At 42.3% G+C, this 139,837-nt stretch overlaps 8 protein-coding genes across 15 annotated transcripts; 6 read left to right on the top strand and 2 right to left on the bottom strand.

The window, feature by feature from the left end:
* Window positions 1-1,963: 1,963 nt before the first annotated feature.
* TMED2 (transmembrane p24 trafficking protein 2) lies at window positions 1,964-9,945 on the top strand. Of its 2 annotated transcripts, XM_080629041.1 has the most exons (5): window positions 1,964-2,299; window positions 3,477-3,669; window positions 4,087-4,107; window positions 5,966-6,073; window positions 7,730-9,945. In XM_080629041.1, exons 1-5 carry the CDS (start codon window positions 2,120-2,122, stop codon window positions 7,852-7,854), a joined length of 627 nt encoding a protein of 208 aa, XP_080485167.1. In that variant the 5' UTR covers window positions 1,964-2,119; the 3' UTR covers window positions 7,855-9,945. The 2 variants fall into 2 exon arrangements, with proteins under 2 accessions (XP_080485167.1, XP_080485168.1); XM_080629042.1 differs by lacking the exon at window positions 4,087-4,107.
* Window positions 9,946-10,024: 79 nt separating this feature from the next.
* On the top strand, window positions 10,025-20,929 carry DDX55 (DEAD-box helicase 55). Of its 2 annotated transcripts, none has more exons than XM_080629036.1 (15): window positions 10,025-10,263; window positions 10,480-10,530; window positions 10,616-10,702; window positions 11,302-11,393; window positions 11,502-11,564; window positions 12,273-12,422; window positions 12,870-13,059; window positions 13,608-13,690; window positions 14,053-14,184; window positions 14,552-14,644; window positions 15,006-15,120; window positions 15,905-16,073; window positions 16,437-16,729; window positions 17,234-17,655; window positions 20,798-20,929. In XM_080629036.1, the coding sequence occupies exons 1-14, from the start codon at window positions 10,156-10,158 to the stop codon at window positions 17,399-17,401; spliced, it is 1,794 nt and encodes a 597-aa protein (XP_080485162.1). In that variant the 5' UTR covers window positions 10,025-10,155; the 3' UTR covers window positions 17,402-17,655; window positions 20,798-20,929. The 2 variants fall into 2 exon arrangements, with proteins under 2 accessions (XP_080485162.1, XP_080485163.1); XM_080629037.1 differs by having other exon boundaries at window positions 20,804-20,837.
* On the bottom strand, window positions 17,753-21,484 carry EIF2B1 (eukaryotic translation initiation factor 2B subunit alpha). Its single transcript, XM_080629040.1, has 9 exons — window positions 21,469-21,484; window positions 21,291-21,392; window positions 21,042-21,178; window positions 20,843-20,959; window positions 20,147-20,259; window positions 19,231-19,299; window positions 18,703-18,778; window positions 18,379-18,504; window positions 17,753-18,138 (listed from the first exon to the last, which is right to left on the bottom strand). Exons 1-9 carry the CDS (start codon window positions 21,479-21,481, stop codon window positions 17,983-17,985), a joined length of 909 nt encoding a protein of 302 aa, XP_080485166.1. The 5' UTR covers window positions 21,482-21,484; the 3' UTR covers window positions 17,753-17,982.
* GTF2H3 (general transcription factor IIH subunit 3) lies at window positions 20,960-26,115 on the top strand. 2 transcript variants are annotated; one of them, XM_080629039.1, is made up of 13 exons: window positions 20,960-21,201; window positions 21,803-21,882; window positions 22,213-22,322; window positions 22,699-22,862; window positions 23,112-23,174; window positions 23,412-23,441; window positions 23,859-23,887; window positions 23,973-24,047; window positions 24,144-24,197; window positions 24,431-24,499; window positions 24,606-24,741; window positions 24,824-24,860; window positions 24,950-26,115. In XM_080629039.1, exons 1-13 carry the CDS (start codon window positions 21,195-21,197, stop codon window positions 25,017-25,019), a joined length of 924 nt encoding a protein of 307 aa, XP_080485165.1. In that variant the 5' UTR covers window positions 20,960-21,194; the 3' UTR covers window positions 25,020-26,115. The 2 variants fall into 2 exon arrangements, with proteins under 2 accessions (XP_080485165.1, XP_080485164.1); XM_080629038.1 differs by lacking the exon at window positions 20,960-21,201 and adding an exon at window positions 21,609-21,636.
* A 312-nt stretch (window positions 26,116-26,427) lies between these two features.
* TCTN2 (tectonic family member 2) lies at window positions 26,428-37,376 on the top strand. Of its 2 annotated transcripts, XR_013957905.1 has the most exons (19): window positions 26,428-26,526; window positions 27,162-27,275; window positions 27,557-27,630; window positions 28,348-28,543; window positions 28,770-28,870; window positions 29,121-29,317; window positions 29,541-29,664; window positions 30,018-30,153; window positions 30,822-30,887; window positions 31,723-31,851; window positions 32,155-32,232; window positions 32,553-32,633; window positions 32,999-33,110; window positions 33,777-33,880; window positions 34,278-34,434; window positions 35,085-35,207; window positions 35,761-35,852; window positions 36,369-37,010; window positions 37,283-37,376. XR_013957905.1 is itself a non-coding variant. In XM_080628287.1 (18 exons), exons 1-18 carry the CDS (start codon window positions 26,454-26,456, stop codon window positions 36,482-36,484), a joined length of 2,073 nt encoding a protein of 690 aa, XP_080484413.1. In that variant the 5' UTR covers window positions 26,428-26,453; the 3' UTR covers window positions 36,485-37,344. The 2 variants fall into 2 exon arrangements, 1 of the variants encoding a protein (XP_080484413.1); XM_080628287.1 differs by having other exon boundaries at window positions 36,369-37,344.
* A 24-nt stretch (window positions 37,377-37,400) lies between these two features.
* On the top strand, window positions 37,401-54,522 carry ATP6V0A2 (ATPase H+ transporting V0 subunit a2). Of its 4 annotated transcripts, none has more exons than XM_080628282.1 (20): window positions 37,401-37,624; window positions 38,911-38,989; window positions 40,350-40,447; window positions 41,232-41,369; window positions 41,864-41,964; window positions 42,799-42,925; window positions 43,700-43,782; window positions 44,127-44,220; window positions 44,540-44,752; window positions 45,300-45,450; window positions 46,190-46,329; window positions 47,297-47,454; window positions 48,986-49,076; window positions 49,375-49,493; window positions 49,925-50,135; window positions 50,664-50,783; window positions 51,019-51,138; window positions 52,377-52,494; window positions 53,094-53,265; window positions 54,128-54,522. In XM_080628282.1, the coding sequence occupies exons 1-20, from the start codon at window positions 37,508-37,510 to the stop codon at window positions 54,228-54,230; spliced, it is 2,553 nt and encodes an 850-aa protein (XP_080484408.1). In that variant the 5' UTR covers window positions 37,401-37,507; the 3' UTR covers window positions 54,231-54,522. The 4 variants fall into 4 exon arrangements, with proteins under 4 accessions (XP_080484408.1, XP_080484409.1, XP_080484411.1 ...); XM_080628283.1 differs by having other exon boundaries at window positions 50,754-50,783; XM_080628284.1 differs by lacking the exon at window positions 38,911-38,989 and having other exon boundaries at window positions 37,620-37,624.
* A 1,007-nt stretch (window positions 54,523-55,529) lies between these two features.
* On the top strand, window positions 55,530-109,599 carry DNAH10 (dynein axonemal heavy chain 10; the record flags this gene model as incomplete). The annotated part of the gene is made up of 78 exons (XM_080628813.1): window positions 55,530-55,770; window positions 57,587-57,708; window positions 58,496-58,595; window positions 58,962-59,077; window positions 59,360-59,564; window positions 60,266-60,426; window positions 61,143-61,373; window positions 62,016-62,206; window positions 62,678-62,876; window positions 63,440-63,634; window positions 64,258-64,428; window positions 65,134-65,310; window positions 65,647-65,820; window positions 66,487-66,653; window positions 67,371-67,522; window positions 67,936-68,100; window positions 68,792-68,999; window positions 69,574-69,730; window positions 70,895-71,371; window positions 71,520-71,678; window positions 72,003-72,119; window positions 72,193-72,295; window positions 72,534-72,712; window positions 73,359-73,570; window positions 73,883-74,039; window positions 74,471-74,704; window positions 74,804-74,926; window positions 75,334-75,567; window positions 76,056-76,279; window positions 76,753-77,022; window positions 77,114-77,297; window positions 77,580-77,714; window positions 78,113-78,265; window positions 78,806-78,994; window positions 79,098-79,244; window positions 80,129-80,320; window positions 80,480-80,598; window positions 80,770-80,928; window positions 81,217-81,352; window positions 81,482-81,604; window positions 82,108-82,242; window positions 82,562-82,778; window positions 83,264-83,383; window positions 84,281-84,426; window positions 84,825-84,977; window positions 85,471-85,731; window positions 86,393-86,565; window positions 86,939-87,032; window positions 88,086-88,253; window positions 88,562-88,750; window positions 89,387-89,558; window positions 90,462-90,665; window positions 91,429-91,509; window positions 91,915-92,112; window positions 92,747-92,908; window positions 93,451-93,625; window positions 94,468-94,649; window positions 95,370-95,506; window positions 96,389-96,606; window positions 96,963-97,184; window positions 97,787-97,934; window positions 98,569-98,848; window positions 99,191-99,420; window positions 100,109-100,382; window positions 100,770-100,874; window positions 101,415-101,569; window positions 102,345-102,499; window positions 102,711-102,894; window positions 103,745-103,945; window positions 105,139-105,348; window positions 105,581-105,676; window positions 106,376-106,547; window positions 106,983-107,114; window positions 107,406-107,617; window positions 107,693-107,860; window positions 108,070-108,250; window positions 108,856-109,001; window positions 109,453-109,599. 78 exons carry the CDS (start codon window positions 55,530-55,532, stop codon window positions 109,597-109,599), a joined length of 13,761 nt encoding a protein of 4,586 aa, XP_080484939.1.
* Window positions 109,600-111,799: 2,200 nt separating this feature from the next.
* On the bottom strand, window positions 111,800-113,967 carry CCDC92 (coiled-coil domain containing 92; the record flags this gene model as incomplete). The annotated part of the gene is made up of 3 exons (XM_080628824.1): window positions 111,800-112,575; window positions 113,430-113,471; window positions 113,838-113,967. The coding sequence occupies 3 exons, from the start codon at window positions 113,965-113,967 to the stop codon at window positions 111,800-111,802; spliced, it is 948 nt and encodes a 315-aa protein (XP_080484950.1).
* Window positions 113,968-139,837: the final 25,870 nt, after the last annotated feature.

Consider the following 139,837-nt stretch of genomic DNA (forward strand, 5'->3'; position numbering starts at 1 on the left):
TATACATACAAGTGGTTTGCTCGCACAGATCCACTTACAGGGGAATTTAAACTAAATCCAAATGTATCTTTTCTGGGTTTTTTCAATATTTTTCCTTCAGGTGTGACTGCATTCTTAAATGTTCTCATGGTGCTTAGTATGAGGTGCTCCAGACGAGCCATTATGGATACATTAAATGTGCCCCGAAATAACTGTAGGTTCCAATCTGCCGCTTGCTGCATGCAGTGTGGAAATAATGCATTATAGTTTGGACAAGATACTATGAATAAGAACTAGTCAGAAGAGATAAAACTGGAGTTGCAAACACCAAGCTTTGACTGATACGTGCTGCATGTTGTGAATGCAGCATTCATCCTCTATTTTTCACAGAAGGAAGAGAAAAACACCAATGTAAGTGAATGGGAGGAATGAATGAGAGGAAATGCAACACTGTGATGCTCAGAGGAACTTTTTCAGGCAATACTGTTCACATCTCCTTAGGTCACAGGTTACAAAACTACAGCCTTCCTCCCATACTGCCAAGTGCTCACATTCCTGGAGCTGGGCAGCCAGGAAGACAAACCAGCCTCCAAGCATCAGAGTTTGGTGTTCAATTGCCTAACTTATAATAATAATCAATGACAGCCTGTGCAAATGTATCTAACATCCTTCATGAAGTTTATTGCCAAAATTGATCGCTGCACGATGCTGCATAAGGTTCCAGAGAGAGCAGTAGGATGACTAACAGCCCATCCTTCCCTAGCAAACAGCACTTAGGAGAGCTCGGGAAGGGACAGCAGCACAAGCAGAACATCTGGAGAACGCTGTAGTACCTCAGGGGACAGATATGCTGTGAAATCATCCTTTTGTCCAAGTTAGAGAGGAGAGAAAGAGTTCACGCCACCAGAATTCAGTATAAATGGGTTCTCGTTGTTATGTGTAAATGTACATAGAGGGAAAAAGTAATGATTCGGAGAATGTGCTGGTGGGAAGAGTAAAATCCCTACTGAGATAGATGGAAAACCAGCACAGCTGGTTCATGCTGTGGGAAGCAGCAGGTTCAAGCTTGGCTCAATCCAAACTCACTGGAAACCATGGAAGCTATCAGCGCCTTGGCAGGAGAGGGCTCTTGCCACTCACATACGTGATCTGTAGCTCCTCAAGTTCACCTTCCTTTTGCCAGCATCTTTCCTTTCCACGCCCGGAGCCTGCACTGGCACATCCAGCTCTGCCGCTTGGACCTGGCAGCTTGAGATGAGCAAATTCACTTATGTTAATCAAGCACTTGGGTTCCATTTGTGACACAAACACAACGTCTGAGCATTATAACCAGGACTACAACAACTGGTGCTCAATTGGCAAGCCCAAGCGCATAAATATTGCACCGGAAAGCCAAATTGTGCTTTAGTCTTTAAATCTTTAAAGATAATTAAACCAGCTAGTCATGAAAACAGACTTTCTTCAGCTCCAGCATGGCCTTCTGTATTGCTGACTGCAAGTGTTAATTGACAGGTAGCATTTAAGCATGACAATGCAGAGATGGCTTTTTATACCGTGATGCAGGAGCCTGCTCTACGTCCGGACTGTGTTTGCTGCGCGCCCACAAGCTAGGCTTCCCCGTTAAGTCCTTAATCGCCAGCTCTTTGCCCAATCCCTACTCTGCTGGAGCAGGTTTGGGTTTCCCGGCCTGCAGCAGCAGTGTCGGCCGCACAGGACAGCGGTGACAGCGGTGACAGCCGCCTCCCGCCACCTGAACAGCGTCAAGAGGCTCCCGCCACCACTCCCTCGCTTGACAGACACCGTCCAGCCAATGGCGCGCTTTCTGACAGGCCAGCTCTCCCCACCCCGTTCTGATTGGCTTCAGGCTCCCACGGCCCCGCCCCTGCTTCATGCTCATTGGTTACTCTCCCACATGGGCTCCGCCCCCCGCGCCGCGCGGTGCGTGCCTCAGGGGTTAGGCCGTCCCTCTCCGGTTGGTCCTTCAGCGGCTGCCGTAGCACAGTCCGTACGTGGCAGCGGGGCTGTGCCGGCCTATGAGCGGCGGCCCCGTGCCCCGGAAGGGGCGTGTCGGGAGCCGGAAGCTCCCCCTCCCTGTCGCTGCCGTCGCGCCGCTCGGTGCCCGCTGCCGCTGGGCTCCGCCATGTCGCCGGTGCGGGCGGTGCTGGCGCTGCTGGCCGCCATCGCGGCCCCGGCTGCCGCCTACTTCGTCAGCATCGACGCGCACGCCGAGGAGTGCTTCCTGGAGCGGGTGCCGTCCGGCACGAAGATGGGGCTCATCTTCGAGGTGGCCGAGGGAGGCTTCCTGGACATCGACGTGGAGGTGAGGGCCCAGCGCCGCGGCTGGGCCGCGCCTGTACCCCGCCGTCTGTGAGGTGGGGAGGCCGGGGCGGCGCCCGGTGTAGGGTGGACAGCGGTGGTCACCGGCCGGGGAGCTCCGTGTGGTCCTGGCTCGTTGGGGGGGCTCCGTATGTGCTGACCGGGCCCCCCGCAGTGGTTCGGGCGGTCTCGGAGCGGAAGAGAAGCCGCCTCGACGGGCTGCGTTTGCTAAGGCCGCTTGTGCCGTTCCTGCCCCCAGGGCTGTTCTCGGGAGATTTCCTGCGTTACCCGGCTCGGTATAGACTTGTCATATTAAACGCTTTGGCGGGAAGAACGAACAGGATTGCTCTGTATAAAAATGCGTTGCTTGTTCTGGGAGCAGCGTGTCTCCCCTTGAATCAAAAGGCGTTGTCTTTAATCGGGGAGATTGCCATCTTGAGAGGTGTAGGTAAGTCCTTTTCCTCAGTGAGGCATCAGATCAGGAGAATAGTAAATAGGGATTCCTGTCATCTTGGTGAGGAGCAGGTAGTTGTTTGTTTGGGATAAGTTAAACATGAGAGAGTTGTTGCTGGGAGTGAGTATAATGGCTTAAAATGACACATGGCTCTAATATGGGGCAGTCAGGAAGAGGAAACTGAAATCCCATTCAAATGGCTCCGGTGGAAGCTCAGCAGCAGAGTTTGGCCTGATGAAATGGAAGCTTCAAAGTCACAGTGATGCTGAGCACTGATACTCAATGCAGTAGCCCGTTTGGAATGGTCACTGCAACAGTGCACAACTGCGTGCCTAAAGTAGCACTGATGTGTGGGAGAACGTCTTTTCCTTCAGACATCAGCAATGGGGATTCTTCTGCAGTTGTTCATTTAGCAAACAGCCAGGGCTGTACGTAACTTGTGGTTTACTTGTTCTTGAATGCTTCTTATCTTGCCTGTGTAATCTTGGACAAGGAGAGAGGCTTTCATGTGGCTTTCTTTACCAAGAAGTTTATTGCAAAGATTACGTGCAGGAAAACGCATCACTGCCTTTGAGTTGTGGGAGGGAAAGTATGAAGAGTGCCAAACCAGCTTACACATGGTGTTGATCATTCTGACTGGGTGACTTCAGCACATGCATGCAGTGTTGTAAGGGTGCATTTAAACCCACTGTATGTCAAATAAAACATGACACTTTGTTTTCCCCAGATTACAGGGCCTGATAATAAAGGAATTTATAAAGGTGATCGAGAGTCCAGTGGAAAATACACATTTGCTGCCCACATGGATGGAACTTACAAGTTTTGCTTTAGCAACAGAATGTCCACCATGACTCCCAAGATAGTGATGTTCACTATTGATATTGGAGAAGCTCCAAAGGGGCAGGACATGGAGACAGAAGGTGAGGAAGACTTCTGGAAAGGAATTAGCTCTGGCTTGGGAGCTATTCCCTACATGCATGGCTTCTGAACTTGGGTAGGATTCTCAGAATTGCTGTTTCTTCAGGCTCTCTCGTTAACTGTTCTCTTGCACAGCTAAAATTTGGATGTTTTTAGACCTCTTTACGTGGTTTAATGCAAAAAACCACCAGAGAATCACTTAGCCATCTGCAGAAACTAATGCCTTTCTCCTTTAGTCTTTTCATTAGTTTCATTCTCCTGTTTCTAGTTTGCTCAGCAGTACATAGGCTCCTACATGCCTTAGTTGAGCTCTTTGATAAATGTGGTAATATGAAGTTTTTCTCTTAGCTGTATAAATGAGTGTTTTATCTGCAGCTTTTTGTCCCATACTTGTGTTCATCTCTTACACTTTCCTCTAGGTGGTGGAGATACCTGGGATGGTATGTGTACTGCTTTTTGAAAGCTAATTAGTATCTTGTCTTTGGCATATCTTTATTCACTAACAGCTAACGTTTGCTTTTCTCTGTAACATTGGTTTGTAGCATGAGAATGTCTTTAATAAACTACATAGAAGGTCTGATTCTGAGCAATGCTGAGCACCTGCAAGCTTCCATCGAGAGGTTTATATACTTAGCGACACTTGGGATCAGGTCCTTGAACTGCTTCTGACAGTTTGTCTCAAGGAGATGGGAGTTTTGGGTGAAATTAAACGAACATCCAAGAACATTGGATATTTTAGACTGTTTGTTTTATATTGCAAAAGTGGATGTTGAGTAATCAAGGACTTCTGGAAGCAATAAGCTTCTTTTAGGTTATGAATTATCAGTAATGTTACAAGGAGAAACACTTGAAACTTGCCATTTGCTGTAAAAGAAAGAAATGAATGTGGGTAACAAGTTACAAGCGTTTATTTACTAGCTAGGAAGGCAGTAAAGTCTTATTTTCTATTTTGGCAAGTAAATAACTGTGCATTGAGTGCTTGATATCACTTAAAAAGTAACACATCCCGAACTTTTGATTTATTCTTTTAAAGACTTGGTTGTAGCTGTTACTGGGTTTGGATTGAGCTGTTGCAAAGAACATGAAGGCAGCTTTCATTTTTAAGGCACTTCTGGAGTGTATTTTTTGGAGTGGGTTTAAACAGTCCTTGTGAGCATAATTTCTTCTCTTACTAATAAACTGCACTTACTGCAATGACCATGAAAACAAGGGATTGATGATACTAGCAAAGTTAGTGTGGTTTATACAACTATTTAGGGTTTAACCATAACTTGTATGAGTGTTATTTTCTGCTTCTCTTTTTGACTGTTCCCCATGAGGTGTGTATTTTGAAGAGCTTTATTTTCAGATTGCGATCTGAAACAATTTATAAATAAAGATGTAATAAGGCACCTTCAAAGTCAGGTATGTCCCTGCAGTGGGAAATGTGTTGGGTTTTGTGACTTCATTTTAAGAGCTGATGGCCAGGGCATGTTGGTGGGATGATGTCTTGAACTTGGTGCTAGAAAACTTTGGAAGTGACTTGAATAACGTAAAAGTGGACAGTTCTGTGAGCATGAACGTACTTAAAAGATCCTGTGATTGATAGGCAAATCACTAAATCTTACCTCTCTGATCCTTCCATTTGCTGAGCTGTCTCAAGCTAGTTTTCTGTTACCGGTTTGATGTTTTCCTCCTTTTCTGCTTTCACAACACACCAGAACCTAAGGCCAGTCCTGCTCTCTGCCAGGCCCCTTTGGCATTGTTTCTGCTGAATGCTGTGCTTCAGCTAGACTGGAAGATCACAAGATGTGATATGTTGCTTCAAAAAGTGATCTCGTTTTGCCAGCATCATGATCTTAAGCTAAACTCTGTCATTCCATTTTTTTTTTTTGCAAGCTTAACAACTAGGAAATGCTGTGATGTTCAGATAATTTGCTTGGAATATGTTGGACAATATTGGCAAAATAGATACTAGTGTGTGGTATTGACTTTGTGTGTTCTTACGTTCTATTTTTTTGGAAGAGTATGCCCATACTGGAAATCAGTGGTCTGTACTGATTCTAAATCGTGTCTTGTGTTTTCTGGTCAGATGTGGAGGAAGATGCTTCCCCACTTACTAAGTACCATAGGGACACATTAGGAGAAGTGATGCTATGAAAACTAAACTGTTCCTTTGCTGTAATGATAAAAAGTTTCGGCTGTACAGACTGCATTTTTATGCCACAGGAAATGAAGTATTACCTGTTCATAAATCCTAACAAACTGGTTTCCTATGTCAGTAACACCTTTTCTGCTGTTTCTGAAATTATTCTGCAGCTCATCAGAACAAGCTAGAAGAGATGATTAATGAGTTAGCAGTGGCCATGACAGCTGTAAAGCATGAACAGGAGTACATGGAAGTTCGTGAAAGAATACATAGAGCAAGTACGTGTCTTTGGTTTAAATGCTTTCTCCACTCTCAAGTGAATTTATAGAATGTGTCTTAAAGCAAGTCCATGAAAGCTGTTCCAGGAAAAACACTTAGACCAAGTTCTGAAGGCCCTGCCCCTACAATACTGAATGTAGCTGCTGTTGTAATTGTCCCTAAGTTGGCTCACCCCTCATGTAATGAAGATTGTTGTGCACAATAATCTTTGCTTAATTGGTGCAAATTCTCCAGTTCTTTAAATGGCATGTTCACGCAGATGTGGGCAATACTGGTTCCCAGGGGTAGACTTTGGTTGAACTATTACTTCATCCTTGAAGTAGGTGTGCCTTAATAATTGAGCCAAAATCTGTGTTAAATATTTGATTGAGATAGAGCAGAGCTGTTGTTCTTTCCAAATCAGGTGGGGTGAACTCCAGTCACAACTCTCACATTCTGACATACAGCTGTAATATGGGACTGAGAGCGCCAAGTGGCGTGTTAGGGGAAGCCCAGTGAGAATAAAGGGCAAATATTTGTAATGTGAACACACAACATTATCCTAAAGCATTTGCCCTCAACTCTTTGAACCTACAGATACGTATATATATAACAAGGGAAAGTGTAGAGTCCTGCGTCTGGGCAGGAACAACCCCAGGTTCCAATATAGGTTGGGGAACGACCTGTTAGAGAGCAGTGTAGGGGAGAGGGACCTGGGGGTCCTAGTGGACGGCAGGATGACCATGAGCCAGCACTGTGCCCTTGTGGCCAAGAAAGCCAATGGCATCCTGGGGTGTATTAGAAGGGGGTGGTCAGTAGGTCGAGAGAGGTCCTCCTTCCCCTCTACTCTGCCCTGGTGAGACCGCATCTGGAATATTGTGTCCAGTTCTGGGCCCCGCAGTTCAAGAAGGACAGGGACCTGCTGGAGAGAGTCCAGCGCAGGGCAACTAAGATGATTAAGGGAGTGGGGCATCTCCCTTATGAGGAAAGGCTGAGGGAGCTGGGTCTCTATAGTTTGGAGAAGAGGAGACTGAGGGGTGACCTTATTAGTGTATATAAATATATAAAGGGGGAGTGTTACGAGGATGGAGCCAGGCTCTTCTCAGTGGCAAACAATGATAGGACAAGGGGTAATGGGTATAAACTGGAACACAAGAGGTTCCACTTAAACTTGAGAAGAAACTTCTTCTCAGTGAGGGTGACGGAACACTGGAACAGGCTGCCCAGGGGGGTTGTGGAGTCTCCTTCTCTGGAGACATTCAAAACCCGCCTGGACACATTCCTGTGTAACCTCATCTAGGTGTTCCTGCTCTGGCAGGGGGATTGGACTAGATGATCTTTTGAGGTCCCTTCCAATCTCTAGCATACTGTGATACAGATATCTGTTTGAAAGTTACAAGCTTCTGTCTGACCTCTTTGAAGGTGGGCAGAATAGAGGTGCTACAGTCTGTGTCCAAAGCTGAGGTTGGTTAAAACGTCTGCTTGCATAGTAAGCTCTTTGGAAAAACACCCTCAGTTTCAAATCTCATCTCTTAAGTCTGCAGAGTCTTCCTAGGCCACTTGCAGTGATGTGATACAAATACCTGTGGTTTATGTGCAATGATGACAAAATGTGTTTTAAATTTGTTTTAAATGCTTTGTTATTTACTACCTTTTTGTTTCTTTTCTCCCCACAGTTAATGACAACACAAACAGCAGAGTGGTTCTTTGGTCATTCTTTGAAGCTCTTGTACTAGTTGCCATGACACTGGGACAAATCTACTATCTGAAGAGGTTTTTTGAAGTCCGAAGGGTTGTTTAAGAGTACTTTTCTGGTCCTGGATTTCAGTTCACTGTCTACCAAACATCCTGGTCACAAAAAGAGTCATTTACTTTCTGAACCCTCTTTACTGAACTGTAAACCTTACTTGCTTTTGTTCTTTCCTAGTTAAAAAAGAATTGGTTTTATATATCTTCTGTAGCATAAGCTGTGCTGAAATCTTGTCACTTCATTGGCATAACTTTTTTCACTTCAAATCTGCCTACTCTGTGTGCTAAGCAAGGTCCAAGCAAGCTGCAAATGCTGTAATCCATTGTAGTAACAAGCACCATTGATGTCTTTTCTAACTGTTTGCCCTGTTTTCATGAGTACTTGCAGTTCTACCTAAGGAAACGGTACAAGGCCCTAACATGACTGTTTTGCAATTTTGACATCTCTAACCCTGCAATAGGAGTTAAAAATGGGAATAATCCCTTTTCGCTTATGTAAACTGCCAAGAAGAGTGGTTGGAACTTTATTCTGATAACGAATAGAGGACAGATGACCACTTCAATCTAGTATTCATGCCTGGTTGCTATTTAAAAGAGTCTTCAGTAACCACTCTTGATGTAATCATTACATCAGGTTATTCCCAAAGTTCTAAATTAACTAGTCAATATGAAAAGATATTTTATCCTCTCATTATCACATGTTCATCAGACGGTTTTGTTTTACTCTTTCACAGGTTTTTTGTCAAAGCCAATTGCGTGCAGTGTCTTGGCAGACCATGGTTAACCCTTTGGTTTTTGCAGGCCCAAAGCTTAGATGGTTGGCGCCGATGGGGAACGCATTCTTGTTCAGGAAACCTGGATTCCTGGTGCGAAAGGGTTAATGATTCTGGGAGTCTATTGCGATGCTATGCAGCCCTTGTCTTTAAGTTAAGGCAGCCTCTGCCCTTCTCTCACCCTGATGCTATAACTACTGGCGTGTTTTCTTTTCCAGGCACGTGTAGATTTGGTTTTGTACGAAGTTTTCTTTCCTCGTTATCTGATGATTGGTTTAAAACTTAAAGCAGCGTCTGACGTGGATGCTGAGCCAGGATTACGTTGTGACTGATGTATATTAGTTGTAATCATTTTTGGGGGGCGGGCTGGGGTCTTTTCCAGGGGGGAGCCTCTACAAGTAACACCCAACAGTTTTGTACGATTAATTTAAGATTTGTTACAGGTTTTCATGTTCCAGGTAAAGCTTTTCCAACCTCGGGCAAACACTTGCAGCAGTTCCTCAGAGAAGGTGGCTCTGACACCTTAGCGCGACTGTTGTGTGCCAATATTTTTTGTGTAGAACACGTCAAATTGAATTCAGAGGTGTACATTTAAAAATGGCTCGTGAAGCGAAATCTGACCCAGGTTCGAGAATAAACAAATTCTTTAAAAAAATAACTTTTTTTTTTTTGTTTGGTTGGTTGGGTTTTTTTATTTATTTCAAGAAGTACCTTTTAACACAAAGCTTTTATTAAGTATTTCTGAGGTTATCAGGAATTCATCCAAACTCCAGCCCGCGTTGTGGGCAGGTAGAAGAAATGGCAGCTGATTCTACATCGACTGCTTTGCTGCTGGACTTCAATCCGTTGTCACAGCCCTTCTGATCTCCAGCAGCAGTAATTCAGAGCATCCCAGATTGGTTTGGGATGAAGGGACCTTAAAGCTCATCCAGTTCCAAACACTGCTATGGGCACCTTCCACTAGAGCAGGCTGCTCCAAGCCCCTGTGTCCAACCTGACCTTGAACACTGCCAGGGATGGGGCAGCCACAGTTCCTCTGGGCACCCTGTGCCAGCGCCTCAGCACCCTCACAGGGAAGAGCTTCTGCCTAAGAGCTCATCTCAGTCTCCCCTGTTCTGGCAGGTTAAAGCCATTCCCCTTGGCCTGTCCCTACAGGCCCTTGTCCCAAGCCCCTCTCCAGGTTTCCTGTAGCCCCTTCAGGCACTGGAGCTGCTCTAAGGTCTCCCCTTCAGGAGCCTTCTCCAGGCTGACCCAGCCCAGCTCTCTCAGCCTGGCTCCAGAGCAGAGCTGCTCCAGCCGCGGCAGCATCTCCGTGGCCTCCTCTGGACTCGCTCCAACAGCTCCAAGTCCAACGGGGATCTCCCCAGAGCGCAGTAGAGGAGGAGAATCCCCTCCCTCCACCTCCTGACTCGGACGGGGCTCTCGCTGAGGTAAAACTCCCCAGGTCCCGGCCGGAGGAGGCGGCTGGCGGCGGAACCAAGGTGCTGCGGAGCGGGTTTCCGGGCAGCCCCGCCAGAGCCGGACCCCGGGGCCGACAAGGAGCGGCCGTGGGGCGGACACGGCGCCGGCGCCCGTCAAAGATGGAGGCGGTGACTGAGGGGAGCTGGGAGACGCTGCCGGTGGCGCTGAGCCCGGGCGTGCTGCGGGCGCTACAGGAGCTCGGCTTCGCCCGCATGACCCCGGTGCAGGTGAGCGGCCGCTCCCCGCCGGGGAAGGGGGATCCGGGAGGCAGGGCCTGAGGGAGGGGGGGTCGGCCGCAGGTCGGAGCAGTCAGGCTTTCCCGCCAGTGGCTCCGCTGAGGTAATCCATAGCGCTCTGGTGTGTCCTGTGGGGATTCAGCCTTGTGAGACCTACTGCCGCCGTTCAGCTGCTCATGGGATGTTTCTGTGTTCTCTTTATTTCAGTCTGCGACCCTTCCGCTCTTCATGAGCAATAAGGATGTTGCTGCAGAAGCGGTGGGTGATTTTTCCTGATCAGTTCGCTGTTTGTTGTAGCTTCCATTGGGCTGAGGGAAGACTGACTCTGCTTTCCACCTCACAGGTCACGGGCAGTGGCAAGACATTAGCGTTTGTAATCCCCATACTGGAAATTCTCCTCAGACGGGAAGAAAAACTAAAGAAAATGCAGGTAAGATGAAGTTGCTTTGTTTTGGGTGTGTTTTAATGGTGTGCCAGTAAGATTGGAGGACTTCAGGGAAGGTATCACTATGGAAGATTACACACACATGAAGTGACAGTTTCTTCAGCTCCTGGGTATAAACGGTAACCATGAACTGGTTAAAGCTTGAATATGAATATTGGGCTGCTTTCTTGCACTTAGCTGCTTATTTGACATTATCAGAACATCAAAATGATTATCAAAACACATTTATGAACTGCTAGAAAAATGGCTTAAAATACCAAGTACAACAAGGTACTGCAAGTAAGTCTTCGAATGCTTTTGAGTGTCCATTAACTTTTAGTGTATAGAGAACTTGCACTGTTGTTTGCTGTTAAATATCATTGTTGGATTCTGCTCTTGGTGCAAAGGCATTTTGGACATTGCTGTAATGCCTTTTTCATGTGTATTTTGTGTTATTCTGAATAGTTTATGGTATTTCTATGAAAATGTCTTGTCTAAAACTAGGATCATAATCGTGGCTCATGTTTGCTTGAAAGGGAGAATTTTGCCCAAAACTTTCTTCTAGGCTGTTATTTTCTGTACATTCCTGTTGTTTTTATGTGCAGGTTGGGGCTATAATTATCACACCAACACGAGAATTGGCTATTCAGATTGATGAGGTGCTGTCGCATTTCACAAAGCACTTCCCCAGATTCAGGTGAGTGAACTTTAGGCTTGTCACGACCACTGTTCCTTTTTCCTTTGGGCTTCTGTCATTCACAAACCAGTAAAAAATGACCAAAGTCTTTCTGTTTTCTTGTTTTAGTCAGATCCTTTTAATTGGTGGTAGGAATCCCATGGAAGATGTTGAAAAGTTTAAAGAACATGGGTGAGTTGCTTGTCAGTCATTTTCATCATTGCCTTGCAGATGTGGCTTTCTCCTAGTCTGTAGGGTTTTCAGTTAGGGTTTTGGTCCTGCTGGTGCTAAAATTTGAAGGTACTGCATAAGTATGCTGAGGAAATGATGGATTCTTTCCCTCGAGGGAGATGTGCCATCATGAGACAATAGGAAAGGATCATATATGAACTCAGGGCCATTTATGTGCTGTTTGGGTGAAGGACAGCATGCAGTGTGGTGAGCTGAAAACTGTCCGCACTGAATATTTCAATTCCTTCCTTCATGTCAGTGTTGGACTAGCACTAGGCTCCAGTGAGGGGGGAGTCTCTGCTGATGAATGTTTCTGAAGCTGGTGCTGATACTGGTGATGTTTTGAAGCAATTGTATTTTCTATGATGAAGCTTTTTGCACAGAGGAATCAAAGATTTCTCCTAGCTGACGGTTCCTTTCCATAGTTACTGATTATATTCTAAACTTTTGTTACCACAAATGGTTTGCTTTCACCTGAGCATTTTTCTCCCATGAGCTAACTCCCTGAAAGGCACTGACATATCAATACAGTTAGAAGTGACAAATGAAATTGTTTTATTGAAGAATGCAGTCAACCTTTGCACAGACGTGCTGTGATGATGTTGGCAGCTCCCCAAAGTCCTCGCCTTGCACAGTTACAAAACTGCTGTGTGTCTTGTTCACCAACAGTGGGAACATCATTGTAGCTACCCCGGGCCGCCTGGAGGATCTGTTCAGAAGAAAAGCTGATGGGTTGGATCTAGCAAGTTGTGTGAAGTCTCTTGATGTGTTGGTATTAGATGAAGCAGACAGACTTCTGGATATGGGCTTTGAAGCAAGGTATTGAAATCATACATTCCAGTAACACTTTTGAAGTTTTAGATGAGTTCATATATGATTGATGTGAGTGTGGCCTGTGATGACCTCTAAAGTTAGATTTGTTCAGTTTTGTTCTTTTATCTCTCTTTGCTCCATAGACTACATAAAGCAATTGCTGGGAGGGGAAGAGAACCAGAAAGAACAGATCTTTGATGAATACAGAGTTTAAAAGTTCTTCTTTTCTGATGTATGTTAGCTTGATTATCATTATTTACACATCAGAATGCCTTAAAACACTTTAACAAATAAGCTTTGATGTCCCTTTTATCCTTCTGTCAAAGTTAGTTCAATAGAAGATTGGCACTTGATAATGAAATCTTACTTTGTAAACTCTTACTTCCAGTGATTAAACTTCTTTTTTTGAGGGAAATCTTGGGACAGTAATGTTCTACATGTGCTTACTTGCAGTTTAAATGCCATTCTGGACTTTTTGCCCAAGCAGAGACGGACAGGTCTGTTCTCAGCAACTCAGACTCAAGAGGTGGAGAACCTGGTGAGGGCAGGTCTCCGGAATCCTGTCCGCATCTCGGTGAAGGAGAAAGGAGTGGCAGCAAGCAACACACAGAAAACTCCAACACGCCTGGAGAACTACTACATGGTGCCAACCTCTGCTTTGTGATGGTTTCTTGGTCCCTCTCCTTTTCTCCTGGCTCTATCCATAAGTCTTGCCCAGATAGGATCACATTAGTAGAGGAATTGGAAGTCTCCAAGATACAAAGCTTTTATAGGTTCTCCAAAGATCAGTCACCAAGCTAAGGAGAAAGATCTAAATTAGCAACTGTGGTGTTTTCTGCTCTGTGAGTTTTGTTTGGCTGTTGTAACTCCAAACTAGCTGCAGCTCTGTAGCTCCTTGACCTGCTCCTAAGGAGTGGAAGAGATTTTGGCAATTGCTGAGGGATATTTGAGATACTGCTGCAGAAGGGGTGTTGTGGCTGGGGATGGGAAGACTGGGAGCTAAGTATTTGTTTTTATTTAAAACAAGATATGTAAGAGTAATGTTCTGCAGGAGGAACTATGGGGGAGATGATCAGTGTTAAGAAATGACACCTGTAGTCATCTATCAGTGCACAGTGAATGGAGGAAACGGGCAGATTGCTTTGTATCAAGTCCATTTATTTACCTCTTTTTTTCTTTTGAACTGTGCAGATCTGCAAAGCAGACGAAAAATTTAATCAGTTGGTGCATTTTCTGCAGCAGCACAAACAGGAAAAACATCTGGTCTTTTTCAGGTAATTCTGTGTTTCACTGTGAGAACCCTTTGGTGTTTTAGTACTTAAATTCCAGAGCTGTGCCTTGTGTTTGCAAGGACACAACTGTTTTAGAAGTGGTAAATTTTCATGGCTGTCTTGTACAATATGGTGCCTAAAAAGAGTTTGCTTCATGTCAGGATTTGGTTGAATTTTATTAAGCAAAACATGAATTTAATATGCATTTTTAATGGAAAGCATTAGAGATGATTATATGTTAATTATAAAAGCAACACACATATATTGTAAATAAAAATAAGCCATAGTATATACTCTAGGAAGGTCTCTGAGCCTTGAAAATGCAGCATAATCTCTCACCTTTGTGTCTGTCTGCATCACTACAGCACGTGTGCCTGTGTGGAATACTATGGGAAGGCTTTGGAATCCTTAATTAAGCAAGTGAAAATAATGAGCATTCATGGGAAAATGAAACACAAACGGAACAAGATTTTTACTGAGTTCCGGAAGCTCCCGGGGTAAGAAAATGAGTAAGAAATGTAATTCCCAGCAGTAGCAGAACTGCTTCAAGTAACATGTGGAAACGTCAGTCTCTGAAGTCTTTTATAGAAATGACTTTCAGCTGTGGTGGACACAATGGTGATTTAATAATAGGACTTGTAACAGGGCATTGATTTTTCCTGGTGATGTAAATCCCATTCCTTTTCACAGCATCATGTAGAATTTTAGTTGGTGAAAGCTGCAGATACCTTAGATATTTTGTCTCTTTTTGAAACCCACGTTTTGTTGCTCATTCTCCAGTGTAGATACAGAACTCACAGCTGGGGGTGGGCTGGCTCTTTTCAAATGACAGTTTAATGAAACCATGCTCTTTCTTCTTCCTAGTGGCATTTTAGTTTGCACTGACGTGATGGCCCGTGGCATAGACATTCCAGAAGTACACTGGGTTTTACAGTACGACCCACCTAGCAGTGCAAGGTACAACTTTGGGTCTTAAGAACCTTCACTCAGCTTGTGGTCATGTTACTGTCTTGTTTGGATATAAATTGTGAACACAACAAAAGGCTCTTTTCCATGTATTTTAACTTCCATTGTCATAATTCTCCCTACAACTTGCTTAAACTTCACCTCAAGGCAGATCCCCCTTGCTTTAGCCCTAACAATCCAGTGGGACTGCTGCACGTCTCTCTTACCATTTTTTACTTATTCTTGTTGGTTTAAGGCAAAAGTATACAGCACTCTATATTTTAATTCCACAAGATTTGCCCTTTTGCTGCCTGTCTAACACTTCAAAACCAGGCTGAGGCTCTCCTGTTAAGTCCTCTCTGTGTTATTTCAGTGCCTTCGTGCATCGGTGTGGTCGAACAGCACGGATTGGCAACGTCGGCAGCGCGCTTGTGTTTTTGCTTCCCATGGAAGAGTCTTATGTTAACTTTCTCTCAATCAACCAAAAGGTTAGTAGACTTATTCTAATCCAAGGTAAAAAGAGAGCAAGGGGACAGGCTCACTGATAGGAGTTCAGGTTCAGAACTGTAGAACTTAGGGGGATATGCATAGGTAATGCATGATTAAGAAAAGACAAGAGCTGCTTTTCTGATGTATTTTAGCATATGCTCTATGATTGACTATCATTATTTACACATGAGAATGGCTTAAAACACTTTAACAAATAAGCTTTGATGTCTCCTTTCTCTCAAAGTTAATTAGTTCAATAGAAGGATTGGCAAATACCTTTTAGAACAGGACTGTTCTCAGTGTTACCTATTGAGTTCGTATGGTAGGGTAAGTGTAGAAGTAGGATAGGGAAGGCTTTTCATTTTGAAGGATGTGTAGATTGAGTACTTCCAGAAGGATGGCACTGGTTAAACACTCCTGCCCCCAGCCTGGCACCACCAGTTTATACTGCACCCTCCACACTGTTTAACTCTGGTAATTTCCTGTGTTTGTGAGATTAATTGTAAACATTCTCTGGAGCCTGCTAATGAGACCACAGCTTGAAAGGGGTGAGATGAGCTTGCGGCCTCTCTCCAGCTGTGGTGTGTGAACTGCCCTGCTGGGATAAGGCAAGTGTGTGTGGGGCTGAATGCTGAACTCGTGTTGAAGTGACCACATAGAAGGGGGCTCAGAGCTGACTGAAAATCAGCTGGGAAAGAAGCATGTGTTCAAAGCCTCCCAGTGCATTTTAAATCATTCCACTGAACTCTTCCTTTGGTATTGTGCTTCTTGTCTGGTTTTCAGTGTCCTATGCAGGAAATGAAACCACAGACAAACGTGTTAGATCTTCTCCCAAAACTGAAGGCAATGGCTCTTGCTGACAGGGCAGTGTTTGAGAAGGGGATGAAAGCGTTTGTGTCGTATGTTCAGGCTTATGCCAAACATGAATGTAATCTCATCTTCCGAATAAAAGGTAATTCACAGCAGGGGCTGCCATCTGCTCCTGCTCTTTTCAGAACAGTATTTGGTTTGGGAAAGAACACAGTGTTACTGTCCACAAGCCTCAGCTCCTGATTCCTGGTGACAGATTTACTTCCTGCAGCATCAGATTCTGACAAAACTCCTATTTTCCCAAGCAACTTGTTTCTCTTGTTTTAAAGAGACATGGTTTATGACATAAGCATAAATAAAAGTGATTTAGTATTGTTACTACTATCAAGAATAGAATGCAAACAATACAATAAGGTAATGTTTGGGGTTTTCTAATTGTGACTTGCTAAATTAAACTGTCTTTTTATCCAGTGGGAAACTGACTTTATAATCCTTACTTTCACAGATCTGGATTTCGCAAGTCTTGCCAAAGGTTTTGCATTGTTAAAAATGCCAAAGATGCCTGAACTAAGAGGAAAATGTTTTCCAGACTTTACTCCAGTCACTGTTAATACAGACTCCATTTCATTTAAGGATAAAAATAGAGAAAAACAGAGACAAAAGCAATTAGAACAACAAAGAAAAGACAGAGAGGAAAATAGAGGGAAAAAGAAATTCATAAAGAACAAAGCCTGGTCAAAGCAGAAAGCCAAGAGGGAGAAGAAAAAGAAAGTAACGGCTAAAAGGAAGCATGAAGAGGTAAATTGTGTCCATTCTATTGAACTGCCTGTGATCGCTGCAGCATAGGGACATATTTCCAATGGCAGAGCACCCGGGGATCTTAGTGTGATGTAGCTGAAGAATGTAAAGTAACTTTTTAGGACCTTGACAGGCAAAGCTTGAAAAATATAGAGAAGTTTTTTAAAGCTAAACACTGAAACATCTTCTGAGCACTCTGATGCTGATCAGTAATGCTGCCTGCAGAGGTAGCATACCTTTTTCTTTCTGTAAGGTCCAGCAGTATGGCACAATAGCGGACAGTACTTGGTTCGGGTTTTTAGTTTGCTTTTTTTCAATTCTCAACAAGAACAACTGAGAGTTAGGTGGTTTCCTAGGTATAAATCAAGTATTGTTTCCTACTTGGATAGTTCTGGCATATCAGAGTTGTAAACTTCTCTTGTGTTCAGCTGTATGGAATGAAAACCTTTTGGTGTGTGTTTAATTAGTGTTGCGCTTAATTTGTTGTTTTTCAACTGCCAACAGGGCTCTGATATTGAAGATGAGGATATGGAAGAGTTGCTGAATGACACAAGACTCTTGAAAAGATTAAAAAAGGGAAAAATCAGTGAAGAAGAATTTGAGAAGAGACTAACAAGCAGCCAGAGTAGGCTCAAAGCAGGAACTGTTGCTGACTTAGAGTCTGAAGGTTGACAGTAATTCTAATTCTAACCACACTTTTACATTAAAATACTGCCTATTTCAATAAAACTGGATTTTTATAACAAAACAATGATGCAGAGAACAGAATTGATCTAATTTCTTCGTAAGAGACCTGGAGCCCACAAAGACAAACAGAGAAGCCTGTAGTTAAGAACACAGCTGAGAGAACTGCTTTCGCTTGATGTGGCCAAAGCTGCAGGTTGCCATTAGCAGCCTCATGCCTGTTTTCACTTTGCTTTTTTCAGGTATGTACCCCAGAGCAGTAAGCAGCAGCACACCTCAGAATGAGGCTGAATATACACCTTCAGGTGTTTTATTTTACAATATCAAAATACTCCACCCATCTTTAAAATAATTTATTACAGATCTTTAGAAGCTGTAGTAACTTTCTTTTTTAACAGTGGTCCATCCATATCTAACATGTTGCTTTAAAAACTCAAGAATGCCAATAATTACATTAATCCTTATGATGTCCTCTCCTTACCATGTCCATATAACTGTATCATCCTCCCAGTTCTTACAACTGTGACAGTCACTGAAGATGATGCATCCTGTACATAGAGTCCTCTTTGTTACAGATAGAGTTTAATAAGTTCATCACTGACAGCTGAGGGAGTTAACACACCGAGGTCTGTAAACAGTAATGTAATGAGTGATGGTGATGTGTAGTCAATCCAGGGATGCTCCTCTGTTAGATTCTGATTTGTTTTCAGAGTATCTGCTTTGTACTAGAAGGAAATGGAGACAACTGGAAATTAAAACCTCTTCTGGGGCAAGAGCAGTGCTGTAGTCTCAAGCAGATGCTTGTGGTAAAACTGAAGGAAGTCAGTTGCTTTAAAATGAGGCACAGGCTGGTGCCACCTTGGTCTCAGCTGTTGTATCTTATGTATAAAGAACAATTGGTAGTTCTGAAGTGTGTTAACTGGTTTTTAGCCCCTTGGCTAAGAAGTAATTTGGATTTCTCTTACCTTAAACTTATCTGGGACGTCCTGCTGATTCAGAGGGAAAAGCCTCACAAACTTGAAACTTTCAGCTACCACATAAAACGGCTTATTCTGTGCTTTGGCACACACAGCAATTTGATTAGTGCCAATCTGTGGAGAAAGAAGGAAAATGACATTGCAGGCTCAGTGCTAGTGTGACATAATACTGCCCAGTCTCCAACCATAAATAGTTACTGGATAATGTCCAAACAGAAGTTGTTTTTTTAGAAAGCCTTGAATTCTTCAAAGAAATCACACTTTAAAAGTCTGGAGTTTACAGAACAATGTAATAAACCCACAACCTCCTACCTTGTTGATAATGCCACCACTTTCAACTACTCCTTCAGCACCAACTAACACCAGGTCCACTTTCTCCATAATGTAGCTGTTCAAAGGGAGGAAAGAAATCCAGTACTTACTGGGTAATATGACAAGTCCCTCATTGAATTGAGCTTCAGATTTATTATAGTTCTTCCTTATGTTTTGGACTTATACTGAGCAGTGGTCATTTAGCAAATAGCTTAAGAAACCCTCAAATGATAACGTGTGTAAATTAGGGGAAAAGTAGCACCTCAGTTGTTTTTTTACAAGTGTCCACAAGTTCTGCACTCGGGTCTGACTCCTTTTGTCACTCTAACATGCAAACATCAAATACTTGTTTTGTAGCAGACACGTTCTCCTAATGGTGCACCTAAAGGTGTAACTTGTTCAACTTGTTTGATGACTGTGACAAACCAAGTCATCACTTCTGTGATTTGGACAAGCTTCCAGGAAACCTACATCTAACACTCTCAAAATTATGATGAAAAATATGAAGATTTCATGATCAGACTTTACCCAACTGCAGCATCCAGAATCACAGTCACGGGGATGTTCAGCTTCCTCAGGGCTTTTGCCATTTTTTGCCTATGAAAAAGACGTGTGAAGCTTAGAAGCCTTTTCTTTAAAGACAATGCTAGAAAAATATTGTCTGAAAGACTGAAACCCCTGACGGCCCATGTTCTCTTGTTGGTAGCTTTGGTTTATGATGTACCCTCTATAGAAAATCAGTTATTGTGTAGAAATTGAAACAAACAGAACAAACCCACTAAAAGTAAAGAAGGTTTGTTTTACCAGTCAGGAATTACAGCTCCAGAAAGATGAGTCAGTGAGCTGTTATTAAGATGACAGAGTACCTGAGCTGCCTCAGCTTGTCCATCAACAGGGTATTTAAGAAACAAGAAATAAAGCATAGGCTGCAGAGCTAGGAGCTGTTTCAGTGAAGCTGGACAGGCATATGCACTTTGAATATCCTTGTTAGCAACATGCATTACCCAGCATGCAGGATTTACTACTTCACTCACACACAGGGAAGGCCTGCTCTCTTGCTATCGGTAATATACTTTATTTAGGATCTTCAAATGACATTGTTAGCTGAATGTTTTACTTTGCTATGATAATACTGATTATTTTAGCCTACTTTTGAAGCAGACCACTAGAAATCAGTTGTCTCCCATCTCCCAAGGAGGTTGCCTGGTATTGACTGGAAGTTTGTAAGCCTCTGAGGAAAACTCAGATAATGTTGTAATTGGAACATTTAGTATGTGAAGCCACTTGCCAATATGGGGGTTGTTTTCACTTGTCCAGAATAATGTGATACTGGTGATGGTTACCATTCAAAATGCTGCAGACAGGCCTAGCACTTTTTCTTAAGGTCTAGCAGACTTGATGGTAGCTGTTAACCAAGATAAACCCCAAGTGAATGAGTACTTACCCTGCTTGATCTGGCTGTGATTCAGTGACATAAACGCTGAATCGCTTCTTTGCCTCCACAGCTGCTTCTAACACTCTGAGGACCACTCTGGAGTAGGCATGTGTCAATATTCGCTGTCAGAAAACAAAAAGACATCACTTTCTGTTGAGCTCTGAGAAGCCCTTTACTTTTGCTAATGGTGGCATGGGTTTTACTTCACACAGGTGTCCATCAATGTTAAATAATAATGCCTGTCATATGTACTCTACAAATCATAGGATACAAAACTACTCTATGAGCTGGATTGTATGTGGCCAGCCCTGATGAGGTGATGATTTAGTATTTTAAATGGAAACGTGAAGCTGTGACTCCTCAGCACCTCTTAGAGGTAGAACACGAGATAGACCTGGATTGCAGGGGAAAGAGCATAGAATCACAGCAGGGTTTAGGCTGGAAGGGACCTGAAAGCTCATCCATTTCCAACCCCCTGTCACAAGCAGGGACACCTTTCACTAAACCAGGTTGCTCCAAGCCCCGTCCAACCTGGCCTTGAACACTGCCAGGGATGGATGATATCACACCTACCTACATGATGAAGCCACCACTAGACAATGCTGCTGTGAACATTAATAACCTTCACTCCTCTCCCCTTTTGTTTCCTCTTGCTGCAAGAAGCAGAACACCAAAACAAGAGTGACCCTGGCTCTGCCTACTCACAGCACCATCTCTGATGAAAGGATGACACAGCTTGGCGATTTTATTCCGAGAGAGAGACACTTTCCTCAGGAAGATCTCCCCGCGCTCGATCATGATTTCCTTGCACTTGGAGTAGTCCTGGAAAACACAGCGCTGGCTGCTGCGGGGCTGCGGTCCCCCCTGCAGGCAGCACGGTGGGGCAGGCGGCGGCCGCCCTTACCGAATACTCCAGGGAGGTGAGGCTGATGAAGCGCAGGAAGAGCTCCCCGCCGGAGGACACGGCAACCGAGGAGTCCACCCGGGACAGGGTGTCGATGGCAGCCAGGAGGCTGCTCCTCAGGCCCTGGATGGTCTCCCCTGCGGACAAGCAGAGATGCACGGTAAGAACCCCACCGACGCGGGCCTCGCTGCGGGGAGACCAGGGGCAGAGCGGGATCCCCGGAGCTGGGGTGGGGGAAGCCGGACCCACCTCGGTCCTGCTTAAGGAAGCCCAAGAGCGCGCGGATGGCGGCCACGGCCGAGGCGACATCGGGGTCGTCCCTCAGCTGCGCCCTGAAGGTCTCGATCAAGTCTGTAAGGAGCGGGGCACGTCAGGGACCTCCTTTGCCCTGTCCTGGCCCGCACTACCCGCGCCCCGCTCCCGTTACCGTCCGTGCTCATGGTCGCTCCGCTCCGTTCCCCTCCCGCCCCGCCGCCGCGCCTGGGCGTGGCGCCGCCCGACTGACGGCACACGCTGGGGTGACGGAACGCCGTGCCGCGGCGTCATCTCCAGGCGCCGCGAGCAGCTGGTGCCGCGGCCGGAGCTATGAGCGCGGGTGAGGCTCCGGTGTCCGGGCTGCTCCGGGGGAGGCGGAGCGCGGGGGTTCGCGGTGTTGTCACCCGTGCGCTGGGGCAACCCCCTCTGCTCGGGGGCCTTCGGTCGCTGCTGTGCTCGGCGTTCGCGCGGAGCTTGGGATGACTGCGGTGTTGTCTCTGTTTCAGACGATGACCTGAGTCTGCTGGTCGTAATCATTGACACCAACCCCATCTGGTGGGGGAAGAAGGCGCTAGGAGAAGCTGATGTACGTTCTGCTGGGTGTGGGTGCTGCTGGGGGCGATTCCTGGGGGATATTATTTGTTTAATGTTAGTAAGTAGACAACAGATAAGTCTTTGATTTCTAAACTCTGTTGATATTGTCTGCTAGAACAGATTTTATGGATACTAGAATATTCTTTAAAGTAGCTACTCAGCGTTATGTAGTCAAAGCTTTTGTCTAAATTCTTCCCATTAGGAAACTTTTGGCATCTTCAAGTCGAGTTCTTTTGACTGCAGTGATTTGAGAGATTTCTTCTAAGTTACTTCACTGTAAATGTTACTGCCCTGTATCTACTTTCTTATTCCTTTTTTCCAGCAGTTCACCCTCTCAAAATGCATCGATGCAGTGATGGTGCTGGGAAACTCACACTTACTTGTGAACCGCAACAACAGACTTGCTGTGATAGCAAGTCACACACAAGAAAGGTAGAGTTGCTTCTTAACAGTGTGAAGATTTAGAGTATGCTTGCCTGTATCTATCTCCTGATTTTCTTTTGAAGTACATAATTGCAATCAGGTTTAAAATGCATAATATATCATTGTCTTAAAGATCTACCCCAAAGTGCAGACATGGCATCTATCTGCCATCTCTCTTAAGAGGGCCCTTGAAAGGAGGGAGGTGAATGTGGGTTTTACTCCATTGAGTTTGAGGATTGCCTGCTTTATGTAGTCTCTTTAGTGTCTAAAGCATTAAGATTATTTGATATTATACTGTGGAGTATTGCTGTCTACAGCTGAGTGGTTTATGGGTATTTTTCTTACAAGGTTAAACCATATATACTTTGACTTTCCTCTATTTCAGCCGTTTCTTGTACCCTGGAAAGGGTTGGGCTGCTGCAGATCTCTATGGAGATGGTGGTAGTTCCATGGAATCTAATTGCTCTGGCAGCAAGGATGGAAAATATGAGTTGTTAACAGCAATCAATGATGCAATTGCAGAAGAGATTAAAGACCTCATGACAAAAAGTAAGGAAAAGAAAATTCTGGGCTTAATATGGAGAATTGCAAAACACTTGGACTCTGAAGGAGTTGTAGGAATTTCCTTTATCATGAGAATTTTAATGTTTCAAGCAGATGAGTTTATAATGTGTGACACTTCAGGCCTCTGCATCGATGCCATTTGCCAAAGATAGAACTTGTAGTATTTGCTGTGGCTGGGTTCGGCAACTGGTTTTATACCTAAAAGTAACTTCTGCAGCTTTCCTTGTATTGCAGGTGACATGAGGGGCCAGCAAACAGAAACTCTGTTAGTAGGATCACTCTCTAAAGCCCTTTGTTGTATCCTTGCAGTCACAGGATCTTCAAAGCTTTTGTGTGTTTTCAAGACTGTTTCTTATAATATTAGTTAAGTTTTACTATTCCTGTCTTGTAATAATACTCAAAACTGAAATGGTTGCCTAATAGCTGTGAGTCAGGCTTATTAAAATGTGTGTCGGTTAAGGTGGGAACATGTGGCATAGATACTGGGGTTATTTTCAAGAATTGAATGTAGATTCCTTAATGTCAGCTAATCAGATATCAACAAGATGAGCAAAGACATAAAAGGTAAAGCCTCTTCTCCTGTTTTGAATACTTGCATAAATACTTGAATCAGACATAAGTACACATGTACATACAAACAAATATATGTATGGTTTGACATGTCCCCATTTCCAAAGTTGGCAAGATTAGGTGCATGTTTATCCTGATCATTCCACAGGGGCCACCTCCTTCCCTGATCAACATCTCGGTGCTTTTGGACAATAAGTGAAATGGGTCTACTTTCATGACAAGCTTGAATTAGTCCACAGATGCTTGTCACTGGGACTGTAAAACAGTTTCTTATAGATATTTTAATTGAGATGTTAGATCTAACATCTTGGATGTTAGCTATGTAACTGGGATGTTAGATGCTACAGAATTAAAAGGGCAAACTGTGAGCAATAGAAACAATGTGCTCATGCATTTCTTTTTAATATTTAGGCAATCAAGAAATGAAATCAAGGATTTTGGTAAGGACTTTTGCTGACAGTTTTATTTCAGTCTTGAAATCCAGTGATACTATGTAGGCCAACAAGTTTGAATTGTTTTATTTAGGTCATAAAAGCAGCGGAAGACAGTGCATTGCAATATATGAACTTCATGAATGTGATCTTTGCAGCACAGAAACAGGTGAAGCTGGCTTCTTTCTTGTATGTATTTTATTAATATCCACAGATAAAAAAAAATTGCTCATTTCTCTTATGCATTGCATCTCTTTTGTTGCAGAGCGTTTTGATTGATGCTTGTGTGTTGGACTCTGATTCAGGCCTCCTACAACAGGTACAGACTCCACTCCCTGTTCTCATTTGCTGGTTATATTAATTCACAGATACTTGATGCTAGATAGTTTGAGATGTTCCTAAGCTCTCTTCTTTCATTTGTTTCAAGAGTGGGTGTGGAAATATGTTCAGTGGATCTGACAGTTCCAACACTCAGGCCTTTTGCACTATGTGGGTATTCTAAATACTCTGTAATTATAAACCAAAATAAGCTGATCATTCTCTGCTTTCCAGGCTTGTGATATTACAGGTGGCATATATCTGAAAGTGCTCCACATGCCATCCCTTTTGCAGTATTTGCTGGTAAGTCATATAGAAAACACTTAAGTGTTTTTTCCTATGGCAGATGTAGAATCTTACTGACTTCACTGACAAGGAAATACAGCAGCACCATTCTCTTTTCATGCAGTGGGTGTTTCTCCCTGATCAAGAGCAGAGATCACAGCTTGTCCTCCCACCTCCCGTTCATGTTGACTACAGAGCTGCATGCTTCTGTCACCGAAATCTCATTGAAATTGGTTACGTGTGCTCCGTGTGCTTGTCAAGTAAGCTTATGAATATTGAAGGGTCTGATTCCTTACATTCAAGTGAACTGTTCTAATGAAAGCCCATTCTTTTCTTCTCCAGTATTCTGCAACTTCAGTCCTATTTGTAGTACCTGCGAGTAAGTGTTTCTTCTTCTTGTCCCAAGGGGGGGGGAGTGGAAATATGTTCAGTGGATCTGACAGCTCCTTTTTCTAATGCTTTCTTCAGGACTGCTTTCAAAATATCATTGCCGCCTGTCATGAAAGCTAAGAAGAAGAAATTAAAGGTAGCTGCGTAACTATGTTATGTAAATACGTCGTTACCTCCTCCAGGAATTACGTAAGGTGGAACATACTTGAGGAATTGATGGTATTGGATCTGAGAGAACTGTATGCAGTGTTATTGCTTGTTTCTTAAGGGATAAATACTCAAATCGTGTGTGTTCTACACAGCCCTCTTAAGGAACAAATCACTGTATTGCCAAGTAACCTGTGCTGGTTTAAATGTGAGAGGAACCAGGAGTCACAGCCTGTTAAGACACACACCCTGGGAAGGAGAGGGGAGGGTATTCTGGCCGCTGCCAGCGTTTCACTCCTCCAAGTTATATTCAAAGATGAGAAAACTGATTCTTTTTGTGCATTGGTGTAAAGGTAAGAATGACCATTTCTAGTGCATAGGATCAGACCCTGAGCAGCACTGTGTTACTGAGGGACTTCAGCTTCTTGCTAGGTTTTGCTAGCAGTGTTTGGCCTGCCCTACCTGTGCACTCACATGTGTTCACATTCCTTTGCCTGTGCTGTCTTTGTGGTATTAACTTTCCTGATTGGACATCTCATCTTTTGTGAATAAAAAGGCTTCCATTTGTTTAATGTAACTTCAATAACTTCAGGCTGGCTGGTTGGTCTTCAAGGTCATATTTTGGAACTGGAAAAGGTAATTCTATGCAATATGGCAGGTTTTGGTGTGTGGTGTTGCAGCTGGGATTTGACAAGTAAGAATGAAGGCTTTTGCTTTGGTGGTTTTGGGGCAGAACACGGGGCTGTGCTGTGTGCTTCTGAACGTGACTTTGATTTAAACGTTCTCCCCGTTGTGAAACGGAACTGTACGGTTTGGTGTTTGAACCTGTTGCTTGTAACTGATGTTCTCCTGAAAGGAATACTGGTCCTATTCTATTCCTGTATAAAGGAATACTGTAACTGTTTCCTACATTGAGAGCCACAAATACCTTTTTTCTCCAAGGTGTATAGAGGAATTTATGTCTTCTCTTGATACTTGTATCAGAGTTTATCAGTGTAACAACTGCAATGCCAGACTTTTCCTGGCTTGTTTTGGTTGAAGGCTGTATTATAATTTACTTTGTATAAGAAGTTTGTAATAAAATCTTTTCAAATGTGGGTAGATACTGCTGTAATACCAGATGGTTTTAGTTGTATGGTGTAACAGTAAGATCTGGCACTGGTTGGAGCGCCTGAGGGAGGCTGTGTGCGTGTGGAGTCAGGTGAGAAGACGAGGGGCGGTCATGTCTGGGATCTCTCCGCTGGTAGGAGGGGACCATGATCCAGCCCGCCCGGTGATTACCGCCCGCCCAATGGGGTCCGCCGGTGGCCCCGTCCCGCCTTCCCGTGAGGCGGCCGCGCTTCCCGCCTCTTCCCGTTGCCATGGAGCAGTGCGGGCGCCGCAAGATGGCGGCCGGGCGGCAGCCGGCGGCGCGCCGCGGGCCTCCTTAGGCGCCATGGAGGCTGCTTTCTTCGCGGCGCTGCTGCTGCTGGCGGCTCCCTGCGCCGGGCAGCGCTCTGGGGACCCCGGTGGGTGCAGCGTGTCAAGGCCGCGAGGAGCGGCGGCCTCTATGGGCCGGGGGAGCTGCTGAGGGAAGGGGGATAAAAGGGCGGGCAGGGTGTGGGGAAGGGGTCTGAGGGGGGACGAGGGAGCCGCTTGTGTTGGGCCTTTCAACCTTGGTATGGCCTGTAAAGGAAATTATAATGGAACTCAACTTGGAGCCCTAAACTCGAAACTGCCCACATGCGGAGGCCGTTAGTCTGCAGTAAGTGTATCACCCGTAGTAGAGGTACAGCCCCGATACCATTCATAGCTGCAAGGATTGAAAGTGTAAACTGAAGTCAGTGATAAAAGCTCAATACAGTGTTGTCTGTCCCGTGTGCATCTGTACGGGCCAGAAAGTGCAGCAGTCTCCTGCCGTAAAGGTACTCTGCTGAGTATTTATCTTAGCAGATGCAGACTTGTGGTATAGAAAGCTACAGAGAGCCCAGTGCTCTGGCACTTTGCGTGAATGCAGATACAGTCCTGCATTGGGCATCACAAGATAGTTTTGTTCTATTTGTGACAATTTGCAATATAGAGGGTAAGATCTAAATACGTTTTGCAGATGTTACCTTTTTCACTTAACGTGTGTAGAGATTTATTTGTTTCTCTCTTTTTTTAGTCTTTCGGCCTTCATTTATCCATATGTCAGGGCCTGGAGTCAATTTGTTATTTCTTGGAAATTCTTCAGCTGTTAATTTTTCTCTATATTTAAGCCCTAGAGATGAAGAAACAGGTAAGAACACCCCCCCACCCCAGCAGTGTGTAAATAAATGTTTGACTTATTTATATCTCGATACTAAAATTACTGGAGAAATGCACTTCTTTGAGTGCTTTGATAGTTACTGAAATAGGAACTCCAAAGGACTTTGCTGATTAAGCCCTCAGTCTTCTGTTGACTCCTTGTCAGCTGTGCCTGAGAATCTGCCTACTTGAAGGCACAAGAGGAGTTTAAATGTGCTACTGATTGCCCAGTCTGGTCAAAGTGACAGTGGAATACTTTTGATTTTGATATAGGAATATTGCAACTTGCAAGTTGCAATGGAAGTGAAAGCACTGGCGATTGGAATTTGAACGTAACACGTGGTATGGTATGTAAAATACTGATTCTTGCCTAAAATGGGAAGGACTGGACTATCATATAGTGAGGGCTAATGAAACACTAGCAAAATGTTAACGTGCGAACAACTCAGTTTGAATGTCTTGCTTCTGTGTGTGTGCCCTTCCTATGGTTTGCTGAGGTGCAGCTTTGGTGCTGGTTTCTTCTTGTCTTCCTTCTCTCTGGAATTGCCTGCACTTCCTGGTTGTCTGTAGCATTTGAGACCGTTTCAGATGCGCTGGAAAGAGATAATAGAAATAAAAAGTAGTCCTTTTAAACAGCATGAGCTCTGGAACATGTAGTCATTAGGCTTGTCTTCAGTGTTATGTTGTACATAATTCCTTAGGGATTTTATCAAGCTCTGCAGTTATCTAGTTTTCAGCTGAAGGAGGCTGTAAAAGCTGAAACTCTCTTTTGAGTATTTGTTCTGTTCTTTAGAAAATGTGATTTCTGCAGTAACAATCTCTGTGTGTGCCTTAAAGGTCTGTGCACAGTTCATATCCTCTCTCTGTTTGCATATCTCAGTAGCAGACCCTTTGTCATTCCACTGTCAATATCCAATCTTATATAGGAAGCGTATCATTGCATTGTAGTGCTGACGAAACAGTGATAATGAAACTTCTCTTTCAGAAGCTGAAGAGTGGTCGAAATAAGAGTAATTGAATACAAGCCACCAAAGCTGTCAAACCTGATTTTGCATTTTTTGCAGAACATTTCCAAACTGACTATCAGCTTGACTAGAAATCTGCAGCTGTGTTTGCCAAATGCCACTGACTGCTGCACTGCACCTCTTTGTGTGGTCGAAACACTCCAGGTTTTAGCTTGCCGTGACTCGGTGATGTTGGTGCGTCTCCTGGTTCAAGCTGAAATATATGCCAACTCTTCCTTTACAGGAAACGTGTCAGGTGAGTGTTTAGATGTGCTAAAGAAGAAATGGCATTTTGGTTGTTCTTTTCCTCTAAATATGAAAAAAAGAATACTTTTGGATTTGGGCAGCAGTAAGAGATGGTGAATAATCATCAATGGAATTCAACAGAAAGTTTGTACACAGAATAAATTGCAATGCACGTGGTCTGTTTGGATTTCTGTCCGTCTAATCTGATTTTATCTTCTTTATTAATTGTTTTACAGAAAATGCCACTATCATCCCAAACCAGGTGTTTCAGCCCTTGGGCTCCTGTCCTTGTGACTTGACAGCTGGAGCTTGTGATGTTCGTTGTTGCTGTGACCTGGTACTTATTTCATATTAAACTTTGAAGTGTTTAAAACATTTCTGGGTTCTTTCTATAGCCTGGGGGGAGAAAGAGGTTCAAAATGGGATTCAGACTAGATAGGGCTAGAGAGCTTGTTTGGCTATTCCAGTGTTTCTAACAGTAAATATGACCTTTTCCTACAAAATTGGTTTGATTCACCTGCAAGTATGGCTATAGTGCCTATGGTAATGCAGTTACCGTGCTACAGTGACCTTTCTCTTCCCTTCAGGAGTGTTCACCAGACTTGAAGCAGTTATTCAATGAATCATGTTTCACTGGAGTGTTTGGTGGGGATGTAAACCCACCTTTTGATCAGCTGTGCTCTTCTCAGTCAATGGAGTATGTCCCTGATTGGTTTCCCTTCCTTTGTGTACAGTCCTCTCTTAACAACACACCGTTTCTTGGCTACTTCTATCATGGCTCTATGTAAGTCTGAAGGAATTTATTTTCTGAACACATGCATTAAGCATGTTCCTGAAAACAGAAGCTGGTTTTATAATGGAAGTTACTTTGAAATTAGAATTTTAGAGTGTGAACTTTAAACGCAAATGGAGAAATATCATTGGTACTGTATGAAAACATGGGACATGAAAGCAAATGTATGTTTATTGGTGTGAGATAGAGGTTTAATTTATTAACTTGCTTGCAGTTCTACACCCAAAGTTCCTTCATTTAAGATCCCTTTGCAAACTTCTCCTGGGAAACTTTTCACTGGTTACAGTCAAGGAGATCCAATTGTGACAGAAGAAAATGAGTATTTTACCATTCCCCAGGTAATCACTTTGTGTTTATGATATCTTGATTTCTCTTAGTTTGCTTAATAGTCTCTGTATATCACACTCCTTATGGCTTTGTAATCAGATTCGTAACTTGCTGTTTCAAGTGGAGGAATATATTTCTTTAAACCAAAAAAGGCACAAAACCATTATTTAAAGTAAACATTAGCCTTCCTGATCTCCCTGTTCATCTCCCAAAATCATAATGTCTTAATTATTTCAAGAGATAAAAGCAAGCTTGGCATCCCAATTAATAGTTTATGACTTATCATTTCACTAACAGTCTTCAAATGAAAAGCAAGAGGCTAAAGCAACGCCCAATGTCCTTATTTCTGTTGAACCACCTGCAGCAATCCATGGCTGGACAGTGTGTTGTAAATGCCCCTGTGGCATACCTCCAGGACTTTGATGTCAGATGCCTTACCAGTCTAGCATCTTATGAGGAAGGACTGCCCCATGACGTGAGGATAAACAGTGGTACTGGAGGTATGCTGCATAAACCTGAACAAAAATGGGGTTTATGTTTCTCAGAGCTGCTAGAACAGAACAAACCCAAGGGCTTGACATAGTAGCTACGTATAATATCTCTGTTACCTGGTGGCTGTAGTTCAGCATTTGGGGATGGTCTGTTTCTGATGATCATCTATCAACTGTCCCTTTATTTCTCAAGATTTAGGATATAAGAAATAGTGGGGTTGGCTTTTGTTTTCCATTTATGTGTTTCTGGTGACTCATACTGGTTACGGCCTGAGGTTACAGAACAGCATCCCCCCTGCTTTCTATTTTCAGACTGTTGCAGAGCCCTTTTCCTGTCAAGAGGGTGCAGTATCATCATTTTAGAATTAGTGAGAAATGATTACTGTCTACATTACAAAAGCATATACTTATGAAGTGTCATTCTGCAGTTTGAGATGATTACCAGCATGAAAATAATGTATTTTACATCATTGACTAATTTTGTTCATGTCTATTACCTTTGTAGTCCCAGAGATAACTGTGCTCTCAAAATACAGAGCTGCCTTGGTCTTTTACCAGTATTAATTTTCTAGATAGTTTTCTACTCATTGTCATAACAAGGATTCCACTTGGGATGTGAAAACAGTGTGTCTGTCTCATTAGTCAGGAGTACTGCAGTGTTTGTTTTTCATTCTCAGACTTCATCCAACAAAACGTTGTCTATAGGAACATCACTGACACTGGCAAATTCATCACTGAAAGCGGTATGTCTCTTCCATTTAATGTTTCTTACCTAACCTGGACTGTATAAGAAATAGATTATTTTGATGCCTAGAATGTCTGCTGCAATTCTTAGGAGGTATCTTGTGTGTTATTGTATACTCAAGAAGTAAACTGTTTTGCTTACTGCGAAGCAGCAAGAACTTAATTTACCCTAATTTCATTTAAAGTTGGTTAAGAAATCAAGTCCTTTGGCTTATATTAAAAGTAATTTTTGAGAAGAAAAAAGACTAAACAAAAAAACACAAAAAACCCCAAAGATACAAAGAATGCTTTAAAAAAGAAAATCCCAAAGAAGAACACAGAAGTGGAATGGACAGTGTAAGCAGGTGGACATGTGTCTGGTTTGTAACCTCTCGTTACAAAAAAGGCCTTTTGAAGGGCCTTTGTCAGCCAGTGAAGCAGTTACTTGATGTAGAACAGTGGTTCCCACTCAGTGAGAGGATAATGCAGCACAAAATAAACTGATGGAATCCAAGCTAATTCATTTTTCTGGGCAATGATGGCTGCCTGGGAGGGACGAGATGAAAGCAGGGGGAGAGCAGAGAGCTGCATCAGCTGGTGAAGTCCAGTGCTGGGCTCTTCTGGAGAGGTTTAGCTACACAAGGACCTGGAATGCCTGATGTTAAAGCATTGAGAAGCTAAGGGATTGTACTGTTGCACTGTCCTAATGAGATGGGGCTTTAACAGTGAAAAAAGTTCTCAAGAAGAGGAATGTTTTAATTCCCAGGGTTTCCCACAGCTTTTTAACGTGTTCTTCAGTTCCAGTATCACAGCTTTCTATGCTTTTCATTATGGCCTTTTCTTCTCTTCTGACAGAAAGTCTTCCTCCTGCTGAGGTTTTATGTCAAAATGTAACATTTGCAGAGCATTATATATTCATTTGGAAAGAGAAGAACATAGAGCAAGTAAATGTCACAGTCTTCCTTGGAAGCTTATGTGATGGAGGTATCATGAAATTTCTCTTACAGTTTTTGATGGGGTTTTTGCTTCAGCGTGGAAGTTCTATGATAGAATCTCTTATTTACTAATAATACTTCAAAAGAATTTCCCCTGGACTCTGGAAAGAAAATTTAAAGGGCTGGTTTTCATTAACTTATATCATTTGTGTTACTAATGAAGGATGGACAGTTACATCCTATGTAGAGCATACTTTATGCCAATTTACTGCATACTTTATGCCAATTTACTGCATGCTTTTTTGCTTATTTACGTATTTAAAAGTAAAAGTCATATTTTTTTTTTTACCAGAAATATTGACCCAGAGATTCACAGTCCAATTTCTGAGTTTAGAGAGCACTAATACAACAGAACTCTCTGGGAATCCAGGTATTAATACTTTATTTTGCCTCTTACAAGTAAAAAGAATTCATACTGTACAGATTATTATCAGTGACTGTGTTCTATATCTGGTTTATACGTTATGTTGCTAGCCCTGACCTTCCTGTCTCAATGCACTGCTGTTGTAATAACTGGGATTGGTTCTGAGGCTTTTGTCGTATAGATATTGATTACTTAAAGTGAAGGTATTCCTACTGTGATGGAAATGGCTGTTCATTCACTTCAGGAGTCATGACATTTATTATTAAAACAATGCTAATGCTTATAGATTCTTGTACAGTGCTCAGGATTTACCCTTCTATGTTTAGGTTATCAAGTTGGAAAACCAGTGAGAGCTGCAAATCTGAATGCTTCTGATACTTCTGGAAGCCTAAGCATTTGGCAGCCAGGTACTGGCTTGTGAGGTTGCAACTTCAGCTGTAGTTAATGCTAAAATGTGGGTGTTTTCTTTTGGCTTTGGTTGGTTGTGGTTTTTTGTTTGTTTGGGTTTTTTCACTTATTTCAGTTAAGAATCTCTGCCAAATATTACTTTTCTGGACTATTCCTTCTAGACTATTCCCTAGGCTTTGTTCAAAAGTTAGTGATAAGCCTCTGATGCTTTCTTGGGATGTTTAAGTTGAATGAACCTGTATCTGTCTTTGAATTATACCACTTGTGTTTTGCATTCTCCTGTTTGATATATTTGCACAAAAGTGAAAGCTAGAAATTGAACGGTTGACAAAGGAAAGCTCAGTAAGATGTCTTCATTTCATAGCTGGCAGAGGTTTATGTACATCAGCATCTCATACACCAGTTATATTTGGGCTTGATTCACTTTCTGGGTGCATTCTAGAAGTTGGAATTGATGAAGATTGCAGCCTTTTAAGGTGAGCTGTGTAGGTTGAATTGTTTTTTCCCCACATTTTAAAAGGGCAATTATAATAATCATAGAATCATAGAATAGTTAGGGTTGGAAAGGACCTTAAGATCCTCTAGTTCCAACCCGCCTGCCATGAGTAGGAATACCTCACACTAAACCATGTCACCAAAGGCTTTGTCCAACCTGGCCTTGAACATCGCTAGGGATTGAGTATTCACAGCCTCCCTGGGCAACCCATTCCAGTGCCTCACCACCCTCTCAGTAAAGAATTTCTTCCTTATATCCAATCTAAACTTCCCCTGTTTAAGTTTTAACCCATTACCCATTGTCCTATCACTACAGCCCCTAGTGAAGAGTCTCTCCCTAGCATCCTTGTAGGCCCCCTTCAGATACTGGAAGGCTGCTATGAGGCCTCCACACAGCCTTCTCTTCTCCAGGCCGAACATAATAATGGCTTCACTTGGATCTCTCTGTATTCAAATGAGGATTATGTTGGGGTAGAATGCTTTGCTCTTTCTTCCCCCTAACAGATGACTCAATATTTCAAGTTTGTTTTTGTTGAATGATAACATCTTTCAGAGGAAACTGACCTTATGATACAATAATATTGGAACCCAGAGTGGTCAACAGTATAGATATATGTTTTGTCTAATCTCACATTCTCATTTTGCAGAGGAAATGTAACTGAGAAATTGAATTCATTAATACAAGCTACTCACATTGGAAAAAGAGACAATTCAAATCACAGTGATCCAAATGACTGGGTGGAAATTATACGTAAGTGAGGTTTGTGGGGTTGTTGATAGTCTAAATATGTACATATGATGAATAGAACATCTCAAAACCAAAATGTAACTTCAAATGTGTAAAGATACTGGGGTTTTGTGTCTGGATCCATTCATCCATCCATATATGTGCACACACGCATACATGTAACTCAATATATACGTGAATACTGCATTAATGTGTATTCTGCTAGGAACCTGTACACATATGACTTAGTTCTCTGATAATAAAGTATTCCTTTATGTGCATTTTATAGAGAGAAAACATTTGCTGTATGTGTTCCTGTTTGACAGTTACCAGTATTTCACTGGACTATAACAATAATATAATTATGGAAGATGTGTTTTCCATAATACGTCCATTTAAATAACTCCATTCTCCTCCATAGGTCTTGACCCATTTAATTCTGATACCAGTGTGAGCACTGGAAGCTTCAAAGGCATTTGTGCAGATGTTCCTGCAAACCTGAATATTCGCATAATCTTTGCTGAAGTGGGTGCAGTGCAAGGGATTCCCCAGCAAGAGATTCTTGCTGTGCAGATCAGGTAGAGTCATGTCTCTGGCTATCTGACAGATGAATGTTTCATTCCGAGCCTTGCTTACCTCACGCATCCAGGTTAAGTTTTAGAAACAAAAGTGTTATTTTGTGATTTCTGATTTTTTACACACCTTTTATTTGTGCAGCCCAGATTCCTTTGATCACACCAGGTTTGCCTTTCTCCCTCTGAAATGAAAATTGAAGAAAATATTAATGCTTAAAAGTAGATAATCTTTCTACTTCAGAGGATTAAATAAAATCCAGAAGCTGCCAGTAGTGGATACATGCAAGGCATTCCATCGGAACGTTTTAATTTCTTGTCACATGGTGGAAGTGAGAGCATTGTCCTGTGTTCTGGCTTACCCCAATGCAGAGCTCTTGAAGGCTGTGGTAAATGCTTTATTCTTTCCTGAAACAGGGAATTTTCACTTTACAAACACTTCACTTTCTCCTCAGTCAATCCCAATCCAATAAACAAGATTCTGTTCCATTTTACTTCATTTTCAGACTTGGCAAGTTCTCCCCCTGTATGGTGATGTAGACCTAGAGATCATCAACCTCCTCTTAAATACTGTGTATTTTGCCCTTTCATGGTTATTTTTAGGCTCTACATTTCCATTTACAGCCCTCAAGTAATAGTCATGCATATTCTTACAGTTACTCAACAGTGATATGGCAATTCCAGTGCGGGCTTACCTGTGAAAACACCAGCTTTCTTCCCATCACTGCTGCTGTTCAGTTTATTAAGGTGCCAGCTCAACCACCCATTCCAATGACAAGGTAATTTCTGTAACAACACTGATACTTGCCATTGTGTTAAGAAGATTTGATGTTAATAGCATTGATCAAAAGGTTATTTACTTTGGCTGGGTGGAATAAAGAGAGCAAGAAGAGCTGGTTCAATGATTTATTAGGTAACAGTTCTGATAGTGACAATCTTCCCCAGGAGCATGAAGAACATGAAGACCTGTAAATTACTCTGGGAAGCTGCAATTTGGTTTTAGCAGAAAAGCTTCTGCTTCTTCTATTTACTTGAGTGGAAAAAGGGTGGCGCTGAGTGCAGCTCCCAAACTATCCATTGTCTGCAAATGTTCATCACAAAATGCCTAAAAATGACTGAAATGGAGTAGAGGGAGGCTCCTGGTTTTGTTAGAGAAAAGTCAAAAGAATAAGGAGAGGTTTGTGGTTTAGTTTTGTTTTTTCTGTAACCTGGATACTTTCTCTCTTGTTTTCCCCTCTTGTCCTGTTCTTTAGTGCTGTAGTTAATACACCTGTGTTTTTTGTTGGTGTCGTTAATACAGGTGCTTTTACATGTGGTGTTTTTTTTTTCTAGATCTCAGTCTAATTATTGGACAGAATTTGACTGCAATCGAGATGATGTGTGCTGGCCCCAACTTTTTTATCCAGTGACACGGTTTTACACAGGTAAAAATAATAACCCATATGGAATGCCGTGAACTGGCCGCCACATTGTGGAGTTCAGTCTGAAAGGATGCTTTGTAGCAGGGAGTTAAAATTTCCCTTTTAGAAAGCATGGTCCGAGAAGTCAGTTTAATTTTTTCCTTGATAATGCATTCATTTCTTAGTTAGACTCCTGGAAAAGGTAATTACTGGAAGTGTAAAACTGTGCTGGGATTGTGTCTCGTGGGAGACTGTAGGTTTAATGTCTAGCCTTTCAAAGGGCATCAAAGCACCTGGACTCTGTACTGGGAGCTACATGGATTGAGACAACTGCCATGCTTATTATCTGCATGACTTCAGGGACTAAAGTTACACAACGTATGAAGTTTGAGGAGCGTGAAGCATCTTACTTCCTTGCTTTGTGCTGCACTATTGTGTTCAGGTTCTACACATACTTTAATCTGTTTCCTTTGGGTTGTTCTTTAAAATGTAGCACTCTTACGTTTATACTTTTTTTTTCCTTTCTTTTTGTTTTTGCAGGAGAACCATATTCCCAGTGTCTTGCTAAAGGCCTGTCATTGGCATTTCTTGTTTTACTTGCAGCAATTATGAGTAACCCTTGGTTTTCACGATTGTGGAACAGTTGCTTGGTTTAAAAATGTTGATGTAAAGAGAACCTCTTTTGCTAGTATTCTAAGTACTTCTGGGTAAAAATTATGGATAAATATTCTTGAATTTTGTAGACATTTTATATAAACATGTAAAGATACATAAAATTAATTCTTGTATGGGATACAGAAGATGGATGTGTTATTTAAAACAAAAAGTAACAGAATGATGTTTAAGCTCTAAACTCCAAGTCTGGAGGACAGCGGTGGTGACTGCAGCAGAGTGAGCTGTGCGGGCCCAGGCCAGCACAGAGCCCACTGCGGGGCCGGGGTCCTCTTCATGTGTGGATCTCTGTCTGCTCAAGCTTGTTCTCTTCTCTGGCTGTAGTGGGTCAAGGTGGCAGTCCCTTCCGCAGTAAATCCCTCATGCCACCTGGTTTGGGAAGCAGTGGACGGATTGTTTGCACTCCTGAAGAGTAATAATGCCTTAGACGTTTTCATGTATTGATCTGCAACTCTCTATTCCAGTTAATGCTTTGCATTGGCAATCCTTGTGTGATCTGGGCTATACAGGGTAAGAAAACATTTCACAGAATCCCAGACTGGTTTGGGTTGGAGGGGACCTCAAAGCTCACCCAGTTCCATTCCCTTTCCACGGGCAGGGACACCTTCCACTGGAGCAGCTTGCTCCAAGCCCCTGTGTCCAACCTGGCCTTGAACACTGCCAGGGATGGGGCAGCCACAGCTCCTCTGGGCACCCTGTGCCAGCGCCTCAGCACCCTCACAGGGGAGAACTTCTCCCTCAAGCCTAGTTTCACTGTTACCCTCCTATCCCCTCTACCGCAGGAGGTCACCCCCCGGGCTCCGGCCGCCTCAGCCCCGCCGCCGGTTGGCCGCAGCGGCGGCCCCGCCCCCGGAAGCAGCTGTCCGCGCTGCCGGCGGCGGGCTGGGCCGTTGCGCTCCGCCATGGCCGCCGGGCTGCGGGCTCCAGCCTCGCACCGCTCCGCGCCGTCCCGGCGCCCGCCGCGCTGAGCCAAGCCCCGTCGCCGCTGCCCCCCGCCGCAGCCCGCCATGGGCTCGCTGTTCCGCGGCGAGCCGATGTGCCTGGCGCAGCTCTTCCTGCAGAGCGGCTCGGCCTACGAGTGCCTCAGCGAGGTGGGCGAGCGTGGCCTGGCCGAGTTCCGAGACGTGAGTACCGGCGGCGCGGGCCGGGCGCCCGGCGGGGCTCTCTGGGTGGATGAGGGGGTAGAGGGACCCTGAAGGGCCCAGCGGCGGTGGGGAAGCAGAGCAGGGAGAAGCGCGGTTGAGTAGGCGAGGGTCTCATTCCCATGGCCCGATGCTCCGTTGCCCGTCTGACTTGCAGGCATTGGGGCTAATCCTCATACTGCATTCGGGTGATGGAAAGTCAATGTGGAACCCCAGCTACCCAGAGGCTGTAGACAAGGCTGTTCGGGCATGCTGTATCCCACCTTTCTGCCAGAAGTAGCTTAAACTTGGGAGGTTTTTTGCAGTAGGATCCCATGGGAGAGCCCATTACCCACTTGAAGTTGCAGATGACTTTAGTCTGCATGTGTGTGTGCACAGCTAATAGATATGTCCACCCCACTGACAGCTCGATAGAAATATCTTGGCTCTCTGTAGGTTTTAGTTCAACATCACAGGTTGCTGGTTTGTAAACCATGTCTTTTCCTGGAGGAGCAATTCACCTGGGAGGAAACTACGTGCCTGACTAACATAAAATTGGTTGGGTAGTTATTAAGATTGTTACTGCGTTGTCTCATCATAATTATATGATCTTTGCCTGCTGACTGAGACTTTGGAATTTCATCCAAGTTATCTTCAGAATAGGTTGCAAAATCATTGTAGGGAAAGTAGGGAGAACTTAAATTAACAACTAATTAGTAAATATGGCAGGTAGGAAGAGGTGGATGTGTAGGAATCATTACATGGGGGTTATGTGTAACATTGTGATGCCATTCCAGGTACCTGACACACTGTTTATTTCAGAAGTAACGTATTAGTGGTTCTGATTTACAAGCTGAATAAGTAGTTCGAGACATTCCGTGCTTGTGATGTGGCGATGTGCGTAGAAAAAGTCTTATAAAACTTAACATTTCAAATAGATTCTGTGGAAATATGTCATAAAATTTCCTTGTAGAAAGGTTTTTTGTCACTTTGAAGTTGTTAAATGGTACTTTAAAACTGTAGGAAGACGATTAGGAATGGTGTCTCCAGTAGATCTTGTTACTTTCTTATTTGAGTAAAGCTAGCAAAGGCATTGATAATTCTGCTTTGATAAAACCAACCTGGCTACTTGGAGGCTTCTTAATCTTTTTAGGTTTTCTTACCTTCTTAGCTGAAAAGCACCCTGTAGACAGAGAGCACATAGAATATCTACAGAATTGGCTCCACAAAGCCACAGAAATAGCTGTGGGGTTTTAAGACCTAATAAGCGTTTTTTCCTTCTCCTTCAGCTTAACCCAAATGTAAGTGTATTTCAGAGAAAATTTGTGAATGAAGTAAAGAAATGTGAAGAAATGGAACGAATACTTGGTGAGCTTGATTTTCATGTCTGCCCTTTCTCATCTCTGGCATTATTAAAGTTTACATTACTAGAGTGGAACTACAGTAAAGGTTTCAGCTACAGGTTTTTAACCTTCCCAGTATTTATGGTCTGCATACTCTAGAATCTTGTAAGGTTTTCATACGTATGAAAAAATACACAAGCTACACTCAAATGTAGTCTTTAGGTAGCTTTTTGGAGCTGAAGATGACTTGTCTATAGTACTGAATTGGATCAGAACATTAAAATATACTCCTTAACTTGTCTTGATCTGCTGCAGCAGTTTTGAGTGTATCTTGAGTTGTTTAGGTTGGAAGTGATCTCTTGGGATCACCTCAGAACCTCCAGCTGGAGCAGGTTGTCCAGGTCTATGTCTGGTGGGATTTTGAGCATGGAGACCCCACAGCTCTGGGCAGCCTGTTCCAGTGTTTTCCCACTGATCCCTGTTTTGTGGGTTTGTGAGCTGTAAAATTGACTTACAACACAACATATATGTGCTGAATGCTGATTGGGGTGATTTTTTAAGCTCAGAGGTGAAGAAGAGCTGCTAATGGTGCTGCTAATAAATGAGACCATTTCAGTATTGACTGCTCAAAACTCTCCTGGGAAAAGGGAAGCTTTACTTTGGCTATTTGATAATATCTTGACTATAAGATAAAGTCCATTTTTCATGTTCTGTAACGCAATACTGTTGAATTCCAATATAAATGATGGCATTCACATGGTAGTTAATGAGTAGAGAAGAGGATGTGGAACATTACAGCCAAGATGCAGATTTCTTCAATATATCCTGAGGAAAAGTTACCATTGAAGGATTCTTTTTGTTGGAATCTCTTATCAGAGGCATGTGCTGGTCATGCCAAACCATCCCAGTAGCTAGTTGCTGCATGCCCAGTGGGAGTTGCATTTGTTGTCAAGGTTGCTTAAGCCGCCTTATTTGAGCACTTTTTATTCCAAACATGGTTCAATGAGCAAAATGTCAGTCTCTGGCAGATGGTTAACAGAAAGTGCTATCTTGCAGCAACAAAGAGACACTATGAAACGGTAAAAGCTTCTTAAAAAGTACTTGTGGTTGGAAAATTTCAGTCAGAAGACTCTGAAGATTGCTTACTTCTGCAAGCTTCCAAGACAGAGATGTGCTGTGTGTTTTATTCTTGGCACTCCATAAGCCCCTCTCTTTTGAAGACCACAGTGTGTGTTGTTGCTAAAATAAATTAATTAAATAGCTTAGGCCTGATGCTGCAGTGCCATGAGCACCATTGAGAACAGCTGAAGGTCAGCTCTGCAGCGTTCTAGGAAGCACAGGGCAATACAGTTTCCTTTCTGATTCTGTTTTTCTTCTCACTCCAGGCTATTTAGTGCAAGAAATTAAAAAAGCGGATATTCCACTTCCTGAAGGAGACGTTGCTCCTCCTGCCCCTTTGCTGAAGCACATTCTAGAAATCCAGGTAACTTTTCCATGCAACAGATGCCAAAAGTGTAGCTCTGGATCTTGGAACTTTATTTCAAACTTGCTTTCTATCTTGTGACTTAAGTTAAAGGAGGGGTACAGGAGCATTTGCTTTCCTTTTTGTCCAATTTCTTTTCTTTCTGCCAGTGTTACTGCAGAGACTGCTAGTGAGGGTTTGATACTGACACAAAATTCCTGTGAAAGGGTCAAAGCTGACTCAGGGGGTTTGCAGTTGTCTCTCTCTTTTGATGGATTGGTGTATTACACTGTTGCTGTCTGTAGATGCAGTCCTTCCGCCTCATTTATTGCTTTGGGACTTACCTAAGACTCTTCTCATGCATCCAAAATTTCCAGAGTGTGTGGGAGTTTTGTGTACCCAAGGCTCTGCATGTTTTGCTGCCTTGCAAAACCTGGGGCTGTTTTCTATGTTAGAAGTAGAAGCTTGTAAAATGCAGATATAATTTCAACTGATATTCTTGTTTTGCTGTATTTCCATTAAAATAATAGATAGGTGTAGTCCACCCTGTACTAGCTGAAGTTCTGATTCCAAGTCTGCATTACTGAGCTTAGACACAAATTAGGAGCAGAACAGAAGACTTGACAGGTGCCAGTGGAAGATTAACTGTACTCAATACAAAGCGATCTTTGGCAGACTGGGGAGTAAAACCTATGGAGCTTAAACACCCGTCATTGAGGCAAATTAACATGTGCTTAAAATTAATTCTCCCCCAGTTTCCAAAACAGTGGCACTGATTCTGTGTTGTTTTTTGTCCGTGTCTTAGGAACAGTTGCAAAAACTGGAGACAGAATTGAGGGAAGTGACTAAAAACAAAGAAAAGTTGAGGAAAAACCTGCTTGAACTGACAGAATACATGTGCATGTTGGAGGTCACACAGCGATTTGTCAGGAGAACGTCTGAGGTACTGCTCCTGTTTGGCAAGGATTATGTGTCGTGGCATTTCTATTGCCTACTGTTAGTTAAGTGTGTGACTTGATGTTGGGCTTTACAATGCTCTACCTCATTTGTTATTTGTGCTCAGTACCTAGAGATGGCAAGCTCCTGGGTTACAACGTGCTGATGTACATAGCAAAGCAGAGGGGCTTTGTCATTTCTCTGATGAATCATCTGAATGTTACTGCTGATGCCAATTGCAAATGAAGGTGGATTTGTGTTATTTTGATGTATAAGTTGTGCTAAGAAATTAACCATGTAACTTTTGCAGCACTATCATTGCTAAGAGCAGTGCACTTGAAATCCCAAAATCTCTCTGTTGTCTGAACTGAACACAGGAAAGGGGTTTATGTTTTTTTTAATTGAAATAATTTACTTATTTTCTTCTTTAAAATAATAAATGAATGGAAGTTGTCTGTTTTCTTTCTGAAAGCTATGAATGATCTTCCTTTCTTTTGCTAGTATGAATCCCAGTTACATATAAATTATGAAGAATTTCCCTCTGTGGAGAATGAGCCATTGGCGGATTACAACTGCATGCACAGACTGGGTGCAAAGCTGGGGTAGGTATGGGTCAGGCTGCATACAGCAGGTTGTCAGTGTGGGCTGTTCCAAACCTCCTTGATGAGCTGCTGGAAATAACGGGGTGTTTTCTAAAAGATGGACTGTAGTATGAGTGTTGTGATTTCACATGAGCCAAACCATTTTAGACAAGGTAAAAATCTGACCCAAATGTACCTTTGTAACAAAATTGGATTATTTGAAGAGATTAATAGGAGAGCACCAAAAACACTGTCACAAGGAGTATGTCTCGTAAGGAAAGTACCTAAGTCAGTTCTGCTGCTGTTCAAACTCTGTTCTAGGAAAAACACAGGGTTTTAATCACTTTGCAGTGGCAGCTGTAAATGTAATGTTATCCATCCTTGGCGGTGTTCAAGACCAGGTTGGACAGAGCCTTGGGTGACGTGGTTTAGCGTGAGGTGTCCCTGCCCATGGCAGGGGGGTTGGAACTAGATGTTCTTAAGGTCCTTTCCAACACTAACTATTCTATGATTCTATGATTAATGGTATTGCCTACTTGCCTTTAAAATGATGTATGGATACTGCTATCTACAGCACTGTTGGGAGAATATCTTACCCAGAAAAATTTAAGAGCCTGACTATCACAGAAAGAAATAAATATGATTCTAGTTCTGTGCTAAGGCTTACAGTCTGTTTACAAATAGAAATTGAGTCTACTTTATATACGAGTTACTTCCCATTCAGGGTGATGCTTCCTTCACTAGGGATGGCTGATGTTAAACTAGTGACTATATGATCCTGAGTGATGATGTACTCTTGGGGTTTTAGTTCTTCTTGTGGATTTTAGGTTATTTTTCAATTTTCTATGTCCATAGGTTCATATCCGGCTTAGTTCACATGGCAAAAGTGGAAGCATTCGAAAAAATGCTGTGGAGAGTCTGTAAAGGCTACACTATTCTTACGTATGCAGAGTTGGATGAGTGTCTGGAAGATCCAGATACAGTGAGTAAACGTTACAACTACCAGTTTATTTTGTTTGTGCTTTTCATAAGGTTTGGGAGAACTGTGCTCAGCTTTGCCTGTACTGAATGTGAATTATTTCCCAGTGCCCTTGGAGGGAAAACTATTTTAAAGTATTAGAACGTGTCAGACCTCAAAATTAGAGGTCTTGATGCCACCATAAGTATTGGAATTGCAATTAAATTTATCAAGGTTCAGCTTGATGAGTGCAGAACTTTACTGTGGAATAGCAGTGACTTTATGGTTGGCTACCTTGGTCAAAATACATGGCAAAAATGGCTGCTTGTATATTTATTAAATAGGTCTGTATGGACCTTTTAATAGTCATTTTACTTGTTCATTCAATAGTTAAGGAAAAAAAGGTTGAGTAGATTTGGTCTTCCATGAAGTTTTCTCTCCGAACTTCAAGAATTTGCTTTCTGTGAGTCAGCAGTTAGGGCTGCCTAATCTGACACTTCTAAATGCTTCAAGCCTAATTTGTAACATTTTAAGTTTTAAACTGTTGCTAATAATTCTGAGATGATAAAATATAATCTCTTATTTTCCCTGAAAACTGTTTCTGTTTTTCTTTGATATAGCAAAACCCGAGATGTTTGCACACTTCAATTTTATATCTTGATCTTCACTAAATTGGTGGAAAGTTAATGCTACTTACACAACTTTTTCTCATTAATCAGATTGGTTATTTTGCTCTGTATGATGTTAGAGTTGGTTAAATACAAACCTCATCAAAACAACTTCTTTGGGTTTTTTTAGGGTGAAACCACAAAATGGTTTGTTTTTTTAGTATCCTATTGGGGTGAACAGATTGGCCAGAAAGTTAAGAAGATTTGTGACTGGTAAGAAGTAAAACTTCGTATGTGTAATTTCTTTATACCCGAGTTATTTTTCTTTCTAGTTTCTCCCCTTCCTTGATTTTTAGTGTTGATTTTTAGGAAAGCTTTCTGAAGTTAAATTTGTTGCCCCTTTCCTTGCCTCTAGCTTTATCATTATGCAATGTAGAAATAAATGTATGAGTCATTTTAGCTGCAGTCATTATTAAGCACAGGCAAAATACTGACTCTCTCAGTGGAATCTGTTCCATGGTTGTTAAATGGCATGTTGCAGATTTGACTCGGGCAAGAGACTGGGTGATTTGTTCTGGTTTAGTCTGGTTATTTAACACAACCTTGTTTTCCTGTAGCTATCACTGTCATGTGTACCCCTACCCAAACAGCATGGAGGAGCGCGAGGCAGTTGTTGAGGGACTAAATGTTCGTATTCAGGATCTTCATATTGTGAGTAAATAACAGTGTTCCTTTTGCTGTACTTATTGCACCACAGAAAATAATATATTCATTAAATATATGAATATGGTTCTAAAATACATTGGCTTTGAATCTGCATATGACTCTGTCACGTCCCTGGTCTGGTGTTGCATGTGTCTGTTGAAGTTCAAGGTACTTGGCCTTGCCTTCTGTTTTAAGCAGTGGTTAGTGTGCTCTCTTGCAAACGTAATCTGTCACTGGACAAATAGTAGGTGCTCTTTCTGTGCACCTTTCACAAAACCACTGTTATATTTTCAGTTAAATCCTTTTGTTTTTTTCTTGGGAAAAGGTGCTGCATAAAACTGAGGATTACTTACGCCAAGTCTTGTGTAAAGCCTCTGAATCTGTCTATACATGGGTTATCCAAGTGAAGAAGATGAAAGCCATATATCATGTACTCAACCTGTGCAGTTTTGATGTCACAAATAAATGTTTAATTGCTGAGGTCTGGTGTCCGGTGGCTGATCTGCAAAGTCTGCGCCATGCGTTGGAGGAAGGCTCAGTAAGTCGGCTGAGTGCTCGCTGGTGTTAAAACTGTTGGCTTGACCTAATTATTTTCTTTCCTTATCTGTAGAGTTATTTAAAATGGGCTAAAAGTAAGTCATAGAGGTTGGTAGTGGTGTGTGGTTTTAGTATGTTTTCCCTTGAATAACTTCTGGGTTGGACCCAAGTGTGACTGGGCTCACAATGCTATTTGGAGTCAAGTCAGAGGTGCTAATTCCCTTGTGTTGTTTTGTGTGCAGGCTCTGTTGTCTTGTTTTATAGGAGAGAATTTTTAGTAGCAAATCTTTGTTTTATAGTATTGAGTGATGAGTCCCATCTGATGTTTAATATAAAGTAAGGATTAGAACACTGTGCATAAACAGTGTTATCAGAGGAAAAGATTAATACAAGTTTTTAGGCACAAAGAGATAAATGTTAAACTTGGGGCTTAAATTAAGGATGTTACAGGATCAGTGCAACTGCTAATAGAGGAAGTGTGTTCATTTTGGTTAGATTAAGCATCCACTGAGTTTTTATATAAATGTCTTCTTTCTGTGTATAACTAGAGGAAGAGTGGAGCTACAGTTTCTTCGTTCATGAATACCATCCCAACAACACAACCTCCTCCAACTTTGATACGCACCAATAAATTCACCTCAGGGTTCCAAAACATTGTTGATGCTTATGGAGTTGGAAACTATGGGGAAGTTAATCCAGGTTGGTCCTTCTGAAATGGGAACTGTGAGCTATCATTACCGCTCCCCTTGTTAAGTGTTTAAATACCTTGCTGTGTTAGACACTAGTAAAGGCAAAATGGTGACAACCATACTACTTATGAGTAGCTGTTTTAAAATGAAAGTAGCTTATCAGAAGTACAAATGGTCCTCCAAAAAGTAAGATGGGATTCTATTTTGATTAGTTATTTTAGCACTAAAGATACTGATAATAGCTGTATAGTGTTCCTTTATATATTTTACTTTGGGTAACATGAGCTATTTAGGAGGAAAAAAGCTTTGATAATGGCTGTTGATCTTACTGAAGCATGGAGCTTATCACTTGAAAAAATGCAACTTGTACAGCCCAGTTAGTTTAATGTCCTTATGTAATTTTGTAGCTATGTTGACTCTGTCATACTGTACATTATAAGAATGTACATTATAATACAGAACTGTTTGTTTGGGGCTTATTTCCTGGGCTCATATTGCCATCCTCAGAATTGCCAGCTAATGCTCCACTGCAGAGTTCTTGTTACTAAGGGATACACAATAAGTAAGCTTTAAACCGAGATACATTTATAGCGTGAGAAAAGGTCTATTAGTACGGAATGAAATGTCTTTCAAACTTAAAGCTGAGAAGTGTTTGAGAGGTTAAAGTAGTTGAATTGCTTAGGCATAATTCAGAGAGCGATGTCATCTGCTGTGCTATACACCTGAAATCTGTTCTTTTGTCATTCCAGCTCTCTACACCATCATCACTTTTCCCTTCCTGTTTGCTGTTATGTTTGGAGACTTTGGGCATGGCCTGCTAATGTTCATATTTGCACTCCTGACAATACTGTATGAAAACCACCCTCGATTACAAAGATCACAAGATGAGGTAAGAGGAATTACAAATAATTTACTTCCCATCCAGCAAGATACCTTCAATTGAATAGTTACTGTGTTTCTGAAAAATACTATTTATAGCACATGTATTAGACTGGGGTTTTCCTTTGTTGCAGGATTTCCTGCGTTTGATTGCTCAAGATTAGTGTGATACTTTAACAAACTATTCACTTTTATTTGAAAGGGCAGAAATAATCAAGTTGCAATGAAAGACTGACAAAGATTACTAGATACTGTTGGGCTTATCTTTCCTTCTGTTAGGGCTGCTCAGTGATGTGTGTGTTTTACAGCGTGTGATTACAGTGACTAATGTTGAGGATAAAATGATTATTCAAATTTCATTTTCCTGTTTCTGAAAACAAATTGTAGTTTGAAATATATTAAATTCAAGTAATTTTTGAATCATATGGGGTTGGAATGCAGGAACACCTGCATCTCTCATTAGAACTATATTTAATTAAGAATGGCTACAAAAGTCTTAACTTCTTGAAAATTAGTTTCCAGTGAAAACATTTTCCAGGAAGGAAACGTGGATTAAAAAGTGTAATGGTGCCAATGAGAAAAGTCTCAGTTTGTCATGGGAGCTTGCATGGAGACTTCAGTTCTCTGCATTCAATTTAACCACAATTGTCTTTCAGAATATACTTGCTGCTTGTTCTGTTTTCTAGCACATGTCGTGATTTATGTGTAAATTGCTGTCATATAAAGCTGTGAATGTGGGGAGCTGAATTACGCTCATTTGGTGGCTGACATTGTAAATTGCATATTCACGTGCATAAAGCAAAATCCTGTGTTACATTTGTATTGGCCTCTTCTTCATATTCCTTAATGACTGTTCACAAGAGTTTTTAGAATTTTTTCTATGGCAAAAATGCGTTTCTCTTAGAAATGTTCAGATCACAGTTGTTCACATGGCAGATGATGATCTCTCCTTTTACCTTCTTTCCAATACATTACAGATAATGAGAATGTTATTTGAAGGCCGATACGTTCTTTTATTGATGGGTCTGTTTTCTGTATACACTGGATTGATCTATAATGACTGTTTTTCAAAGTCAGTAAACCTATTTGGTTCTGGATGGAATGTTTCCGCAATGTTTGAACAGAGGGTTTGGCGGTGAGTAGCAGCCTCTGTGTGCTATACCATTAAACCAAAAATGTACTTCCTGCAACAGTTTAATCCTTTTGCTCACCCATTTTAACCATCCTTATATTGCAAGTAGTAAGGTAGCAAGTTTTAGTGCACTAAGGGCCAAGTGATCAATCTAAGCTTAGAATAAAAAAAGGCAGGAATAGTTATTTAAAAAAACCCCCAAATTTCCCATTATCTTAAATTGGGAAGTCCCCAGACAGCACCATTTCTTGCAAAACCACTATTAGAATTTGAATATTTAATTCAGTCAGTGTACTGGGTCAGTCTTGTATTTATCAGTGCTGCTTTACTGCATTTACATGTCACCTGGAACATTTTCTAGGGTGTTATCATTTAGTATAGATGACCATCAGTCTTCTCTGGAACAAATAATGCTATATGCTAGCTAATAACTTGTAGTGATTAAAAACTGCAGCTGGTATAGGATCTTTTAATTGGTAGTAAGAACTTGCAGCTGACTTTATGAAGTGGTATTTTGAGGGTTTATTCAGTCTCTAAATCATCTTGGGTGTGTTTTGCATCTTGTTTTTTGTGATTTCACAAAGGTGTTCTTATGAATGGCTGCACACTTCAGTAGTATTGAAAAATCCTAACAGAAGGCAATAGGACTTTGTTTCGTGTATTCTTTTTATTCATAAGAAGTGCACTGCCTCCTGTGCTATGGTTTGTCTTTATGCTGATGGTTTTGTTTCCAAAACAAAACCTGTATTTTCCAGGAGAGGTTTGTATGTATCAGAGTGTGAAAGGAATAGAAAATACAGGGCTACTTTTGGAGAAATTTGTCCTAGGTCATGCTTCTGTAATGAGCAACCAAACAGCATTAGCATTTACTGTAAAGAAATCCACAATTTACAATGGAATTACCCATCAATCATTAATCTCTGCAGTTTTTCTTGATAGTTAAGAAGAAAGTAGGCTCTGTGAATTTTCAAACCTCCTTTTTCATGAAGTGGGATAACCTCAGCATTGTGAGGTGTCATGACCCTTTGGTATTTAAGTGTTCACATCTTGCATCTCATTTTACCTCAAAACCAGGAAGCGGTTTAAAATAGAGTCAAAACCAGTGACTTTGGTTAAAATGTGAAGAGGTTGTGTTTGCGTTATTAGAGTGGAAACTCACCCAAATGGAAAGGGAAAGAAGATGCCAATTATTTTTGGGTACTAGTGAATTTTATATGAAACCAAATTGTGAGCTTTTTAAATAAAACTTTCTATTCTAGGGGAATGAGGAATAAAATCCAGAAACTTCCCTTTCAAAGACAGTGTGAATTAAGCCCAGACTGTGAGTTTCTAGAGATTTCTAGAATCTATTCTTAGAATCTATTCTAGAATCTAGGCCCTTTGTGCCTAGAAATCCTTTTATTCTCTTAAAAGTCTTACAGTGGGTGAGTAGGTCATATCAAGGAAAGCAGGAGCAACGTCGTGCTGACTGAAAGTACATGTCGTCACTATGTTGAAACATGTCAGGTCTGATGGTGTTTTTCTTTCTCTGCAGTCTTGAGGATCTGAAGTCTAATCATTATTTAGCACTGGATCCAAATGTTTCTGGTGTATACAATGGAGCTTATCCCTTTGGAATTGATCCGGTTAGTTCTGTTTGTTTAAATTATCCATTTGTGGTGATCAGACATTTGTAAATTAGGCTTTGTTATGTGTATGAGGAGGATAAATCAAACTACGGAAAAGATACATTTCTGCTTGCATTCGCCAGTGAAAAAGAGCTTTTCCCTTCACAAGTCCAAGATTTAACTACTTTCACAAAACTTAAATCTCAGTTGTGATCTCCATTTGAGATAGAATTCTGGTGTCCTATAGAGAAAGGACACAGTTTTATTCCTCCTATTACACTGTTCTTTAATGCTGGTTTTGTTTTCTCTTCTTCAGATCTGGAATTTGGCAAGCAACCGTCTCAGTTTTTTAAACTCTTTCAAGATGAAAATGTCTGTGATTTTTGGAGTTACTCACATGACGTTTGGGGTTGTATTGGGGGTATTTAACCACTTGTAAGTACACGAAGTTAAGATAATATTAACATTGTAGGTTTTGTCAAGTCTTGGATTGTAACAGTTGATCTGGTAAGAGAAACTGGAGCAACTTTAAAACCAGCATAGTAGTATTTGAGGTCGTCCTTCACATAAATAAGATGATGGGTCAGTGTTATGCCAAAAAATCTAAAGACATTAATTAAGATTCTGTTTCACTTATTGCTAAATTGAGATCCATACCTCTGATGGTCCTGATTTCCACTGAAATACTTGATTAAAATTTCACTGAATATGAAGAAATCAGTTCTGGATTGTAATTTCAATCCTGCTGTTTAACAGTGCTGGGTACTCTTCTGTTTTATTGTAATCATGTTTGGACCTTGTATTTGTCTCAATTTTTCTTTGTAAAACTTATTTTTCATTCCCTCCATCCCCATTTTTCCTTACAGACATTTTGAGAAGAAGTATAATATTTATTTGGTTTTTCTTCCTGAACTTTTATTCATGATGTGCATCTTTGGCTACCTTGTGTTTATGATCTTCTTCAAATGGTTGGCGTACTCTGCAGAGAACTCTACATCTGCTCCTAGTATTCTGATTCAATTTATTAACATGTTCCTGTTTACCGGTGATGAAACAGAGCCCTTCTACACCGGACAGGTTAGCAGTCTCATTACAAGCTTCTGAAGACCCCATGTCCCCTGTGCAGATAATACTTTGCCAGTTATGAAAGGCTGAGTGTCTCCTGGGAAGGGGAGTGTTATCAGCCTAAGGGGAAACTCAATACACATTACGATTCAGCAACATATTTATACTCTTTAACTGATTGTACAATTTTATGTAGTGACTTGTGAAAACACCTGTTTCTAGAACAAGATCTCCCAGGTTAAAATTAAGGCTAGAGAACAGTCTCACACTTGTAATTCTGATGCTTTTCTATTTGCTGTAAATAATCTTACTAAACTGAATATGAGTAATGCCTTAATATAGAACCCAGTCCTGAAGAGTATCCTAATTAAAGAGTCTGATTAAGTAAAACACTTGCATGTGTGTTCAGTTTGGAGCACATGCTCACTGAAATCAGTAGCATTTTCTTATGTTCAAACAGGCCTTTAAAGGAAAATGGGAAGGCTTTTGCAACTTCTTAATCTGTGATCTAATCTCATTTTTTCTTTCCCCCTCCAACAGGTACCTCTGCAGAGGTTTTTACTTACTATTGCTTTTCTTTCTGTTCCCGTAATGCTTTTTGGCAAACCACTTTATTTATATTGGTTGCAGAGTGGAGGTCGAGGCATTAGAATGTACAGGGTAAGTATTGAGAGACACTTGAGTGTTTCTTCCGTGTAGAGGAATTCAGCTGGTGTTGTATTGCAAGGGGTGTCCTTACGAGATATAGTTCTACTCAACTTGGAAAGTTTTTGACTGTAACACCTAATACAACTTTAGTCCTTTAGCTCTCTTTTTGCTTTGCCTGTAGCTACTTTAAGTTTTAAACACAACACTGGCAGTCCATGTGAAGACATGACACGTTTCCGTTTTGTAGAGTGGCTACAAGCTCGTTCGAAAAGAAAGCGAAGAAGAACTTTCTCTGTTGAGATGTCACGATGTAGAAGAAGGAAGCAGTCATTCAGACAGTGGGCACAGAGAGGTGGAAGGAGAGGAGGTAATGTTTTTACTGAATCTCTATTTTGTATGTCCTTAAAAGCAAATTAGAAGTGGGAAATCAAGAAGATAACTTCCAGGGACTCAGTATACAGGTTTTCAAGAAAATCAGCTGAGCTTTTACAAAGACCTTAATGCCTGAATGCAATTTACTTTGTTTTGTGTGTGCTGTTGTCTCATTATTTCTTGGTACATTCAGATTGCTACAGTAAACCACAGTGTGTCTGCAGTGGAGAACAGAGGAGTGGTTTATTTGTATCTATAGGCTTTGCATCTAAGGCCAGTTTTCTTCACTTAAAGAGTGGGATAAAAATCATGGGTTTTGTATGGTTTTATGGGTTCTTAAAATTAAGGCAAGAGGACGGCTGCCCAGCTCCCTGTTAATTAATCTTGGCTTTTCATCCAGACAAAAGTCTTTCTATGTCTGCAAATAACATCTTGTGATGAGGATTACTGCTCCAAGGGGTTGGGAGTCATGGGCAACATTCCACAGCTGTTGCTGTTGTTTAGTTTGAGCAAGTTTTAAAGGTCTTAACTGATTCCACTGAGTCCATGTGAATTGAAAGACAAAAAATTGCTTCTGTTTCCCAATGTGCAGACTTGTATGTATATATGGGACTTGCTTCACTGGGGTAGTAAACTCGTGCTTCTTATTATAGAAAATACAAGAATTGTTTGCTTAAATAAAACGTGTCATTGTTCCATACAAAGTAAGCATTGAAATTTGCAGTAATATTAATCTTGGAACTCTTTGTTAGCAACAAGTATGAATATACTTGTTCATACTTGAACAAGTATGAGTTTACAGTATTATTTTTAGTTATTTTTCTGTCAGTAGCATTGTTAATGATTAATCCTGGCTTTAAAGATGTAAAAATTGACATGGTAAACTCACAACCTCAATAGAATGGGAATTAGAACCATGGCTGCTTTTACTATTTAGAGTTTTCAAGTATTAGATCATATTCCTAGTGGAAAACATAAATTGCATTCATTTTATCTATTCATAACGTTACTGGGGAAACTAATGGGGAAACCATAGCATCTAATTTTTTAATGTTGCCTGTGTAGTTGGGATCTCAAACATAGCTGATCTTTTTTTACTTGGTATGAAATCAGTGTTTTAGCCCTTAATGGAAATTTTCTTCCATGTGTATTAAGATTTGCAGATCAGTGTTTTTGTTCTCTCATGTTGTACTATGTTGTTTAAATGGATACAAATGTATTTTTATGTTTTAGTTTAATTTTGCAGATATTTTTATGAATCAAGCAATTCATACCATTGAATACTGTCTGGGATGTATTTCTAATACAGCCTCATATCTGAGACTCTGGGCATTAAGTCTTGCTCATGCACGTAAGTGGGGGGGGGCTTTATTATTTTGGTTGGTTGGTAGTTGGTTTTTTTCATGTGTTGATTTTTAATGCTGGTTGCAGGGAGGCTGGCCTGTTGAAGTGAAATTATCTATGAAATGATCTTTTTCTTAATTTATAAATACTCCCTCTTTAATCATGATCTGTGGAAAGGCCCCAAGCTAAAATTGTGACACTGTTTGGAATGTAGTGATTTTCTTCATTGATTGTGCTCTGTGCTGTAAAGAGGCCCATTATCTGAGCACAGTGTTTCCTCACATAATGGTGAACCAGTAGTCACAGTACCATTTCCTGGTTTGCATTGATTGACTAGTTTGGAAGTATTTATGTTGTCTTCGTGTCATGGTTTAAAATGTTGCCAGCAGTGAATCTTATTTTGAATCTGAGATGTACCTTTAAGTATTTCAGGGGAGGGAAGGAGAAGGGCAACTAACTTGGGTGTGGAGGAAAGGGGGTGACTGCTTATAGTTCCCATGTTCAGCAGATCCTGTAGTACTGTTTAAACTAGAGTGCAGGTCAGAGTAGCTCACTGTGTGCATGTATCCAGTGTCAACACTAGTTAGGAAATCTGGTTTTTTATAGAGTTATCAGAAGTTCTATGGCAAATGGTGATGAGAGTGGGTCTCCGTGTGGATACGACCTATGGTGTCTTACTGCTAGTCCCTGTTCTAGCCTTTTTTGCTGTGCTAACAGTTTTTATTCTTCTGGTCATGGAGGGGCTTTCTGCTTTTCTCCATGCTATACGACTTCACTGGTAAGTTAATTTTCTGTTTATACCACTTTAGCATGTACTGGCTTGTTTAAGAGGGATTTTTGTGTCAATATTAGGTGCCTTGTTAAAAATAAAAACATAAATTTGAACAGCCTCATGCTACTGTAATGTATTTATTTAATTATATTAAATAAACAGCTTTTTAGTTGAATATGATTGTCCCTTTGGAATATTTTTAGTAAATTCAAATATTATATTGACTTACAATGTGTATTAACCTCAGCCACATTTAGAGTTCATTTTGGTGCAAACTGTGAGTGCATTCGATGTATACTATTGCAGTTTTTTGCACTACAGAATATTAGTAATGTGGGTATTTTTAATTTCAGTTTGATTATATCACAGAATGGCTTCAGTCCGTTTCATTTGGTTCAACAGAACACGTATATACATTAGTCAGCAAGACTTTTGTGAAAGTGGGCCTGCCAACCCTTAAGTGTTTTAATCCTTTCTAATCTTAAATTAATGACCTGCACATCGGAGTGGATGCAGAGAATATTTAGTTTGAACCCTAATGAAATCTACAGTATAGGAAAAAGCAGAGCTATATGCATTATAGAGTATTGTCCTTATGATACTGTGTATTTGCAAAGCACTTAACTGCAGTTAACTAGAATACAAATGAGTAAGAAATAAGAAACAAACCATTACAGCACAATGTTCGTGTGCTTGGGTCTCTGAGCAAGCTGAAATTTGCCTGGGACTGTGCTAGGAAGCTGAAGTAGCTGCACAGAAAGCGTGACAGGATTAGGATTGGTTTTGTTCAGCTTCTTGCGTTGCACAGCTCTGTCCCTTGAAAACCGGTCTTTTTGGATTAAACAGAGGCTTTTTTTTCTCGTTTCAGGGTGGAATTTCAGAACAAGTTCTACTCTGGTGGAGGATACAAGTTTACACCTTTCTCTTTTAAGCACATTTCTTCACATTTTAATAAAGATGATACAGCATAGTTTGGCTGCTGTCAGCAGAAGCGGTTGGAATTGTCTGCAAATAATCATGTGATTGGATCTCACCTCTGAATGGTTGCTTGTAGAACAAAGTGTTTTTCCACTGATTGCCTTATAATGCAGCCAAATACTTCGGTAATACATACCTCCCATAGGAATACATAGCAGAGCTGGAGCATCTTGTAAAGTATATAGATATAAAATGTACATTTTTCTTGATAAACTAATGTTGTAAATTAATTTTATTCTTGGAAAAAAAAGAAAAGTTGTTACTGCTTGTCCTAAACCCAGTGTAGACGTGTCTTTTTTTTGTTGAGGCTGTTTATTTTCTTGAATGGTTACTTTTACATTGTCTGAACTACTCTTCATCGCATTAAACATTCATTACTACTCACTTACTTAAGCAAGATGCCATCTCATCTACTTAAGGAACAATGCAGTGTGTTTTCAGTGTCAGGATTATGGAATGTAAAACTTACACACACACTGCCCTCTGCCCCTATTTAAAATTACACTGGAAATGTTAACTTCTGAGTTCTGCCCGGTTATTACTTTAATAACATCGCAGCAATGTTTTATGGAAGTGGAGGCAGGATTGGAAGTGGGGGCTGGAAGCTAAACCCTTACTTCCCTGTGTGAAGAAGCTCTTTCGTGCTGTTCCACAAAGCCAGTTGTGTGCAGTGCATCACTTGCAGTGACCTTGATGGTTAAAAGCCATGGACCAAGGCTTTTACACTGTCCGTTGTGGACTCAAATAAAAGAATCCAACTGCCTACTAGGAATTTTTGTCCCAGGTTATATTTTTCGTGGGTCCCATGCAGCATTCCTACTCCTAGGAATAACTTTGTACAGGGAATAAAGGATGAGCTTCTCCCCATGTAAGGACGTACTTACAGCATTACCTGATGTTCTTGAACCAAAGTTTATACCGAATAGGTGGAAAGGACTCATTTTGTGTTATTTGCATCAGTGTGAACATGGGGATACTTCCACCATTTAACACCTGTGCCCCACGAACAGCCGTTTGTTTCACACCAATTCTGAATAAAACCTCATCTGCGCTCTTTGTACCTTGCCCTTTTCCCTGCGCCCGGCAACGCTGCCATGAGGAAACGTGTCCCGGGGCCGCGTTCCGTTCCGTCCCGTCCCGCCGGGCGCGCACGGAGCCCGCGCGGCCGCCCCGCCTGAGGTAAACGACCGCCCGCGCGCGGCGGCCTCCTGAGGCGGGCGCTGCCATCGCTCCTCCCTGCCCTGTTGCTGTGGCCACCGGGAGGCGTCGGCCGGGCCTCGGGGGTCGCCGCCATGAGCGCGGACGATGTGCGGCTGCAGTGGGTGCGGGACCGAGCGCTCGCCGCCCTGGGGCTGACCCATCCGGCGCCATTCGAGGAGCTGCTGAGCCGTGGCCATGGCGAGGAGGCGCGCACGGTGCTGCGGTTTTTCGACCGGGGCACCACCGAAGGCAGGGACGAGGAGAGGGAGGCAGGCGCGGTGCTGCTGCTGCTGCGGGCCGAGCGGCGCGGCGGGGACGGTGCGGAGGGAGCGGGTGAGGTGCCTGTCCTTCCCTGCCCAGCTCCATGTGCCCCCCTTGGGCCCCTGTTTGTCCTATGTACTGAGTCCCAGCCCGTAATGAACACATTATCCCTGTCCTCACCCCTTTGCCTTCTCTCCATCCCTTGGGCCGTGTCCAGTCCTGATCTCCTGTGCCACCCGTTTCCAGATCTTTCTGTTTGTGCCCTGGTGGGATTTGCACCATCCCCACTGCAGAGCGGTTGTATCATGCCTTCCCCCCATTTTGTGTGCGTGCAGTATGGGGGACACAGACCAGTTTGCAGGAGGAAGGCTGAGGTCACCTCTTTCCTGAGCAGGTCACTGAAATGGCGTCCTCTGTGGTGTGGAAGGAAACAGGTGTTTTGAGCCGCCAAAGCGTAGTTGTTGGCGGCCATGTTGCCACAGGGGCTGAATGTGAGTTGCTAACATGGCTCTAAAGCAGATTCAGCCGTATCTGTAACACAAACAGCTTCTTGTTCTAGGCAGCGGACCTGATTCTGTGTTTTCTTAAGTTTCTGCCTCAGGATGTGCCTTTGAAAGAAAGCTATCCTAGTTTGGCTCTTGCCAAACAGAGGGGAAGAAGGAGACTGGTTGGGAAGAACCAAGTCAATTCACAAACACACATCTTCCATCCAGTCTTTGTGACATCTTCTACTGGCTTTAGAATTTCAGATCTTTAGAGATTAGTTTTATTAACATAAATAGAATGAATACGTTGCCTTTTGTAGGAATGAATTAATTCCCCTTGCTTGAGAGCTGCAAGCTCTTCTCTTTCCTCTGATGTAGTTGAAATTGATGATCCTGTAAAGTGTTAAGGTTGGTCCAGTGCTGTAACCACAGTATTGCAGATAAGCCTCTCACAAAAAACTGGACAAGAATAAAGGAAAAGGGGATGTTCTATGGCTGAGAGGTTCAGTTTTCTGCTGTATCTGGTGTAACTCCCACAAGCTTCTGAAACTTGGTACTTGCAGAAGCAGAGGCATGGCCTTGTATTTGACAGCCATAAAATCATTTTGTGCATACTGTGCAAAAAGGGTAGGACTGCAGAAATTAAGTGCTGAAGCCCGGGGTGGGTGTAAGTAGACTGAAAGAATGGTACAGTTCAACTTCCTCCTCTGCACCTCTGAATGGAGGCGGCTGCAATGCTGCAGGTTAACACTCAAAAGCGGTAAGACAGAGAGAATTATTTATTGCTTGATAATATCAGCACACAAAGATCCAGTTGGGGATGCAGTTATGCCTTTTCCACTTCTCTTCAGTGTCCAGAAGCCTGTGCTGACAGGGGAGGAAGACACGATGCACCTTCTGAAAGAGCATAAAATGAAGTTTGAAATTCTTGACTGGCTCTGGCATTCATGCTGTTCTTTCTGTGTTGCAGCATCTTCACCATCACTCCTTAGGCATGACATAACTATAAACATTTTCTACATCATAGATCTGGCATGACAAAACCCATAATTATTTGCATTTCCTTTTACAAAGTGGTTTTGAATTGTGTTAATCTACTTGGTTTGTCATAAGCGATCAAATTTGTGTTGGAAAATGCTGGTAGGGATATTCTAAATAAAGACCAATTACCTGTGGAATGCAGTAGAGTCACTTGCTTATTTGGATTCAGTTCTTCAGCAAAAGTGCTGTCCTGTGGTTAAATGTACAAGTTAACACCAAGTTTGGATGGCTGGTTGTTGAAACCTGTTGCTGAAGATGGAAGAAAATGCTGTCATTTAGTTTGAGAAGGAAATTGGAAGGATTCATCTTATATGCATGGAATATCTGTTCTTTAACAATTCTCTCGTGCTATTCTTTGTTAGAGATGACTCGGAAAGGCAAGGCATCTCTGCAATCTACAGACAAAGAAGCTATATCAGCTGTCTCTGGTGGGTCTGGACTGGAGCAAAGATCTACAACTGACAGTGTGGAGCATGCACCTCAAGTAAGTGTTGCATTTCACTCTGTTCCTTTGTGGGGATGAAGATGCTGGCTTTCTGACACAAATGAAGTGGTAGGTACATTGCACTGGAGGTACAGTGCAGAGCAACTCAGAGCAGAACAGAACATTTTGCAGGAACGGGAATTTCCGTTCAAAACCACTAGCCTGTACTGTAACCTCTGACAGTGGCTGACAAGACGTTGTAAAGGTAATTTACTTAGCAAAAGTCAGACTTTGGGTGAGAAAATGCAGCAATGAATTACTCGGGTGTCACATTTGCTATTCCCAGAGCTGCTTGTAAAAGAAAAGTTCCAGTTAAAATAATTGCTAAAGACATCATGACAGGAGCATGTAAGGAACAGTGAACAAAAGGTTTTTTACCTGTTTTACATAATTAGCTGGTCAGGATGGAGTCTGGGGTTTGTAACTAGGTTTGGTTTATGACTGAGATGCAGGTGGAAGGGGAATAGGCACTTGTACATTCTCAGAAAGGTATGGAGGAGCAAGCATGTAAGTGCTTTTTGGTTTCCCATGTTTCAAGCACTAAAGCTTTTAGTTCTCTTGGTCTGGAAGTCAACATTGTTTCTAAAGCTGATGATTTTTACTGTTAGCTGAGTGATTTTGTAGAATTTCATTTATGTTAGTAGTTTTCTTTGACAGCAATGTGAAGATATGGGAGTTAAAGTAATGATTCTGTCCTTTTGCTTACAGCAGGCAAACAATTTCTTGCTGTTAAGAAATGTGGCAGCAAACAGGAATAGTCAGAATTCCTTTTTATTTTCTATTTCAGCTACAAAAGGATGACAAAGTGCATTTTTTTGTGGCTCTTGACGAAATTCCTGAAGATTTTGTGTCGGATTCTACTGTGTATTTTCTGAGGGACACAAATGGTATGTGCCCGACTCAAATTCCGATACACAGCAGCAGTGTGTTTTGTTCTGGTAGTTCATAAACGCAATGACAATAATTATTCCAGCATCTGGAATAACTGGTTCTGGTCTCAGTCAGACCTTAGTATCTAGCTCCAGCCCCGTAGGAAGCAGCTTCTACACTAAGGCAAACAGGCATTTCCACACCTATCTCCAGGAACTCTCAACAGTATGTTAACTTCAATGTAGTGCCAGTGACTGGTTCCAACATAAACATTTAAGGGGGCTCACCAAGCAGCAGTATGAGTGGTTCGAGGCTATGGAAAGGACATTATGCTTTCTGTATCAAATAATCAGATCTATGCTAATTGTTTATATACTGTTTAGAAAGTATTACTCAACCTAATGACCTGGCTGAAGCTAATGAAGTTCTTCCTGAAGTGATACAGTTTGGTGTACTGACTGATGATTCTCTTTTGATGCTAAAGCATGCTGTCCCACAGGTAAGTGTGTTACAGCTTTTATATATGGAATGTTTCTGAGTGATTTGCCTATTTAGTAGTCTGCAGACCAGATGAACTATGCATAAGAAATGCTAACATTTAATGAGTGACTCTCATATGCCAAATAGAGGTTTTGTTAATCCTTATTTGATATTTTGTTCCCAAATTTTTTGTAAAAATGTGGGGATGGGCATTATTTCATTGCCTGGCCCTATATGAGAAACATTTAAGAGTGTTTTTTAATATGAACCATCTAATCTGTGGTACTTGTTTGAATTATAGATGTTTTCAGCAGCTCTCTCCGATGGTCAGCAGCAGACTGGGGAAACTTCATTTCATCCAGATAGTGAAAACACAGATTCTGAAAAAAGGAATTTACATGAGACTGAGTTTGCAGAAAAGAAAGACCAGGCTATGGAATACTATAAAACTCAGATGAGGAACAAGATTCAAATGGATGAGCAGCAGACTACACAACAAATTGCAGGTGAGTGTTCTGTCTGTGCCAGCACTCTGGTCTTTAGAGTGCAAGACAGTAGAAAGAGGTTCACTTAGGCATGGCTTTACAGAGAATAACAAATACCTACAGTTTATGGGGAAGCTCCAGACCTGATTAAAGTTTCTTTTTGCTGATAACAGCAGTATTTTTACTGCCCTCAAGAATAGCAGGCAGTATGGAGAAGTGGATGAAGTCAGTGATAGTTTTCCTAACAGTCTGGAGGAGAATAGGAGAGAGGGTAAATATGCTTCATTGCTTACCAATGTTGCAGAAACTCAGGCCATATCAGGGTATAAAAAGTAGGAGAGAATGAGACTTTCACACATTGTTTGTCATCCGCTCTCTGACAGGGGCTACTGTCATGCCATTAAGGAGAATGTAGTGGCCAACAGTAGGCAGACTGATAATCTTCAGCAAAACCCTAATCCTAGTTTTTAAGAGTTAGAAAATGGCTTAAGGTTTGAAAGCTGAGAGCTTTTCATTTATTTCTAGGAATGTATTTTAGTTTGCTCTGTGTTAACTGTCAAGCAATTGGCTGTATTTTACTATATTCTGAAGTAGGCAGAGCAGGGGGTATGTTACCTATCCTCAAGCAGCCAACAAAAGGGAAGGCATAAACGTTTTCAGTACTGTTACTTTATCAATGCTGACAGAACAATACAGTTAAATCTATGTGCCTTTTCTTCCAGTAAGAGCTATTAAACTGGAGATGCCAACTGTAAATCTGACTAGGGAAGTGACTGTCCTTGTCACAATTCCAGAAGTGGTTAGATCTCTAGAAAGCTGTGCAGTGACCTGGCAGAAATTAATATCTGCAGCTCTGGAGGAACAACTGGAAAAGGTTCCACAGGTAATGTTGCCTATAGCACTGTAATGTTGCCTATAATGTCAAGCTTCCTTTATTCCCAGAGACGTTACTTCATTTCCCCACCATGATCTCTTTGAATGATTGGTGCTCATTTCTCATCCATCTTTATGTTTGTTAGGAAGCCATTTACTAATTGATATCAAATGGAACAAAAGTAGTGAGGAACTGTGTGACTCTGGGAAATAGATTATAAATAGAATATGAAGTAACTCAGGGCAGATCCTACCCATACAGGATAACTGTGGGTAAAAAGCACTTTTATCTGCACTCTTCTAAAGAACTGTGAAATATTAAAAGCTGCAGTGATTAAATAGACAACTATATTTTTGCTTGGAAAAAAGTCATATCCCTCAAAAGAAATTCCAATTGTAAGGTTGTGATTCTACAAACACTTATGACTAATACCATTACAAATACTCAGGGATTTTATGTCTACAAAGTTACTTGTGCATAAGCTTTTTGCAAGCATGGACTCTCCAGCTCCGACTCACAGATACACCTCCCATGAGCAATTCCCTTCTGTATGTGTAAAACTTTTGATTTCAAGGATCTTCGGTCTGTGTTTTTTGCAGGGTTGAATCATATCAGTTTTTTTCTCATACAGCATCGTGAAAGGAAGGAACAAAAGTCCTGGTTAGAGGATTTCACTCTGGCATAATGTAATTTAGAATTTGTATTTCATTTCACATTACTTTTAGGGCAATGGTCCACTTGCAGAAGTTGACTTTTGGCGTGAAAGAAATGATACTCTAAGAGCTCTTGCTGAACAGACAAAGCTTCCAGAAATGCAAAAAGCCGTGAAAGTCTTACAGGAAGCTGAGTCTGAGCGTATTGGAGATTTACAGATAGTCTTAAGTGACCTCAGAAAATATCATGCAGAAGCTCTAGATAACGTTAAGTTTCTTGCAACTCTTGAACGCCATTTGAAGGTATGTACCCTGAAGAAAACTGAAATTTAACTGTAGTTACCTGAGTTTGGTTTCTCTGATGATATGATCACCTCTTGTTTATTTTTTACTGTCTATCAGCAACAGATACACTCTAGCTTTTTATATTTAATATAAAAAAAGGCTTGCTTATCATGTTTGAGTTACAATTGATCTAATATTTGAAGCCCAGAGCTGTGAGAAGCTTGGTTTGTAAATCACAGCCTTGGGAGAATTTGATAGCATAGCTGAACTGGGTAGGACAAAGATTTCTCTGCTCCATTTTTGAGGTAGCATCTGTCATGGATTACAGCTGATGTCTCAATTTTTAAGTTTAATTGAAGATCTTGCAAACATATAAATGAAGAGTTGAGCCAAAACCAGTTTTGGGACATCTTTTACAGAGAAGAGAGTATTAATGAGACACGATCTAAAAAGCATTTGGAACAATAAATGCAAATTTGCACATCCTTAACCATGTGTGTTACTTAGGCACCAGGGTGTTTCCTTCACTGGGTTGTTCATTTAATAATGTCACAGACTTTCCTGACTTCAGGTATCTGTAGAATAAATGTTGGTTTATCGAATATGGATTTGTATATTTTCATGACATCTTATTCATAGTATCAATAATGCATTTAACAGAACTTGACATATGGCGCTGGGTTTAATATTGTCTTGGACACAATTCCTTGCCTGATGAGTGGCCTGAGAGTGGTGTGGATTATCTCAAGGCATTACAGCAAGGATGAGCAGATGGTTCCCTTCATGGAACGAATTGCATGGGAAATTGCAGAAAGAGTGCACAGAGCTGTGGATTTACACACACTGTTTAAGTAAGTACTGAATTCCTGTTTAACTAGTGGGTATTTATTAAAAGCTTTGCCTGTTCTACACAAAATGCAGTAGATAACACTTTCATTGAATATGTCTCAGTGTTTTTCACTATCTGAAGTTGTATTAGAAGGTCAAAAGTGGATTTATTTTGTAATTTTCCTAACTTACTGAATCAGCCCTGAAGAAATAGGTGCTTGTTCTCCTTTGTTTCAAAAGGAAATAAGTCAATAAACCCAATAGAATTATAGTGGTAAAAAAGTGGCATAAATTTCATCAAAATCAGTCCTAAAATAATACCTCCTTTCAAAATCAGTCACATTGAAAATTAAGACCTCACAGTTATAAGTTTTTCCTGGATCTTATATAATTAGAAGCTGCTAAACCAGGGTATATTCATCCAGTTGAGATACCATTTTCTATCTATAGTCTTTCTATCTATAGTATCTTAACTGTTCTGATTTGATTAATAGAGAAGATGTAACTGCTGCAAAAAAGAAAATAGCAGACGCCAAAAGCACTCTTCAACAATGGAGAAAATGTTATTTTGCTGTTCGTGCCCAAATTGAAGCGTCAGGAAGAGAACCACGCTGGGAATTTGACCAAAAACGTTTATTTGGAAAAACAGATTATATGGCTTCAGTCTGTCAAGATCTGATTGATATTTTGCAGGTAGTAATATAGACAATAAATGAAGAGATTGTGTGATCACTGTTTTATTCTGTAGAGGAAAGTCTTTTGTACTGTAGTTGTTGAAATGTTAACAGCCTTTAGTTTTGTGATTAAGACCTGAGCAGTGCCTTAGATTCCAGCAAAGCTGTGCTTAATACATGAGACAAAATAACTTCTGAAGCCACTGGTTGAGGAAAGATACTGCTGTGTACCTTGCTGTTACAAACATAGAGACTTGTAACAAGTGTTTCACAGATTTGCAGTGTTGATGGTTTGCTAGTTTAATGGCATAATTTTAGATAAAATAAGCATTTAAATATACTACAATATAAAATTTGACCTATATGAATCAGTACATCAATTGCAGGATAACATATGAATGGAGAGCTGTCATGTTTAGGGTCATTTAAGTCTTTACGAAATGTAAATCACAGCAGGAATTGATCATTCTCTGTGCTGGTTTGGTTTATTTTAAGGAAATAGTATCAGAAAGATGTGTTAAATGGCAGAAAACCCAGCACCATTAAAGAGAACCTTTCTGGTATGCTCTTCTGAAATAACAGGTCACTGAAGAGTTTTACAATATATTTCGTCCTGAACTGAAAGCTGCCACAGGGAATCCAAACCGTGTTGATGATCTGCTGATGAGGGTAAATGAGCTAACTAGGCCTATTGAAGAACTGTCTTTTGACCCTTTTAGCATCAAAAGTGCACGTGGCTGGAAATCAGTTATGGAAGATTTTAGAGAAGAAGTCACAGTAAGTACCATGTACTGTGGTTCCCCCCGTTACTTCCTATCTACACATTCCTTCTAGAATAGCAACATTTTCATTTAAAGAGAATGTAAGTTTGCAAAAGAAAAGACTCTATGAATAAATACATAGATGAAAATGTGAGGAATTTGACCAATTTTTAAAGTCAGTGTCCTGTTTCCAAAGCAGTTTTGTTTATAGTTTCACTTCATCTTGAAAATGGTGAAGCACGCATCTGTTCATTGGCAGAGTCACTACAGCATGAACAGAGGCTCCATATGACCTCCCTGTATTCATGTGCTGATGTGTTCTCAGTCATGTCCTCCAAAGAAGTAAAACTTTCTTTTCTGGATTCATTCAGTCCTTCACCCCTCAGCTAAGAATACCCACAGTGTATAAATTATTACATTGGTTTTTGTGATTTATATACCTGCCCAGCAAACACATTGATTAACATTCATTTCCTGCAGCTTACTGGAAAGCCATCAGTTTATTAGTAATTTATAAGACAAAACATAGTAATGATATACTTGTTCACTATTATAGACAAGTATTTTTATTTTGCCTTCCTTTCTTGGTTTTGCAAGAAGAATCGCTATGTAATAGGATTTCTTGGCCTTCTTGTTTAGGTTATTGAAGAAGAGACTAAATACTTTATTGATGAATCTTTTAAGACCCTTCGATCAGCAGAAGCTGCATTTGATGTACTGTTAAACTTGAAACACATCCGCTGTCGTGAAGCCATCAGTAAGCAGATGATGATGAAGTTCAATGATATTTTGGACCAATACTGTAAAGAGGTATTGAATTTGAAGATTTCTTACGTAGTACATGCAACCCTTTACCTAGTGAAAACAAGAAATCTGTGTATATGTCTAAGTACCTGTATAGTGTCATTTACTATCAGAAAGACTGAAAGGTTTTACAAAAGAAACATAATTGCTTTCACTTTTGGGAGCCTGTTGGAGAAACAGTGTGGTTAATTTGCTGAAATGGATGTGCATGTCTGTGTATGGGAGCCAAAAGGTATTTGCATTACTTTGAATGCAGCAAGGCTTGGGGCTATTCCCTTACTTGTGCACAGCAGTTCCACGGTAGTCCTTCCTGAGGAAACAGATCTTTCATACCTTACAGTTTTCTTGTGATGGACAAGTCCATAGTATGACCAAAAGGTGTCAGAGATAACCGTGAAGACAGAAATAATTTCTGTGATGTTGAAGCCTGTATGTTGGAAAGCTTTTCATGTCATACTGTTTTTCTTGATATTTCAGAGAACATGGAGTTAATAAAATATAATCTTACAGAAAACACTGCCACAATAGCAGTTCCACAAGGTACAGAAAGGAAGACATTCTTTGTAATACAGTTAATACAAACAAGAGATGCATGAAAAGAAAGGATAAGTTTTTATCTTGCTGCTGGAGTTAGCAGCTTGTGCAGGTTACATACTGACCATGGACACCCAGCGGAGAAAGGATTCTTTGCAATATTTTATTCTCTTCCAGGTTGAAAGCATTAACCAAATCTTTGTTGAGAACCTCAAGGACCCACCTTTGTACAAGAATCATCCTCCAGTGGCTGGAGCAATATACTGGTCCCGGTCCCTTTTCTATCGGATCAAACACACTATTATTCGATTTCAAGAAGTAGAGGAGTTGCTTGCTAGTGAACGTGGGAAGGAGGTATGTTGGTTCTTTTGAGATTTAATGAAGGAAGAAATCCTTTCTTCATACATTTCTTCTAAAGATGTGAAAGTGCTCTAAGTGGGGTGGAGTTTCAAGAATATCTTTGCACACAGCAAGACATGTCAGACATGAAAAGCTGATTGGGACCTTCCCACTGTTTCCCAGAGAGACAGTGACAGAATTCAAGAGCCTAAATTCTCCATTGCCAGCATTAATTACCAACATTACTTGCCCTCTTATTTAGTAAAAATTATAAACCATCCTGAGACACCATATAAAGATAGGTTACTTGAACATTTCTCATGGTCTTTAAAATGAGTCTTTCCTTTCTAGGTAAAACAGATATATCTTCAAGTGGCCAAGAAGATGAAAGAGTATGAAGATCAAAAATACAGTCAATGGAGAGATGGGACACAACATGTACTCCCACCCTTACTGAAAAATTCTCTGCTGACTGTCAGCATTAACGGGGCTGCAACCAATATTAATCCAGAGACTTTTGAGCAGGTGAGATATAGGAAGATGGTAAACCAGACTTCTCTGCAGGGGAGGACTGAAACCTGTCTGATGGTCAGTGAGATTGTTCTAAGAACAATGTTTTAAATACAGTTTTTGAAAGGAAAACCTCAGAAGTTCTGAGCTCAGAATTATTTGTTGTCCTTTGTAAGACATAGTCGCTGAATGACCTGGCAAATGGATGATATTGTTTCTCTATGTGCTCTTTTGTGCTGTAATTACTGTTAATTTTGGGGTTTGGTGCAACATCTTTGGGACATTACAACAAAACGTGGGACTGAAGTTAGTTAGAGGTAGGTAGGTAGGTAGTGGTAGTTTCCCAGCAGAGATCATGCAAAATCCTGTTCTAACTAAACTTCTGTCTGGCTATGAACTTCCACTGGGATTTCTTTTGTAGCTGGTTGCAGCAGTACGTAAACAGGTGATTTGGTTTATTTCTTGTAGTGAGCTTTCACTTAAGAGGTAATTGTGTACTATTTCTGAAACTAGAATGCTAAGGCTGCTGTTGAAATGTAAAAGTATTTCCACAAGCTCTGAATGTCAGCCATGCTGACTTTTACATACCACCTTATCAAATGTCTCCAAGAGCTAATCTTCTCCTTGCATTGTAACAGTTTGGTGTTCCTCCCCTTTCTGCTGCTTTTTCTTGTATTGCAGAGCTCTGTAAAAGAGGAGCCTGTCACAAAGAAAAGCATCCACTTCATAGTGAATTTTTCTCCCTTAATCCAAGAGATTATCATTGAAACAAAGTACATGGAACAACTAGGACTTCCAGTCCCAAAACCAGCAAGATACGTGGCATTACAGGAAGACAAATATCTTAGGTAAGGCTGTTACAGAGAATTTGCTCACATACAGACTTATGGCAGTGATTTGAAGTGATTTTACTCCAAATCAGAATGGGCTCTGAGACTTCAAGTTTGGAATTATGAGAGCTCTTAGTGACTTTTTAAAGGGTAAAATTACTAATGACCATGTTACACTAATAAGCTTTTCTCTGGCACTGTCTGCATCCTTTACCCTGTAGGACTATGTTTTACAAATTAACCTGTCATCAAAATCAGAGGAAAACCAAGGAAAATAATTTGTTTTGCGATGAATTGTTAATGTAATTTCGATTTCAGCTCACACTTAAATTTACTGCTGCTTTCTTCTTGTACAGCCTTGGATAAGTCACTTTTGTCCACATTCTTACAGGCAGTTAGCACACAGGTGTGCTGATAAGAGCCCTAACTCGATTTTAAAGTCCACCTATTGAGTTCACTTCTATGCTTCAAAGTGAAACTGTCTTAAAAGCTTCTTCTGAGTTGGAGCAGGAGAGGTTTGTCTGGCTGCTATAGGAGCCATATGAAATTTTCCCTTTGTTTTTAATAGAAAATTAATTGCATTTATAGTCAATACATGTTCAGTGTTTATTTCTGCAGATTTTGCTTTATGTGGAAGTCTCAAATGATGGAAGGGATCTGCTCTTTGATCTGAATTCAGAGCTGTATTTCCAGAAAATCATGATTTTTGTTTGTTGTTGTTGCTACACTCCTTAGGTACACAGACAGATTGCAAAACGTGCTGGATCAGTATCACAAATTAATGGAAACACTGAATGAAGCAGAAATCAAACTTCTTGATGACCATATTAAAAAACTCTGGGAAGTATTCAAATCAGGGCACAGCAGACTCAATTGGAGCTCCTTAGGTAATGGAGATACTATTTTTAAATGGCTGTAGATACTGATTTTCAGTTTAAAAATCTCTTCAGTTCTGCAGTCTATTCTTTATGCTGTGTGACAGCAGTGTATCCCTAAATGGTGCATTCTGTTGCCATGGTCAGAGTCAGAATAGTAGGTTAGAAAAATTCTGATCCAGGAGGGTATTTCTTATGTTTTTAAACACTAAAACACTTCATGTTTAAAACACTAAGAGGAAATGGATAGAGACCCTTAGGTAATAGCTGTAAGGGAGCTAGATGAAGGGTTAGATGAGAGACCATGTAATCTATCTTTCTGTAGAGGATCAGTTCATTCTTAGAGATACAACCACATCAGGTTGTGGCAATTTTGATGCATTGGTGAAATATTTGTTAAAAGAAAGGTTGTGATTTATTTCAAGGAATTGGTGACTTTATTTTCCGATGTACACAAGCCGTCAGGACGTTTGAATCACTTGTCCATCAGATTCATAATATTTCTGAAGACATAAGCAACAGACTTCTATTCATAGAATCAACCAATCTCTTTAAGTTCCCACTTTCAAAAAATGGTGATAAACTTCCTGGTAAGTCTTTCTATTTTCATTTCCAAGCTCTGAGATGTTTTATTTTGCTCTGTCTGCTAATTTGTGTTTTTAGTTGCTACAATGAACCCTGTTAAGTGTTACCAAAACTAATTACAGCAGCATTTCATAGTGTGACAGGGGAAGCACAAGCAGAGCTTCAGTACCCTAAAGCTGATGGTGTCAATGAGAGAAACGTGAAGATAAGTATAAAATAAGATAATTTGACTTATGTCTACCTTGCTTTTGGCCACTTCCCCCCTAGTTTTCCTTTGATTTCATTATCCTTCTTGTACGCAGTAGTGTAGTCTCAGAGCTGCAATGTGCGTGGAGTGCCAGCTCCCTCTGGGCTGTCTGAACCAAACTGGGCTCTTCAAGTGGAAATTGCAGTGAGATGATTGCCCCCCAGGTCTCTCTGTCACTTGAGTTAGCAGGTGATGGTTCAGATTTCTTTCAATGGTTTTTAAGTCTTACAAAGGTTACTTTCACATCTAATGGTTGTTATTAAATAATTGAATGCATTTTAAATCAGAGGTCCAAAATATTAATAAATTAAGCATTGATAAGTGAAGATATTTTTATCAGTATATAAGATCACTTTCCTGTTCACAAATCAAGCCCAGCTCATTATTCCAGCATGCAAGTCTCTTTGGTCTTTTGCAGTTAATAATGCTATTTTTTGTATCTTTTGCAGAAGCAAGAGAATTTTTTGAGTATGTTATGTGTGAAAGAGCAAAAAATGTGGCACACATGGTTAAAAAGTATTCTGCAATTCCACAATTGCTAATAAAAGCGGAAGGACGAGTTACCAACACAAACAGTGGCAAATCTCCAAAATTAACTTCCTATTATGCGTACTGGGAAAACAGGATTTATCAGGCGCTGACACAGTTAATTGTGAAGTAAGTCAGTTGTTTGCTTTAATGGATTTTCAGTCTTTCATCTACAGTTTTTTCTGGATGTGTTGATTAGTATGTATACTGATACTCTGTTTGAACACCTCTGTGGTTTGCAGTTGGAGATAGATTTGTATTTGTATTGTTTTCCCCTGTGAAGAATGTAGAACTGATAACAAGGTACAGGAGAAACCCAAAGCTTTCAGCCATTTCTTCTTATGATCCATGTCTTTATAATCTGGTCCATGCTCAGCTGACTTCACTGTGCTTTGTTAGGTGGGCTCTTGCAATACAGTTGACCGTAGTTTCAAGGTCGTTTTGCACCAGGATATCCTCATTCATTCCTTCCAATAGCTTCATTTAGCTAGTTAAGCTTTTGCATTATATCAGTATTAGTGGGACAATTTCGCTATGATACACATCAGTGTTTCCAGCTGAAATTAGTGGTAACTGACTTCAGACAGTTCTGCTTACATATCTAAGCGCATACCTGGCAATTGCAGTCTCTGTTGAGCATTTCCACTGAGGGCAGCACCTGGTTATTACAGACTTTGACGTGATCTTTCTTTTCTTTTCCCAGGAATTTGCAATCTTTCAATGCAGCTGTTCTTGCAAATGTGCCACTGTTCCAAACAGAAGCTGTTTTATCTGTTCCTGAGATAACGTTGCAACCTAATGCCAGTGAGATTGACAAAATAACCATAAAGTGTATCCGAGACTGTGTTGAGGTCACTAAGGTGATTTTTGATAAAGATTTACTTGTTGCCAGAGTTTGCTTATGATTATAACAAATGAATGAATCTTGCTTTATGTTTGGCAAGCATAAATGTCAAGGGAAGATTCATATCGCTTTATCTTGAGATCAAAACATCCAATACATTGTTCTAATTTACAGACTGTCCTAATTTTGCAAATTGATGACAAAGGAAAAAAAAAATGCCATAAGTGCAATTTTTACTCAGGCAAGATTATTTGTTACTGTGCAGCAGTTTTGCCACTGTAAGGACATGATTTGGTTCTATAAATCAGCATACATCAGAAGGAAATACTTTTCAGATTGCACTGTAATCTGAATCTAGTGTTTCTTTCTGATGTATATATAAGATGGTGGAATAAGGAATGTGAGTAGCCTTCACTATATCACACCTCTTCTCAAAAGCAGCAGAAAACCAAATCAGAAGTGTTGGGAGAAAGGCATCCAGGACACATCTGGGACAGCAGGTTTACAACAGATGAAATATCTGGCTTGCTGGCAAAGATGTAGCAGTGTTTCCCCACATAAGTATGTTCACATTGAACTGCTTTCCAGAAAAGAAGCCAAATATTGTGGCAGCGTTCCTGCCTTGTGCTGATGGAGAAATGATTCCACATGTCATCTGAAACCAGTAAATTTAGATTAAGTGTCTCTCCTATACTCAAATTTGCAGTCCTGCTCCACTGCTGCATCCAGTCTGTTTCATCTAATACCTATTTCTCTGTGTCATGCTATCCTGTTGCTCTGCAGAGATTTTAAAAGCAGACTGAGTAGTGCATGGAAAGGTTTTGTTAGGATTAAATTAACTCTTAAGTTTATGGGAAATGTAATCTCTTTTTTTGATGCCAGAAAAACAATTGATTTGGGAAATCATTTACACCACTTCCTACATAGTCTCTTAAATAATGGTGAATTTCTTCACTGAAAAGGTTGTCAAGCACTGGGACAGCCTGCCCAGGGAAGTGGTTGAGTGATGGGGCACGCAGGGACATGATTTAACAGTGGACTTGGCAGTGTTGGGTTTACTGTTGGATTCAATGATCTTAAAGGTCTTTTCCAACCTAAAGGATTCTGTGACTCTATGGGTGATTGACTAAAATGACTCTTTACAAAGTAACATTTTTCAACCCTGTCTTGAAAACTCCAGCACTTTGTACGATGGATGCATGGTACATGTATTGAATGTCCTCCTCAGCACGTTGAGGAAGATGAAGTTATCACTTTCAGCTTTTACACTGACATCTCCCAGAACCCTCTGATAATTGAACAGGCTGTTCTCATCATTCAGAATGTCCGCAAACTCCTGTCTTCTCTCAACAAGTATTTGAACCAATGGAAGAGGTACCACCTGCTGTGGGAGGTGGACAAAGACGTAGCCATGGAGAAGTTAGCTGCAGAAAAGGCTGCTTGTGTCACCTTTGATGACCAGTTTCAGTACTATCTGAAGATAGCTCAAGAAGTGACTCAACAGCCCATGATTAAAGATGAACAATGCATCAGGCTTCAGCTGGCTCCTTTGGCCTGCACAGTGGAGGAGAATGCTAGAGGCTGGATGATGTCACTTGGAAAGTTGCTTAATGAGTCTGCAAGACAGGAACTCTTCAGTATTCAGGAGGAGATTCAGGTAGGCGTTTTCAGCTTGGTTTTATTATCTTTATCACATGGACTGAAAATGAATCTGCAAGTTACTTACTTGTATTTGACTCATCATTATGATTCTGCCTAATTGCTTTGTCAGTGTTGCTTCTGGAAACTATTTTTACTTTTTACAGAGATTAACAGAGAATCTTCAAAGACCTCCTGATTCCCTGGAAGATTTCAAAATTGTCCTTGGTGCAATTGCCAACATCAGAAGCATGTCCTTCAAAGTGGAAGTGAGATATTTGGACATCTGGGAGAGATACCGAACTCTTGCAATGTACAATATTCCAGTAAGTTCATGTCTCTTAAACCATTTCAGATTTGAGCTAGGGGCACAAATGCCTCTCATGTGAATGAATAATTGTTTTCCTCATAAGACATTTCACAGAATCACAGTATTGTTGAGGTTAGAAGGAATGTCTGGAGAATGTCTGGTCCATTTCCTCTCCAAACAGTATCTCCACTTTAAAATGGACACATTGCATGTATTTAAATCTGATTCAGATCACTTCAATGCTGATTTTGTGTTTTGCGCATTTATGATGTGAGCATCTATTCCTCTGTTTTTGGTGGCAAATTATTTCTTGTGAGGTATGTTACCTGTTTTGTTTTAGGTAGCTAAAGAAGAGCAAGACATGGCCAATGAGATTAAGGAAAAGTGGGATACCCTCTTCTATGAATCATCAGTAGTTGATCACAACCTTGGAGGCATAAAAAAAACGTTCACAAAGGTAACTTTTTGTAATTAATCTTGAGGAAATTTAGAAATGGAAAAGAAAACCATTTAAACACTTTTCTCTTCAGATTACACAGCAACAAGTTGAGGACTTCAGCAAAGAGACAGAAGATTTCTTCCATAAATTTGTGACCAAGGGGCCTGGTTCTGTTGGGGAAGATCTTGATAAAGGTAAATCGATTAAGGAGTGAAAAGTGGTGTCTTAAAGATACTACTAGTCTTCAGACAATTCTTCAAATGTTATCTAAACCAAGGAAATTGTGCTTTCCTGATTAACGTACAAACTGATCAACCAGAAATGTGACATCTTTAGTGCTATAACTTGTACAGGCTATATGCAAATCCTGTCTTACTTATTCCCCATGATCCCTGGGATTGTTTGTCTGAAAGAATTCCTCTCCTTTCCCAGGGTTGGAACTTATGGCCAGTTTTGAAAAAGAACTGGAAAAACTGGAAGATAGATGTCAGGAACTGTGCAGTATCGAGAAACTTTTTGACTTGCCAGTTACAATGTACCCTGAGTTAATGAAAGCACAGAATGATGTGAAAGGTCTAAAGCAGGTCTATGAAATTTATGCATTACAGAAAGTAAGTATTGCACTCTGAATACACAGGTGCGGAGATGGGCAAACATACAGAAAAGGTGGGGAAGAGAAGAAGAGGCTGCATTGTCCTCTATTTTTGATCAACCTTGTCCTAAGCCTTTGCATGAAATTACCTGTGGCCTGTAATTGACTGTCACCATGAAATGATTGTAATGATGTTAGTACAGGACTACTAATAATGTCATAGCGGATCAAACACACACTCTTATCAGATAGGAACAGATCTTCCCCTGCCCCTAATAATTGTTGGGTGCATGAGTCTCCTGATCATTTTAGTGGAACTACATTTGGATACAGGATGTGTACAGGTGACAATAAGTATCTCAGGCTTTAACTCATCTTAGCTATTTCTAATGAGTTTTATTTTTCCAAAATTAAAGTGCCCTGTAAATTGTGCTCTTACGTATGCTTTTCCTCTTCTCTGTATTTCCTTTTGATTGTTTCTTATACAACTGGTTGTGTTTGGCTGTGAATCTGTCTTGGGCAGATTCTTCGTCTATAAATGTTAATACAATTACATGTACATCCTGACCGTGGTCTCTAGATCTTACTGTAGTGGAAAGATTATTTTTTTTGGTCAGAACTAAAAGGAAATACGATTTTTTAACTCCTAACGACCTTGTTCCCAGGCAGCTAAAGACAAATGGTCTCAGACACTCTGGGTAGACCTCAATGTCCAGATTCTTCAGGAAGGAATTGAAGGATTTCTTAAAGCCTTTCGAAAGCTGCCCAGACAAGTACGTGGTATGCCAGTGGCCTTTCACTTGGAAACCAGAATGAAGGCCTTTCGAGACTCTGTTCCTTTGTTGCTTGATTTGAAAAATGAAGCTTTAAGAGAAAGGTTTGCTTTGATTTATTTAAATCATTCTATATATATAGGAAGATTTTTTTTCTTCTGTTAGAACTTTTAATTTCAGTCACTGTGGTCATACCATGTCCTGTAGCTTGAAAATTCACTTCCTGCATAATAAACTTGTGTCATAGCATGCAAAGTGACTACAATGATAAGATTCTTTGTGTATTCAAGATACTGGTTCTTGTTTAAACAGCAGTGTGCTAAACGTGGTTTCATTATTGTATATTAAATTACAGTTTTTTTCATTTTTGCTGTATCACGGTGGTTGGTACAGTTGTTGATGTGTCAATTTAACAGGCATTGGCAAGAACTTATGGAGAAAACAGGAATACATTTTGAAATGACAACAGAAGCATTCACTTTGGAGAATATGTTCGCTATGGAACTTCACAGATACTCACATGTTATCAGTGAAATAGTCGGAACTGCTGTTAAGGAACTTGGCATTGAGAAGGTAATGTGAAAAATGAGAATAAAACTAAAAAGACGTAGATGACAACAGCCTCAAAAATCTTTGAGATTTTTGTATTGACATGGCAGCATATTCAGCTATCTTCAGGGAGATGCTACGATGTAACTGATGGCAACTAAGATCAATAGCTTTGTTAATAAGCTCCCACATGGCACAGACTTGTAGCTATCTTGCCTTTGGCAGCAGTATATTGGATTTCTGTTATCACAATAAGCAAATTTGGCCTGCGAAAAAGGATCTGAAGAAGGATCCATTCCGTTGCCATCATCATGTTTTGAAATAAACCCTTCTTTATAAATCAGAGTTAGAAAATCTCGGTGAAAATTTTGCTGACTCATTTAATTTTTGTGCTAAGATTATAATTCTGTAGGTTTTGGAGACTGAAACATGCATCTTTTTGTGCTCACATGCAGGGTGTGAAGGAAATAACAGAAACATGGGAAAACATGAAATTTACTGTGCAAGAGTACTTCAAAGGCACGGAGAAGCGAGGCTTTATTCTAGGCTCTGTAGAGGAAATTTTAGAGACTCTTGATGACAACAATGTCAATCTTCAGAGTATTTTGGGCAGTCGATTTGTGGCTCCTTTTTTTTCAACTGTTCACCGCTTGGAAAAAACTCTGTCATTGATTGGTGAAGTAATTGAGGTAGGAAAGAAAGCGCTGCACTAAATAATGGATGTGTATTACTTGTAATCAGGGTTTTCTACTGCGTTTTCTTCTCTGATGGCAACATTTGATTCTTAGACCTGGATGGTGGTGCAGAGAAAATGGATGTACCTGGAGAGCATCTTTATTGGTGGCGATATCAGATCACAGCTTCAAGAGGAAGCCAAAATATTTGACAGTGTAGACAGCCTGTTTAAAAAGGCAAGTAACTGACTTGACTTGTGATCAGCATTACTATTTAGTGCATTTTTCTTCCAGTTCCATAGTTTGCTGTAGTCTTCTGTGTCATTTGTAACACTGAGAATGATGTGTTAAAATGAATTGAATATGAGTTTGGGGAACTCAGATATATGCTTATGCTTGCATGACTTGGGATACAGGTTGTTGCTTTTACAGTAGCATCTGCATGCTCTCAGCTTTGAAAGCATACTACCACCATGTTTGCATACAACAGAGCAGTAGTGGGAAAACCTATTTAAAACTCTGTTTCACTTCTGTAAGAACCTACACTGCTTGTGCAGCTTGTGTGCTTTTTCACTAGTTAAATATGATTAAGTATAATCTATTGCTGTTCAGTATTTTCTAAACTTTCTTTTCTCTCTATGAAGATAATGGATGAAACTGCAAAAGACCCAACAATAAAAACATGCTGTGAAGCCCCGGATCGTCTGTCAGACCTCTATCATATAAATGATGTGCTGGAAAAATGTCAGAAAAGCTTGAATGATTATTTGGATTCCAAGCGAAATGCTTTCCCAAGATTTTTCTTTATATCTGACGAGGAGTTGCTTAGTATCCTTGGCAGCAGTAACCCACTTTGTGTCCAGGAACACATGATAAAGGTACAAAGTCTGTCTGCTCACAGTGCCTAGTGGTGCTTTAAAAAGTTTAGCAGACTATACTGTACATGCTGTTAAGGGTGTGCTAATATTTATTGAATACAGAGAGCATCCTGGCAGCATCTTGAATGAGGTTCTGAGTAGCCGAATCAAATGTGATCTATTGACTCTTCTTGCTCTGATAATGCACAGTAGCAGTTATAGAAGAGGAAAGCTGGTAGAGGTGCATTCAAGATGCACCCAAATGATCAGTCATTATAGAACCTTCCTGTACTTCTTGATCTTTATTCTCTGGGAAAAAAAAAAATCAATGGGCCAAGTCACCTTGATGTATCAGCATACATATATCAGCATTTGCATTTGATTACTTAGTAGTAATTTCTCTTTAGAGTCCATGGAAATTTTCTTTCACGATTGAACATGGACTAGACACTCATCTTCAAAGCTTTGCTTCTAAAATGCCAGTGAATTTCCCTGTTCATGCATTTCAGATGTATGATAACATAGCCTCCCTGAGGTTTGAGGATGGTGATAATGATAAGAAAATTGCAGCAGCCATGATTTCTGCTGAGGGGGAGGTGATGGAGTTCCGGAAGGTTGTACCTGCTGAAGGCAGAGTGGAGAATTGGATGACAGCAGTGCTGGAAGAGATGAGACGAACGAACAGACGCCTGACTAAGGAAGCTATTTTTCGATACTGTGAAGACAGAAGCAGGTGAAACAATCAGTGTCAAGAATAACACAAATACCTCATGTTACTATGAGCCTGTAGCGACAGAGAAGAATCAAGACTTGATTTTTCAATGTTTAAACAATTTAGCCTGTATTTCTGTGTGTGGAGGGAGATGGGTACATGCAAATGCAGTATTTTAACTGACCAGAAAGAACTGTGGTATCTGTCATATATGGTCTCCTAAGAAGTCTTAAGTTCTTATTTTTAGTGTTGTGTGCACAGTATGTTTTTCTCATGATGAATTCCACTTGGCCATCTTTATACATGGAATAGGCAACTTTTCTTCTAGAGCATTTCCTAGGCTTTTGAAATACTACAGTAAACCTTGACAGCACTCTGTATATACCTCTAAAGTTTGGCTCATGTTGTAGTCCTTGGAGGGTTTTTTTGATGTCCCAATTGGTTACTTTGAGTAAACAGTAGCTCAGCTCTCTCTCTCCATGTGTTTTCCATAGAGTTGATTGGATGTTGCTCTTCCAAGGCATGATGGTGCTGGCTGCTAATCAGGTGTGGTGGACTTGGGAAGTAGAGGATGTCTTTCGGAAAGTGAAGAAGGGAGAAAAACAGGCAATGAAACTTTATGCTCAAAAGATGCATAAGCAGATTGATGACCTGGTTACTCGCATTACAATGCCTTTGAGCAAAAATGACAGGAAAAAATACAACACTGTTCTCATTATTGATGTTCATGCCAGAGACATTGTCGATACGTTCGTAAGAGACAGGTAAACACTCCCCAACCTACTGAGAAAATACGAAAGGCATAAATTGTTGTCCTGTCCTTTAACCTCATGTGAGCAAGTCTCTCTTGTGTAGCATCCTGCAGGCTCAGGAGTTTGAGTGGGAAAGCCAGCTGCGTTTTTACTGGGACCGGGAGCCAGATGAGCTCAGTGTGCGGCAGTGCACCGGCACGTTTTCCTATGGCTATGAGTATATGGGTTTGAACGGACGTCTTGTGATAACTCCGCTTACAGACCGTATTTATCTCACACTCACACAGGTATATTTCAAGGGAAGAGTTTTTAACCAAAAAACCCTTAAAATGCACTTCTAGGCAATCCCGTAACTGTTTTGTTGCCACTTCCGGTTATCTCCAACCTGAATGCTAATGTGTTTGAAATCAATTGTAATATCCTTCTAACCAGATTTGAGTTCTCATTATTTTGGGTTACTCAAAGATAATGTAGAATGCATTCATAGGTAAAATTTAAGGCTTCTTGTACCTAAGGGTTCATTTGTGATTTTGCGACCAACCTAATATAAATGTAATCTGTCTCCAAAGGCTTTGTCAATGTATCTGGGAGGAGCACCAGCAGGGCCAGCAGGTACAGGGAAAACAGAAACAACCAAGGATCTGGCCAAAGCACTGGGCTTGCTGTGTGTAGTGACAAACTGTGGAGAAGGCATGGATTTCAAAGTAAGAGTTAAAGATCTGTGTTCTCTGATAAGGTGCCAGTTACTGCTTTTTTTCAGTGCCCAGGATAAGGGCATATTCTGAACCTTAGCATAAGTACCTCCCTTACTGATACCATGCTGCTTAATAATGAAATATGGTAAAAATTGTCTATTCTTAATAAACTCCTGAAGGAGTTTCAAGTGCTTTCAAGCAGGCAAACAATGACTAGATGATATGTGTTTAAACTCATCACAGGCAATCTGCAGTTGGCAAATAACTATTGCAAGATATTGTAACAGATTGCTGCATGTATAAATATCCAGAATCATTACCTAGTCATTAGAGTTTTATCATACTTGTTGATGCTGAATGTTTTATATATTCGTTGCTGAGGATTTTTTCTTGTTGTTCTTGTTTAGGCAGTTGGTAAAATTTTGTCTGGTCTCGCCCAGTGTGGAGCATGGGGCTGCTTTGATGAATTCAATCGTATCAATGCTTCTGTGCTTTCAGTCATTTCTTCTCAGATTCAGACCATTCGAAATGCTTTAATGAATCAGTTGAAAATATTTCAGGTAAACATTAACAGAGAAGAGTAACTGTGAAGGCTGATCTTGTTTCTGAGGCCAGGATTCAGGCTTAGACCCCATCATTAGATCAGAGGGCTGCTGCTTCTGTAATTCATCTGTGCTGAACATGTCAAACTCCAGAGTGTGTACTCTTTATTTCAGAGACATTAAATCCTTGCTGATTTCTTAATCCTTTGCTAGGTTCTTCCTTTAGGTAGTGGGACAAAAGTAAGATAAACAGGATAATAGGAAGCAAACGGGGCAATGGTATAGTAGTAATTAGGGAGAGGAGTAACTTAGTTTGATGTTTATTGGAATTCAGAACTCTCAAACAGAAAATTGTATTGAGAAGTGTGAAATGTCTTGATGTTTATATCCAAGATACAAACAGTGGGATGAATGTATCTGAATGACTATCTCAGCCTAAATACATTAACATACTGTTCTAAGTGGGTGCATGAGAATTGCTAGTTTTCTCTTTAAGCAAATAGAACTATTTGTTTTATTCCAAATACACATTGTTCTAACATTATCTTATGCCTTTAGTTTGAAGGACAAGAAATTAGCCTCGATAGTCATGTGGGCATTTTCATTACGATGAATCCTGGTTATGCTGGTCGGACCGAGCTCCCTGAGTCTGTAAAAGCTTTGTTCAGGCCTGTGGTTGTTATTGTACCAGATCTTCAGCAAATCTGTGAAATCATGCTGTTTTCTGAGGGGTTCCTTATGGCAAAGGTAGGACGATTTTATTGCTACCCATACCCAGGTACACACCAGTGTACGCATTGTTTGGCTGTCACTTACACACTTGTGATTATCTGACTTTAATCTCAAACAGGTCCTTGCCAAAAAGATGACAGTGCTATACAAGCTAGCAAGGGAACAGCTTTCTAAACAACATCATTATGATTTTGGACTGCGGGCCCTTAAGTCAGTGTTGGTGATGGCTGGAGAACTGAAAAGAGGATCAGGAGACCTCAGTGAGGTAGATCTGCTGCTTTAGGTACCCTGGGAAAATCATCTTTTTCATTAGGAAGAGGATATACTTACACATCTGCTGTAGTTTATTTGAGTTGGAAAGAGGCACATTGGTGGTGTCATCTTATTTCTCTGTTCTTACTGAGTTTTATCATGCCCTCTGCCAGCAAGATGCCATCAGAACTCAAAGTAGGGAAATCTATAGAAGAAGAAGTATTTTATTTCCTGTTAAGTCCAGGATGCAAATAGCCATATGAGTATTTCTGGATGAATAGCAAAAGCTGGTTTTTGAACAGTGAGTGCTCCAGTTGTTAACTATGAAGCTCAAGTAGTACAGTAAACTTATAAATGAAAGGTTTTCACTACTCCATTGCTTTTTATGGCTTTCTGTACACCTACTTGCTATTTCTATATGTATGGTTGTGACACCCAGATGCCTAGGGAAATTCTTACTCAAATTTCTTCTTCAAAACTCGGAGACAGATGAAGGAAACTCCCCTGTAAAATTATGTACAGATGCACATTGCAGGTTGGCAGGAAATTGGGGTCTAAATGATGCTCTCAAGAGGACCACAGAATTTGGGTATGTTCATACCCAATAACATTTGATGTTATTTTAACATCAAATCAGGGAAGCTGTGGTCTGAGTCACTCCAGCCATTTGGCATTTAGTTAATTAGGTAGAAAAAGGCAGTGTATTACTCTTTGCTATTGGTCTGCTTAATCCTCATGAAATAACCAGTGTTTCCACTAGTAACTGATGCCAAGAAAACATTCTCAAAGCTGTACTGAAGTAATCAGGCAATGGTTGTAAGAGGTGTTTGATGTTACTACATATTAGGTAATTGGTTAGCTATTTGGTAAAGATTGATTTTGCTATGTTTTGTCTAGGAAGTTGTACTGATGAGAGCTCTACGAGATATGAATCTTCCTAAATTTGTGTTTGAAGATGTACCTCTCTTCCTTGGCCTAATCTCTGACCTGTTTCCTGGCCTGGATTGCCCTCGAGTCCGCTACCCTAACTTTAATGATGCTGTAGAACAAGTGCTGGAAGAAGGGGGTTATATTGTTTTACCAGTCCAGGTACAAGAAATATTAATTGCTTGAGTTTTTGTTGTAAGCATTAAACTGCATATGCACTGCAGGAATGGCTTCAGGAAAGCTTGTCTGGTATAGACCTGCTGATCTTGTCCATAGAAGAATTATGAACAGCAGTCTATTGAATCCATATTTATTTTTCAGGTGGATAAAGTAGTTCAGATGTATGAGACAATGTTAACTCGTCACACTACAATGGTAGTTGGACCTACTGGAGGTGGCAAGTCAGTTGTCATTAATGCTTTGTGCCACGCCCAAAACAAGTGAGTATAGAACTTGATGCATGGAAATCAGGTTGTAAGATGGTATAGACTGCATTATTCAGCACTGTGTTGTTACGATAGGATCAGTAGCTGACTGTAATATTTACTTGGGTTAAGAATGCAACATGGTATTGTGTCATTTTAATATTGCTTTTCTTGCTGTATCTTTAGGCTGGGATTATTGACAAAGCTTTACACACTGAACCCTAAAGCTATGAGTGTGATTGAGCTTTATGGGATCCTTGACCCTACCACCCGAGACTGGAGAGATGGAGTCCTGTCAAACATATTTCGGGAGATCAACAGGCCTACTGACAAGAAAGAGCGAAGGTGAACAGCTAGAAACCAGCATGATGGGTTTTAAATACTGGATTTTAAAGCTTTTATTTTATTTTTTAAATATTTGATACCAGTATTTAAGAACCAAATGCTAAATAAATAGAAAGTATCCAGGGGTCTTTCTGCCTTCTGTGAGTTCCTCAGTGAGATGGCTTATAAAAAACGAATGGGAGGCTTCAAAGCAGCTGGACTGACATTGTCACCATTGATGGCACATCTGAATTCTGAAACATGTTAGTAAAGGCAGAGATTAGTGCCTCTTGGCTCCTGTATCCACAGGTACATTCTGTTTGATGGAGATGTGGATGCTCTCTGGGTTGAAAACATGAATTCTGTCATGGATGACAACAAGTTATTGACCCTGGCAAATGGGGAGCGGATTAGACTTCAGTCACACTGTGCTTTGTTGTTTGAGGTAAGTAATGACTGTACTGCTTAACACATGGGAAGGGTTCGAAACAGATGGGTCTACAAAGCCTGACAAGCTGGTACTGTAGCTGTCTTTTGTTTAAGTGTATGATTATTTTGTATGATTATTTTCTAGGTTGGTGACTTGCAATATGCATCTCCTGCCACGGTATCCCGCTGTGGAATGGTCTTTGTAGATCCGAAAAATCTAAGATACATGCCCTACTGGCAGAAGTGGGTCCAAAAAAGAGAAAATGAGGTGGGAATTTCTGCACATGTTCAGAAAGAATTAAATACTGAACTGTAGACAGCTGCAAAAGAAAACCTTTGTAAAGGCAGTCTGATTTTCTGACAACTAATGTAATCACTAGGAATGCAGCAGAGGGCTGAAGAAAGTTCCCAGCTTTTCTAACTTCTGATTGTTTCTGAGAATCAAGAAAACAGTTTACCTGATCGCCAAAGAGCTAACAGTGAGATTGCTTAGGTCCTTGTTTCTTATATTTGGTTTAAAAACTCAAGTCCAAAGGGAATAGAAGACAGCTTAGTTGCTAGCACCTGATGAATGCAGATCCTCACCTGCTGAAAACCCAATCCATACAGCAGTGTCACATTTCTTCATGTGACCATACCCTGTCTTTGATAGAAGTGATCCCTTCTAGAAAAATCACACTTGATCAGCCAGGTATTGATGGGAAGCTCTTCTGTCAAAAATCTGCTTTCGAGGTTTCTGTGTGCTGAATTATTGTCCTTTTTGTTCCTCAGCAAGAGAGAACTTATTTGAATCGACTCTTTGAAAAATACGTGCCCTGCCTTATTGATATGATTATAGAGGGAATTGTGAATGGCAGACCGGGAGCAAAGCTGAAGACCATTGTTCCTCAAACAGATTTAAATATGGTAAGGAAGAGAGAATAAAGGTTGAAAAAGTTTATCTAAAAAGAGAAATGGAAAGATGGAGAGAGTAAAAATCTCCCAAAGAAAGTACAGGAGTGTCTCTGGTGAAATGTCATTTGCTAGTGATAAGTAATAATAACCAAGAGACAAAAGAAGCAGTCAGTTCCTACCAGTGCTTTTCTACTGACATTAATTTGCATATTAAGAGATCCACCTGCAGGGAGAAATGATCAGCAAACACTCAAACAGCTGAAAACATATCAAGAGTTTTCATGCATCTAAGTGACAATTCTATTTACAGTTTTGTCTTGTTTTATGACAGGTGGTGCAGCTGACTATGATGCTGGAAGCCCTCATTGTGGTACAGCATGATGATCCTGATGTTCTGGAATGTTTTTTCTTGGAAGCTTTGTACTCCTCCTTAGGTGCTTCTCTTCTTGAAGCTGGGAGAATTAAATTCGATGAAAACGTTAAACGTATTTCCTGCTTGTCTACTGTTAATGATGACAACACCCTGGCCAAGCCAGGGGAGCTGCCAGGTAGGATCTTGTCATAATTTATTCTGAATCCCAGTGATTGCTTACATTAGAAAAGGATTAGTTTCCATGAAGGCAGAACATTGTTCTTCCTTCCAGCTAAGTTATCCTGGCTGCAAAATATGCTTTCTGAAGGACTATCAGTGAAAACTACATAGAGATACTGACGCTAGATGAATCTCAGCTACTTGTCTGTCCTCACAGAACAGTAATTTTCTATGCCAAGCTGAAAAGATAAACACTGGAAGGAAAAATAAAATGTGAAAGGAAAGCCAGTGGAAGGTGCTTAAAAAGCAGTAGCATGATCCAAGTGCTGGACTAGGAGAATTTTGGTTGATGTTTTACTGAGTTAAATGACAAGTAAACGGAACACAGTGTTACCCACCTTGGTCCAGAATCTTACCCTGCACTTTTATCTCAATCACATTATTTTCTTATGAAATATTTCGGTGTCCTAGAAAACTTCCCAGTTGCTTAATGGTTTGCAGGTCAGCTGCCAACTTTGTATGACTTTCATTTTGATGCATCTAAAAAGCAATGGGTACCATGGATGAATCTTGTTCCTGAATATATTCATAAACCTGAAGTGAGATTTCGTGACATTCTGGGTGAGTGTAAGATAAAATACAGTGATGATATGCCTTTAATTTATTATGTGCTCCCACTGAGTGCGTGGCACTTAATATGAGACATCCTCGTCTGCTCAGGTTCAGTTTCTTGTGATGGCACGAATCAATTTCTTTAATGTTCTTGCAATAGTGGTTCAGCAGGAATAGAGTTGGTATTTGCAGCACTGTATAATAAAGAAATGAGGAAAGAATAAAAAGCTTGTTTCAGTTAATAAGGCTTATTAGGAGCTATCAATGCCTTTTACAAGCATGAATAGCACCAGATTCACAGTCTGATCCAGCAGAAAATCTTGGAAAAATGTCAGCTCCATGGTTCAAGTAGATAAAAATTACATTCATAAGGCTATTATTGGTTGTTACTTCAAGCACTGTATAATGGTGAAAGTTGCTTCTCACAGTTAAAGACAAATTGAGGCATGTTACTTTATAGTAATACTTCAGTAAGATCAAGTTAACTTCACTGACACAAATAATTACGTGATTTCTGAAGTTGCTCCAAATGGCAGGCCATTCACATAGAAAGAAATTAATCTCAGTTGAGTTCTGGGAACATGCTTATGATCCAAATAAATCCTGATTATATCCTTGAAATAGGTATTAAATGGAGCTTAACCAGTCCATAACCCTCCTTTATGGAAGGTAACTTCTTTTTTAATATATCTATAGGAGAAAAGATCCCAATGATAAAAGATGAAAAGATGGATGAGTGATTAAATATTTCTTTCCACAGTTAGTGAGTTGATATTTCAGATCATGTCTTTGTACAACTGCATGTTAATAACTTGAGAGGCTGATCCAGCACTATTCTATAAATATAAATCCCCCAGCTGTACTGCATTTTAATTTAACCTGCTGCCCTATTCATGATTTTTTCAGTGCCTACAGTGGATACAACACGAACTACTTGGTTACTAGAACAGATGCTTAAAATAAAATGCCCAGTTGTTCTTGTAGGTGAATCGGGTACATCTAAAACAGCAACTACACAAAACTTCCTAAGCAATCTGGACAAAGACCTTTATGTATGTATGAGGCAGTTTGCTTTGTTTGTAAAGCTTTCTTTTCATTCTTTGTGTGTTACATCTGCGTTGGAAGGCCTGAGCCTGTGGGTAGCAATATTGACTTTGGTAACATGACTGCAAGCTCCAGACCCAAAGTGCATGATTCATTTGAGAATTCTCCAGGAACAAAGATGTTTTATTCTGTTCTAACACATACAGATTAAATTTTAGAACGGAAATGTATATTATTGAAGTGCTAAGATTGGAATTACTTTTCCTTGTCATCCGTAATTCAAGTGAATAAATGGACAAGAGAAGTGTTTCCTGTATGTGTAATATAAAGAATATTTTTGAATGCACTAGCTAAAAAAAAATAACCAGGTAAAAATCCATTCTTATCCATTTCTCCCCCTTTGCAGCTGCTGCTAACAATTAACTTCTCTTCTCGTACGTCATCATTGGACATTCAGAGAAACCTGGAGACAAATGTAGAGAAACGAACTAAAGACATTTATGGCCCTCCAATGGGAAAACGTCTCATTGTTTTCATGGATGATATGAATATGCCAAGGGTAAGCTGCCGGTAGTTTGCAAGGAAGTGTAGAGACACTTGGGGTGGTATTGACATGGTTACCATGAGATTCATGGTATGTGCATACCTGGATTTCAGCTTAGGACCTTCAGAACAGTTGGATTTGTGTGCAGTAGGGGGTGTTTCTGTCTGTAACAATATTTATCCTGTATGAAAGACAGATGCTGTTGGGTCATTTCTTTATGCCATTAAAATCATGTTTCTGTGGCCTAATATTGGCTGCAAGTTATGTATTGTAGAAACTAGACTTTTCTCTTTATAAATGCGGTGAAAGAGTAGATGCACATTTAGTTTACCTTGGCGAAGAGGTGCTTTGCCTGTAGGAGACATTGGAATGGATGTTCACAATCAGTGCTAGAGCTTGTCAAAGTATGTTCTCCTGAGTATGGAGCACAATATTTCTACATTTATAGCAGTAATTGGCATGCTGATGTACTGTGCTCTAAATATCTTGACTCTTTTGTATCACAAAGGTTGATGAGTATGGCACACAGCAACCCATTGCCCTGTTGAAGCTGCTGCTAGAAAAAGGTTACATGTATGACCGTGGTAAGGAGATGAACTGTAAATTTCTTCGAGACCTGGGTTTTATTGCTGCCATGGGGAAAGCTGGAGGAGGTCGGAATGAAGTTGACCCTCGATTCATCTCACTCTTCAGTGTTTTTAACATAACTTTTCCTTCTGAGCAATCGCTGAATCTGATCTATGCCTCCATCCTGAAAGGCCACACTGCGGTAATTTCACTGTTTTTAAAGGACTGCTCAACAGGTTTTCTGGTTTTAAATAGACAGGTATTTCTGTGGTATCACAAGACCTGAAATCTTCTGTTATCAGACTTTCTTATATTTAGAACTTCATGCAAACTTTCCCCTTCCTCTTCTCTTGCTCAATGGGTTTACACTGGTTTGATGAATTCTTGAGTAATATCTAAACATTTAAGTCAGTAGATAATTTATAAACCTGGTGATTTTCATAGGTTGAAACCTGTGAACGATTTCTATGGCTCTTTTAACCAAATATGCAAAGGTCAGCAAACTCTGCCCTGAATGTCAGGGAAAAATGTAGTGTAATGCAGCACCCTGCATTACTAGCAAGTAATTTGCAACAGTTAAATCAGAGCAGTTTATCTTTTACTCTAGAAGTACTGTGGAAAATCCAGTCATTGATGTTCTTTTCAGCACTGTGCAAGCTTGGGAATGAAGATGGAGGCTGCCCAAAACATTGAACTGCACAATGTTCATAGTACACAGGAATATAAATCTCTGAATATGTTTGCCCTCAGTTATTTGCAATACACCAAGCAGGTTTAAAAGCTGGAAAGCAGAATATGTTTCATAGCACTGAGTTCTCTCTGGGCATTCTCATGGAAACACCTCTTTTTTCTCATGTTTGCAGGTATTTAATGAGTCTATATCGAGCATCTCTGACAAGATCACTGCATGTACTTTGGAGCTTTATAAAATGATTATTTGTGACCTACCCCCTACTCCTTCCAAATTCCATTACATTTTTAACCTGCGGGATCTCTCCAGGATCTATAATGGACTCGTTCTTACAACTCCAGAGAGGTAAGAAGAGAAAAGTTGTCTTCAGTGGTCCTAAACCTATTTACATTGGGTGACTAAGAGCTAAGGTGAGGTAATTTGGTACATGAAATCAGTCACATTTAGTCACTTTTCGTTACACCTTTGCCACAATAAGAAAATGTTCAGGAACATCCTAAATCGTGATCTTGCTCTTAGGTAAACAGTGATGAATTAGTCTTTCTCAAATAAGATATTCAAAGGTAAAAATGCAAGCAAATCAGTTATTATGAAAAGGACAACCCCCAGGAAGAGAGTAATAAAATCAGTCCAGAGTTTGGTCAGTATGATTAACCATATGGCCTTAGGAATCATGTCAGCTCATTTGGTGCAGTCTGATATTTCGATGTTAATTCAGGTTTCAAACAGTGACCCAGATGGTGAGAGTCTGGAGAAATGAGTGCCTCAGGGTTTTCCATGACAGGCTGATTAATGAAGCAGACAAAGAATTGGTGAGTAATTTCATTTAGTTTTTAGTAGTCACTGGCTATTACTATGGCAACTGATTTGCAACAGCAACATTACCAACTGTTGGACTCGGGTCTGCAGTCAGACTGCGGACTAGGCCAACCACTGTGTTGCTCCATTAATCTAAAACATGGCTCATGGAGTTCTCTTTTCTAAAATAAAGTGACTGTGGCAGACTAAGCAAGTAGATCTGCTGAAGGAATGGAAAATGTCACTCAGTTTGCCTGTCCAGGAAAAGTGGTTAGCAGTGACACAAGTGAGAGGGAGCAGTGCAGGGGAAAACTCAGGAAATCACTTCAAGTCAGTATTTTACTTTAGGAAGGTTATATCGGAATGTGACTATACAATCAAGTAGGAATAAGAGGGAGAAGAGCTGAGTCCTTAAACAATGGATTCAGTTTTGGCTGTTGGGCAAATTGGAAAATGCTCTGAATTGTATCTTAAAATGCAAGAGAGAATGATGCCAGGCTTATACCTTGAGAATTAGTGAAGGAATTGGGGTAAAGTTTACCTATATGTAAGCAAGTTTCTTCACAAGTTGCTTAGATGAAAAGAGGTAGATTAAGATGGCTTCAGGTTTTTCTGCTTAACACTTTCTTCTTTAACAAACAAAGATACATTTCCAGCTCAATTCTCACAGCTCAGAATATATTGCAACTTTTCTGTATTTGTACATTCATTCAATCTTACAAGATTTGTGACAAATCTTGGTGGTGAAACATCCTTGAATGCTGAGAAGGTTTATTAATAAAATTTTTACACCAATATATGAGAAGTTGATTTTTTTTAACAAGCTTCTCTTTTTCTGTCTGAAACTTCAGCAGACTATTGGCTTGAATGGCTCTTGAACTGCCTGTTAGATAATTTTAGAAATCATACGTAGAACACAATAGGAGGCTGTGGTCTTTGGATCTTCTAGTGACAAGTATCCCCTTGAAATCAGTCAGTATTTGGGCAAGAATCTGCATTATCACCTTCAAGTGGATTCAGAATTATCTGCTTTATCATGTTGCCTGACTCATTTCATATCCTTGAAGGTACAAGGTCATATAAAAAACCTGATTGAAGAGCATTTCAAAGATTCCTTGGAGCAGGCCATGAGGGATCCTATTCTTTTTGGAGATTTCAGAATGGCCCTGAATGAAGAAGAACCTCGTATTTATGAAGATATCCAAGACTATGATGCAGCAAAAGCTCTCTTTCAGGTAGTGTGCAGCAGCTTGGCACTGTGCCTGATTCTGTCTCTGTGCCTGAGGAATGGGCAGGAGCCTGCCTTAAGCTGTGGGAAACCTGTTCACTTTCTGCGTGCACATAGTATTTTATGTGTGCTGTTACCCATTAGGGGTCTGCAGTAATGAAAACTGAAAATCAGCTGCAGAGTCAGCAGTGTTTTCCAATAGTTTATTTTCCCTGAGTAAGGGGAAAGGAATAATTCTGCTAAATGGGTTGTTGTTTTATTAATGTTACTGGTTCATTGGTCTCCTAGTAACATTCTGTCCACCTTTCTCTGCAGGAGATTTTGGAGGAATATAATGAAGTTAATGTTCAAATGAATCTGGTTCTTTTTGATGATGCTTTGGAGCATTTAATCCATGTACATCGCATCATACGGATGGATCAGGGGCATGCCCTGCTCATAGGAGTGGGAGGCTCAGGAAAGCAGTCTCTGACGAGACTAGCTGCCCATACAGCTGGATGTGAGGTTAGTGACCCTGCATCTCTGCAGTGAAAGAAGACAAGGAAAGCAATACTGTGATCAAGATTAAATTGGCTGGGAGGAGGGAAGTCAAACAAGATAAGACCAGGCTGGCATCTCTTCCCTTTGGAGAAAAAAACAGGGTGAGAGATTGCCAGGAGGTCTAAACTGATGAGTGTGGGTGATCTGGGCAGGAAGCTGTCAGTGCCTGAGTCTGGGTATTGGCACTGGGGCAGAAAACAAGGATGGCTTTGACACCAAATAACTAATAGTCCCTAACTACTGTTTTTGCTACTTACTTGTATTACAGCAGCACTCCAGTGCTGCTTGAGGAACTTTGTCGTTATTTATGCTGTAATGTTTTAGATAGGAAATGTTCCTCTCTCAGAGGTACTTTCAGTATCTTACAGAGGCTTGGAAGGGAAGAACAAAAAAGGAGGCTGAACACAAAGCAATTTTGAAAATGCAATCCTGCAGGGATGTACAAATGTCATTTTTAATGTACTGCATAATTTTCCTGATACTTTTACATTTACTGGTGGTAGGGGCAAAACCCAAACCCCTGAGCCAGTCTAATTGAAATTCAATTAGCATCATGTCTTGGGTCCATCTGATTCTTCTCAGTAGATATTGCATTCGTAGGTATTTGAGATCACCTTGAGTCGAGGATACGGAGAAAGTAATTTCCGAGAAGATTTGAAGAGTTTGTACCAGAAGCTGGGTATTGAGAACAAGTCAATGGTCTTCTTGTTCACAGATGGCCATGTAGCAGAAGAGAGCTTCCTGGAGCTCATCAACAACATGTTAACTTCAGGTGACTCAAGCAGCCTCAATTACTGTCCATCAGTATCTACTTGTGACTCATAATCTCAAATGTACTCTTGATCCAGCTATTACGGTTTCACCCTGTGTCCTCTGCTGCTTTAGTTTCACTTTTCAGTACTACCTGAAATGATCTTAGCCTTAATAATGGCTTTTGGGCATCTTCTTACAGTCATTAATATGTGTCTGGGAAGGCGATAGGGTTAATTCATGCTGATCATGATGTTGCAGGAGTCAAATTTCTTCTAAGGCTTAGATATAGCTTCAGCTGCACCCTTTTGTCCTATTGGCTTTTGAATAGCTTTCACCTGAACTCTAGCAACTGCTTATATATATATATATGTCCTAAAACGTAGTTTGGTAGCTTTTATTGTATGCAGCAGCTGAAATGAGCAGCAGCTGGCAGTGTGTAACCACCCTCTCTCTAGAAGTTCCTACACAGTCTGATTTGAAAACAGCTGTGTTAAATCTCATCCCTTTCCTTGGACTAGTTTTTCCTGTTCCTGGTTTGCTTATGTCTATCATGAAGTAACTTACACAATATTTGCCACATGATTGAGAGAAAGAAAATGTGAACTGATGGTTTGGGGAGTTAAAAGCACTCTACTTTCTTGTGACACTTGGTGTATGTTGCTGAAGCCCAAACATAAATGAATGAATTATTCCTCTAAATTGCCTTGCATAATCCTAAATACTGTCTCGCTATTTTCCATGGGAGCTTAAGGGAGGGGGAGAATTATAGAGCAATTAGTAGGTTCATTCAAACTCCCAGAATCATTTTTGCAGAGCTAGGTTTAAAATTTGTGACTCTGGTTTCTCATCTGCCCTATCCCCAGACGTATGGTTTTCTCTTACTGGCTGTTCTCACAAGCATTCTCATGTCCTTATGTTACAGGAATGGTGCCAGCCCTTTTTCCAGATGATGAAAAAGACAGCATACTAAATCAGATGGGAGATGAAGCTGCTAAAGCTGGCTTGAGCCCAGCTAAAGAGAGTGTCTGGCAATATTTCCTAAACAAATGTGCAAACAACCTTCACATTGTCTTGGGAATGTCCCCAGTTGGGGAAAGTCTGAGAACATGGTGCAGGAATTTCCCAGGTATGAATTGTACACACTGCTTAGTCCCTTCCCTGTGAAATTCAGGTTTGCAGGCAAGAGCAAATCTTCAATGGACACTCAGGGATGTCTGGCAGTGAAAGCTAAGCAGAGCATGTTCCATGCATAAGGATTAGCAGTGCCTATTTTTTTTTCCACGTATCAGTAAGCATTATTGATTAGCATTTACCAGATCAGTTCATTTTCCAGCTGAACAGCTAGAAATCAATTGGTCATCCTCTGAACTGGAAATACACAGCCTAAGTCTGCAGCCTTTCTTCTGCAGTTTACAGAAGAACGTGTGGCATTAAATCCTTGTGAAGAGAGGATGGTGGTAAGAGAAATATTATCCAAAGCCAAGAAAAGGGAATGGTGAGAGGGACACCCACTGAGAGCAAAAACACCCAAGTGACCTGAGATGCACTTCAGCAGGTGGCTGAAAGGAGGCCTGGGAAACTGAAGACACATGAAGGATGGGTATGGGTGGGAAGCCATTAAAATACCTTGTTGCAGCTCTTGACTGCATCCTGTAGGATGGTGCAGCCTAAGGAATAGTACAATGGGATTGGCAGGACGCCGGTGAAAAGTTGGTTGTTTACTATCAAAATTAAAGTATTGACTTTGTGGCAAATTTTCTTGCTAAGCAGGAATCAAATAAGATGGATCCTGTAGATTCTTGATGCAAATAAAGTTACGAAAAGGACTGCCTATTAGAGTCTCATTTTACAAAGGAGTTTTTGACATAACACTATCCTTTTATTTTAAGGCCTTGTCAACAACACTGGTATTGACTGGTTCTTGCCCTGGCCCCCACAGGCCTTGCATGCAGTTGCACAATCCTTTGTTGGTATGTAAAATGTCAGTATTTTAACCCATTAACTCTTTGGATAGCCTAAGAGATTCTTTTAGTTTGCAGTTATTGTAGATTTCATGATTTGATTTCCCATTGTGCCTGTTACCCTGAGTCTAATTGGCTGTATGCAAAATCCCAGGCAAAAAATGCTTTTGGGTTGAAGTTCCTCACTTGCTAAACCTTCAAGTTCCCAGCACTGCAGACAGTGTGGCCTACCAGGAGGCCCAGGTTCACTTCTGACTCTGCTGTGATACTGCTTTTTGCTCCTAAAAGCCGACTTTTTTTGTGCTTAGCTGAGATGTAGATAAGACAGATGATAATTGCCATACTCGTAAAAAAATACCAAACCAAAACCCAAACAAACCTTTGAAATCTGTTACCTATTCTGCCCAATTGTAGGAAATAGCTCACGCATCCCATCAGAGAGCTCCAAGGCTGTGATTGAGCACATTGTCCTGGTGCATGAATCTGTAGGGGATTTCAGCAAGAGGTTTCTGCAGAAGCTGAGACGTACAAACCATGTTACACCAAAGAATTACCTTGATTTTATCAATACTTACGCAAAATTGCTGGAGGAGAAAAACGAGTTCTTTTCAGGTAAGGTTATGTAGATGTTTTCTGCTTTTTATTAAGTGATTGAAATACTTTAACAAGAAAAGAAATTGTGGTGAGAACCCCACATATGACCCACATTATGCAAAAATTGTTTTCTCAGTACTATCTCAAATGCTGTGCTGGCATCTGGCTTTGACATTGGATCAATATCCTGGCCACATGTGAATGTTCAGACTCTGTCAAATGGTGGGTTCTCCTCAAATTCTTCTATGCGTGAACCTGAGCCAGAATCTCCAAACCAGACAATCCTCTGCTTGGGGAGGAGTCTGATTAAATCTGATACCAGCTCAGCCTAGCTCAAAGCTTGACATTCTTCCTCAAGCAGCAGTTCTTATTCATACTTCAGTGGGCACTGAAATATGTGAAGACGATAAAACATGAACAGTGTAATATGGAAAGCGACGTGTGGCACAGGGCCACTGTGTGGCAGCTTAAGAGACATTAACAACATCTTGTGTGGGAGGCTTAGGAAAGGAAAAATCTCTAAGAGTCATTTTCTTCTCATAACCAGGGGGCGCCTTGCTGCAGAGTGCACCTTTAAGCATATTTTCCTTGTCTATTGCTGTGTGCTAGTACATAATGAATCACTATAATTTTTTCCTTTTTTCCTACCTAGCACATTGCAAACGGCTGGATGGGGGCTTAATTAAACTGAAGGAAGCTAGTGTACAGCTGGTTGAGCTGAACAAGAAACTTGCCGAGCAAGAGATTGTGCTAGCAGAAAAATCAGCTGCTTGTGAGGCTTTGTTACGAGAGATATCAGAAAACACAGAAGTAGGTGGGTGGTTTACAACTACTGCAGTGTTTCACAGGCTAAACAAGACTCACATAATCTGGGTTTGGTTGGGTTGGAAAACCCTCTGTGACCTCCAGCTGCTTTTAGAGGTAACACTTTTGTCCTATCTGTGCTGATCTCATGTCATACTTGAAGAGTAGGTCCCCTCTCTTGCTCAGATTGCCATCTTTGCTGTGTATTTGCTCTACAGGACTTTACACAACTCATTACTATGTTTGCCTTCCCTTTCCAAGGTGTAGGGTATAACATGGGAAAGAGGCATTAGCAAAAAAGGGACCTTCAGATTCAGAAAATTACTGTTAAAGGAAAAACAGAGAGGAGCATGGGAGAAAAAGAGATGTGTATGCTGTGTTCCTGACCCCATAATGGAACTGTAGATATTGGCAAGCTAGCACAAAAAGGCACTGAGTTGATGACGATTCCTGATTTTTAGCCAAAAGCAAATCTATATTGGTATGTTAGTATATGTTCTCTCTCTCTATATATGAATAATCCATTTATGGTCCTGCCTTTACAATTCCTAGCTGAGGAGAAGAAAAAACAGGCTGAAGAGAAAGCTATGGAGATGGAGGAACAGAATAAGATTATTGCTGTGGAGAAGGCAGCTGCTGAGTCAGCTTTGGCTGAAGTCATACCTATTTTAGATGCTGCCAAACTGGAGCTTCAGAAGCTTGACAAGTCTGATGTTACTGAGATCAGGTGACTCATTTGGATGTACAGTAGCATAAGTTCCTGGAAATACACTGAGAAACCCTTATTTGCAGGGTCTGAGCCTTGGCCTCACGTTTGTCACCTGCATGTGAAGGTTGGGACATCAGTTGTCCAGGTGCTGAGGTCACAACCTGATCCTCTGATTCCTAGCCTAGGACTTCCCCTCAAGCCTGTTTTTCCAGTTCTTTTCCATATTTCTCTACCCAGTGTCTGAGGCACTAGAAACTGCTACGGCTTTTGTCTGAGCAGTGGCTGCCAAACCCCTTCATTTATCCTCTGTGTTTATTCTGTGTGAATAGGAATACATACCCATTACTTTTCAGGGATGCTTTGATAGCATGGAAATGTATTTCTGTGCTGAATTAACTTCTCCCTGTGTTTTTATAATACAGCTGGTAATTGGGGATAGATATAAAAGCACATCCAGTACCTGTCTCTCCCTGAAATAGCAACAACTCTCCCTTCCCTGTCACATTTGTTTAGCTTTATTTCTCTCTTAGAGCTCTGGATTCTTCCTGTACTGCTTCTCCCGGTGGACAGCTGCTTCACCACCCTGGGGAAGAATATAATGACTCAGGATTTTAGGCCTTCCACTGTTGAAATCCTTTAGAATTTCATTGATCAAATTGTCTGAATGCAGGAATCTGTCCTGAGATTTTGACTAGGTAATAATTTCTTGTGTGGCCTGGGTTATCTTTTTCACTTTGTGTAGGTTGTCTTACATACAGCTCTTGTATTGCAACAACTCTCTTAACTGGAAGTACCCATGTCTGGCATCAGATGCTTTGTCTCCTTTTTCTCTTCTACTGTCTCTTTCATCTGTTTTCTAGATCCTTTGCAAAACCCCCTGTCCAGGTGCAGGCTGTTTTGGAATGTGTTCTTATAATAAGAGGTTACAAAGAATTAAACTGGAAAACAGCCAAAGGAATGATGTCTGAGGCAAATTTCCTGCGATCCCTGATGGAGATAGATTTTGATGGAATTACACAGAGCCAAGTGAAAGCTGTCCGAGGTAAATTACTGATCTGTAGACTTGGAATGAACATTGGATCTTGTTCATATGATTAGCCATGTCAGTGGCACGCCTTCCAGTGTTGTTTGGGAGAGTGAGATTCACTTTGTGCAAAGGGACAGCACTGTCTGCAATGCTGCAGGTGTTGCACTGTTGGGGTGACTGCAGTTCTCAGAGTTGGAAGACCTTCTGTTGTGGTTACATCCAGTTTATACCTTAGCTAGGGTCTTACACACTGTGGTTTACAGCAGGCAAGAAACAAACAGGACGGGTAGCTGAGCAGGCCTGCTGTCTGATTTAGTAGACTTAGTAGAATTATGATTTTGTCTGTGTGGCAGCAGTTAAAATGTGATAAATACAGAGTGGAAAGAAGACAAGCTCTATCTAAAGCTTATGGGCCAAACTTTGCACACGCTCACAAGGGTGTAATCCAGAGTAGTTCTACAAAGAGGGGCATTTATCTCTTTCTTTGAAAAAAAATGCATCTCACTGCTGCAGATTAAAACCCCCACGATCCTCAGACAGGCTGAACAACTCCTGGATGCTTTCCCTTCATGGAGAAAGAACTTGAGCAATCGCTAGCAATATTGTGCTCTGTAATATTCTAACAAATATTTCTTATTGTCTGTTAGAGCATTGCTTGATATCACTCGTAGGGAAAGTGGATTCTCTGAGGATTTCTACACTGTAATTCAACTCGCAATATTTTTGTGGTTTTAGGTGTGTTAAAGAGTCTTAATACTACCTTCAGTGACATGGAACAAGTTAGCAGAGCAGGACTGGGGATGTTAAAGTTTGTTGATGCTGTGATGAGCTACTGTGATGTAGTTAAAGAAGTCAAGCCAAAGAGAGAAAAGGTAAAGTGTGTGGAGTCACACTCAGAGGAGAATGAAGCATGGTGCTCATGAGAAAAATAATACAATTTCTCAGACTGCCTTTTCTTTGAAGTGCTTAAAAAGAGGTGTTTAGGAGAGCTATTGCAGTAGGAGTGAGGCAGGTACTCAGTTATAAATTGCTGTGTTTGTTGTGTCATGATGCTGGGACGTGGTTTCCCATCCATGCCACTGCTTGAAGGAGGAGGGAAGAACATGTTCATTTGGAATTTCATAATTTGATGTGCTCACAAAAGAACAGTTTAGAGCTGCCTATTGAAAATAGACTTCAAAACACATGGCGTTTGAACAGAGCAGAGCTCAGTAGTACACAACATCCATGTCCCTTAAGCACAGACTGATTTTTTAGAATGACTGGGAAGTCAGCTGTATTGTCAAAGGAAATCTAATGTCCAACAGATGATGCTGGGAAACTTTCTTCAAGAAAAGGTTGTTACATACAACTGACTACTGAGAAAGTATATTCACTAGATGATGAGCCTGACTATTTTTGGAGGCCTTAATACTGTTGTAATTAAGCAGTCAAACCTCCCCTTTTGTCACAGGATGACAGTCCCACTGACCTCCAATGTCAACGGGACTGTCACATGCTTTAATATACCTTGTGGGTACAAAACTCTTGAGAGATTTATCTGCTTTGGAACTGCAGTATCAGACCTTGATGTCTATGTTTGTGATCGGGAGAGGTGAGTGAGAGACAGTGCCACTTATTTTGGTTTACGCTGTTTACTACTAGGACACTTTGAAATACATGAAATAGGTAAAAGAAAGCTGAGAACTTCGGACTTCTCTCCAAAGCCCTTCTTTCCTCTGATACTCTTATGCTTCCTTCCTCATGTAATGTAGGTGGCTAGGCTAGAACGAAACTATTTCTTAAGTAAGCGGGAACTGGAAAGGATAAAGGCAGAGTTGACCAGAATTCAGGAGGAGCTTAAAGCTTTGGGGGACAAATACCAAGCGGCAATAACTGAAAAGCAACAGTTGCAAGAAGAGGCAGAGATTATGCAGAGAAGATTATATGCTGCTGGCAAGCTTATCTCTGGCTTGGGATCTGAGAACGAGAGGTAAGCCTGGATTCAGAGAGGCATATTTTGACATCAGAGGGTCATATGCCAGGGATAAAACTGACTCAGACTGAGATGTTTGTTTCTGAGAACAGCTTGTATCTGTTCTAAGCTAAACTCAATTAGCTCTTGAAAAATAATAACAGTGTTTGGTTGGAAGAAAAAGATGAATTCAGATTAAAAGGAAGAAGGTTCAGATCAATTCAGTGTCTGTGGCCATCATAACACTGAGAGAACAATTGACTGTAAATTTGGGGGTCTGTCTCAACCTACATCTAAAGAGGCAGCAGCTGCAAGTTCTGCACATAAACCCCATCTCCCAGGTACAAACTGACCCAGGATTCTTTATAATTCAGGTGGAAAAAGGAATATGAGGACTATGAAATACGTAAGGTGAAGTTGCTTGGAGACTGTCTACTCTGTGCTGCCTTTCTGAGCTACGAAGGAGCGTTTAGCTGGGATTTTCGTAATGAAATGTTGTATCAAGTGTGGCAAGAAGATATTTGCTCACGAGATATTCCTCTCAGTCAACCATTTAAGTTAGAAAGCCTCCTGACTAACGAGGTGGAGGTTAGCAGGTATGTCCTGACAAGAAACCCAGTGACCACTGCATGTGACATTGTGAAGTGGGAGTCTGGCTCTAAATCTGTAGCATAGACTTGGCATTGTGGGTGGAGGTGCACAGAGAGAACCCCTTTTATGTTCGTGTCCCAAAGACAGCAAGGAGACAAATGATTTTTCTTCTGGTTAACAGAGGTATTTGTTATAACAAACTGTTGTACTTTGCACTCCAAGGACATGGACCGAACACATATAATCCCTTTTTAGGAAACTTTTAAGGAGTTATCTAAAATACGTGCTCCCACAGCCCAGCAGGAGTCTTTCGATTGACTTCAATGATTTTGGTATTAAACCCATGCCCAAATAGCCCAAATTTCAGCTACTTCAAGATTACTCACCAAATGCAGGTGTTTTGAGTAGTGTAGTTACAAATGACTAAGACAATGAGTCAGTCTGAGCTTTGACACTGTTCTCACAGTCACATACACTATATGTTTCCTTGTGTGTCTAATAGTGTGCTCAATTAATAGCATAATTTTACTCACAAATGAAATGTGCTTCTCTGCCATCGAATTCATCCATTCATCCCAGCCCAATCTTTGACCCATTCTGTTCCCAGATGGGTTTCCCAAGGATTGCCTCCAGATGAGCTCTCTGTGCAGAATGGCATCCTGACTACATATGCAAGCCGCTTCCCACTCTGTATTGACCCACAACAACAGGCATTGCATTGGATTAAGAAGAAAGAAGAGAAAAACAACCTGAGGGTAAAGATAAATGATCATTTTGCCTCTACTGGTTGTTCTAAAAGCTGCCTAAATAACTGTCACCTTGAATGGGGAACTGATGATGTACTGACAAATGTGCTGACTGTTTGTTGTGTCTCTAAAATAGATGGTGAACGTCACTGTTCACGACCTTCAGTTCTGTGGGATGGATGTTTTTTTTGGGATCTGGATTAGCCTTACTACATGCTATATGTTAGTATACATTATGTATACTATACATTAGTATAACCAAAGGCCTGGTGCAAATTTAGTTTTATCTCAGCTCCAGGATGGACTTTTCGTGTAGGACAAGTAACACATGCAGAGGCACAGCTGGAACTTTGAAGAATAGTTCTCCAACTGGAAATGATTTTCCTGCCCGTGGCAGGGGGGTTGGAATTAGATGATCTTAAGGTCCTTTCCAAACCTAACTGTTCTATGATTCTCAACTAATCAGGATCAAAAAAGCACCTCTACTCTTTGGTACCAGTGCAGTTTGTATCACCTGTAAAAGGAAAGACAAAAAGCAGCAAAGAGCAAACTTCATTAGTGCTGGCAACTCTTGTTAAAATAATAATGTTCATCAAATTGAATATCAGTTCTCTTTTCATATCTTCCCATTATTCTCTTGCAGATGGCTTCCTTTAATGACCCAGATTTCCTTAAACAACTAGAACTGGCCATAAAGTATGGGCATCCTTTCTTGTTGCATGGTGTTGATGAATACATTGATCCTGTGATAGACAATGTCTTAGAGAAGAATATCAAAGTTGTACAGGGGCGAACATTCGTTGTCCTGGGTGACAAAGAGGTTGATTATGACAGTAATTTTAGATTCTACCTGAACACCAAATTGTCGAACCCAAAATACTCTCCCTCCGTGTTTGGCAAAGCTATGGTTATCAATTACACAGGTAAGCAAAAGTGTGCATTTAGTAACAAATTAGTGATTATGCTGTAGTGCAAATTTAGGGCCTGGGTGGTTGTCTGAAACAAAATGAAACTCTAAAGAATTGATAAGTCTCCCTTATACTTAGCATCTGATTTAATAGAAGATCTTTCTTGCTCTTCTAATCTTTGCTTTCATGCTCTTCTAACCTGAACCTGAGCCAAATATCTCTGCTTTCACGAGTCAGGTTGGGACGCTTTGGTAGAATTAAGATACCAAGTTGTTAACCAGGTCACTCTGTTGCATTGCTGTAGTTTTATGGGGTGATCCAGATGAAAGCTCTTTTGTGTGTGTGTTGTGTCTGCAGTTACACTAAAGGGTCTAGAGGATCAGTTGCTCAGTGTCATTACGGGTTTTGAAAGAAAGGAATTGGAAGAACAGAGAGAACAGCTCATCCAGGAGACAAGTGACAACAGAAACTTGCTACAAGTTCTCGAAGACTCTCTCCTTCGGGAACTGACATCTTCCACAGGAAACATGTTGGACAACTTTGATTTGGTGCAAACCCTGGAAGAGACAAAAACCAAAGCTACTGAGGTACCAGCTTGAGGCTTCTTGAAAGGATATCTATTGATAGAGCACTGCCTTTCCTTTTTAATTGTGCTCCATCTTTCACCGTTGAAGCTAGAAATTAGTTTGAAAGGAAATTGAGAGTTTTCTCATGAGTATGTTGCATCTTTCAGTACTGGACAAAGAAATAAACCAAAGCAGGAAAGTCCTGATCAGGAGCAAAGAAATGGATGTTTTCAGTTCTAAAGCAAAGAGCATATGATACATTCTTTCAGCTCTGAAAGAATCTTTGTCTTGTATTAGATCTGAAATGAAAAATTAAGGTGTTTGTTATCTGGAGGATGTTGAACCTCCATCCTTGGAGGTTTTCAGGCTGTAGCTGGGCAAAGCCACAGCTGACCTGATCTAGTGGTGGTCATAGTCCAGCTTTGGGTGGAAGTTTGAACTAAAGAACCCCAGAGGACCCTTCCCACACTATTTCCTTGATTATGTGTAAATCTTTGCCTTTATTTTTCATAAATACGCAGAGTGGGATTAATTTTATCCAACTTTCTATTTTTACAATTCATACTGCTTCTTTTGGGTTACCTGCCCAGATTCCCTATAGAGGCCACAGGGAGAGGCAGGCATTGAATAGCTCTGCTTGTTGTGATATAATATACATACTGTATATCAGTGCAGTAATTCCATATGTATAAAATCAATGTATGGCTAGGTTATTGAAAAACTGAGTCTGGCTGAGACAACAGCAGCGGATATTGATCGTCTTCGCGATGGCTACAGACCAGCTGCCAGGAGAGGGGCCATTTTATTCTCTGTTTTGTCCGAAATGGCACTTGTCAACATAATGTATCAGTACTCACTGGCCTCCTTCTTGGAGGTTTTTGGATTCTCTCTTCGGAAATCCATGCCCAGTCCTTTTCTCCTGGAGAGGTTAAAAAACATCATGGATACACTGACTTTCAACACCTATAACTATGTCTGCACAGGTTAGTATGATTTAGTGATGGGCTGATAATGTGTTGTGAAAATGCTTCTTAAAAGCCCTCTCTTCAGATGATTTATGTTAGAGGCAAGTTACCAAACAGTGAATTCATTAATGTTCAGTTCTCAGTTATACACTTTCCTCCCTGCTGTTTACTGTTTGACTCTACATATTACCAATGTAACTTGTAAAGAAGTGTTTTTCTTAATACAGTTATAGTAAATCACAGCTATGGATCTTACATCCCTGGATGTAGCTCACAGATGCTGTTTTGACTCTGTAAGCCTGATCCGAAGCCCTGTGTTTGATCACCCTGATGTGCATTTAAAGACTGCTCCAATTCCACAAGTTTTAGCATCTGATTTTTGAAAATGTTGCCCTTTTAACATAGGCTTGTTTGAGAGGCACAAGTTACTGTTCTCCTTTAATATGACCGTCAAGATAGAACAAGCCGATGGCAGAGTTCCACAAGAAGAATTTGAGTTCTTTTTGAAAGGTAAAGTCAATATTTATACGTAAATCTAGAGCTGTGTGGAGCAACAGCTAAAAGATCTTTTGAAGATGATGGGTTTTTGAGTAGATAAGATTTTGATGTGATTTTGAGTAGAGTAGATTTGAGGTGCTGTAAGAGCTATAGCACCTAGAGAAACCACTGAGAACTGTGTTGGTTTACACAAACTCTGGATTCTACTACTTACATTTCGTTCACTTTGCTAACCAGCAGAGAGGCTCATCTTTCTCTGCAGATGTTGACAAATCTCACATTAGCTAATTATTAGGATGTTACTTGATAATATAATCTTTAGTTATTTTCTGACTATGCATAAATCCTTTTAGAAACATCTGCAGAGCTAAAACTCTGGCTTTTACAAGCACTTGTACGATGCCACCTTTTCTTCAGCAGATCAGTTTCATCTTACAGTGCTTCCAGAAACAAATTCCCAGTTGGCTCCTCCGTGCAGTGGGACTGTATGTGTGGTCATGCAGTGGAGAATGTATGACATGGGCATTCACTCTGGTTTCTGCATGTGACTAGGCAGTGTTTCCCTGGAGAAGAGTGAACGGAAGAAGCCGTATGCTTGGCTTCCAGATCAAGGCTGGGAAGACCTAATGCGCTTGTCTGAGCTATTTCCTGAGAAATTTGAATCTCTTCCAGGTGATGTGGAAGACAATGCAGATGTATGGAAAAATGTACGTGCCTTTTTTGCAATCCAGTTCTCTTCCCTTGTTTTTCTTCTGGTATTAAATGTGCAAGTATGATGCAACGTGCCATTGCACTCAGTAGGAGGCATGTCACCACTGCCTTTTGCTGTTAAGGCCTTGCTTTTCTTCTTGACCTCAGTTAGTGATTGACTTATTTCCAGAAGAATTAAGGCCCTTATTATTTCAAAAACAACGCCAGAAAGTCTTCCCTGGTATACTGGAGATGTTTTATTTTCCAGTCAAATGCCTTAGTTGTTTGTCCTATTGAAGTCAGTGGAATTTTTGCTGTTGATTTCAACAGTCAACATTTCACTCATTTTTGTACTGCAAAAGTGTACTTTGGTCTCATGGCAGTGAGTTCTTTAGGCTGGTTACAAACACAGACTTGCCTTTGTTCTACGTTCAGTTTCATTCCATGTCTTCTTGTTTTACAAGTCTTTCTGTGAGCAACCTGTTAATGTCTTTTGCTTTCTATACTCTTTTTTGTATCTTAAGAGAATTACTTGACATAAAGGGGAAGGACAAATGTGTTTCTGGACTTGAATACTTTGGACTGAAAATAATGTTTTTAATGTTATATTCACTTAATGCTTTCTATATTCACTTCATCTTTTAATATTGCTTTGCAGCTGACTGACTTTCTTCTTTGATCTCCTCATGTCTCTTGTTCCTCATTAATCAACTGCTTTTCTCTACTTTCCTGGTATTTTCATTGATAGAGCCACTGGATTCATTTGTGTTGTCTCCCATCTTTTCTTGCCAGTGGTATGACACAGATGCTGTGGAGCAGATCCCATTCCCCATGCAGTACCAGGACACGCTCTCAGACTTCCAGAAGCTCCTACTTTTACGGTGTTTCCGGGTGGACCGGCTCTATCGGGCGGTCACGGACTATGTTACTCTGACAATGGGTGAGAAGTAAGTCACTCTCTTCTTCCACATCCAGATCACACTGGTCAGGTATTTCACACAGAAACTGTAAATGATTTTGTAATCTGCCTAAGCAACAGGGCATGAGTGATCTCTGTATCATTTCCCTGCACAGTTTGCAGTGAGCTTTGATGTTTGTGTTAAAGTCACTGCTGCTCTCATCCAAATCAGCAGTTTATTGAGCTTCTTTTCCTACCAGGTACGTGCAGCCCCCAGTGATCAGCTTTGGAGCTATCTTTGAGCAGAGCAGTCCTTCCTCACCAGTTGTTTTTATCTTAAGTCCTGGCTCTGATCCTATCAGTGACCTCATGAAACTGGCCGAGAGGACAGGATTTGGAGGGGATAGACTCAAATTCCTGGCAATGGGACAAGGCCAAGAAAAGGTAACCTCAGCAAGAGGGTAGGGCTGTGCTGTGTGCGGGAGGCTGGTCTGTGAGTTGCAAATCATGCTCTTAATATTGTGGGCCTGCTCACATTTCCTTTACTAAGGTCTGCTCCATTTTAAAGGGAATTACTTCGTGGTTCAGACACAGTATGATTTGCCAGCCTGGGAATAATGCTTCCCTGCAGTGTGAAAGGGGGCATTTGGCTGATTGGCTGATTTTATGGCTTGGGTAAGGATGGAGTCCAAATGATATTGGTGACTGTTAGAAAACAGTTTTGCTGAGGAGATGTTACTGTGCAGCCTTTCTGAGGTTACTCAGTGACCTTGTGTTTGTGTATGGACACGAGTTAGCTGATTGGAAGTCAGTGTTTGTTACCAGAAAGATATCCTGCTGCTTTTCTGTCTTTCCTGTAGCTTTCCGTTTTGCCATGGACACTACAGCAGGGATGTCCATAGGGTAGCAGCTGACTGAATTTCCTGTGATTTCATCAGTGGGAGAACTCTGTTAGACTCATTTAAATCATCGCTTCCTAGGCTCTGATCTTCACCCTCTTCTGAGCCATGCACCCTCCTGCACTGTTGTGAAATGCTTCAATGCTCTGCGTGACTTTTAATTTCAAAATTAATTAATGAAATAAAGAAAGCATCTCAGAGCAGCTTCTTGTGGTGTTGTAAAAGGGCTGCTCTCAGCAAGGAGCCTTCTGGTACATCTGCTAAAGTTAACTGAAAGGCTGAGTGCTTGCTAGCCGGCAGAAATCCACTGCGTCAGTCTGCTCACAGGATAAAGGGAGAGTTGCTCAGAAGATAAAGGGAGAGTTACTCGCAGTTGATTTTTTCCCCCTCTTCAGATCGCTTTGCAGATGCTGGAGGATGCAGTGGTCAGTGGAGGGTGGCTGATGTTGCAGAACTGTCACCTCTTGGTGAAGTGGCTCGTCAATCTGGAAAAGGCCCTGGAAAATATTACAAAGCCTCACAATGACTTTCGCCTCTGGCTGACTACTGACCCGACCGAGGGCTTCCCGATTGGGATACTGCAGAAGTCCTTGAAGGTACAGTGCAGTGGGGAAACTGTGGGCAGGAGGACATGTCTGCTGCTCTTACTCAGCAAAACAGAGTGGTTTTGGGAAGTGTGTGACCTGAACACAGCGTGTTGACTTGTGCTGAAAGTACACTGGCTGTTTGTCTTTATAAGCCAAATCCTTTTTCACCATCCTCTCTCTCTTATGGTGATCTCTCCTTCGGGTGAAGGCTGTTCAGCAGGTTTATTCTGAAGCAGTTGTTTCAGAGTAGAGGTTTGTGAGTAAACCTGGAAATGTGACAAATGCTCTTTAGAGTCAACTGCTGCCACAAGTGAGGAATATCTGGAGAGACAGAAACAGCCCTGTCAGCCCTGATGCTGAAGTGAAGCTGAGCTCTGTCTCGCCTGGCAATAGTGCCAGTGGAGCAGACGTTCTAATAGGATAATGGTTTCCAGCTGCTCCTCCAGGCTGCAGCATTCATCACAAGCAGCTGAGCTGATTACTTTGAAGGCCCAAGCCATGATGCTGTCCTAATGCTCAGTTCTGTGGCTGCTTTGACTCTGTTGTGGTGAACCAGTCCTGGAAACACAATTACTTCATTTCACAGATTTGAAAGCAGTGGCATGAGAGATCCACCCAGTGTGTGCTCTGTGTGTCAGTGGAGTGTACTGGAGTGTTCACCTCCAGCAGTGCTTAGTGCTGCAGTGGGGAGGAATGAGCAAGAACCTATCTGTCAACACTGCATATGCACACTTTGTGGGTCTCACTGTGAGCAGTGAGAAGGAAGGTTTCATGGCACTTAGAAAAAAGCCGCCAGGAAGCTGGCTCTGCCTCAATTTGCTCATCAGTAAAGCCCTGTTACAGACTGTTAGTGGCAGGTAGGAGACACCAGAATGTGTAGAGTACTGATATGACAGTAAATTAGATCCTCAAATATGACACATAATAAGGTCTTTCCAATAGCATGACTATTTCTAAAATAAAAGTGAATTTCTCTTTACAGATGAGTGTTTTCCTTGGTAAATTCTATTAACAGATTCCATGATTATAAAAGGTTCTGTTTCATGTCTGTACTTAAGAAAAAATATCCATATTGGTAATACTTTGGAAAGCTGCTCACAATTCCCACCCTTGCACTGCAGAGCTTGGGGAGCGTGGTGCGTTTACAGCTCATTTTCCTGAGGCTCTCCAGTGACTGACAGCTTCCCGAATCATTCTGCTAGGTTGTGACAGAACCACCAAATGGTCTGAAGCTCAATATGAGAGCCACCTACTTCAGAATTCCTGAGGATGCCTTAGAGCAGTGCCCACATCCTGCCTTTAAATCCTTAGTCTACGTCTTGGCATTTTTCCACGCTGTGGTTCAGGAGAGAAGGAAGTTTGGGAAGGTTGGCTGGAACGTTCCGTATGATTTTAATGAATCTGACTTCCAGGTAAGACAATGATTACAATGGTTCTTATTCAGTTTTGGCCACAAAGATTCATCAGATTCCAAATGCTTCATATTTGTATTACCTCTCTCATGGGTCTCTTTTCTTAAGAGTACTTATGCTTTTTAATGATTTGAGAAGTTAGTTTTAAAACAAGCACTATGTTAAATAAAACCTATATACGTGTATAGCTCATTTATGAATCTTATCTTGCGTATTCCAACAACTTCCTTAGGTCTGCATGGAAATTCTTAACACGTACTTGACAAAAGCTTTCCAGCAAAATGATGATAAAATCCCCTGGAGCAGTCTCAAATATCTCATTGGTGAGGTGAGCGCCTGCACTGTCACCAAGGAGCACTTGATGGTGAAAGAACTCAGATAAATGACGTTTCCTTTCTGTGGGGGCTGTATCCTCAAGTAAAGCTGAGCATCCCTCCTGGGCAGTGTTGAAACTCCCGTGTAGCCCTGAGCAAGTCACTTAATCTCATTGCCTCAATGAAATAGGGCCACTGTGTGTAGCTGCACCACTGGAGACTGCTGGTGCTTAATTAATTTTGAATGAGAGAGCCCTTGGGATCCTGCTGAAAGGCGCTGAATAGCCCAGCCTCCCAGTGTTATTAGTTCAGTGTGTGTTGCTGATGGGAGCTGTACACATGTTCCCAAAGCTCTTGCCATGCAGTATGTGACTGTATTGTGTATTGTATATGCAGTGTTGGTTCACGTAGTGAAATCCTGCAGAAAGCTGTTATTTTAGTCACTTTCAGTCACAGCTGAGTGTGAGCCAGCACCTGAGGAAGGTGCCACTGCACATAAAGCTCAGAGAAGGGCCATTAGAAGTACCTGGAGCTGTGCTCTCCAGACTAAGACCAAAAACTGGACAGGGGGTAGAGGAGATGTACTTCGTGTCCCAGGGGTAACACAGTGTCATACCACGCAGTCACTGCAAAAGCAAAGAGCATTTGGGGCTTTTATCTGTATTTGCTGCTCCAAAAGCCAGCCCTGGCACACTGCTGTGATTCATCACTAGGTGATGTACGGTGGGCGCGCAATTGACAGCTTCGATCGCCGCATTCTGACCATCTACATGGACGAGTACCTCGGGGACTTCATATTTGACACATTCCAAGTGTTTCACTTTTATAAAAACGACAAGGTTGATTATAAGATTCCACAAGGGACTGTAAAGGATGACTTTGTTGGTAAGAAATGTTTTTCCTGCCACACGTTAGCATGAATAAAGGCATAAAGTCTGCTTCCACTATACATTCTCTCCATATGACATTGCTGCCTATGAGAAGCTGAAGGAACTTCGGGCAGTGCGTGTGTACGTGTTGTGGTGTTCTAGCCCACTGGTGAGACTGTTTTTGCTTTATATGAGCAGCCCCTGTAATGCGAGCTTACCAGCGAGCTCCTCATGTCTTTAAAAGAAATGAAATCCCCAGTTAATAGCAGGTTAATTTTGTTTGGTACCTTTCCAAGGAGTTAAAAATGTTTATGTGATCCTTGCAGTGTTTCAATCCCAGCTGTCACACTTCCCCAAGCAGAGCAGCAACAAAAGTCCCTGCACTATTCTCTTTTGCCTGGTAGCTGTGGTTTAATTATCATGTCTTTAGGAGCATGTTTTTGTCTTGCAGAGGCAATCAAATTGCTGCCACTGGCCAACACTCCAGAGGTGTTTGGTCTTCATGCCAATGCTGAGATTGGGTACTACACACAAGCAGTGAGGGATATGTGGAGTCACCTCCTTGAGCTGCAGCCTCAAACGGGTGAGTTCTCTCTCAGTGGTTGTGTAAATGAGAAACGGGAGGTGGCTGGTGCCAGTGTGTCACAGCCCGCCTCAGGGTGCACCCTCCATGGGGATGGGGGGATCATGGGGGCACAGAGGGAAGGTCTGGCACGGGAGCAGGTCACAGCATGCCCAAGGGAGGCTGCTGCAGCAGAGCGTGAAGCTTTGAACACCAGAAGGGGAGTCAGCTCTCAAAGTTCCCCTAGGGAGTTAACAGCGGGGAAGGGGGAGCCTGTGCAGATTTAGTCTCACTCAGCTGTTGTGGTTTCAGGTGAAACTGGTACGGGAATCAGTCGGGATGAATACACTGCAAATGTTGCTAAGGATATAGAGAACAAAGTACCACAAGTGTTCGATCTTGACCACATACGGAGACAGTTTGGACCAGACCTTTGCCCCACGACCGTGGTGCTGCTGCAGGAGCTGGAACGTTTTAATAAGCTGACTGTTTGCATGGCAAAGTCGCTGGCTGAGCTACAGCGGGTAAGTAAGGACACAGCTACTGGTGCCCACAGCAGCTGCAGTCAGTCAGGCCTCAGCCTCTCACTGTCTTTCCAGGCCTTGGCTGGGGAAGTTGGGATGAGCAGTGAACTGGACGATGTGGCTCGGGCTCTCTTTAATGGGCAGATTCCTGGCATTTGGCGGCGGCTGGCCCCCGACACACTCAAAACACTTGGAAACTGGATTATTTTCTTTATAGATCGGTATAAGCAGTACAGCACCTGGGTAAGTGAGCGCCTGCAGAAAGCCGTTTGTTGTGTTAATTTGCATGATAAGCTGTACACACTGCTTTAGGTAAGTTACTTGAACTAACAGCAGTCACTGCCAAGCACCATAATGAATTGTTCCACCACAGACTGGCCTGTGAGAGCCTCGGCCCCTGCGCTGAGCATGAGGTGTGGTGGGAGGACCACAGATTGTCTCTGTGATTGCAGGTTAATGAGTGTGAGCCAAAGGTGATGTGGCTCTCTGGCCTGCACGTTCCTGAATCCTACCTGATGGCTCTTGTTCAAGCCACCTGCCGGAAAAACAAGTGGCCCTTGGATCATTCCACCCTCTACACCGAGGTAACCAAGTACAAGAGTGCGCAGGACATCAGTGAAGGGCCTACTCAAGGTTGGTGGTGTTATGATTATTCAGCAAACATAATAAAGTAGCTGATAGGTGAGATAGAACTTGCTTGGCCTGCTGTGTTACTCAGCTCACACCTCCACAGACAATACTCTAGGGTTTACATCTCACAAGCTGGGCTCTGGTTTCTATTTTCCTGCAGGGCCTCTGCACACACCCAGCACTATTTCCCTTCCCAGCTCTTTCCACCCATGTGCAGGTGTCTGAACCTGCAACCTCTTCCTTCCTTGCTCTCTGTATCTGCTTCTTTTTAAGGGCTAGGCCATCACCAGCCATAGCAGGTGTATAAAGCTTTAGTTACACCACAAATAATGTTTGAAATGTGTTTAAACAGAACACCAACACAATTAGGTATGACATGTATAAATGTACCTTTATGAAACCTCTATGACTAGCAATTCTCTAATTGCTAACTATAACAAACTCTGGGTAAAGAGGCCAACCAGGCAATGCTGCTGGGTACTATACCTGATTTGGAACAGAGGAGTTAAAAATCCCAACCTGATAGATTGAGCCAAAACAACCCCCACACTGTCAGTTAAAGGTACCTGGTTCCATTTACAGGAGGTGTTGCACTTCTGTCCTTGCAGGCTGCTTTGTTTCTGGGCTGTTCCTGGAGGGAGCAGACTGGGACATGGAGCATGGCTGCCTTGTCAAAAGCAAGCCCCGAGTCCTGGTGGTGGAGCTGCCCATTCTGAAGATCATCCCCATGGAAGCGCACAGGCTCCGGCTCCAGGTACCTTCCTCCAGGGGCACAATGGCTGATGGGCTGCTTCACTGCCTCTGGTTTCACAGCTCAGCTGCTGACAGTGCCTTCCCTTCCTTCCCCCTTAGCACAGGCAGCTGTAGTTTGTCCTTAGCACTACAGTACACAGCTGAACACATCTCCCTGTGTTAGCTGTCATTGGTTTTCTTTTCCTAGAGTCACACTCAAGGGGGTTCCTACATTTGCTGCCTTTACTCCGTTTAGGCACTCAGGGATTGGGACACACATTCCCACTATGCTCTTCATTATTCCCCAGTCCCTGTCAATGGCACAAAGGACATTACCTGGGTGCCAGCTATTTAAGGCTTAAACTAAAAAGAATGCATTTCTGAAGACAGTTGCCTGCCCCTGATGCCCTTCTTGTGCCCAGTTTCACACTGGACTTCACGCTCAGTGCCCTCCTCCCTCCATCCTCTTTCAGAACACGCTCCGGACCCCCGTGTACACGACCTCCCTGAGACGGAACGCCATGGGCTGTGGCCTGGTTTTTGAAGCCGACCTTTATACCACAAGGCACATTTCCCACTGGGTGCTGCAAGGTGTCTGTCTCACCCTGAACACAGACTGACAGCATGAAGCGGCACAAGATCATCCCCACAGAATCCAACCCGTTAGGGGGGCAGAAAAGGTAATTATGAAATGAGGCAAAGGTTCCTCACCATGGGGTGTGTGTGTTGAGTTAAGCCCCCATGACTTTAAACAGCACAACAGAAAAAAGCTCTTACTGTCAATAAATGCATTTGAAGAGGAAAGTGATTTTCACCATTTGCATTTCCTTTCAGAAAGGCTCCACGCTGGGCTGTGTCCAGGAGAGGCAATGAGTTCAGTCTCGCACACACAAAGGCCTGTAGGGTTGTAAGAAATGTTTTTAATTGCCCAAAGCATCACTTCTGCTGTGCTTTGAAGTGGTGCCGTCCATCATCCTTGAACAAGCAGCAGGGTAGATCAGTCATACAAGACATGGCCATGAAAATACGGCAACAACAGCCGGAAAACCCAACCCCACTGCTGGGCAACGCAATACATGTACAGTAGTAACACACAGAATAACACTCTTGAACCAACCCTCTTCCAGTAACACCGCTTTTCCCTATCGCTCCCCACCATCCCCAGAACAAGTCCCGCCACACAACCAGCCAGGCACAACACTGAGGAGTCTCTTGGGCTTCAGAACAGCACGAGCCCGAGTCATGAGGGAGCGTGGGGTGGGCCCAGGAGGCCTGAGGGCTCCATCTCTGCCTGTGCGGGCTCATGGACAGTGCCACTGTCATCCTGCCCGTGCCTTTGGGAGAGCTGACAGGCAGGAGTCCACAGCTCCAGAGGGACACACACCAACACACAGCTGCAGGAAAGCTTACAGGGGCAGACTAGAGCTGGGAAGGGGAAGGACAGAGGGCAGGCAGGGATCCTTCATCAGCTTTCACTGGGATTATGCGTTCCAAATATTTAAAGGCACATCATAAGCTTAGCAGCATTTGGGAGCCATCGTTTCCTGCTGCTCCTGCTCAGAGGCTGCAGACGAGAGTGAAGCAGAGGTGAGTTGGAGGTGCTGATCACAGTTTAAGAAGAATGGTCAATTTGTGCTCCTTTCCTCAAACCACAGCTCCACAGCTACCACTATGCCTTTCTTTCCTAGGAAATACATGATAAAAAAGAATCAAGTAGTCTAACAGCCACTGGGTCTACCTGTTGCTCACTAGAAAGGAGTAGGGGAATGGGGGCAAGTGCAAGGCAAGTCCATCCCAATCCACAAGGACAGAACTCCAGGATGGCAGGTTCTCCTCCTGTAGGAATTGGATACATCACTTAACTGTTAAAATTAAGACACACATTCGAGAGGGACAGCTCAGTTTCCAGGCTGGCAGAAGCCAGCACTGGCTGACAGTGCCCAGAACAAGACTTAGGTTTTTTGGGAAACAAAAATCATCCCTTTGGAAAAAAAGTGCAGGTTAGAGCATAAAGACCCATTTCCATATTGGACAGCCAGGTACGTTCTCTCCCTGGAAAAGGAGCTCTGAGCCAGTATGGAAGGTGCTACAAGTGCAGTGTGCTGATAGTGTGAAATGTGTAATGGAGCCATTCAATTAAAAACTGAAACAAACCAAAACCACCCCCCAAACACCCCGTGTTCATACTCTGAGATCATTAACCCTTTAAAAGAGTGCTTTACCCTCACCCCCCCCAGTGTTAAACAAAGCCACAAACCAAAGTATTTGGGATTAATCAAGTAACGCTCACTGGGATGCTCAGGACTTTGAGACAAAGAAACTACGAACACAGTTTGCAGCCAGGTACATGTGAAGAAGACTATGTCCTTCGCTCACTTTAATGTGCTTCTGCACTATCTTCAACACTAGTGTGAGAAAGGCTTTGTCATGGAGGTTGGTGCGAAGTGCTTATGTGAAGCCAAAGGAGCCCCCGGCAGCTGGAACGCTGGCAGCCGTTCTAGTTAGGTTTGTTTGCACTAATAGTGATTCACAGCACAGCCCGCGCCTTCGTCCACACGAGTGGTTACAACGGATGGAGCGGTGTGCAGAAGCAAGCGGTCAGGTACCCCTGATTTGGCCACAGCATGTAATAGTTATACACCTTGCCATGTGAACACAGTCCTATTAGGTTTCATTAGAGGAGAGTAATCTATTAATGATGGATCTGGAAGAAGTTTGGCATGCATGGGGCATCAAAAGAAACTTTACTGCAGGTGCTAATTATCCTACAGGATCACAGTGCATAAACAGCAACAGAACGGAGCATTGCAGTGGTTTTACTCAAACAGTTCTGTCTGTCCCTGAGTGCTTCCTGACCACTTTGCTTCCATGGACCTGATCCACAGCCAGTGTTTCCACCTCCGGCTGGGGCTGGGCTGGCGCAGCGTGGTGGATGCGATGCGCCACCCCAATGTGGGCCTTGTGCGGCTTCTCTCGGGCTGGGCTGTGCGACTCACTCGAGGCACGGTCTGAAGCGATGGGTGGAATAACCAAGGGCCTCTCCTTAATGAGGTGCACCTCTGCCGTCTCCCTGGCCAACAGGAATGGGGTGGGATCCGGCATAGCATCCACGGGCTCTCTCAACAGCAGCTTCCGGCTATCTGACCCTATTCTGTAGGCCTCTTCAAACTCGGGGTTCAGTGGTGTCGACAGACTCTTCTTCATTCTGCGCCGTGGGGTCTCCGGCAGTTTGTCTTTGGGAGGGGACGGCTTATAGCTGGACAGCACGGGACTGCCAGAAGGGGTCCCCTCCGAAGTCCCACTTGAGCTCATCAGCTTCTTCTTAGTCGCATGCAGCTGGGAAGTTAAGTAGGCAATAGTGCTGGCTCTCTGCTCTAGTTCACTTGACAACATATTGAGCTTATGGCTTTTCATTTTCAACTCTTCCAAATACTTCTTTTCTCTCTCTTTAATGGTGTTCTCCAGCACCATTATCATCGCGTTCTTTTGTTCGAGTTCTTTCAGTAATTCACTGTTTTCAGCCTCTTTGGCTTTCAGCTGAGCTTCCAAATCTTTGCACTTACTTTTGAGTTCATCGCTTCTTGAACTGCCATTTTCTAGAAGAACAGGAAAAGCAGAAGTGTTTTCAAGTTAACAATAGCCACTAGGAAAAACAGTGCAGTAGGGTTCCTTTTGCCATCCCAAAGGCTAACTTCAGCTAATGCTCTGAAAATTACTGCCTCTTCAGGAGCAACAGGACAGCTTTTAAGGAAATGGTGCCACTCACCATGGTTTAATGGCATTGATACCAAGTGGAGATGCTTCATGGGTTCTGGGGAACAGGGATTACAGAAACCATGCCTGAACTTGATCAAAATCTGAGCTATTTTGCAAATCCTTTGCTTATTAAAGAGGAACGAGCCCCTGCCAATGTCAGACTGGCTGGAAAGGGTGGTGGAGCTGCTGCCTCAGCTCACCAGGAAGAGGAGCTCAGGCTCTAGCTTCACCTCTCCACAGGCAGCTGCAGCCTGTGACTCTAAGGCTAAGACTCCTCACTAAGGCTGACACTGAGGACACATCAGGAACAGGCAGGCTGACACACAGGGTGTAATTACAGTACCAGCTAATAACAGTATCACTCTTCTGCCCCTATATGAACATTCTATGTTCCCATACGGCATGCAGGGAACTAACTAGTCTGGTAAGAGACAGGAGTCAGCAGTTCTGCACTCTGTTCCTGGCTCTCTCAAAGATTTCCTCTGTGACCTTGGTAAAGAACTTGTGACATTTACTTCATAAATAACAGTAAGTCTGGAAAGTAGAAAACTACTGTTATACCTTTGGAATTTATACAGTCAACATCCCAAGTGCAAAGTATTCTCACCTACTTGTGATGGAGAAAATACAGACACTGAAGAAGAGGAGGAAGTTTAACATGAACATTAAAAGAAAAGTGCTGTGTGTTCCTTACCTGACAGGTCTGCACTCTTTACAGTCAGCTCATAGGTTAAATCTGAGGAGAAAAGTTGGGGTTTTTCGTTAGAACATCATCATTACCCCATGCACCACCTGGAGAGCACATTTACAATGGCACACTTCAATAAAAACACAGGAAACTCTTCCCCCCACTTGAAGCAATAGCAGGAGTTCCACTGCACTTTATCAAGTCTGTAAAACAAGCGGAACTATCAGCTTTGAAAATAAATACATAAATCTTGACTTCACAATCATGATAATTCATGAGATAGATGCCGATCACCCTAAATGTATGCTGGTGGTGGGTGCTGTTGCTGAGGTGTCACAGCTGGAGGAGGGAGCAGTCACCCCATTCCTGTGAACAGAATTAAGCACTGAATGGGCTGAGTCCTCTCCCAGCTACCTGTGCAGTGCTGCTGCAGGCGCCGGATCTCGGCGTGGAGGCCCTTCAGTGTGTTGGCATGTTCCCGCTGGAGAAACAGCAGGTTCTTCTGGGCGCTCTGCAGCTGGTTCTCCAGGTTGGAAGTCGCCATCCTGACATGCAGTCACCCTGCCAGTGAACAGATGTAGAACTGCATCAGTGGGTTATCCTGAGTATAAGAAGATCCTCTCTCTATTGCCAGGGTCAGCAGGAATAGCTGCATTCCACTATTAATGCACTGGGAGGCAATCGAGCAAATATCACAAGAGGTTTTTGTTGTATAACTATTACAACTAGAAGTGCTCTAAGTTCATAGAAAGCCTCATTTATACTCCAGGCCAGAGCAGTTTCCTTGCAGAACAGCCTTATAAAACTGGGCCTTGGCTACGGCAGTGCTCACACTCAAATAAAGACAGGAATGGTAAAGTGCAGGATGCTGAGGGACTTCTGTGCTGCAAGGCCTCTGCTGCTCCTGATAAGGCACCAGTGGCTACGGTGGAGAGGCTAAATTCAGTTATCACTGTAGCTCTGTAAGAACAATCACAGTATTTGGGTTACACAGATAAGAATCAGGACTCCTGTTGCCTGGGCAACCGTCTGTGATGGCATTGCAGCCACAGTCTGTAACCATGGGACCACACGTTGTGCACAAGAGAGCTTAATTCTGTCCCACGGCTGCCCTTAACAGGCTCGTCTCACCATGACAAATGTTATCCTTTGGGCTCTTTCTGGTACGTCGTTCTATGACAAACATCTGATTTTACAAGTTTAAAATTGGTAGAGCACACACTCACAGTAACACCCTGCTGTCAGTCCTGAACAGAACACAGCCCTGCTCTGTTCATACTTTCTACCCCCAAAACAACACCAGACTTATCCCTACATGTATTTAACTGTAAAAAAAATCAGGTGAAGGTGTAAGAGACTTTCAAGGAATCCACTTGTGCACAGGGGGCAAACCAGAGCACTTGGTTACTTTATAACAGAGATCAAAGATTAAATGCAGTGCTCGAGAAGAACGAGGGCACGGGTGCCAACTTCTGCTTTGTCACGTGGAATGGGTCACTTTGCAGTCACCATCGTTAGCAAGCAAGCAAAAATCATGGAGCAAATATTCTCAAAGGAGGTTTCTGGCTAAATCAGCAATAACTGAGTTGTGCCACAGGCTCTTGCTCTATGACTTGCTGAGAGCAGCTCCATTACTGCCACTGTGGTACCTCCTCACTGCCCATGCATTAAGGACCATCTGAAGATGGACCTCAGAGTCCATAGTGATTACCGTGAGGCACCATTAATCATAAGTGCTGATGATATTTTAACTGTTACATTTTCAAAGTGACATCACCTTGTTCCCAGAGCTGATTTCAGACATGAGCTTTACTGATTCATCCACTTTCTTACGTGATTGTTCTACTCTCACCCACTGAGTACGAACGAGAGCAGAATAAACCCTGCAGGAGGCCATGCCCCCCATCACTGAGCTCACACTGTCTGGTACAATGAGGCTCAGAGGGGAGGTTTCATCAAGAAATGTATTTTCCATATGAAACTCTGAGCACTGGCAGTGCCAGGTGAAAGAACAGCCTACGCCTGGTATGCCAAAGCCTTTACACTCTCAATGGTTACTAACGGTGGCTTTATGCCTGTAGCTATCATCTGAGCAGATACAGGCTTCACCACCAGCAACAAGCAGTGTTTGTAACTCAGTCCTTGCAAATAAAAGCGTTGCTTAAAAACCGGTTTCTAAGTGCTAGACCAAGCAAACCAAGGCTCTCACTATGAATCTCCTCTATTGGTTCTTCACTGTGATCTCTTGCATCTGAAAGATCACACTAGGAATAGCCTGCTCTGAAGGTAAAAAGAAGGAAATAATCAGAGGCAGGCTGGTTTTCCAGGCTTAGGAAGAAAACAAGAACTACCAGCACCAGAGCATCCGGTAGGTTAATGAGTGAGAGCAATTAAATCAGCTCACTATGAATTCTACCTGCAGCCCCTCTGCATCACGCAGTTTATCTCCTCTGAGGATATAGGATCAGGGGCTGACTTTCCCACAAGCCTCCTGCAGCTCCCTGTGCAGGTGCAGCCTCATTGTCTGCCCATCTCCTGCCTTTCCTTCAAGGGAAAGGGAAGGTCACAGCTTCCACAGAGTTTATGGGCAGCAGCTTCAGTTCACACTGACTCTACCCTGCCCAGTCATGGCTTTTTATATCTTTTTTTTATGTTACATCCTTTTTATGAGGCCGTACGAACACTATGTAATCCCTGCATGTGTGCTCTGGGGAACAGCCAAAACCATCTGCCATGAACACAAGGAAAGGGGAAATTGCCTTACATAGACAGATGTTTTTGCTACAAAACCCGCTTAGAATTGCACAAATCAGTATTAACAATAACACATTCCCTGCCCCAAGTCAATTTATACCTATTTTACATCAAATCTTGAACCACAAAATTAAACCTAGAATCAACTTCCTTGTTTATTTAAGTCAGGTGAAGATCAAAAGACACCAGGGGAAAACTACAAACTAGTTTTTAAAGCCAAAACATTCACAAGCGTCACAAAGTTAAACCATGCACTGGAACTTGAGAAAGCCATTCTAGATTAACAGCCACCCTTTAATTCTGCATCCTCAAGTATACCATTAGTGAAAGCTATGAATTACAGAAAACATTTAATGTCAGTCTCAAATCTGTCAGCAGCTCACAGGATACGATGAGACCTACTGACCCACAGTCTCATAAAGTTTTCAAATGGGAAGAGACTCAGCAGTAAACCTCAAAACCAAATATCATTAAAATGAAATAATAGTTGTTTTTAATATAAGTCAGTGAACATTTCCCCACCGCTTCCCTATGCAGATGCTTTGACTTAGTTCCAGGAAGATTGCTTTACAGCTACAGGGATTTACAGCTACTGCAAGTTCCGTAACAATCCTTAACCTGCTGTTTTTTGGTGTGTAGCAGGCACAGCCACAAACTGTATCTAAACCTGCCTATAAAACCGTTTTGGGAATGCACTGAATTGATTTCACCTCCTGCTGTCTGAACCAAGGCAGAACGTGCAACCAAAAGTAAAATTGCAAGTGAAAGAGCAAAATGCAGAAGTCAACTCGCCCTTAACAGCCCCGATGAACCATCTATGCTCTCTCACCATGGAAATCCATGGGACAGCTCTCCAAGCAACCAGTCTTTGGCTGGATTCCTACAGATAAATTAAGCCAATGCTGAGCAGCAAGCTGTAACTGCATAGACCACAGAGCAGTTGGATCACTGTGGCTCCCCACTTCTTTTTCCCTTGTCTCCAAAGCAACTTTAAAAATCAAAATCCAAAGTTTGCTCTGCTCGCACAATAGGAACTGTGCAATGCCAAGTTGGCAAACTCCCATGAGGAATGCAGATGGTATTTGATAAGGATGATAAAACATTAAAATGGACTTGCAGTGTTCAGTGCCATGATGGTAACACACCTCCTGTTCTGTAGGAAGACTTGTGCTGAACATCAGCAGCATCCAACCAGCTACTCACGTTTTATCTGGATGGGATGCTGCATTCAACCCCTACAACATGCAAACCTTCTCATTTCACCACCACCAAATGTTTCTAGATATAGCTCAAAGACTGAGCCTTGAGTCCTCCAAACAATGGATTCAAAATCTCTCTTTAATGTACTCTAGGAGGAACAAATGGAATGAGTTAAGCAGCATTCCCTTGGGAATGTTAAGTGCAACACTTTAATCCTTGCTGCACCTACCTAAGCCCTCATCTTCCAGTGAAGCAGAGAAGGCAACAGAACATTCTTGCAAGCTCACTTTAAAAAGGAACTGCTCAGTCTCCTCTAAAAGTGCACGTTCCCTTCAGAAGGGAACAAAAATCAATCTTAAATTGAAAATGAAAAATACTAAACGAGCTTCCAAAACTTCATTTCATGCTCACCATAAAAAGCTGGCACCATTTTAACACCAAATTTTGCCTTGCAGAAGATGTACAGGCTCCAGGCCTGTTCTGATCCTAAGTATTTGGATAGAGTTCAAAATATTCCAAGGCAGTGAGCATCTGGCTGCGTGCTAGGTGCCTTTGCACAGAATCAGAGCATCTCTGTAACCCACTGCGAGAGAAGAGGAAGGAGATGCTAATCTATGACTTTAGAGACAGTCCAAAGGAAGCTACTGGAACAAAGCCCAGACAACCACAGTTATTTAATGTTTTAATTCCTGCTTAGTATCCACTCAACAAAACAGAATAACCTCCTTTTACATGGATGGGGTGACTATCACCTGAGAAGCTGCGTTACCTCCCTGCTAACACATATCCAAGTCTTCTTGAAACATGTATGGGCAGGCAGGCATTTTCCTCTCGACTGGTATTTAGCCAGTGTTCCCTCAAAATAAGTCAAAAGCTGCCCAAATGGTTTTTGCATGCTATACAAAATAGAGTTTCAAAGCCTTCTCATAAAAACCTTCCAAGTTTCAGCCAGTCCCTGTTTTAATGGCTGTCACTGAACTGACCAAACACTTCCAAACAATGTAGCTCTGATAATAAAATGCCCATCTGATGGACACTTGGCTGTTCTTTGCTTAGATCAGCTCTCCATCTCCAGAGGCATGCCATCCCCAAAGTGTGGATTCAGCTTATTCCAAAGGACACAGTAAAGGAAACCCTGCAGTCTCCACACCAACTCGAGGGCTTTGCTATCCTGCTCAGACATTTGCTTTCAGTTCCCCCAACCCTCATACCATTATACTTCTACTGCTGTCGATTCGGCAACACAGTTTAATCACAGCCTCAGATTTATGTTCCCCCCCCATGCATCTATGCATTAGATTAAACCACTTAAACTAGTTCAATATTTCTTGAAGTCACGCTTTGCTGTGTGCTAGGCCTACACAACCACCTTCACAAGGTCTTTCCCCTCCTCCAGTGCTCCCTTACCATAAATGAGTACATCTTCCAGCAACAGCACTATCCCCCTTTCCCCGCCTTCAGTGTTCAAGTATAACAATGCTGACGTGTAATTATTGTGTAATTACTGTTTTCATATTCTTTTAGTTTGTGTGTTTTAAGCCAAGCAAAATTAGCAGTTCTTTCCTGGAGACAACTGAGGAGAAAAGGAAATGTGTCACTCTCCTTCCAGAGGAAGGGGATGATTTTGCTTTCTCAGCTCCTTTTCAATGCTATTTTACTCCCTTGTTTCTCTGCCTGTTTTTTTGTTTTCTGCTCAGGGATCCAGCAGACTCTTCACAGTTAATCTCTGAATGTCCCTGAGGAAGCACAGGGTTTAGTATTTTACAAAGAGAACTACTTTTTGTTACTCTTACAGCAATTGACATGGCAGCACGAAGAACAATTAAGTGGACACTCCTGGTAGCAGTGATTAATTCTTCTAGATGCTCTAAATGAACAAGCTGGTACTTTGCACTGAAATTGCTGTTCACTTACTGTTTGTCTACCTGAAATCACAAGGACTAACAGGAATGATTCACACAAAGTTTTCCCTGTCCTTGAGACCATCCAACCCCAGGCTTGAGATGCTAAGTTCACTACTGGGATGGAGACTTTCGAGAAACAAATCAGATGGTCCTGCAGTGGCACCTTACAGAGATACAGTTATTCTGACCCTCATGGGCAAGGCTACTTCGTAATTTAGAGGAACAGGCTGGCTCTCTCTTCTGCTTTCTCACACACAGTCCTGATGAATGGCCTTTATTCTATTCGCTCCTCCATTCTGAGGATAAAATAGGTTGATATTTTAATATAACCTCCATCAAAGACATAGAACACAGACTACACCACAATAACATCCGGTCAGTTACACTATTGCAAAGGCATATTTAGTCTTTTTAGTAAAGCCAATTGCTTTTGTCAGAATAATATTCAGTTCCCCCTGACTAACACACTATCGGTGTCACACACAAAATTAACTGAGCCTGACTATGTATTTTTCAAAGTCATTAAGAAAGTTCTCCAGCTTCAGTTAAAGCTGAATCAGGACTTAAGCCAGTAAGGTGGCTGTGAGAGGGTTTTGTATGAGGGTATGTTAAGTATAACTCCAAAGTTATGCTTAGACATATGCTATACTCTGGAAAAGCCATGGATTTTTATCAGATAGCAAACACTCACTATGAACGCTTCACCTTCTCTTTTAATTTTATTCTCTATGATGAGTCACATGTGAATTGAGTAAAAACAATTGCCAGTTCTGAAGGCTTGCTGAAATATAAACCAAGCAAATTACTACACTGGTTTCACATGAGAGACTTGAGCATTTCTTTCCCCCATAACAGGCAAATAACCTGCGAGCACACATTTAGCCATCCAGCCTAGCTGTGACTGTGTCTCACCCATTCCACTTGCATGCTCTGAGCATGAACTTACTGTTGCATTTCTGAAATGCTCCGAAACCACCTTCCTGGTCACTCAGTGAACCAGGTCAGGGAAGTGGTGCTGCTGAAAGCAAACCTGTTTTCCCACCAGCTGGTTTTCAGGTGCTGGGTTCAGGCAGTGCTGGGAAAAAGTGGAAAACAATAAAAATAAATAAAGAATGTAAGGTGGGCAGGGGAGGAACAGGCAGAACTGCTCCCTGCACCAGCACCGGGCTCACCTGAGCTGCAGCTCCTGCACAGAGATGACTTCCAAAGCTTACCTGGAAGACTTGTGAAATGCAGCAAAAGACACCAAAGCCTTACAGCTAAATAAATCTGTTCTCCTAGGAGAGAGCCATCTACAGAGAACAGCTACTGTAACAGCAGCTCTGCAGAACAGTACAACTGTTCTGCAGGCAGGTTTACCAGGCTGAGGAGTGCACTTTTCTCTAATGCATTATTCTGTGGTGCTGTTCCATAAGCCATTGATTTTATTATTTTAGAACAGCAACTACAATCAAACACAGAAAAATTGCTCACCACTTTGCTAAAGTAAATGTTCTGAGAGCTGATGACAAGGAAATTTAGTAGTGGTGATGACCTATGGCTAAGTCCTTCCTTAAGCAAGTGTAACATATTTTTTTAAGTAAATAGGATGCCAAGATAAAGAATTTCAAGGAGGCGCTTTATACTCTTACTTACATAACCCAGGTACCTCAAATGGAGACAACAGAACTGTACACAGCTTGAATCAAGCTTTGCAAAGCAAACCAGCACAGGTACTTTATTACTCAGCAACCTGCTGCTAATGGCATCACTCACACGAATTTTTCCAGGCAGACGGATACTTCCTGAGCTCCACAAAACCATGATACTCTGCACCTTTTGTGCCCTCCCTCAGGGCACTGACTCAGATTGCAGGAGCTACTGTTCCTTGGCGTGTTTCCAGCCTTTCTAGAGGCACCTATTGTTCTGTTCAGGGAGAAGCATGAAATTTAACAGTTTTCAGCCAAGCAATGTTGTTAAATAACACTGATCTGAAATCCTGTCTCATCCAAATAATTAAGACCAACAAGCAGCAAAGTATTTTAACATTAAGCATAAACCAAAGGTTTCCTGGGAGTGAAATGAGAACAAACATGCTCCTCAATAGCAGGAAAGAAACATGGATCCAAATAAAAGGCTTTTTTTCAAGGGTTATTTAAAAGCACCTGCACAAACATCTTGAGAAGTTCTGATGCACTCCGAGGACACTGTTTTCACCAATATTTTGTCATAGCAGCAAATAATGCATTGCTCCCATTTGTAGTACCGTGCTCTTTAATATCATAAGAAATGAGCTGGCAGATCACCATAAAACACTGTAAGACGCAATTATTCACTGATCACACGGAGATACTGAATAACACCCATCATTACACTGCCAGACATCCCTGTTTACAGGAAGCCAATTTTTATATCACTTAACAACGAGCAGAGACTAATCAGGCACACATCCATGGAAGATGCTACAACCATAGGGTGTACACAGGATATATAAAGGATGCCAGGCCTTGTCAAGTGAGTGAAGGAATCAGAGGCGAGGTACAGCAGGTACAACTGGGGCAGGGGGTTACATTCAGACTTGGCTCACTATTCATGATCCTCATTTCCTTTTCCAGATATCACATTAGTGCACCAGAAGGGAGCAAAAAGATTGTTTTGGCTGCTGCAGATGCAAAAGAAACCAGAGCTGTGGTGATAACATTTCTGCCTGAACAAAGGGCACCCTCCTCACCGCAGCTCCGCAGGCTCTGGGCAGCAGCACTCGGTACCTTGTTCCCAGGGACACAAAGGCTCTGCCAGAGACTGTTCTGACAATGCTGCTTATGGTTACACAATATCATCTTATTGCAGCATATTCCTACCAGTAACAACAGTGTGGAAGCTGCAGTAAGACACAGACTTAAGTCTGTGCTTCTCCTGTTTCACAGCTACTCACAATGTTTTATTGTGCTGCAGGAGACACCAAAGAGGCTGCAGAAAGGCAGAGCCGAGACCTGTCATGAAACTATCTTCATTCAACACAAATATCCTTAGATTTTTTTCCTTCCCTCATCTGTGGCTTTGTTTTCTAAACCAGCAGAAGGAAAAGCCATGCCCTTGGCTATAAGAAGATACTTATTTCCCTGACAGCATCAGGTTACCTGAAATGCTCATTTTTTGGTAAATCACTGCTCATCAAAAGCCACCACTGTTGGTTACTAACAGACACACAGACACAAATACACACAGAAAGTGTCACTCACCAGCAAAACCAATTCTTAAGCATTATACGTGGTTTCAGAAAGATGGTGTTTGTTCCCTGTGCAAAGTAAATCACAGTTTGCTACATTTCTTTAAACTTCACTATCAGAAGTGAGGTTCAAGATGAATAAGAAGATGAATTCCATGATAGTGTTCTGTTTACACAAGTATTCCAACGCATTGTGAATCCTGAGGCTATAAAAACAATGCTTCAAAGTGTTGCGACTTTAAAACAGTTTCTTAAGCCATAGAGAATAAATGAGACACTTCAAAATGAGACAGTAGCAAAAATAAACTTGCAAACTAGTTTATCATACCTGTATTCCCTCTGTTATACTGTTTATAATGGTAAAGAAATATTTTACTTTATATTACAGTGCACATTCTGGAATAATAGCATTGGGGAGCTTTTCTTCTGCCTATTGCTGATAAAGGATTGACTAATGTAGTAGATCTGGATGAACAAATATATTGTATTTAATACCTACAGCCTCCTAAATTAGGGCACACAGAGGAACAGTTTGATTTACAAGTGACAAATGTATTTTGTCATTTATAAATGACAAAAATACATTTACAGAAATAATTTAAAAGCCCTGACAGTGTGCAGTTATACCTGAAACCTGCACTAAGGGAAAACAGCTTCAAGGAACAAAATAAGATGCTGCTCTAGAGTCTGAAACAACTTCTGGACTGAAAACTACATACAGCATTTGGATTGGTCATGAGACTTTCATCTTTCCTAGAGGGATGGGGAAAGGCAACTTTACAGATACACTAAGCAGAAGTATGCTAATAGGATGAAAACAAGCAGTCAGGCATCAGTTTAGCCAACATTCATCTTTTCTACTGAAGCAGCTGATGTGTTCCTGTTGTGACCTCCTGATCTTTGTTGTTTCATAGAAAATAACTGCTGGAACATCAGTACAACCAAAACCTTGAAAAATTAACAATATAACAAGTCTGCCATTATCTGCTTACAAAGCACTTGCTTTAAATAGATCAAAAGGCAAGGTGCAGTTTAAGAGCATAAATTTCTCCCACAGGTTCAGTCATAATAAAGCACCACAGAATTACGTTCACTAATGAGTAAGTTACATGGAAAAAGGGCCTGTATTTACAGTCACATCCTTTTATCTTTTTAAATTTAATGTCATAATTTGTATTTCAAAAGCATCAATAAAGCTTTTTAAGCTTAAGCACCTTCCCATGAAGACAAAGCCAACAAGTACCCTGGATGCTTCCTATGCACCTGCAATGCAGATCAAACCGGACAATTCCACTCTCAGTGATGCCTCAGCTCCTGTGCTTTTATTTACCTTCACTGTCTCAGCTTTGCAGGATTTAATAAGGCAAACTCAAACGCATACCACAGCTGTCCACAGTGGGAACGGCCCCTCCTTCCTCCTTGCTGTCCCACCCCAAGTTCTGCGTAGGGAAACAGAACATCTATGCGGCTGGAAGAACCTCCATGTCTGAGGATGCCCTGCACTTCTTTGCTGCCATAGCCACAAGCGACATTCTCCTCAGAAGGAAAAACCTTGTCTCAAATGAGGACTACACCCTACCCACCCCAAAACGTACAAAACCCGTCCATCCATCCATCTTCTCTTGCAGAGAGATGCAAAGCAACTCATGCAAGCACCACTGCTGTCACTCTCTCGAGTGAACACGTACCCTACAGAAGGCGGCGGTGAAGGATGCGATGCTCACCGTGCTCCAGCGGGTGTGGTGGGGTCAGCAGCGCCACTGATGCCCGCCTGCCTGAGCAGACGGCCGCGGGAGGGAGGCGGCCGGGCGGAGCGCTCCCTCCTGAGCGGGGAAGCATTCACAACCAGAAACCAAAGGAACGCCCTTGCCCCTGAGCCAGCACAACGGACAGATGCGGGTGAAGTGAGAGGGAGGATAACCCCTTTTCTCCTCTGGTGCTTCACTGACCAGAGAAAGTGCCTTTAATACTGTTAGAAGAGGGAAGGAGGCACTTTGGTGCAGCGCCAGCGCGCCGCGGGCAGCAGCAGCCCGTCCCGCACCTCAGCCGCTGCAGTACCGCGGGAGCCGCGCGGGCCGCCCGGGCTGCCCCCGCCCCGCCGCACCGGCCGCTCTTCCCCTCTCTGACCCAGCACCGCGACCAACCGCAGAGAGGGGCCGGCGGGGACGCCGATCCCTTGCCCGATCCCCCCTCGGGGCCGCGCAGGAGAAGGGCGGTGGGTGCGTGAGGAGGGGAGGCCTCAGCCCCCTCAGGGAGCGGCGACGCCGCTTACCCGCCCCGCGCCCAGTCCCGGGGGTCGCGGTGCCGTTACCACCCCGTGGCTGACGCAGCGCGGCGGGGAGGCTGCCGTGCGCCGCCCGGTCCCACAGCCGGCCCGGGGCCGCGCCTCACCTGCTCAGCGCTCCGCGGCCGTGCCGAGTCGCCGCCGCCACCAGCGCGCAGCAGCCCCGCGGGGCCGCACTTACCGGCCGCGGCGGGGACCGGGGGCGGCGGCGCAGGCGCAGGTACGGCTGCGGCAGCCCGGCCCGTCGCTATGGCAACGGGGGTGTCAGCGCTGTCACCGGCTGCGGCCTTGTCCCCGCCCAAGGGCGGTGCGCGCGCGGACACCGGGCGGCGCGGGCGCGGTGTTGTGCACTATCGTGTGCACTATCGTGTCGTGTGCACAACAGCGTGCACTATCGTGTGCACTATCGTGTCGTGTGCACAACGGTGTGCATTATCGTGTGCACAACAGTCTGCGCTATGGTGTACACAATCGTGTTGTGTGCACAACAGCATGCACTATCGTGTGCACAGTCGTGTCATGTGCACAACGGTGTGCACTGTCGTGTACACTTGCATACACTGTCGTGTCATGTGCACAACAGTCTGTGCTATCGTGCACACAATCGTGTCGTGTGCACAACAGTGTGCACTATCGTGTACACTATCGTGTCGTGTGGACAGTGTTATGCACAGTCACGTGCAGGGTCGTGTCATGTGCACAGTGGCCACACAGAATCAGCCAGGTTGGAAACACCATTAAGATCATCAATTCCAACCGTTCCCCAGCACTGCCAAGGCCACCACTAAACCGTGTCACCAAGGGCCTCTTCTATGCATTATTTGAACACTTCCAGGGATGGTGAGTCCAGCACTTCCCTAGGCAGCCTGTTCCAGTGCCTGGAAACTGGAACATACATAAAGTCATAGAGTGGTTTGGGTTGGAAAGGACCTTAAGATCATTTAGTTCTAACCCCCCTGCAAGCCCTGTGAAATGAGTGCAGGTCCAAGTGGAGCGAGCTGCCAAGGGTGGCATTCCTGGTGCGCCCATCTCTGCACATGGCACAGGGTGCCCAGAGAAGCTGTGGCTGCCCCATCCCTGGCAGTGTTCAAGGCCAGGTTGGACACAGGGGCTTGGAGCAACCTGCTCTAGTGGAAGGTGTCCCTGCCCGTGGCAGGGATTGGAGCTGGATGAGCTTTAAGGTCCCTTCCAACACAAACCATTCCATGATTCTGCTCACTTTGGCTCTGCAATGTCATTTCTGCATGAACACATGCATATGACCTTAGACTGTGCATCAGCTGGGTTGGGTTAAGCCCTGAATATGCAGCCATATGATATCAGATACTCCTTGCACATCTGTATTTTCTGCATAAAACCATGTGGAAGATTATGCCACATGCCATAATCACTGTGATTATAGTGCTGGCAGGTGCACACAAGTTCAGATGACCAGTGAGTGTGCTGGCAGACATGCACAGGAATTCCCATAATGCTAATGAGCACAGAAAGATTGGTACAGTCAGGATTTGTTCATCACAAGGACATTGCACACGTAGGAACCGCCCAATTGCATGCAGATTTGCACACAGTGTCTTTTCTGTGTTTATAACGGAAAGAAAATGCTTCATTATGAAAGACTTCAAAATTAAGAGAGAGAAGCTTGATTTCTTCAAGCAGCCAACAGAAAAAGCTGATTAAAGGTTCTAAAAGTTAGAGATAATAATTTTCCCAGGAAAGGGAAGTATCATCTGCAACACAGATAACTATTTCACACCTTCACCACAATCAAATTCAGTGCTAAGCTGCAAGCTGGTGGCTCTGCCTACCTTCAAAGTGATGCTGTTGTGAGGAAACTGGAGGATGGATCCACACATGCTTCCCACCTCGAGCCAGGGAAAATGAAGCACAACGTAGCCTAAAGGGAAATGTTTTAAAGAAAGCTTATTAGTTCTTAGTCAAAGCTAAACCCAAAGATGTCCAGTTTTGAATGGGGATTTGGAAGTGAAAATGAGATTTAAGTGTACTTGCAGTGATGGAGAAAGGTCCTACGGTGTGAAGGAGCAGGCTGCTGTGTTCCACCAGAGTGGTGGTATGAGCAGTGCCCTCAGCCTGGGATGCAGTGGTCCTTGGCAGCCCAAGTGCTGTGATTCCCACCTTTGGGATGTCTCTGTGCAGGAGCTGGCCAAAGCCAGGCTGAGCTCAAACGCTGGTTTGCAGCATCAGGCAGACATAGACCCAGAGAACAAGCCACCTCTTGTTCATGGTTTTCCTTCCATTTTATCTCTCCACCTTTTTATATAAAATGTGGACTCTTAATTTAGGACCTTGTGATCCCATTAGGTGATGAACCAGACTGAAAAGTTGATTCAGTGAGGACCTGTGTCAAAAGAGAAATGCATTTGCCGTTGAATCACCCTGTCGGGGAACACAGGAGGATGTTACATTCAATATGGATCCCTAATAACATCGCACAGATGAAGGAAACCCCCCACTGTTGTTGGAAAGAAAGTGCTTTATATTAATGGGCCGTAAGATGTGACATTCTTACAACAGGAATATATCCCTGTACGTCATGTAAGGAAAACGTGTTGGAAACAAAGGGGTGGAAATATATTCATTCAGAAATAAATTGAAATAGTCCCTAAGCATTTTTCATGTCCCCCTGATTCCTCTGAAGTTTTCAGTTCTGTGATGCTTCAGCCTGCAAATGTCACCAAGGCTGCTCTATTTCAACAGCAGCATCTGCTGCCCCTCTCCAGGTGAGTGGCCCACTGATCTGACCCACTTCCTTCATGTTTAAAATGGGAATATCTCGGTCTTGCAGGGTGCTGTGAGCATGGTAATTATGTGTCATCAGTATCTGCAAAACTCTCTAGAAGTCCTGGAGGCTGCTGTGTAATGCAGTTAATTATAGCTCAGCATCTCCTCTGTGCAAAGAGTGGGGCTGGAGGAAGCTTTGGCCCCAGCCACAACTCCTGAACTCGAGATGGCCAAGGGTTTTCCCCCAGAATTTCAAATCCCAATCCATCAAAGTACAAATGCAGGGCTCTGAGATACGAGCATTTTACAGTAAAATCTCACATTGTTTCTGCTCCACCAGAATCAGAGATCACAAAAAGCTGTGCCATTACATGTAGCAGTCCTTAGGCCCTGTGTTGCCTGTGGGTTGTACTTCCATAGGGGAATTATCAGTGCTTCATGCAGTTACAAATTCCTTTCAAACTGCAGGCATCCTGTCAAAGACTGGCTCTAAGCAACCATCCCAGGGTCAGACAGAAAATCCATGGAGAAACTGAGATAAAATCCAGATTTCTTGACTCCCATGATTTGACAGGATAAGGCAGAAAATCCAGCAAGGAGGCTCCAGCTCTGAGGACTCTGTCCCTTCACATCTTCAGCCATATGGTCAAGCTCTGCAGAGTGGGGAACGCCTTGCACAGGTGGATTTGCCTGGATTTGATGGGATGATATCATCTGCAGGGACTGCCAGGGCCTCATTGCTAAGCGGAGAGTCGCAGGTTGGCCAGTCTGTCTCAGGACCAGAGGAAGGATTGCTCTGATCCCTGCTGCATAGCCCTCTATGCCATCCACAGGCTGGCCTGGCTTCACTGGAAATGTGCCACGTTGCTGGCGTGAAGAATCTCCAGAGTTTATATATAGGAATAAATCAAATGACTGCAAAGCCTGGGCAGACAGTGTGACACAGCGTGGAGGAATGAGGGCTCCCAGCAGCGCTGACAGCAGCAGCACCAGCTCTGGCTCTTCTGCTTTCTGTCCCATCTGGGGATGGAGAAAGGGACCAGGTAAGAGGATGAGTGGCAATTGGCGTGTACTTGGTGTAGGGGTCATATATATTTTTAAAGGCCCATACTAATTAGTTAATGGGAGATGAGTGCAGGAAGATGTTAGGGAGAGGTGAGGGCAAGGCTGATCGTGTCATGTTTTGGATAATCTGCCTTCTACCCCTCCTTCATGTGGTCTTGGGTGTGCTCCCAGGCTCTACTAGGAGCAGGGAGAGGGACTTTCCGGGATGTTAAAGGCAGTGCATCTTCCCACTCTTTCTGGCTCTTTGCTTTTAATGTTCTTTTGCTTGTTTTGTTTGTTAAAGAGCACAGATTACGGCGACAGAAAAGAGCTGCAGAGCTGGGAACAGGAAAGTTTAATCACCTTTCTGTGTCACTGCACATGGATGTTATTCCTCTTTGCCGTGCATCCGCAGTATCAACATGCACAGCTGGTGTGGTTTTGTTTCTGGTAATGCAGGTCTAAATCCAGACACCCTCCATTCCATAAAGCCCAAAGAGTTACTATTAATTAGATCAGTGTCGCTGAGATAAGAATCTGGGATTACCTTCTCATTGACCCTGTTGCGAAGGAGACAGGGCTGGAGTGGCTGTCTCTCCTTGCAAGCAGACAGCCTGCAAGTTGTTGTGCAAGTCTTCTGCCCTGATAGCAGTGTGCTGAGGGTAGGGCAAGGGAAAGTTATAGTGCAGAGTCTTTCCCAAAGCTTGGCACAGAGTGGGGAACAGCCAGGATGAAATTCAACCAAAATGTTAAAATCTGAAGGGTGATGGGATCCCTTCCCTGTTCTAAAAGGGGGATTTTGAAAATCAGAACCAAATGTACATAAGTGTGTGTATAGAGACTTCTATACTGATCCTTCTTGAGTACCTCTGCTATCAGATATCCTATTGGAAAAGCATCAGTTAAAATACTCAAGGCCTAATTCTGCTCAGTGGCATGGGCCAAGCCAGCATTCCTCCCCCATGGCTGTTCCTGAGTGCTCTCTTTGGTTCCTTCACTGCATCTTACCAACAGCCTCTAGGATAATTAGCAGCCATCAGATGAGATCTAGTTCTTAACAAACTTCTCCCTGCACTGGAGAGGGAGGGGAGACCTCAGTGAATGGCAGGAAAAATCAGTGTCAGGGAGTGACGACAGTTCCTATTATCGTGCTCTGAAAAACAGTGACATTACCAAAGATTTATTTACAGAAGCTGGGAGAAATAAGGGAGATGCTGTCAGCTCCTTAAGGCAGAGACTGGGTTTATTTATTGTTTTCCCTTTGTTTGCACAAAACTTAGGCCAGTGGGGTTGCTGGTATGAGGGGAGGCCTCCTGCTGCAGAACAAGTAACATCTGATGACAAGTGCTGAAACTGAGGCTCAGATTTCTATTGAGGAGTGGAACTGGAGAAAGCTGGTCAGGATCCAGGAGATGCCTGATTCAGCCTGACATCCACGGCTGGAGGAGCAGAAGGTAGGAGCACGCTGTTACGAGATGTACACGTCTGCACTTGGAGTGCAGAACACAAAGAACCTCCTTGCAACTCTGCTGCAGTGTGGTTGACCACTAATGCTGCAGTGCTGAGCAGAGCGTGGTCAGCTGTATCCCAAAGGTGACACACTGGCCTGCATTGCCTTAGTGGTCATGTACTTTATAGTGGGATGCTCAGGAGCATCAGTGGTTGTTTTTAGCCAGAGGCAGACAGCCAGAAGAGTTTTGCATCCCTGATATCATACATTGCCCAGAAAGCTAATTTAGTGCAAGTTGCTCTTATCTCATCCATTAAATGTGCAAGTGAATTGACCTACTCCCTAAACTAAAACATTGCTACAGCTGCTGGCTGGGAGAAGGCATCAGCCCCTTACTCAGCTCCCTTATCTCCACTCTACCAACCAGTCTCTTAGAAAATCCATTATTTTTCAGCATTAATTCATGAGATGGCTGTTAGCCAGAATTCTGTGGTTGTAGAAACAAGGGCAAAAGCAGTCCCCACCTTTCAGTTGTATCATGGGCCTTTCCCAGGAAACTGGGGAGTAAGGGTTCCCATTTCAATCAGAAAGGGTGTGATTAAGGCCCAGAAGAGCTTTCAAAAAGCCCTTCAACTAGGCAGCTGAACATAGACAATCAGTCCACAAAGGAAAAAGGGCAAGTTGTGAATACCCTATAAATAAGAGAACAACAAACATTTTTTTTCTAGGGCAAAAGAAGACCTGACATCTGCATTTTGTTTTCTTTATAAGGATTTTTTAATATATATATGTATAAATCTAGTCTAATGTATGTAAGTAGTCACTGACAGGTTTATACAGGTATGCCCATGCTCTGCCTACTGTACTGCATCCAGTATCATCAGGACAAAGGCCAGTGACCTTTATGTTCAGGGAGCAAAATACTCCTGCAGAACCTTGTCTGTTTTGTCAGACCTGCTAGATATGCTGTAGCTGTTACCATGCATTAGCTCTCGTCACATACATGTACACCCGAGCCATGACTGCTTCCTTTCAGGTCAGTGATAAAGCGGCTTTGGAGAAGCAGATTTGCAGTGGAAGATGTACCCTTGGGCCAAAGAATCGTTAAATTATCAGCATCAAGAAGCCTACTGCAATGCGAGTTGACAGTTGTATGGTACTAGGCTGAGACTGTGTTTACTCTACCTACATTGAACTTCTTTTTCCTCTGAGTAATTTCCCATCATTGCTATCGCATGGGTTTATTTCCATGGCAGACAGAGGAAAAGACAAGTTACTGCATTTGTCAATAGCTGGGTCAGTACCATCATCTCAGCAAGCTGATGCCTGCGTCCCCCAGCAATACAGGCAAATAGGTGGGCAATTCAAAATCCTGTACCAAAGAGTAAAGTCAAGCACATAAGAAAGTACCAGGCTAAATGACTGCAGGGGGTGCAGAAAGTCCTTCACCAAACCAGCTGTGCTTTATAATCCTGCTGTATACTCAGATAAGTCTGATTACCTTGCACACAGCCAGCCCTCCGCTGCCACAGGTCCTCTATTGCCTCCTAATGATAAGCAGTACTCACATGAAGAGCTTTTAAACCTGGTTGAACAGAGTGGGAGAAATACAAGGTTCCTTTTGCTGATGGAAGATTCAAGGCATGAAAATATTAAATAACCTGCCAGAGCACACTGGGATGCTGAGCTACATTGCCTGAGGGCCTGCCTCATATTTTAAGGGAGATGATCTCTATTCCTGTGGAACAGAACATGCTGTTAGCTAGGGAAGTACAGATGCCTATAATTGTCTTGCAAAGAAAAGGCCTTTAAACGACCAGGAAACAGCACAAAGACCTGAGCTTGCTTTATGAACCTAAACCACGTAGTTGCCTCTAAGTGCAGCATTCCACCTCCGTACAGCTCAGCTGCTCCACAGTCTCTAAGTGAAGAAAAATGAAGGGATTTGATTTTATCTTCCCTGATGGTGATTGTTAATGGCCTGCAAATTGCTGTCACGTGTGGCTTCTTTTTCTTTCTGCATGCTATAAGCCGATTAGATGTTCCCCAGTTATAGTTTTTCTCCTTGTATCTGGGAGGGGTTTTGTGCTTGTCTGTCTCGGAGTTGTAAAGATGTCTGTGGTTTTATTGCTAGATTTTTACAAACCTCGGGTTTGTGTTTTTATGATGATTGCTGCTGTGAGGACATTTTAGAAAAGATTGTGTCTCTTTGAGATTATGTTTCGCTCTGTTGATCTTTCTCTTGACATTTCAGGGAGCTTGGGGATAACTGGTAAAACATGCACAGTAAGCAGAGGGGATCTCCTTCACCCCACATCCTACCTTTGCCAAACTGGGGGAGGCACAGGATGTTTTCATTTATTAAATTAACATAGGCTTGGGCTGGCGTGAAGCAGTGTCTGAATAGAGCAGGGTATGCTGTGATGTGAACAGCCCACAGCAGTGCCTTTTTCCCTTGCCTATCAGAGCTGCTGAATCTTTTCCCATCCTTCCTGTTTGCTCATCCAAACCTTAAGGAATACCCCATCCTCGGGGTGATGGACAGATTGCGCAGATGTTTGGCTGTCACTGTTTCAAACCTGGTTTCAGACTGGCAGGATTGTGTTTCAGATTGATTAAGCAAATGATATGCAAAGAGGAAATCTCTCCCCTCTCTTACCTGAGGCTAATGGTAAACCTGAGATGTGGAGATGCCTGGCATTTGGCTGCTGTAGAGCTGTATCAATTCTCTGTTTTTACTAGTCAGGGAAACTTGAAAACTTCATCATCTTGCCTTGAAGATGCAGAATTGTTTCCATTAGCTTGCTAAAAAGACCAAAAAAGGCACGTAGGAACCTGCAGACAAGAAACTTGTGGTCAGTCTCAGCTCATATCTTTTTATCATGTTCACTTTCAAAGGACTCCAAAGAACCTGGGAACTATTAAGGAACTAGTGATAGAGCTGTAAATTACATGGTAGTGTCCTGAAAAGAGCCAGTTTCAGTATCTGGAAAGAAGAAAGTTAAAGACCATTTCCTGTATGAGCTGCTGCAAACACTCAGACCTTCTGATCGATAGGATGAGGATGGGAACAGCTTAGGATAGAATAATTTTAGATGCTGGGAGTTATCCTGTATTATTTATTATCAGAAATGACTTGGTTCAGGCACTGGTAATGACAGTGCTGTAGTCACTCAGTCTCAGCCTTAAATAAAGTATTCATGGGTACCATTAAAGGGCTGTTACTCAAATCCTCAATGGATTTTGCAGGGATGAACTCTGAGATAACACTGGAATGAGAGGCTGCTTGACCAACTGACTGGAGCCTTTGGGGGGTTTGGGGTACTGGTTTTCCTTCTGGCCCTGTCTGCTCTGTGACCTTTAGCAGGGCAGTTCCCTTCTCTCTGCCCACCTCCAGCCTGGCCAGGACTCTCTGGCTGTACAAGTCTGCAGTGCCTGGAACAGCAGGACCAGGATGCTGGTCAAGGCTTCTTGGCAGCAGAGGGATGCCAGCAGCAGATAATCACCAACCTGAGTCATCAGGTTTGCATGAACACAAAGCTGCTCCATCAGATACACTCTGTGCCCTGACCACCCCTTCCTTGGGGTTCTTCCTTGGGCCTCCACATATGTCTGGGGCATGAACAGAGCCAGGCTGCGGGGAACATTTCTGAACAAAACCAGAAGAGATAGAAGGCTTTGTATTTTGTTTTGTGTTTTTCCATACGGGGTATGGTGGTTTGGCATCTGTCAAGTGAACAGATTAAGAACAGATGGGGAAAGATGTGAAACCCCGTTGATCTCTGAGGGATTATTTCAGAAACACAGAGAACAAACTCAAGCTGGATTCTGGCCCCTGCTCTTACGTCTTTTCTGCAGGCACTGCCCAAAATGTGCTTGTGCTGATCAAGGGTTCCTCTGCCCCTGTGCCTTGGGCACCTCTGATTTCCTGCCCCTCTAGTGGGCTGTCCCCTTCCAGCCTCCACCATCTCACACCTTACCTGGGGGCCTATTTGGGGTTCCCACCCCAGAAATGGGGCTGTGAGGGAGAAGAGCTGCACCCTGCCCTGCATCCACATCCCAAAGGCACACAGACCCTGACCCTCTTCCTTTGTCCATGCTGCAAGCAGCCAGCTTGTAGCTCCATCTCACAGCTGGTTTATCGTGCACCTTTAAAACAAATTCAGGTCACAAACTCCACAGAGCACATCCCTGTTCCAATACTATCCCTAGCCAGGGTATCACCGCATGCATTTTGTGCTTGCAGCCAGCAGAGGACACTTGCTTTCTTTGTAAAGAGCTTGTGCTGCATTTGGATGCATCAAAGCAAAAGAGTTAAAGATTCAGGGCTTGGCCACACGTGGGCACTGGAACAGCAAGAGATGGGCCTATCCCACGCTGCTTTCTGGCCCCAGGGCTCTCTGGTGGTGCCCTTTTCCTTGGGATGTGCCTGCAACACGCTGTAAATCCTGCAGGCTGGCTGTGCTGGGGTCCCTGGGACGGGTAAGTGGCTGTCCTCAGTGGAGCCTGTGATCCCCCAGATGGATTGCTTTGGAGTGCATGACTCCATGAGTGGCTGGAGGACTGGCTGGCTTGGCATCATGGGCGATGGTAACAGCAGAGATCTCAGTGCAAAAGGCAAAACTTTGGCAAATATGAGCTTACCAAGGTTGAACTGAGCTCTCTGTTGCAAGGGCGTGCAAGCAAATGAGCTTCAATCTGGATCAGATCTGTAACTGCAGACATGGCACATTTGAGATTCAGATTGAGCTCAAGAGAGCATAGCGAAGCCAAGCCAGGACTAATCCCTGACCTCTGCAGCCTGTCTGGCTGCTCTGATGGCCTGGAGGAACTTTAAAGTCCCCTCACTATTTGGCTGTGCAGACCTGGGGTGGCTGAGCCATGCAGAACAAGCCAGGGTTGGAGCCCACAGCCCCACTGTTGCTAACACATAGGTCGTGAGCAGTTTTGTGGCAGTGGATCAGCAGGATGAGAAGCACCCAGTGCAGCTTAGCCCTCCTCAAGAGAGCCCATGTGGCCCACAGACCCACTGTGCTATGTAAAATCACTACAGTTACATCTAGCCAGTAAGCACTTACTTCTTTAAATCACCTATTTAGGGACTTGAGGACCCATCTAGAGAAAATTGAGTCAGAATAGCTTAAAGCTATGTATGCTGTGTCGATGAATACATACCTCAGGTCCTGAATGATGCAGTTGTAGATGCCCATGGTGCTCAGATGAGTCTGGGTTTTGGTCAGCTGTGCTCTGATTTCCCCTTCTGGCTATCCTATGTATTGGAGGGAAATATGGATTTTACTCCTGGATCACAAAGGAAATCTTGGTCTTAAACCAGCGATTGAGCACGATACCTGGAGCTGTAAAGGCAACACAGACAAGTATGCAGAAAAACATACAGTACTCTTGCCTTTCGCCACAAATGAGGCTCAGGATAGCTCTCCTGAGGAACACATGAAAAAGGTAGAGCCTTACAGGTATGGAAGCAGCACTTTGTGGGCTGTGTAGTGCTGGAGCTGAGCCTGAACATGGCCTCTGGACTCTGCACCTCACCTGAGGCTCCCTTGTCCACCTCAGCTCTTGCTAACATTGCAGGAGTAACCATAGCTGTAAGCCATCAGGCTCCTTCACCTCCCATTGATCCCAGACTGCCTGTAACAGGACCAACTGTAGGAGATGACCCAGGAGGCCCACAATAAAACTGCCTCCATCCCAGAACCAGCACAAGCCAAATCTCTGGTGCAACATTTCCAGCACAATGGAGCCAGTGCTTGCTCCATTGAAGCAAGCTGAAGTTCCCTGCTCACTGCTGGAAGGATGAGGTAGAGCAGATATATATATAGGCCAGGGTCCATAGCATAGGCCAGACCCTACTCTGGCCATAAAAGCCCCACATTGGGCTTTAAAGATTTGTTAGCTGGAATTAAGCAGCTTTCTGGTCCCTTCCTGGTCACATCAGCTAGATGTAACAATCCCTCCTAGCCCATTAACAAAAGGAGCTGGCAAGCCGAGATTTGATGACTGCCTAAACAATATGAAGAGGTGGTGATTTGCTGGCAATGTGTAAAAGCAGGCAAAAAATCAGCTGGCAACGTGCACTAGGCTGAAATTAAATCAAAGCAAAAGGCAGATGACTTTGAACGGGCTCCAAAGGTCACAGAGAAACAAGCAAAAACTGACAAAGTTCACAGGAAAACAGAGCAAGCAGAAGGAGCGCTGCATCTTCTTGGCTTGGGAGCTGTTGGCATCTGACTTGCAGCATGTCTGAGTTAAATAAATGTATCTGGAGGGAGGCTGGAGGCGTTAGAAACAGAATTAACTGGTGCATAGAAGCCTGCCTGTTACAGCACTGGGGAAAGTGTGCAGAAACCATGGTGCTGAGCAAGGCTGAGTTGCAGTGGAGCTTTGATGCCATGGGGATGGTGATGCTGGAGGCAGGCTCCAAGAGTGGCTGTTCCTTACAGTGGGTGCAGTGGGCTACAGCTGCAGGACTGTAACTGCTCCATCAGTGCTTCATGCTGTCCCAGCTATTCATTAGTTCAGGAAAGGACCTACTTCACACCGTGTAGAGAGAATGGCTCTTGTGTAAGAGATTAATGGAGAAGAAACAGTACTCCAGGAGTACTCTAAGGCCAGTAATCCTTACATGAGGCAAGACACAACCACTAATGAGAAAAGCAAAAAAGAGCCTTTGTGTTGAGGACACAGAATAGCAGTGCATCAAAGTCAGGGGAAAAAGCACTCTCAGCTTAGGGCAAGGAACTCAGAAGCCATGAACAGCAGGGCAACCTACCCATGGTGGGATGCCTAAGCAGAAGGAGGATATGAGTTGGTACTTTCCTAATTAGAGCATCTGCTTATAGCTATGTTTTCATCTTTTGTCAGCTTGCTTGGTGCAGCATTTAATTATCCCTGCAGCTTGAGGCTGGTAGCAGATGCTTTTCAGACACCTAACAGGGATAAAATAACTAAAAGTGCAAGTATCCCCTTCTCTCTTGGCCTTTAGCAAGGGCAGAATCCAGCCCCATAATATCTCTTATGCGTTTCCCTCCTACATGTTGCATTAGAAAGGAGCTGTAGTAGGCTTGGAGCAATGAAGCCCAGAGAAATGGGAAACACATAAGGGAATGGTTTACACCAGTTCCTCCCAGTGCTGTGACATGAGAGTTCAAATCAGTGCGTGGGTCACCAGCTCCCATCAGTCCCTTAAGGGGTTTGAGCTCCTGTGGGCATCAACTTTCTGCAACCAGCAATCTTCAACCTGGACATCAGCAATACACCAGCCCACATGGCAAATCAAGGGCTTCTGATTGCCCCCAGCTAATGGCACTGGGCTTTTGGGACCCATAATAGAGACCTTCAGGAAGATCCCAGCCTCAGGCCTGTTGGAAGTGGTTGGCTTTTGTAATGCAAACCAACCCTGCATCCTCCAAACCACTGCTCAATGCTCCCTGCCATGGTGTTGTGAGGAATACACAAGCTTCGTGTGAGGGAGGGATTGTATCTCTCTGGTTTGGGTGGAGGAATGGGTGGCGGGTGATGCTGCTTCCAGTTCCTAGCAGGAATCTGGATGTGTCTGTGCTGGGAAATTGCAAAATAGTACATTGTGCTAATTAATGCCGAACAGGAGGGCTTTGAATATACATCACCAGAATAACCTTTAGCAACCACTAGATGCCTTCCATCCACGAGTAGCTCATAAAGAACATTCCTATTTATTACATGGCAATGGAAATACATCTCAGGAGCAAATTGCCCAGCACAACCATAACGCTGAGTTAGGATTAAACAGTTTAATGTGCACAGAATGAAACACCACTCGGTCATTCATGCTCTGGGAGTGCTATGTTCACCACTGGCAGCTCCTGCAGCACTAACTAAAATACCTCTGATCCAGTCCAACAAGTTTTTTTCCAGGTTTGCTACTCCACAGTGAAACCGCAGACCGTGCTGTATGGAAAGCTCGGAAAAGTCTAGAGTTACTGTAGGTTGCAGCGGTTGGATTTGATCCTAAAACAATGAAACCCAACGTGAAAAAGACACAGATGGCTGTCGCCTCTGTGCCGTTTGGAGTGGGTTTTGGTTTCCAGCCAGTCAGCCCCATGCCACAGTTATGCAAATAAAAGCAGCAAAGTTCAATGCAGCGGTATACACATCTCTAACAGACTGTGGCAATGAGGGATAAAATAGCTGAGTGTTTTTTAAGCGGACAAAAGGATCACCACAGAAGCTTCAAGGACAGAGGATTTAAGGACATGGGGTCAAACCTTGTGTTCACTTAAGGCAAAAGAGGCTTTTGATGCACCTGGATACCTTTGTGCTCCTGAGCATGTAGAAGCCTAAAAGGCTGATGAAGCCTGAAAGCCCTTCTCTGCAGGCCTTGGGGAGCTGGTTGCATGTCCTGTCTATGTAACATCAACTCCTTGGGATGGAGGCACTCGTGTGGAATTCAGACACGTGGGTAACAATTAACAGCAACGAGAGGCAGAAAAAGGAAGAGCTTGAAGAGGAATGAGAAGAAGCCATGGGAAAATAGTTCAAATTGCCTTGACCGAGGGTTCACCGCCAAGGTCTAGACCTTGAATTCAGTGTGGCGTATGGGGATGTAAACACAACTGCATCCTCTTATCCTTATTCTTATGCTGCATCCTCTCATCCCAGGGCTGGATTTAGCCCTGTGGTGAATTTCAGGAAGAAACAAACGGGTAAGATTGGGCTGCAGTCTGCTGTTAAAAACGCTGTTCTCCAGTGAGGCACAAGTAACAGCAGATTTTGATCTCTCATAATTAAACTCTTAATCAACCCCTCTTAAAAATGCCCGATGGTTCCCTTCTCAATCTCTTGTGAGGATGGGGAGGCTTAGAAATGTAATACAATTCTGTGGTTCAGTTAAACATCAGGCAGGTTTCAGACTATGCTTTACTAGAACCAGATGAATTTCTAAGCTCCAAATCCAGCGTACAGAATGCTGATTAAGTTTGATCTGGTGACCATCTGTCCTTGTGTTTGTAGTATGAGTAGCTAAATGAAATTCTGGGGGAAAAAAGGGTTATCTTAAATACACACAGGATAAAGCAAATTGAAGAAAGCCCCATTCACTGTTGCTATGTGAATCTTCTCAGCAAGAGGGGAACTCTGAAGTTACGTATGCTCAAGTTTGCTTCTTCTTTGACTCTTAGAAGCTGTAACTTTTGCTCTAATTGCATCTTGTGAACTTTCCTTTAGCTGCACACTCAACCCAGGCAGACAATAGATAGGGTTCTGGTAGTGAGAAATGTTTCACTGTCAGAGCAAGTCCGTATCTTGGAAGGTGTAAATTGGTGCAGCTCAATGCAATTTCCCACCCCTTCCAACTCGCCTTCGACCAGTAATCACCACAAATTGTTGCCCCCTTTTCATACTTATATCTTGCTATGTATCTATCCATCTTTTCACTTAGAGCAAGTGAAGACAATTAAATTATGATTAATAGCTTGATAAGCAACCAAAGGCCATCAGAGAGCTGAGGGAGTAGCTGCCAGGCTTTTTTCCAGTCATAATGGAAATTTCATGGAGAAAAGAACCGTGTGAGAAGTGCTGGCATCACATAATGCCCTCCTTTGATGAGCGCCAGCTAAGAGGCTGGGCCCATCAGCAGGCTTGAATACAAAGGCAGAGAAAGTATTGGGAAAGGCAGAAAACCAGCACTGTGGGAATCACAAATACAGGAACAGACAGTGCTTGTAAGGCTTGCTGATGGAAATGGTTTCTAACATGCAAAGGCACCAACTTCTGGTCCCCAAGGCACATCTCATGCCACTGGCTTCTTCGTGTGAAGAACCACAGGGATCG

This window comes from Psittacula echo (genome assembly GCF_963264785.1).
Source record: "Psittacula echo genome assembly, chromosome: 13".
Taxonomy (NCBI): domain Eukaryota; kingdom Metazoa; phylum Chordata; class Aves; order Psittaciformes; family Psittacidae; genus Psittacula; species Psittacula echo.

What these genes read in the sequence shown, in the direction of transcription:
- TMED2 (XM_080629041.1), top strand. Translation starts at nt 2,120, where the DNA reads ATGTCGCCGGTGCGGGCGGTGCTGGCGCTGCTGGCCGCCATCGCGGCC. An exon ending in TCCTGGACATCGACGTGGAG is followed by an intron (nt 2,300 to 3,476) that starts GTGAGGGCCCAG and finishes TGTTTTCCCCAG; the next exon opens with ATTACAGGGCCTGATAATAA. An exon ending in GCAGGACATGGAGACAGAAG is followed by an intron (nt 3,670 to 4,086) that starts GTGAGGAAGACT and finishes ACTTTCCTCTAG; the next exon opens with GTGGTGGAGATACCTGGGAT.
- TCTN2 (XM_080628287.1), top strand. Translation starts at nt 26,454, where the DNA reads ATGGAGGCTGCTTTCTTCGCGGCGCTGCTGCTGCTGGCGGCTCCCTGC. An exon ending in CTTTACAGGAAACGTGTCAG is followed by an intron (nt 28,544 to 28,769) that starts GTGAGTGTTTAG and finishes ATTGTTTTACAG; the next exon opens with AAAATGCCACTATCATCCCA. An exon ending in CCTAAGCATTTGGCAGCCAG is followed by an intron (nt 32,634 to 32,998) that starts GTACTGGCTTGT and finishes TTCATTTCATAG; the next exon opens with CTGGCAGAGGTTTATGTACA.
- GTF2H3 (XM_080629038.1), top strand. An exon ending in TAAAGACCTCATGACAAAAA is followed by an intron (nt 22,863 to 23,111) that starts GTAAGGAAAAGA and finishes CTTGTATTGCAG; the next exon opens with GTGACATGAGGGGCCAGCAA. An exon ending in GATGAGCAAAGACATAAAAG is followed by an intron (nt 23,442 to 23,858) that starts GTAAAGCCTCTT and finishes TTTAATATTTAG; the next exon opens with GCAATCAAGAAATGAAATCA.
- ATP6V0A2 (XM_080628282.1), top strand. Translation starts at nt 37,508, where the DNA reads ATGGGCTCGCTGTTCCGCGGCGAGCCGATGTGCCTGGCGCAGCTCTTC. An exon ending in TACAAAGATCACAAGATGAG is followed by an intron (nt 46,330 to 47,296) that starts GTAAGAGGAATT and finishes AATACATTACAG; the next exon opens with ATAATGAGAATGTTATTTGA. An exon ending in ATTAAGTCTTGCTCATGCAC is followed by an intron (nt 52,495 to 53,093) that starts GTAAGTGGGGGG and finishes GGTTTTTTATAG; the next exon opens with AGTTATCAGAAGTTCTATGG.
- DDX55 (XM_080629036.1), top strand. Translation starts at nt 10,156, where the DNA reads ATGGAGGCGGTGACTGAGGGGAGCTGGGAGACGCTGCCGGTGGCGCTG. An exon ending in CCCGCATGACCCCGGTGCAG is followed by an intron (nt 10,264 to 10,479) that starts GTGAGCGGCCGC and finishes TCTTTATTTCAG; the next exon opens with TCTGCGACCCTTCCGCTCTT. An exon ending in AGGATGTTGCTGCAGAAGCG is followed by an intron (nt 10,531 to 10,615) that starts GTGGGTGATTTT and finishes TCCACCTCACAG; the next exon opens with GTCACGGGCAGTGGCAAGAC.
- EIF2B1 (XM_080629040.1), bottom strand. An exon ending in TCACCTCCCTGGAGTATTCG is followed by an intron (nt 20,960 to 21,041) that starts GTAAGGGCGGCC and finishes TGTGTTTTCCAG; the next exon opens with GACTACTCCAAGTGCAAGGA. An exon ending in ATTCTGGATGCTGCAGTTGG is followed by an intron (nt 18,779 to 19,230) that starts GTAAAGTCTGAT and finishes CCCTTTGAACAG; the next exon opens with CTACATTATGGAGAAAGTGG.